The following is a 114,364-nucleotide window of genomic DNA, read 5'->3' on the forward strand; positions in this document are numbered from 1 at the left end:
CCTGGGTGACAGAGAGAAAGTCAATCAAAAAAAAAAAAAACCAAAGAGACATTGTAGCCAACAAATAGATGCAATGATTATATTTTGATTAAAAACATAATCTTTTAAAAAGAGTAATTATTTTTTATTCAATGAATCTTTGATATAGTCACTTTAAATTCTTAGGTGTTAAGCCTATAAATGTTCAATGGCTTAGATAATGTCGTACACTGCATATCCTACATGATAATCACTGTGACTATCAGATTATCTTTTGTTCATACCGTTTTTGAAATATAATATTTTGTATTTCTTATTAAAATTCATTTTTCTGTCATGCCTAAAGATTGATAAAAATACAGAGGATTGGTTTGACTAATTTATTAATTCCAAAGTCAAATAGCAGTTTTGCTTTTTTTCTTTGTATTCAGTAACTCATTTGTTTCACACAGTAAACATGAGAATTAAGTAACACAATTATAGTTATATTCTCATGCTAACAATGGAGAAACATTTGAGTTATTTTTTATTTTTATTTTATTATTTATTTTTTATTTTATTTTTTTTTTTTTGAGACGGAGTCTTGCTCTGTCGCCTGGGCTGGAGTGCAGTGGCCGAATCTCTCAGCTCACTGCAAGCTCCGCCTCCCGGGTTTACGCCATTCTCCTGCCTCAGCCTCCCGAGTAGCTGGGACTACAGGCGCCCGCCACCTCGCCCGGCTAGTTTTTTGTATTTTTTTAGTAGAGACGGGGTTTCACCGTGTTAGCCAGGATGGTCTCGATCTCCTGACCTCGTGATCCGCCCGTCTCGGCCTCCCAAAGTGCTGGGATTACAGGCTTGAGCCACCGCGCCCGGCCTGAGTTATTTTTTAATAGTGCTAAAGTCTTATTTTATGTTTTTATTACAGATTATTTCATGTCAAGTAACAAGAATATGAATTTTAATAATATACTATGAAATTAGAAAATGTGATAGTCACAGATTACAGAAGTACGCTGAAGAAATAGATTCTATTAAGAGGTGTACATTTATATATACACACACTTTTTATTATATCTACAATAAAATGGAGTATATAAATAGCCATATAACAAGTAAAGTAAAAAGGTTACTTAAAATGTTTTTACACAAAAAGCTCAGTGTCAAGTTGCTTAAATTTTAAATTTTACCAACACTTAATGAAAAGCTGATACCAATTTCCCCCAAAAACTGTCAGCAATAGAAGAGGTAACATTTCCCAATTCATCTATTAGCTGGGATTACCATGATCCCAAAACCAGAGAAAAGAATCAGAAATAATGAAGACTATGGAACAACGTCCCCTATAAATGAAGATGCAGAAATTTTCAGAAACACTAGCAAATTAAATCCAACAACATATGAAAATGAGTACATACCATGACCAGGTAATATTTGTTCACAAATTTAGTGTTGACTTAATATTTAAAAAATCAACTAACATATTACAAAATATTACTTACTGACAGGTTTTGTCCTGGTCGCTTCACCTGTGCAGGACCCAAGAAACTGCTCTGCTCTTGCGTCTCTAAGAAGCCAGGTGCTTAACCATGAGAACCAAGAGAAAGAAAGCTGAAGAAGCCAGAAGAGGAAGCCAAGCTACAGAAAGAGAGCTGACAGAACCACCAGGCGCAGGATGCTTCGGGCAGGGAGGCGGTCAGGGCTGGCAGCTGCCTGGGTCAGGTAGCACGAGGTGGATCTGAGGGTACTCACAGGCAGGATGTTCCAGAAATGAAAAGAGCAGAAGCTCCAGCTTTCAGTTGCATGGCCGTTACCACAACCAAACAATGTGAAAAGGACTGACTCTCCAACAAATGGCACCAGATAACTTAATGTTTAAATTAAAAACAAAAAACAAAAAAACTTGGGGCTGGGCCCAGTAGCTCACGCCTCTAATCCTAGCACTTTGGGAGGCCGAGGTGGGCAGATCACTGGAGATCACGAGTTCGAGACCAGCCTGACCAACATGATGAAAACCCCATCTCTACTAAAAATACAACATTAGTTGGTCGTGGTGGCGCGCACCTGTAATCCCGGCTACTCGGGAGGCTGAGGCAGGAGAATCACTTGAACCCAGGAGGCAGAAGTTGCAGTGAGCCAAGATCGTGCCACTGCACTCCAGCCTGGGCGACAGAGCAAGACTCTGTCTCAAAAGAAAAAAACAAAAAGCTTGGACACTGTTTTTTGGCATGTTATACAAAAAATGTCTATGTATGCAAAGCAGAAGCTGGAAGTAACATTTGCATACTCATGTTGATAATCTTATTATTCATGAAACCAAAACTTGGAAGCTACTTAAATGATTTTTGATGTATAAATGGATTTTTTTGTTTTTAATTGAGACAGGGTCTCACTCTGTCATCCAGGTTGAAGTGCAGTGGTGCCATCTCGGCTCACTGCAACATCCGCCCCCGGGATTCAAGTGATTCTCCTGTCTCAGCCTCCAGAGTAGCTGCAATTACAAGCGTGTGCCACCACACCCGGATAATTTTTGTATTTTTAGTAGTGACAAGATTTCACCGTGTTGGCCAGGCTGGTCTGGAACTCCTGACCTCAGGTGATCTGCCCACCTCTGCCTTCCAAAGTGCTGGGATTACAGGCTCAAGCCCCCACACCCAGCCATATAAATGGATTTTTTAAATGGCAATATACATGCGATGAAATATAATTATACCTCATAAAAGGAAGTTATATCACATGCTACAATAAAGATAAACTTTTGGGGCCAGTGTGGTGGCTCACTCCTGTAATTCAAATAGTTCAGGAGGGTGAGGCAAAAAAATGTTTTGAACCCAGGAGTTTATGACTAGCCGGGCAACACACACACACACACAGACACACACACACACTATAAACCTTTAGGACATTATGTTAAGTGAATTACGCCAGGAACAAAATAACAAAGAGCACATAATTTGAGTTATATGAGATCTCTTCAGTAGTCATGTGATACCTTACCTTGTTTTAACCTGAGTGGCTGTCTCCTAGCAGAGAGAGAGCCAGACAGACTCCATTTTAGTTTCTTCACTTGTAACCCCTTTCACCTCCCTCCAGGCAGAGCTAGTGTAAAACTGACTCAAAGCACGTCCAGCAACGCACCTGCTGATAAGATATTGAGGCGAGCTGCACCAGCAGCTCCTGGGGACGCACTCGGTGGATGGCACCCAAAACCCCTACATTTATCTCTTTGTGACAGTTTAAGCCCCTGCACCTGGAATTGTTTTTTTCATAACTGCATTTGTAACCAATTAATTTTTTAACTTATTGCCAGTTCTGCTTCTGTAAAAATTGCTTCAGCTAAAATCCCCCTCCTCTATTTAGACCACGGTATAAAAACAAAACTAGCCCCTTCCTCAGGGCCGAGAGAATTTTAGGCGTTAGTTGCCTCTCGGTCCCCAGCTAATAAAAGACTCTTTAATTTGTTTCAAAATGTGGCGGTTCTCTATAACTCACTTGGTTACAACGTTTGGAGGCCCCAGCGAGATGTTCGTCACCATGTGAGAACCGGACTCGTTCCGGGCTCCCCCGGACACACAGCAGACTTATGGGGGATGCGCCCCGAAGACGTTCTAAGGCCCCATAAGACCCTGTCTTCCAGAGGGGAAGGGATCGACCACCGGTGTGTGCCCATAAAACTTCAACTCCTGAGTCCTCTGGTCCCGGGAAGGTAAGTCAGATCTGACTCTGTTTCTCTAGGAGGGAAGTGACTCTGACGGGGACCCTCCCTATTTGACTCTGCCGGCATTCCAGGACGCTGGAGGACAGAGTCCTGGTTTTCTGTAAGGCACCTCTGTGTCTCCCTGGGAGGGAAGTGGCCCTGATGGGGACCCTCCCTTGACTCAGTCCATATTCCAGGACGCTGGAGGACTGAGTCCTGGTTTCTGGCAGGCCAGTCTCTCCATTAAAGACTAGTCTGTCTGTCTCTGTCTCTCTCTCTCTCTCTGTCTCTCTCTCTCTCTCTCTGTCTCTCTCTCTCTCTGTCTCTGTCTCCTTATCTCTCCTCCCTCTCACCTTCCAGTTTCCTGGAAACCTCTGTTTCAGAATAAGAAAAAAGCTGTTATAAACTCTGTGTGAATGGTGAGTGGATGATGAAGTCAAGGGCTTGTGCTTGGACTTCCAGTTAGTAGCTCCATGGCTAAAGCTACGGAGTTGGAGTGGGCCCTTGCCTGCGGTTCCATGGTGACCTCATAAGGCTTAAGGCAGCATCAGGCATGGCTCGATCCGAGCCGGGGGTTTATACCAGCCTGCCAGTGCTAAGAGGAGCCTGAGTCCCCTCAGGGGGAGCGGCCAGGCGGGCATCTGACTGATCCTATCACGGGACCCCCCTTGTCTGTCTAATAAAAACTGCCGTAATTGTTTATATACCCTAAGGTCTATTGTTTGTTTTCTGTTTATTGTCCTGCTCGGTGTCTATCGTCTTGTTTAGTGTCTAAGTTTCATATGTCAGGTCACCGATACTGCCCAAGGCGACTGGGAAAGAACTTCTTCAAGGTCCTCAGTACTGATTTTCTACCACAGGAGGTCAAATTCCTCATCAGTCATTTGGGCTGGCCGTCCCCATCCTGTCTTTTCTGTCAGAAAGAAATCAAGTGCTGTTATGGGAAGGAGTGGGAAATACTCGCCCATTTAGAATTTCTGGCACCATAAAGGCTGCTGGAATTTAGATTGCCACATCCCACGCCCTAGTAACTGGAGGGCCTCCACATTAGATCAGTGGTAGGTCCAAAATAGCCATGCTGCAGACCTCCTTGCCCACCTTTTCTGTCATCCTGTAACGTTTCCCCTGCCTTTGAATAGAAGACTGTGCAGAGAAGCCTACGCTCCTACTGCTCTTCTCCCTCTGGACGCCTATTCTGTTTCCCCATGGCTACTCTCCTACCTTAGGAGAGATCCCAGTGGTCCCTTTCCTCCTCATCCTTATCCCTTACCCCGCACATCTCGTTTTCCTCTGTCACAGCAAGTCCAGAGCCTCCAAGATTGAGCCCTGCTCTCCCTCCTAAAACCCTTGAAAGAAAAGGCCGAGTTTGAACTTTTTGCCTTTGAATCATGCAGACACCAAAAACACTTCGGATATAGCTCAAGGGAAGGAGGGAGGTCATCTAGGTCCAGCCAGCCAAAGAAGCCTCGGGTCGGCCACTAGTCCTCCTCCCTAAATCTTGAAGCTTAAGAAAACCAACTTCATGTGGCAAGAAGTATTAGCTGTAGTGGTTTTCCTGCTCTTTCTGGTTGTATTTCTGTTCTTCTGATACACCAGCACCCCAGGTTGTGAATCTGTCTGTCCGTGCCACATTTAATATCTCTGTTCAACCTTGTTAAACTGCCTCCAAAATAGGAAACTTCTCTTCCTGACCCTGTAAAGAGTGGAGTCCTCTCCAGTGTATGTTGCAGAATTTCTCTCTAGGCTTCTCAGAGGATTACGGAGTCTTCCTGAAAAAAGGCAAACTCTGGATGCTCTGTGAAGTAGAATGGCCGCAGTATGGAACCAGGTGTCCCCCAGAAAGGTCATTTAACCCCACAGCTGTTCAGGCTGTGTGGCGGGTCATTACTGGAAGCCCCGGTCACCCTGATCAGTTTCCCTATATTGATCAATAGCTAGATTTTCTCGGGAGCTCTCCTCCCTCGCTCCGTTCATGTGCCATTCATGATCCCACTTCCAAGGTCCCTTGAGCCGCTCTGTATTTTTACCCCGACCCTCAGTCCCCTGGGCTCCTCCTGTACTGCCTCTTTCTGAAGAAGAGGAAAGTTTTCCTCTCCCAGTTCCACTGCCCTATAACCCTCCTGCTCCCCTGGCTTCTTCCCTTGTTTCCTTGACTACATCTCCTGTGGGCTCTCTGCTGATAGCCTCCTGATTGCTGTACAGGCAGGAGGAGGTAGCCACCCCCTCCTCCCACTGAGAGAGGCTCAAATCCCTCCAGGTGATGAGCGCTCAGCTCCCTTCTTAGTTTATGTCCCTTTCTCTACCTTTGACCTGTACAACTGGAAGGTTCGTAATCCCTTTTCTGAAAATCCCCAGGTTTTGACCTCACTAATGGAGTCCATGCTCCGGACTCACCGCCCCACCTGGGATGACTGTCAGCAACTCCTTTTACCCCTTCATCTCTGAACAGAGGGAGCTATCCGAAGGGAGGCCAGAAAGTATTACCTTGTAACAGCTAGTAGGCCAGAAGAGGAAATTCAAGACCAAATTGAAGAGGTTTTTCCCTCTACCCGGCCTAATTAGGACCCAAATTCCTCAGGTGGAAGGAGAGCTTTAGACGATTTTCAGTGATATCTCCTTGTAGGTATCAAAGGAGTCGCTCGAAAACCTATAAATTTATCTAAGACAACTGAAGTTGTCCAGGGGCCCGATGAGTCACCAGGAACATTTTAGAATGCCTCCAGGAGGCCTATCAGACTTACATCCCTTTTGACCCTACAGCTCCCAAAAATAGCCACGCTCTTAATTTGGCATGTGTGGCTCAGGCAGCCCCCAACGTTAAAAGAAAATTACAAAAGCTAGAGGGATTTGCCAAGATGAACATCGGTCAGCTTTTAAAGATCGCCCAAAAGGGTTTTGACAACCAAGAGTTTGAAAAGCAGAAACAAGCAGCTCAGGCAGCTGAAAAGGCCGCTGACAAAGCATCAAAAATACAGGCAAAAATCAGAGTGGTTGCCATTCAGGAAGTCAAGAAGGAAAGGCCCCTGTCACAGAAAAATGGTCAAGGAACCCTGGGTCCCCGCCAAAAAGGCCAGAAAGAGAAGCAGGCAACCCTGGAGAAAAACCAATGTACTTATTGCAAGCAGATAAGACACTGGAAAAAGTAATGCCCATTTAGACCAGAGGAAAAATCAGAAGAGAAAAAAGTCCTCACCCTCCCCGCTTCAGAGGAATCTGATAAGTGACAGGGCTAGGGCTCCTTTCCACTTCGCCCCCGGGAGCCCATGGTGACCGCCATAGTAGGGGGCCAGCCCATACGCTTCCTAATTGACACCAGGGTAGAACACTTAATACTGCAGATGCCCCTAGGCAGTGTCTCTAGTAAGAAAGTGGCTGTACAGAATGCTAGTTGAGTTATTCAAGAATATTCTGTCACCCACTCATGAGAGATGAGTTTAAGACAGAAAAGAGTAACCCACTCATTCTTCGTGGTCCCAGAGTGTCCCTTTCTCCTGCTAAGATGAGACCTGCTCCATAAGCTGCAGGCATCTATTTCCTTCTCAGCCCAACAAGCTCACCTCATGCTAGGAGACACAACACCTCCCACTGCCCAGATCCTGCTAACCACCCCTCTGTCAGAAGAATCTCTCTTAGTTTCACCTTCACAACTGCCAGAAAATAAAACTAATCCTCTCCTACTGGACTTACAGACTCTCTTTCCTCAAGTCGAGGCTGAGTCAAACCCCCCGGGACTGGCTATGCACCATCTGCCAGTAGGAGTAGAACTCCTGGCCAATGCCTTGCCAGTCCAGGTAAAGCAATATCCTATGAGTCAGCCGGCTAAGAAAGGAATCAATCTCCATATTCTGTGACTGTTACAGGCTGGCATACTTAAACCATGTCAGTCCACCTGGAATGCTCCATTTTTGCCAGTCCAAAAACCCAGAACAAATGACTACTGGCCTTAAAGGAAGTTCATGGACAGTCACTGTCTACCCAACAGTCCCTAACCCTTATACTTTACTCGGCCTGCTCCCACCAGAACACACAGTGTACACTGTCCTTAACTTAAAAGATGCTTTCTTTGCTATTCCTCTAGCCCCCAAAAGTCAACCTATATTTGCCATTGAATGGACAGATCCTGGCTCAGAAGACACCACCCAATTGACCTGGACTCAGTTTACCTCAAGGTGTTAAAAATTCCTCCACCCTTTTTAAGGAAGCCCTCCAGCAAGCTCTTGTACCATTTTGAGACAAACACCCTAATTGTCCTCTTCTTCAATATGTAGATGACCTTTTATTAGCTACTGAAACTACTGACAGCTGCCTGCAACATACCAAAGACCTACTTTACCTCCTTCAGGAACTCAGGTATGGAGTCTCAGCCAAAAAAGCCCAGCTTTGTCTTCCCAGAGCCTCCTACCTAAGGTATAAAATAAACAGAGGAAAACAGGCACTCACCAGTGCTCATAAGGAAGCCATCCTACGAATCCCCACTCCCACCACCAAAAGACAGGTACGTGAATTCCTGGGGGCCATAGGATACTGTCGCCTGTAGATATTAAGGTTCACAGAAATTGCCAAACCCCTGTACACTGCCACCAGAAGGAATGGCCCACTAGTTTAGACTGACACTGTAGAACAGGCTCTCCAAAACCTGACAAAGGCACTAACTGAGGCCCCCACTCTAGCCGTCCCTAATATCTCAAAACCATTTCACCTTTTTATTCATAAAAGCCAAGGAGTTGCTAAAGAGTTGCTCACTCAGACTTTAAGACCCTGGAGATGCCCAGCAGCCTATTTGTCTAAGAGACTGGACCCTGTGGCCTCTGGATGGCCAAGCTGTCTGCAAGCCATAGCAGCCACTGCAAGCCTGGTCCAAGAGGCTGATAAATTGACTCTAGGCCAAAATTTAACCCTTACAGCTCCACATGCCATAGAGACCTTGCTACAAAGTGCTTCTGGCAAATAGATGTCTAATTATCGCATCCTGCAGTATCAGAGTTTACTGTTAGATCAGCCTCGTTTGACTTTCCCTCCCACAAGGTGTTTAAATCCAGCTACTTTACTTCCTGATCCAGACTTCGCTACACCTGTCCATGATTGGCAAGAACTGTTAGAAACTATGGAAACTGGCTGGCCTGATCTCCAAGATTTGCCCCTAAAGAAGGTGGATGCCACCTTGTTTACAGACAGTAGCAGCTTCCTCAAACAAGGAGTATGGAAGGCTGGTGCGGCCGTTACCATGGAGTCTGATGTGCTATAAGCTCAGGCATTGCCAACCAATACTTCGGCCCAGAAGGCTGAATTGATTGCTCACCCTCACTCAAGTTCTCCAATAAAGTAAAGACAAACGTATTAATATTTACACTGACAGCAGGTATGCCTTTGCTACTGTACATGTACATAGAGCCATTTATCAAGAGTGTAGGCTACTCATCTCAGCAAGAAAGACTATTAAAAACAAAGAAGAAATTTTATCCCTGCGTGAAACTGTCTGGCTTCCTCATCAGGTAGCTGTAATTCACTGCAAAGGACATCAAAGAGAAGACAGAGCCGTTGCCCGTGGTAAGCAAAGAGCAGACTCTGCACCCCGAGAAGCCACTCAGCTCCCAGTCGTGCCCTTAGTCCTATGGCCTGCCATGTCTTTTCCACAACCCAACTTGCCAAATCACCCAAAATACTCCACAGAAGAAGACAAACAGGCTTCAGATCTAATAAAAATCAAGAAGGTTGATACATTCTTACTGTTTCCAGAGTCTTCATACTTCAAGCCCTTGGAAAAACTCTAATCAATCATCTACATTCTATAACCCATTTAGGAGGAGTAAAACTCACCCAGCTACTAAGGAACTGTTTCAAGATCCCCCACCCTCAGGACTTAGCTAACCAAGCAGCTCTCCAGTGTACAGCTTGTGCTCAACTAAACTCCAAGCAAGGTCCCAAACCCAACCCAGGCCACCGTCTCTGCGGAGACCCACCTGGAGAAAGGTAGAAAATTGACTTTACAGAGACAAAACCACACCGGGCAAAGTATAAGTACCTCCTGGTGTAGTAGACACCTTTTCCAGGTAGACTGAGGCATTTGCCACCAGAAACGAAACTGCCACTAGAGTAGCTAAATTTCTACTAAATGAAATCATCCCAAGACACAGGCTGCCTGTTGTCATAAGGTCTGATAATAAGCCAGCCTTCACCTCATCCGTAGTTCAGTCAGTCAGCAACGCATTAAACATCAAATAGAAGCTCCATTGGGCCTACCGACCCCAGAGCTCTGGATAAGTAGAACGCATGAACTGCACCCTAAAAAACACTCTTTTTTTTTTTTTTTTTTTTTTTTTTGAGACGGAGTCTCGCTCTGTTGCCCGGGCTGGAGTGCAGTCGACGGATCTCAGCTCACTGCAAGCTCCGCCTCCCGGGTTTACGCCATTCTCCTGCCTCAGCCTCCTGTGTAGCTGGGACTACAGGCACCCGCCACCTCGCCCCGCTAGTTTTTTGTATTTTTTAGTAGAGATGGGGTTTCACCGTGTTAGCCAGGATGGTCTTGATCTCCTGACCTCGTCATCCACCTGTCTCGGCCTCCCAAAGTGCTGGGATTACAGGCTTGAGCCACCGCACCCGGCAAAAAACACTCTTACAAAATTAATTCTAGAAACCAGTTAGAATTAGGTGAGACTACTTCCTTTAGCCCTTCTTAAAGTAAGATGCACCCCTTACCGAGCTAGATTTACACCTTTTGAAATTATGTAGAGAAGGGCTCCACCTATCCTGCCTAGGTTAAAAGACACCCATTTAGCAGAAATGTCTCAAGTGAATTTATTACGGTACTTGCAGTCTCTCCAACAAGGACAAGACATCATCCAGCCGCTTGTCCAGGGAGCACACCCAAATCCAGTCCCTGACCAGACAGGACCCTGCCACTCTTTCCAGCCAAGTGACCTGGTGTATGTTAAAAATTTCCAGAAAGAAGGACTCATTCCTGCCTAGAAAGGACCTCATACTGTTATCCTCACCACGCCGACAGCTCTAAAGGTAGATGGCATTCCTGCTTAGATTCATCACCCTCGCATCAAAAAAGCCAGCAAAGCCCAGCAAGAAACATAGATCCCCAAGCCTAGGCCAAGCCTCTTAAAACTGCACCTAAGTCGGCGAAGCCATCGAATTAATTCTTTTTATTTACTTCTTTTGTTTGTTTCCACCTATCATGTCCTCTGCTCCATCCTACTCTTTTCTCCTTACTTCTTTCACGACAGGACGTGTATTTGCAAACACTATTTGGAAGGCAGGAACCTCCAAAGAAGTCTCTTTTGCAGTTGATTTATGTGCTTTATTCCCAGAGCCTGCCCATACCCATGGAAAGCAACGCAATCTGCCGGCCACAGGAGCAGGGAACATTGACCTGGCTGCAGGATTCGGACACACAGGAAGCCGGACTAGATGCAGGAGCTCTAAAGGTGCAGAAAAAAAGACTCCAGAGCACTGATTTTTACCTTTGCCCTAGAAATCACCCTGACTCTAGTTGTCGAGATTCCTATCAGTTTTTCTGCCCTCACTAGTCGTGTGTAATCCTGGGTGCTTACTCTGGAGGATCAACCTCATGCTCAATCCTCTCCATAACTCGCAGTTCCCATCCTCGACCATGTACTCTAAAGAACTGCAGCACTCTTACTATAACTGTCCATAACCGTAATTCAGCTCAATAGTATTATGGCATGTCATAAGGAGTAAGACTTTACATCTCAGGATTTAATGTTAGAACTATGTTCCCCATTCAGAAAAAAAAGTCCTAGTCCCATGAAGTCCCCTAAGTCAACCAGACCTCTAACTGATTTAGGCGACCCTATGTTCTTTTTTTTTTTTTTTTTTTGAGACAGAGTCTGGCTCTGTCACCCAGGCTGGAGTGCAGTGGCTGGATCTCAGCTCACTGCAAGCTCCGCCTCCCGGATTTTCACTATTCTCCTGCCTCAGCCTCCCGAGTAGCTGGGACTACAGGCATCTGCCACCTCGCCCGGCTAGTTTTTTGTATTTTTTAGTAGAGACGGGGTTTCACCGTATTAGCCAGGATGGTCTCAATCTCCTGACCTCATGATCCGCCCGTCTCGGCCTCCCAAAGTGCTGGGATTACAGGCTTGAGCCACCGCGCCCGGCCTGGCGACCCTATGTTCTAAACGCACCCAGACAAGGTCAATTTAACTGTCCCACCACTCCTAGTTCCAAAATCCCAATTACAATGACAACATCTCCAACCCAACCTGATGTCCAATCTGGACAAAGTGCATCACCTTCTTAATCTCACCCAGCCTAAACTAGTCCGAGATTGTTAGTTGTGCCTAAAAGCAAAACCCCCATATTATGTTAGTTTAAGAGTAGAGGCCGTGTTCAAGGTTAACTCTCTCTCTTGTCATACACCACCCCATGCCCTTACACTAGGAGATGTGTTGAGGAACTCCTCCCGTCTAATTAGCAACAGGTATAACTTATCTGCATCTCCCTTTCAGGCCACCTGTAATCAATCTCTCCTTACTTCCTTAAACGCATCAGTTTCCTACCAGGCACCTAACAATACCTGGTTGGCTTGTACTTCAGGCCTCACTCACTGCATCAATAGGACTGAACCCGGAGCTCTCCTGTGTGTGTTAGTTCATGTACTCCCCCAAGTCTATGTGAACAGCAGGCCAGAAAGGCAACTGCTTACTGCTCTCCCTGAATTGCATTCCAGGTTTCGCCAAGCTGCCCCACTCCTAGTACCCCTCCTAGCTGGCATGGGGGGGTAGGTCCTAGCTATGCTGACCTTAGCATAGCTCAGTCAGCAGCCATTGGCACGGCTGCCCTAATTAAAGGAAAGACTAGACTAATGTCCCTGTCTCAGCAAGTAGATGCTGATTTAAGCAACCTCCAGTCAGCCATAAATACGCTTACATACCCAGGTAAAGTCTGTAGCTGAAGTAGTTCTTCAAAACCGCCGAGGCTTAGAGCTACTATTTCTCTCCCAAGGAAGATTATGTGCAGCCCTAGGAGAGAGTTGCTGTTTCTCTGCCAAGCAGTCTGGAGTCATAAAAGATACCTTCCAAAGAGTTCAAGAAAATCTAAATAGACACCAACAAGAACGAGAAAGTAACCCCCTAGTATCAAAGCATGTTCAACTAGAATCCATGGCTAACTAATTATTAGATTGGCAAGACCCCTTCTCCTCCTCTTAAGTTTAATCTTCAGGCCTCGTATATTAAATTGCTCCTTAACTTTGTAAAAGAGCGCATAGCTTCTGTCAAACTTATGTATCTCAGAACCTAGTATAACCCCCTTGTTATAACTGAAGAATCACTGATTTCATTCCCCAAAACATAAGTAAGGAATGTGATACCTTACCTTGTTATAACCTGAGTGGCTGTCTCCTAGCAGAGAGAGAGCCGGACAGACTCCATTTTAGTTCCTTCACTTGTAACCCCTTTCACCTCCCTCCAGGCAGAGCTAGTGTAAAACTGACTCAAAGCACGTGCAGCAACACACCTGCTGATAAGATATTGAGGCGAGCTGCACCAGCAGCTCCTGGGGACACACTAGGTGGGCGGCACCCAAAACCCCTACACTTATCTCTTTGTGATAGTTTAAGCCCCTGCACCTGGAACTGTTTGTTTTTTTGTAACTGCATTTGTAACCAATTAATTTTTTAACTTTTTGCCAGTTCTGCTTCTGCAAAAGTTGCTTCAGCTAAAATCCCCCTCCTCTATTTAGACCACAGTATAAAAACAAAACTAGCCCCTTCCTCCGGTCCAAGAGAATTTTGGGCATTAGCTGCCTCTCAGTTGCTGGTTAATGAAAGACTCTTTAACTTGTCTCAAAGTGTGGCGTTTCTCTATAACTCGCTTAGTTACAACAGTCAAACTAATAAAAATTGAAAGTAGAATGGTGTTTGTCAACAACTGGGGTAGTGGGTAGAAGGGGAAGTTCTTGGTTAATGGGTTTGAGTTTTGAGTTTTACTTTTGCGAAATGTAAAAATTCTAAAGGTCTGTTGTATAATTTTTTTTTTTTTCATACTGACTCTTGCTGTGTCGCCCAGGCTGGAGTGCAGTAGCATGATATGGGCTCACTGCAACCTCCACCTCCCGGGTTCAAGAGATGAGATTCTCCTGCCTCAGCCTCTTGAGTAGCTGGGATTGCAGGCACCTGCCACCATGCCCAGCTAATTTTTGTATTTCATAACAATTTTAATACACTTTTTAGTAGTATTATACTACTAAACTATAAATTTCATGGTCAAATATATGTAATAACACTTTTAAAAGCATAATTATTAAAGGTATACAATTTTTAATAGGATTGACCTTGCATCTTCTTTGCTTTATGATTATGTAAAGTTTTATTTCCATTATCATGCCTCTTTCTTTCTTCCTTCCTTCCTTCCTTCCTTTCTTTCTTTCTCTTTCCTTCTTTCTTTCTTTCTTTCTAGATGGAGTCTCACTCTGTCCCCCAGGCTGAAGTGCAGGTGGCGTAATCTCGGCTCACTGGAACTTTTGCCTCCCAGGTTCAAGCAATTCTTCTGCCTCAAATTCCAAGTAGTTGGGACTACAGGCGCGTGCCACCATGCCCGGCTAATTTTTCTATTGTTAGTAAAGATAGGGTTTCACAATATTGGCCAGGCTGGTCTCGAACTCCTGACCTTGTGATCTACCCTCCTTGGCCTCCCAAAGTGCTAGGATTATAGGTGTGAGCCACCGCTCCCGGCCATTCTACCTTCTCTTTCTAATCCTACTGAGATTTTCTTAACTCGTTTCTATTCTTGTATAATGAATAAATTCAATGCATTTCTCTGAGATTTATTGTTAACAACGAAATTTTTACTTTTACTTTTTTTTTTTTAGGTGAAAGCAAGTTTATTAGGAAAGTAAACAAAATAATTGCTACTCTACAGGCCTACCTTTGATTTTTATACCTACAAGTTGTTTTTGAAAAGAGATCATTTGAGAAATACTAATAGTAATTGCCTGCTATGCAAGGCTGTGTAAAATCAGTACCCAAAATTACAATTCTTCTTCGAAGTAAAGCTCTAGGAGCCCCTATAACGCTTTCAGTCTAGTGCCAAATCTAAAATTCATTTTCTGCAAAGAACTGTTCCTTTCACTCAAAAACACAGATACCACACTGAGCAGGCTTGTCTGTACTTATTTGGGAACCGGTTTAGTCATTGTGCCCTAAGTACAATAATTCCTTTCTTTCTTCCTTCCTTCCTCCCTTCCTCCCTCCCTCTTTCCCTCCCTCTCTCCCTTCCCTCCCTCCCTCCCTCCCTCTCTCCTTAGCCACCGCACCCGGCTAAGATTTGTTTCTTGTTCATAGAATTGTTATACAGATTAACTGCATTTTTACTAGTTTTTATCTTTATTCCAAAATCCAGGCTGATGAAACAGCCTCTGTCTACATCTTTCTGATTTTCATGGCTTAGAGAAAAGAAGCGGTTGGTGGGGCACGGAGGCTCACGCGTGTAATCCCAGCACTTTGGGAGGCTGAGGCGGGCAGATGGTGAGGTCAGGAGGTCGAGACCAGCCTGGCCAACATGGTGAAACCCCGTCTCTAGTAAAGATACAAAAAATTAGGCATGGTAGTCTAGGGTGCCTGTAGTCCCAGCTACTCGGAAGGCTGAGGCATGAGAATCGCTTGAACCCGGGAGGTGGAGGTTGCAGTGAGGTGAGATGGCACCATTGCACTCGAGCCTGGGTGACAGGGTGAGACTCCATCTCAAAAAAAAAAGCAGTCAACCACACATTGACTCTTAAAATTTATACTCAGAAGTGACACAAGTTACTTTAGTCTATTTTCACTGGCCAAATAAAGTTAAAAGGCCAAGTCTGATCTCTATGGGGTAGGAAAATATAATTCTCTTGGGAGGGTCATCAAATATCAGGAAACAATAATACAACTTACCACAAAACCTTCCTACTCAACTACATATGAAATTACAATACATTCATTCATAAACAAATGAACTTTGAATTTCATACTATTTATTAGTAATAATATTTAATATCTATTGTTTGCTTATCTGCTAGAATCAATGATATGCATTTTAGTTTTTACTTTTTTTAGATAGGGTCTCACTCTTTTATCCAGACTGGAGGGCAGTGGTGTAATCACAGCTCATGGCAGTCTCAATCTCTTGCTGAAATGATCCTCCCACCTCAGCCTCCTGGGTAGCTGAGACTATAGGCATGCAGCACTGGGCCTGGCTAATGTGTTTTCTGTTTTGTACAGATGGGGTGTAGCTATGTTGCCCAGGATGCTATCCAACTCCTTTGCCTCAGCAGTCTTCCTGTCTTGGCCTATCATAGTGCTGGCATAAGCTGCCATGCCCAGCCAATGATAAATGTTTTTTAGTTAGTTTGTTTTTTGTTTTGTTTTGTTTTGTGATGGAGTCTCACTCTGTGGCCCAGGCTGGAGTTCAGTGGCATGATCTTGGCTCACTGCAACCTCTGCCTCCCAGGTTCAAGCAATTCTTCTGCCTCAGCCTCCCGAGTAGCTGGGACTATGGCACCTGCCACCATACCTGGCTAAGTTTTGTATTTTCAGTAGAGACCAGGTTTCACCATATTGGCCAGGCTGGTGTCGAACTCCTGTCTTCCAGTGGTCTGCCCGCCTTGGCCTCCCAAAGTGCTGGGATTACAGGCATGAGCCACTACACCTGGCCCATGCTAAGTATTTTACATGTGCTATTTCATTTAAATGTAAGAGGCTGGCATAGAATTATCCCTATTTTAAAGATGAAGCTAGTAAAATTTAGTGACGTTTTGAGTTGCATAAATAACATAAGTAATGAAGTAGAGCTGCCTCCAATCCTTAGTAAATTGCCATATGCACACTAATAGTGACAATGTGTCAGTTTATAAATGCACATGAAGTTGTACCCAAAGCTACTGATAATTTCTTTCTTTACTAATTTGGATTATCCTTGGAGCTGCCATGAATAAAATATCCATCTAGAGCCCACAAAAGAGCAGCACACCTGAGAATAAACATGAAAACAATGAAGCAGCCACTTTTAGTGAGCTTGGCAGAACCACGGGTTCAAACTCTATTGACCATACTTCTTTTTTTTTTTTTTTTTTTTTTTTGAGATGGAGTCTCGCTCTTCCGCCCAGGCTGGAGTGCAGTGGCGCGATCTCAGCTCACTGCAAGCTCCACCTCCTGGGTTCACGCCATTCTCCTGCCTCAGCCTCCCGAGTAGCTGGGACTACAGGCGCCCGCCACCTCGCCCGGCTAGTTTTTGTATTTTTTAGTAGAGATGGGGTTTCACCGTGTTAGCCAGGATGGTCTCGATCTCCTGACCTCATGATCTGCCCGTCTCGGCCTCCCAAAGTGCTGGGATTACAGGCTTGAGCCACCGCGCCCAGCCTATTGACCATACTTCTAAACCATCCAGGGCTCCAGGACAACTAAAACTGTGGCTTCTAATAATGGAGAACCACCTATGACATTTAAGGTGTGACTTTTTAAAACTGAAAAGAACAAATATGATTACTGCTAACATTTTTATTTTGTTTATTTGAATTTGGGGATGAATAAGTAGACGCAAGAGAGGGGAATGACTTGTCTTAATAGTCTCCTGAAGTAATAAATAATTTGATTTGGTCTATCAGAAGTCTATTGGCTACTACTAAACAAACCATAGTTATCCCAGGTTCAAGCAATTCTCCTGCCTCGGCTTCCTGAGTAGCTGGGATTAGAGGCATGAGCCACCACTCAAGGTTAATTTTTTTTTCTTTTTTTTTTTTTGAGATGGAGCCTCACTCTCTAGCCCAAGCTGGAGTGCACTAGTGTGATCTTGGCTCACTGCAACCTCCACTTCCTGGGTTCAAGCGATTCTCCTGCCTCAGCCTCCTGAGTAGCTGGGACTACAGGTGCCCGGCTAATTTTCTGTATTTTTAGTAGAGACGGGGTTTCACCATGTTGGCCAGGATGGTCTTGATCTCCTGACCTCATGATCTGCCCACCTCGGCTGGTGTGAGCCACGGCGCCCAGCAGGCTGGAGTGCAGTGGCGTGATCTCGGCTCACTGCAATCTGTGCCTCCTGCTTTCAAGCGATTCTCCTGACTCAGCCTCCCGAGTGGCTGGGATTACAGGTGCGCAACACCATGCCCAAATAATGTTTTTTTTTTTGTATTTTTAGTAGAGACGAGGTTTCACCATGATGGCCAGGATGGTCTCGATCACATGACCTCATGATCCGCCCACCTTGGCCTCCCAAAGTACTGTGATTACAGGTGAGCCACCATGCCCAGCCCAACAGCATCATTTTTATCTAAAGCTGTAATTTAGCAAATGCTGTAAGGTGAATAATTAAATATTATTTACTACAGACCCAATAAGTCTACTATGGTTTTATTACCCTTTAATACAAATTTATTTCTTGAATTAAATAATTATTTCATTCTATTTTAGTTGTATTTTCTTTGTGTCTGTTGCTAAGTTTTGCTGAAATACTGCCATTTTACTTACACTTGTCCCACAAATAGCTTTTTATTTATTTAAAAAACTTCAAAAATCAAATATTATAAACATTACAGCTTGCATTGGTAGTCCCAGCTACTCAGCAGGCTGAGGAAGGAGAATCTCTTGAACCCGGACAGTGGAGGTTGCAGTGAGCTGAGATGGCGCCATTGCACTCCAGCCTGGGAAGCAAGAGTGAAGCTCCATCTCAAACTAAAAAAAAGACAGAAAAAGAAAAATGCAGAATTCAATAGGCTAAAACAACTTTTTATATCAGATATATACATCATATTGATGGTTGTCTGATATGAATATTAAGTGTTCTGTATTAGATTTTGCAAAATATATACTTTTTTTGCACGAGTGATTAGCAAAAGCCCAACTATTCAAATGGCCATAAACATGATTTTTTCAAAAATAATATATGATTTTAAAAAGTTTGGGCCGGGCCGGGCGCGGTGGCTCAACCTGTAATCCCAGCACTTTGGGAGGCCGAGACGGGCGGATCACGAGGTCAGGAGATCGAGACCATCCTGGCTAACACGGTGAAACCCCGTCTCTACTAAAAATACAAAAACTTAGCCGGGCGAGGTGGCAGGCGCCTGTAGTCCCAGCTACTCGGGAGGCTGAGGCAGGAGAATGGCCTAAACCCGGGAGGCGGAGCTTGCAGTGAGCTGAGATCTGGCCACTGCACTCCAGCCTGGGTGACAGAGCGAGACTCCGTCTCAAAAAAAAAAAAAAAAAAAAAGTTTGGGCCGGGCGTGGTGCCTCACACCTCTAATCCCAGCAAGTTTAGAGGCCGAGATGGGGTGATCACCTGAGGTCGGGAGTTCAAGACCGGCCTGGCCAACATGGTGAAGCCCTGTCTTTACTAAAAATACAAAAATTAGCCGGGCGCTGTAGCGTGCGCTTGTAATTGCAGCTACTCAGAAGACTGAGGCAGCAGAGTTGCTTGAACCCAGGAGGTGGAGGTTGCAGTGAGCCAAGATCGCACCATTGCACTCCAACCTGGGCAACACAGAGAGACTCGGTCTCAAAAAATAATACATAAATAAATAAATAAATAAATAGCGAGAGAAACACCGTCTCAAAAAAATAAAATTAGCGTTCTCTGCTTTTTTCTTCTTTGGCTCGTTTTTCGTTTGTTTGTTTGTTTGTTTTGAGATGGAATCTCTCTCTGTTACTCGGGCTGGAGTGCAGTGGCACAATCTCAGCTCACTGCAACCTCCACCTCCCAGGTTCAAGCAATTCTCCTGCCTTGGCCTCCCGAGTAGCTAGGATTACAGCCATGTGCCACCACGCCCGGCTAATTTTTGTATTTTTAGTAGAGACGGGGGTTTCACCATGTTGGCCAGGCTGGTCTTGAACTTCTGACCTTGTGATCCACCCGTCTCAGCCTCCCAAAGTGCTGGGATTACAGGCGTGAGCCACTACGCCCGGCCAACGGTTTTCCTTTTTATAGATGAGGGTTTGCTACATTGCCTAGGCTGTTCTCAAAGTCAGTGGCTCAAGTAATGAAACTACTGCCTCAGCCTCCCAAAATGCTCTCTGTAATATTTAATAATACTTATGAGTCAAGTGTGCTGGCTCATGCCTGTAATCTCAACACTTTTGGAGGCTGAGGGGAAAAAACTGAGTTCAGGAGATTAAGACGAGTCTTGGCAACATCGTGAAACTTCATCTCGACTAGAAATAAAAAAATAATAGGTGGACATGGTGACACATACCTATAGTACTAGCTACTTGAGAGGCTTATGTGGAAAGACCACTTGAGCCCTGGAGATTGAGGTTGCAGCGAGCTCTAATCGCACCACTGCACTCCAGCCTGGGCAACAGAGTGAGACTCTATCTCAAAAATAATACTTATAATGCATTTATATAATTTCGTTATTCACTGTATTGGATTAACTTATAAATAAAAAATACAATATAGTCAAAGGCTAAATCATCCCTTTCTAGTCTTTCTTTTGCCTTTCATCTTAGCTCTTCACTCCCAAAGCAACCCAGACTATAGGGCTAGATGTTGCCATGCTGCTGTTTATATTCTTTATCTGATACCTTATTAGCTTTTCTGAACATATCTCTCCTATTAGAGAAGAATTTTGCTTTATATTTATGTGAGTAAAGAGACTATAAGGTTTGCTTCCTTACTACTTTTTCAATGATTAAAAACAAATCCTGGGCCAGGCGCAGTGGCTCACACCTGTAGTCCCGGTATTTTGGGAGGCCAAGGTGAGTGGATCACCTGAGATCAGGAGGTAGAGACCAGCCTTGCCAACATGGTGAAACCCCTACTAGGCAGGAGAATTGGTTGAACCCGGGAGGCGGAGGTTACAGTGAGCCCAGATCGCATCATTGCGCTCCAGCCTGGGTGACAAGAGCGAGACTCTGTCTCAAAAACAAACAAACAAACAAGCAAAATCTTGGCTGCTGGCAACCAGGCACAGCCAAGTAAGGTGAAGGCAGAAGGCAGAAACTTGCAATCCATGGTGCATCAGCTTTTATAACATATTTTTTCTCCCCAATTACATAGAAAATATCCTGTGTTTGATCTTATGCATCTTTGAATCCAAACATCTCATTTTTTGCCTTATACATATTATAAACTTATTCACAATTTATCATACATAATCAATCTATTGGAAAATATTCAAAACAAATGCATTCTCTTCACGGAACCAAGTAGTATACCTGAATTAAAATTTGTATTGAGAATTATTAGTATAATGATTTTTAAAAAACATTTATTAAGTACTTTCAGATGTTTAGCACTTGGAAAATATTATAAAAACCTTTTCAAAATTAACCTGGAACTCCAAAAGACACGTATGGTCCAAACAGTTCTTTTCTTCCCAACACCGAGGAATGACATACAAGGCTGTCTCCAAGAGGTCACATCTCTTCCAGACCTTAATGAACCCTAAAAATAATTTTTCATGTGCAGTGATTAGCAAGAAATCAAAGATGACAAAGCTCACAATAAATAAGAAAGTGTGAAATACACCAGAGGGGGAAAAAAAAAACTGAAGCAAATTTGCAAAGACATCTAATATTAGAATTATCACATACAAAAATATTAAAAACAACTATGCCTACCATATTAAAAGAAGATAAAGTATTGGCAGGAAAAAATATTAAAAGTTTTAAAAATAACTAAATTGTGGCTGGGGTGCGGTGGCTCACGCCTGTAATTCCAGCACTGTAGTAGGCTGAGGCAGGTGGATCACCTGAGGTCGGGGTTCAAAACCAGCCTGGCCAACATGTTAAAACCCATCCCAGACTGGGCACAGTGGCTCACACCTGTAATCCCAGCACTTTGGGAGGCCGAAGCGGGTGGATCACGAGGTCAGGAGATCGAGACCATCCTGGCTAACACGGTGAAACCCCATCTCTACTAAAAATACAAAAAATAAAATTAGCCGGGTGTGGTGGCGGGTGCCTGTAGTCCCAGCTACTCGGGAAGCTGAGGCAGGAGAATTGCTTGAACCTGGGAGGCAGAGGTTGCAGTGAACTGAGACTGTGCCACTGCACTACAGCCTGGGGAACAAGAGCGAAACTCCATCTCAAATAAAATAAAATGACTAAGTTGCAGAATGAATAATACAATAACTAAAATGAAAAACTCACTAGTCACATTTGAACTTATGTGCACAAGACAGAACCAGTAAACTAGATGCTAGATCAGAAGAAATTAACACAGAGGCAACAAATGTCAGTCTCAGAAAACTTTTCTGGTAAGTTTTCCAGACATTCAAAATTTAAAACTGAAAAGCATAATATTGATATTATTTAGCCTCTTCCAAAAAATAAAGTAAAAAACCTGCGCAACTTAATTCCTGAGTTAATACCAAAGCTTGACAGAAACAAAACGAGAGCAACTATAGACAACCTCATTAAGACAAAGAGAAAAATGTTAAAGTAATTGCTAACAAACTAAATTTTGCTCTGTAAAAAATAAATAAAACCATAAGTAAGTTAATCTCAGAAGTACAGGATAAGTTGAAATTGTAAAATCTACGTGTATATATCATAGGCACAGAAAAAGAGCTTGGTAAAAACTTTTTAGCAAACTAGAAATAAAAGAAAATTTCATTTTATTTTCTAAACATACAAGGTATCTAAAATAAACTACAGCAAAAGTAAATGTACAACTATTGAAAGCTTGTCTTCTGATGTCATAAACATGATAATGATGCTGTTGTCAACATTTTTATTAAAAATTGCATTTATGGCTCCAGCCAACAGATTAAAATGAGAAATTAGTATTACAATTACATTGGCAAAGCAGAACTAATCAATAAACTAGTACCTGAACAACTGGTTCTAGCTAGGTAGATTGAATCTCTGCAAAGCAACTCACACAAAAACTGTTCACATAGATCGAGGATTTAAAACTTAGGAGAAAGTAGAGGATAACATTGTTTTTATTAAGCTAGGAGACCACCCCTCATATCATCTTATGCCTAATTTTTGCCTCCAAAGAAAGAAGAAGTAAAAACTAAAAGGCAGAAATAAAATCCACAGGCAGACAGCCCAGTGCCACACCCTGGGCCTGGTAGTTAAAGATCGACCCCTGGCCTAACAGGTTATGTTATCTATAGATTCCAGACATTCTATGGAAAGGCTTTGTGAAAATCCCCATCCTGTTCTGTTCCGTTCTGATTACCAGTGCATGCAGCCCCCAGTCACGTATCCCCTGCTTGCTCAAATCAGTCACAACCCCCTCACGCAGACCCCCTTAGAGTTGTGAACTCTTAAAAGGGACAGGAATTGCTCACTCGGGGAGCTCGGTTTTTGGAGACATGAGTCTTGCTGAAGCTCCTGGCTAAATAAAGCCCTTCCTTCTTTAACTCAGTGTCTGAGGGATTTTGTCTGCTGTCTGCAGCTTGTCCTGCTACTATCATAACTGTGGGGTAAAAAGACTTATTAAACATATAGAAATGGTGCATAGGCTGGGCGCAGTTGCTCATGCCCGTAATATCAGCACTTTGAGCTCCAGGTGGGTGGATTACTTCTGGTCAGAAGTTCAAGACCAGCCAGGCCAAAATGGTGAAACCCTATCTCTACTAAAAACACAAAAATTAGCAAAGTGTGGTGGCACATGCCTGTAGTCTCAGCTACTACTCAGAAGGCTGAGACATGAGCATCACTTGAACGGGGAAAGCAGAGGTTGCAGTGAGCTGAGATTGTGCCATTGCACTCCACCCTAGGTGACAGAGTGAGACTTCATTGCAAAAAAAAAAAAAAAAGCATGAAAATATTTATAAATTAGACTATATCAATTTTAAGACTGTTTAATTATCAAAATCTTATTAAAACATGTTTTAGTAAAGATGGTGGAAAGGCAAACCATAACTAGGAGAAAATGTTTTAAAAACACATATTACAGGCCAGGTGCGGTGGCTCACACCTGTAATCCCAGCACTTGGGGAGGCCGAGGCAGGCGGATCACAAGGTCAGGAGGTCAAGACCAGCCTGGCCAATATGGTGAAACCCCGTCTCTACTAAAAATACAAAAACTTAGCAGGCGCGGTAGTGGGAGCCTGTAGTCCCAGCTACTTGGGAGGTTGAGGCAGGAGAATCACTTGAACCTCGGAAGCGGAGATTGCAGTGAGCTAAGATCATGCCACTGCACTCCGGCCTGAGCGACAGAGCAAGACTCCATCTAAAAAAAAGTTGCAAAATATCAGCATTTAGAAAATATACGTTACAGAAAATGTATGCATAAACAAGGAAATGACAAACATTTAGAATAGGACAGATGGCAAATCTTAAAACAAGAACTTATAAAAATTGCTAACTCTATTAGTAAGCAAGTAAATGCTAATTCAAACTACAAATGATACACCTTTCTAATTCACCATTTTTTGTCAAATAATTATGTCTAGTAGTTTCAGGAGATGATAAAAATATGAAGTAATTCAAATATCCACTGGCAATAGACTTGGTTTATAAATTGATGTGTGTTTGCACTATGCAGCAGTAAAAATAGAAAACTAAAGGCCGGGCACGGTGGCTCACGCCTGTAATCCCAGTACTTTGGGAGACCAAGGCAGGCAGATCTCGGGATCAAGAGATCGAAACCATCCTGGCCAACATGATGAAACCTCGTCTCTGATAAAAATACAAAACTTAGCCGAGAGTGGTGGCATGCACCTGTAGTCCCAGCTACTTGGGAGTCTGAGGCAGGAGAATCTCTTAAACCCGGGAGGTGAAGGTTGCAGTCAGCGGAGATCACCACTGCACTCCAGTCTGGGCAACAGAGTGACACTCCGTCTCAAAAAGAAAAAAAAAAAAAAAAACAGAACTATAGCTATGCAAAGCAACATGAAAAAATAGAAAACAACATAAGCAAGTCGCAGATGAAAACTTATGCAGAATATATACAGGCAAAAAATAGGCAACACTGAAATGTATATGTTTATACATAAAATTGCATAAAGTAAATGATAACAGAGGCTGGGCACAGTGGTTCACGCCTGTAATCCCAGCACTTTGGGAGCCCGAGGCGGGCGGATCACCAGGTCAGGAGATCAAGACCACCCTGGCCAATACGGTAAAACTCCATCTCTACTAAAAATACAAAAACCATTAGCCGGGCGTGGTGGCACGCGCCTGTAATCCCAGCTACTCAGGAGGCTGAGGAAGGAGAATGGCTTGAACCCAGGAGGCAGAGGTTGCAGTGAGCCGAGATTGCACCACTGCACTCCAGCCTGGGAGGTTCAAAGCGAGAGTTTGTCAAAGAAGAAAGAAAGAAAGAAAGAAAGAAAGAAAGAAAGAGAGAGAGAGAGAGAGAGAGAGAGAGAGAGAGAGAAAGAAAGAAAGAAAAGAAAGAAAGAAAGGAAAGAAAGAAAGAAAGAAAGAAAGAAAGAAAGAAAGAAAGAAAGAAAGAAAGAAAGAAAGAAAGAAAGGAAGGAAGGAAGGAAGGAAGGAAGGAAGGAAGAAAGGAAGGAAGGAAGGAAGGAAGGAAGGAAGGAAAGAAAGAAAGAAAGAAAGAAAAGAAAGAAAGAAAGAAAGAAGGAAGGAAGGAAGGAAGGAAGGAGAGAAAGAAAGAAAGAAAGAAAGAAAGAAAGAAAGAAAGAAAGAAAGAAAGAAAGAAAGAAAGAAAGAAAGAAAGGAAAGAAAGAAAGAAAGAAAGAAAGAGAAAAAGAAAGAAAGAGAGAAAGAGATAACACAAAATTCAGGTAGTGGTCAAATTGGGGTAGGAGGTTAATAGAAGACTTTAGAGGTATTGACTTTACAGGAGTGTGTGAGGATCTCTCTCTTTTTTTTTTTTTTTTTTTTTAGACGGAGCTCAGTTGCCCAGGCTGGAGTGCAGTGGCGTGATCTCGGCTCACTGCAAGCTCCGCCTCCCGGGTTCACGCCATTCTCCTGACTCAGCCTCCCGAGTAGCTGGGACTACAGGCGCCTCCCACCACGCCCGGCTAATTTTTTGTATTTTTAGTAGAGACGGGGTTTCACCGTGTTAGGCAGGATGGTCTCGATCTCCTGACCTCGTGATCCACCCGCCTCGGCCTCCCAAAGTGCTGGGATTGCAGGCGTGAGCCACCGCGCCCGGCCTGTGTGAGGATTTTATGTAGCAAGACTGAAAGTTTTAAAAGAGTAAAGAGCAATACTTTTATTTTTTCATTTTATTTCCTAAGGCTAGCAAAAAGTATGGCACAAAGTGTGTGCTCCACAAACATTTCCAGGTTAAATGAATGAATACATCCCCTTTGTATACTGTCAAGCTATGCAAACCAAGACTTCATTATTATTAGTTACTATAGATTAGTTAATAGAATCAAATGAAAGGTAATAAACTGTGGGATTCAGAAAGAACTACTGAAAGTTCAATGTTACCCCAGCATTCTTAGGTAAAATAAATTAAAATTTTTAGTTTGTAAATTTGTGACCATTACAATTACATTTAATTTGCCACATATAGATGGAACATGAAATCTTACTTTCAGGCTAGCATAATTTGAGATGAAAAGGCAAAAAGGAAAAAATAAAAAAATTTAAAAAACTTGATTGAGTCAAATCTGCAAGTTCTACTTTATACTTAGAAAAAAAAAAAAAAAAAAAAAGTCTCCTTCTCTCCTGACCCAGAGTGAGGCTGGCTGGGGAGCCTGGGTCCCTCTGTCCTTCCCGCGGTGGCAGTGGCTGATCTCTGCTCAGGCGTTGAGAGGCGCCGCCCTGCGCTAGGCCGGAGGCTGCCCGGCCCGGCCCCTCCTCACTCCCTTGGACTCTTCACGGTGTCTCCGGACCCCTGCACAATCCTGAGTATCCCTCTGATGGAAGCCGAGGCGGCAACAGGAAGCTGGTGGAAGGAACTGGCTCCGCAGGCAGCGAGGTCTCGCCCAGGAAATGCTCTGTTGGCCTCGGATTTCTGCGCACGCAACTGGGCCCAGACCCAGGGTTGGAGCCAAGGCGTCGTCCCTCTCGGGCTGGGCGACCCTGGGCGTTGGCGATCCGGCTGCAGCTGCGTTTCCTTCTGTGCTCTGCTGGATCAAGGCTGGAGGAAGGCTCGATCGAAGCCGGAGGCCATAAGTGCAGGAGCCGCCTCGCAGGAGGGAGGAGGCCGTAGCCATGATCTCTGAAAACTGGGCGCTGTAAACAAATTTCAGACGCCAGGAACAGAAGACCCGGGAGAAACTGCCCTAGAGCTTGAGCCAAATGGACGGACTGTTGGGGTTGCTGAGGGCGAAGCTGCCCAAACTCCTCAAAATGGAGCAGCAAAGCAACCACCAGAGATGGACAAGAAAAAAGGAAAAGTCAAAGAAAATTAGCAGAAATCAAAGGCAGATGCTTAAAGCCGTGCAAAACTGTTCACGCCCACTATGGAAACGGAGTTGATGAAGGAGTCTGAGAAACGAATCTTTTTTTTTTGAGACAGAGTCTCACCTGTCACCCAGGCTGGAGTGCAATGGCATGGTCTCAGCTCACTGCAACCTCCGTCTCCCTGGTTCAAGCGATTCTCCAGCCTCAGCCTCCAGAGTAGCTGGGATTACAGGCGTGTACCACTGTGTCTCGCTAATTTTTGTATTTTTAGTAGAGACGGGGATTCACCATGTTGGCCAGGCTGGTCTCCAACTCCTGACTTCGTGATCCACCCGCCTCCGCCTCCCAAAGTGCTGGGATATCAGGCATGAGCCTCCGGGCCCGGCCTACAAATCTTAGTCACAGAAAGGACAGCAGTGACCACGGCAAGGTGCTGACGACTCTGGTCCACTGGATCCCACCATTCCTAGGACAGTAAATACCATCACAGTCACCACCCAGCAAGATACAACCGCATCATTTTGTTTTGTTTTTCAAAATGAATAAAGGTGATCTTCATCATAAGTGGAAATAAAAAGTCATTTATCATCTTTTTATACTAAATTGTCACGGTTTACATTTTCTTAAGTTCTTAAAATTTTAAAAGGGCAGTTGACACTTGTATGGCTTATAAAGTTTTTGATAGTCTTACATTACTTGAATTATTCAAAGTGCAGTATACTTTTAATTAAAAAGAGTAAACTGTATGTCTTTGTTTTATATATTTAAGGCTTACTCACAAATAATGCTCCTGCTTTTTATTTGAAAACTTCAAAGTTTGATTTTCCATCTGTGCATATACAGAACAGTGTATCGTGCTGATGGGTTTTTTTTTGTTTGTTTTTTAAGTGACAGCCAGTTTCTGTTTGTCTGAATGTATTTTGGACTTTTGTATGTTAAATATAACATTAAAAAGACACTTCTTCATGTTTTAGGTAATATAAGATTGGCGTACGCAAACAAACTTTACAAATTTCTGTAGGGTTTAGCAAACGATGTGTGTAATATGACAATACCTATATTTTGATTTCTAATTTTTTTAAGAAAAGATTAGTTTTTTAAAGAAATGCCTCCACAAATTCATTTATTTTATAAAATGGTAAAATAGTAAAGAAATGGGTGGTTTTTCATGCTATATGAATACTGGCACTTAAATAAAATACCAAATGTTTTAATCAAAATTATTTAGACAGCAGATTTAAATAATTTATTGATTTAAAACTACAGTGATACACATTCACTAATATTTTATAAATCAAACCTATTGGTATTAGGTTTTACTTAGTAGTAATGTACATATGAGATCAAATATCTGTTCAAAATGAACATTTTTGATTTAAAACTACAGTGATACACATTCACTAATATTTTATAAATCAAACCTATTGGTATTAGGTTTTACTTAGTAGTAATGTATATATGAGATCAAATATCTGTTCAAAATGAACATTTTTCATCAATAATTTGGTGTGTTTTTTTGTTTGTTTTTGAGACCAAGTTTCGCTCTTGTTGCCCAGTCTGGAGTGCAATAGCGTGATCTCGGCTCACCGCAACCTCCACCTCCTAGGTTCAAGCAATTCTCCTCCCTCAACCTCCTGAGTAGACGAGATTACAGGCATGTGCCACCAGGCCTGGCTAATTTTATTTTTTCTTTTTTTCTTTTTTTTTGTATTTTTACTAGAGACAGGGTTTCTCCATGTTGGTCAGGCTGGTCTCCAACTCCCCACCTCAGGTGATCCCCCAACTCAGTCTCCCAAAGTGCTGGAATTATAGGTGTGAGCCACTGCGCCTGGCCCAGTTTGATGTTTTCAAGTAGGAAGAAGTCTTGCTTTAATCAAATATTTTGGAAAATAGTTGACTAACTTTATATTCTTTTGTGTATGGTGTGTTAAAAATGTTCTAGTGTGACCTAATATTGATTGATGACAGGTAAGCAAAGTTTTCAAAAATCTTATAGGCCTATTAAATTGTTGAAGTTTTTTTTTTTTTTTTTTTTTTTTTTGAGATTAGTCTCACTCTTGTCCCCCAGGCTAGAGTGCAATGGCACGATCTCAGCTCACTGCAACTTCCGCCTCCCAGGTTCAAGCGATTCTCCTGCCTCAGGCTCCCAAGCAGCTGGGATTACAGGTGCCTGCCACCACACCTGGCTAATTTTTGTATTTTCAGTAGAGATGGGGTTTCACCATGTTGGCCAGGCTGGTCTCGAACTCCTGACCTCAGGTGATTCGCCCACCTCAGCCTCCCAAAGTGCTGGGATTACAGGCGTGAGCCACCGCGCCCAGCCAAGATGTTTTTAATTTAAAAATTTGGTCTTTCAATATTGTTTGCAGAAATTTAGTTCTGGTCTAAACTGCTAAACATGTTAATCAGTGCCAGGTGCCAGATCCCAATTCATTTTTAGTGTGCCTGTATGTCTTTTTCCATATTCTTTAAATTAAATTTATATTACTTATTTGTTTTGTTGTTGTTATTGTTGTTGTTGTTGTTGAGACAGAGTATCGCTCTTTCACCCAGGCTGGAGTGCAGTGGCATGGTCTCAGCTTACTGCAACCTCCGCCTCCCGGATTCAAGTGACTCTCCTGCCTCAGCCTCCGGAGTAGCTGGGATTACAGGCATGCGCCACCACACCCAGCTAATTTTTATATTTTTAGTAGAGATGGGTTTTCACGATGTTAGCCTGGCTGGTCTTGAACTCCTGACCTCAGGTGATCCTCATACCTAGGCATCCCAAAGTGCTGGGATTACCTGCATTAGCCATAGCGCCCGGGCTCTATTACTTATTTGAATGATATATAATACAGTTTATATATTTAAAGTAAAATCACCAGGTAAAATGAGCTCTGACTTGATATAAAGAAGCTGTTACCAAGTTACATATACAGATGGATGTGGCTCAACAAGATTTTAGACAAAAAAAATTGAATGGAACTAACATGTGTTTCTATGACAGCCTCTAATGAGTTTATAAATAAATCCAGATTTCAGCACATTTATCCAGTTGCTTTTAGTGCCTCTAAAGGTTGTATATCAAGAATTTTTATGCTTTTGTCTGAGAAAACAGAATCTGCTGTTACTTAAGAAATCAACCGAAAAGCATTTTATAACCTTGCACCACATAAGAAAAAACTAGTATGTAGCACAAATAAATGCAAGCAAAATCACCTAGAAAATGGTAATCCTTTCAATATTTAAGTATTTGAACTTTTGTTTTAAAAATGTTGTAAAATGAAGCGTTTGGTAAGCTTTGTGTAGCATACAGTAGAAAATAAATCTTTAAACCAGGTGCAGTGGCTCACACCTGTAATCCCAACACTTTGGGAGGCTGAGGCAGGGGGATCACCTGAGGTCAGGAGTTCAAGATCAGCCTGGCCAACATGGCGAAACTCCATCTCTACTAAAAAATCCAAAAATTAGTTGGGCATTGTGGCGGGCACCTGTAATCCCAGCTACTCGGGAGGCTGAGGCAGGGAGAATTGCTTGAATGCTTGAACCCAGGAGTCGGAAGTTGCAGTGAGCCGAGATCATGCCACTGCACTACAGCCTGGGCGACAGACACATCGAGACTCCGTCTCGGGGAAGAAAAAATAAATAAAATAAAATATAAAATAAAATAAAAATCTTTGGCGGGGCGTGGTGGCTCATGCCTGTAATCCCAGCACTTTGGGAGACCGAGGCGGGCCAATCACCTGAGGTCGGGAGTTCGAGACCAGCCTGAGCAACATGGAGAAACCCCGTCTCTACTAAAAATACAAAATTAGCCCGGCGTGGTGGCACATGCCTGTAATCCCAGCTACTAGGGAGGCTGAGGCAGGAGAATCGCTTGAATCTGGGAGGCAGAGGTTGCAGTGAGCCGAGATCGCGCCATTGCACTCCAGCCTGGGCAACAAGAGCAAAACCCCGCCTCAAAAGTAAATAAATAAATAAATAAATAAATAAATAAAATCTTTAAAAATGAAAACGGGCTGGGTGCAGTGGCTCGCGCCTGTAATCCTAGCACTTTGGGAGGCCGAGGCGGGCAGATCACCTGAGGTCAGGAGCTCGAGGTCAGCCTGGCCAACATGGTGAAACCCCATCTCTACTAAAAATACAAAAATTAGCAGGACACGGTGGTGCACGCCTGTAATCCCAGCTACTCGGGAGGCTGAGGCTGGAGAATCACTTGAACCCGGGAGACGGAGGTTGCAGTGAGACAAGATCCGCCATTGCACTCCAGCCTTGGCGACAGAGCGAGACTCCACTCCACCCCCACAAAAAGAAAACCTACTCAAAAAAAACAAAAACAAAAACAAAAACAAAACTAACATCCACCAGTGCATACATATTGTTCTTTGTGTTGGGAGAGTCTAAAGCAGAATATTTGGTGAACTTGATACAGTTATTTTTGCCATATTGGCATGCTGATTAAATCATTCATATTTAATGTGAGTGAAACATTTTCACATCTTAAAAACACTGCTTTGTATTATGAATAATAAAGGTGAAGTATTTATCCTCAAGAGGATTCTGACTCTCAACCCAACATATATGGCAACTCATTTCTCTGCTTCCTCCAAACTGAGGCCTCATGAAGGCTCAAATATGGAGTGAGAAGGACTCAACAACAGAGCATGCAAAACAAAAAGGATGAGGTAGGATGGTCAGATCTAGGGCTCAGGAATTGCCTGGGGGATGCCAATATAATGCTTGCAGCTATAAAGCTTACTGGGTAGAAATAAACATAAAAAGTTGAAAACACCATGGCTTGAATTTGGTAAAAAAAAAAAACAGTCTCTGGAATTGTAGCAGTTGTGCCAAAATAATTGAGCAAGAATGACATGTATCTAAGGATTATTAAGGGGAATGTTTACAAGCACACAAAAATTTGTTCCAAATCTTATTACAGTAGTAACATTATTTTCTGTAATGACAGTTTCCCCAAGCTAAAGATGCCATAGAGAAACTAAGGCAAGTGCCTAATATGTTATAGGCAGTTAGTTTCAAAATTTAACAAACTTACAATGATTTTATGAATTCAATTGAACTCTGTATAAATTTCACTAAATTTATACGTATAAATTTCACTAAAAGGCACTATCTAGTAGCTATTTCTCTCAGTTTTTCTGGAATTTTTCTGTTGCTAGATTCCAAGTCAACCTTACTTGAATCCCAGTCATTTCTAAAGCCTCAGATGTAAGAATAGAAAAACAGCAGAAATGAAGCCAAGTTACTGCAAACAGTCCACGTCTAATACATTTGGTTTCCCACACGAACCAAAAACCCACACAAGGTAAACAACAGTGGATTTAAAATTCAACCTAAATTCAACAATAGCAATCACAGCCATACATAAAAATTAGCAAATCACAATGTAGAAACCCTTAGTCTGTTATTGCATTGTTATTCTTAAATATTTACTATATTTAGACAAGACTTTCAGTAAAAAGTACTTACAGCTACCAACTATGAATTAAAACAGCCCTGGGGGAAATAGTATTTTTTATTAATGATGAAGATTGAAGGTCCAAGGATATAAAATAATTTCTACTAGGCACACAGCTAATGACCCAAACCAGGCTCATATATGTTTGATATTAAAATTTTTAATTCTCTCACTGTTGACAATGTTGACGAAACTGTTCAATCATAGTTTCAGTGTTGGTGCTTGGGAATAAATCACAACAAGTACTACTGAGGGAGGATGGGTAGTCAAGAAAGTGACCATGTCCTTGGGATGCAGCAACCATGGCGATTGCATGGTGACTGCATACTATCAACACAATAAACCCAATGTTTGCTTTGTATTCCAGCTCATTCAAGCAAAGCTCTCTCCAATAGGAAAATTTTCCTGTAAAGAGCATGCACATTTTTATTTTACCTGTCCTCAGACTGACCTGACCTCTTACTCATTATCAATAGTAAAAAACCACGCCCATGGGTAGAGATTTAAAATGTCATTGAGACATGTGACATATGAAGAAGCATGTACAGCCACTGTGTATGTGCACCAACAGGAAGACCCAGAACATGCTTACTAGTAGTAACACCTCTCCCCACCTCCTTATAATTGTGTAAGGCTCCGGTAAGTGGAGTCTCCCTAGTTCCTTTCTTTCCTGTCTTTCTTACAGCCTGTCTTGAATCCCTTTCTCTCAGGGTGTACTGGCTATTCTGCATCTTTTTTTTTTTTTTTTTTTTTTTGAGGCAGCGTCACACTCTGTCCTAGGCTGGAGTGCAGTGGTGTGAACTCGGCTCACTGCAACCTCCACCTCCCGGGTTCAAGCGATTCTCCTGCCTCAGCTTCCTGGGTACTTGGGACTACAGGCGTGTGCCACCACGTCAGGCTAATTTTTTTTATTTTCAGTAAAGACAGGGTTTCACCATGTTAGCCAGGCTGGTCCTGAACTCCTGACCTCAAGCAATCTGCCCGCCTCACCCTCCCAAAGTGCTGGGATTACAGGTGTGAGCCACCACACCGAGCCTGCACCTAACTTTTAAGTCTTTCCCTTTTGCAATAAATTACCCTATGCTGCATCTCCTTTGTTGTGTGGCTCATGTTTTTTTTTTTTCTTTAACTTAGAAGAGAAAAACTGAGGTCTCACAACAGCCACTAACACTATTGCACTGTTTTGTATTTTTTATTATAAACATTTTATTCTCTGATACATCAATATTCACATTTCAAACAGCCAACTTATATTGAAGTCTACTATATAACAATACTAAATTGAAAATTTAAATGATCAGGCCGGGCGTGGTGGCTCACGCCTGTAATCCCAGCACTTTGGAAGGCCCAGGTAGGCGGATCACGAGATCAGGAGATCGAGACCATCCTGGCAAACACGGTGAAACTCCACCTCTACTAAAAATACAAAAAATTAGCCGGGCATGGTGGCGGGCGCCTGTAGTCCCAGCTACTCAGGACGCTGAGGCAGGAGAATGGCGTGAACCCGGGAGGCGGAGCTTGCAGTGAGCCGAGATGGCACCACTGCACTCCAGCCTGGGCGACACAGCAAGACTCCACCTCAAAAAAAAAAAAAAAAAAAAAAAAATTTAAATGATCACAAAATGATTTGTGATAAAAGCATGTATGTTATTACAAATTTCGACTTTATCACACCATTCAGTTTCTTAAAACAATTTCCAACACAAACAATCAAATTTAATATTTAATGATTAGGATTCAATTCCAAAATTATTTAAATTCATTTATTGTTATATGTACTTTTGACAAAATTGGATTTGAAAACTAAGAAAAAACTAAAGCATGTTCTTGTTTTTGTTTTGTTTTTTTGTTTTTGTTTTTGAGACAGAGTCTCGCTCTGTTGCTCAGACTGGAGTGCAGTGGGATAATCTTGGCTCACTGCAACATCCGCCTCCCAGGTTCAAGCGATTCTCCTGCTTCAGCCTCCTGAGTAGCTGGAATTACAGGCAGATGTCACTATGCCCAGCTGATTTTTGTATTTTTAGTAGAGACGGGGTTTCGCCATGTTGACCAGGCTGGTCTCTAACTCCTAACCTCATGTTTCACCCGCCTCGGCCTCCTAAGGTGCTGGGATTACAAGTGTAAGCCACCGCGCCCTGCTAAAGCATGTTTTTAAAGGTTCAAGGGACTTAAGCTTAGAAGCACAAATGCTCTGTAGTAAAATAAAGCCTCTTTTTATCAATATTTTAAGTTTTATGTCTGAGCACTTATGCATCAATAACAGGACTCTGGATGATGTTGAGGGAATATTTAAATGGATAAAATAGAAAGTGATCATCGGAGTCTAATAAGTGATGGATACAGCAACATAATACTTGACAAAACCATTCAGGGTGTGTTTGACAAACAAGAAGGTTACATAGGAACTGCACTGCATGATTAATGTAGTGTTTTCTCTCTAACTTTAGTCTTTATTCTCAATCTTAGAAATATCACATACTCACATACACAGAATAATTAACTTTTTTTCCTGGAAGGCAGTGTTTCATCTTTTATTATGTTTCACAATGCTGTAATGATGTTGTTGAAGTACACTCTCTTTCATCAGAAGATTACCTGTGTGAATTTGAATAGATTGACCCTGGAGAGGACCAGCTCTGCACACTCACTTGAACTGTCTTGCTTTCCAGGCAGTTAAAATGCCTTTGAAGAGTGAAAATATGCTGGCTGCTGATTATGTAGAAAATTTTACATTAAAAAACTTGTCAATTGTTTGAAAATTACATTGCATTGTCTACGACTTTTAAAATGTAAAATGCATAAAATAAATACTGCACAACACGAGCCGGGCGCGGTGGCTCAAGCCTGTAATCCCAGCACTTTGGGAGGCCGAGACGGGTGGATCACGAGGTCAGGAGATCGAGACCATCCTGGCTGACACGGTGAAACCCCGTCTCTACTTTAAAAATACAAAAAACTAGCCGGGCGAGGTGGCGGCGCCTGTAGTCCCAGCTACTCGGGAGGCTGAGGCAGGAGAATGGCGTGAACCCGGGAGGCGGAGCTTGCAGTGAGCTGAGATCCGGCCACTGCACTCCAGCCTGGGCGGCAGAGCGAGACTCCGTCTCAAAAAAAAAAAAAAAAAAAAAAAAAAAAAAAAATACTGCACAACAAAATAGAAATGATGGAGTTGGCCACAAAGGACAGCCAAATCTGTATATAGCAATGTAGAAAAGTATGTATCTACTGTCAGAGTGAGGTAACTTGAAGTATTTGAGAGATGTTCTCTAAGAATCTAAAATTACTTTTAGTTTCAGTGTCTGTTTTTTAAGCATTTTTAATTTTCTAAAAATGTTTAAATGTGTCCATCATTTTATTCCTAGAAATACAAATGGTAGGAAAAAAGAGGTATAAAAACAAATGAAATAGAAGGAAGAAAGTGGATTACTCACAATAGCTAAGGTATAGAATCAACCTAAGTGTCCATCAACAGGTGAATGAATAAAGAAATTGTAGTATATTTACAGAATGGAATGATATCCATTCTTTAAATTAGAAAGTCTTGTTATTTGCAACAACATTGATAAACCTAGAGAACATTATGCCAAGGAAAATAAGCCAGCACAGAATAAAAGTATATCACATGATCTCATTTCTATGTAGAGTGTAAAAAAGTTTAAATACACAGAAGCAGAAAGTAGAATGATAATTGCCTGGGGCTGGAGGAGATGTTGATAAAAAATAATAGGTCCTGTCTACATCTCTTAAGTTAACAAATAAGTTATTCTCCTCTCAAATTGGATTAACCAGGGAATTGAATCATACACTGAAGAATCAATACTGAAGAAATAACACATTTGTTATAGCAATGATGGTTGTATACCGAAATTTCAGAGGCTTAGCAAAATATATTCTCTGCTTAGATCACCATGCCCTGTCGGTTTTCTTTTTCTGGTTAAGAGGACGTCTTCATGATCTTTCAGGGATCATATTTTCTTTCATCTTCAATCTGTATTCTCCTTTCTTCAGCGAATGGATGAAAAAAACAATGCAGAGAAGACACATTGGCATCTTACCCACACATCACTTTTACTCACTATTAGGCAAAGAGGGTAAGCAAAATAGGTATATGCATGAATAAAACGCTTGTGGTAAAATAATAATTTTGCTGATTCCTGTAGAGCTCAGGTTATAAACCAAAAGCTAGCAAATATACAGCAGAAAATAATATTATTTGAAATAAGAATATTGTGAATGAAGTTATTCTGTCAATAGAAGCAAAAAAATTATAACCTTATCCTAATAGTCTCTATATTTGTACATCAAATTCTTTTTATTAAAAATTGTATTTCATATAAATATGCAACTTATATCACCTTTTTTAACCATTTCAATGTCTTCTCCACTCTGTATTAGTGGAAAACAAGCCTGCTGGTCCCGGGAATGATAAAGAGCACTTGTTTGGGTGATACTCCTGTGCCAAACACCGTTATTTGGCCCAAAGTACTGGTTTTCTATTTTTCTCTACATTTAGTAATAAAATAAAATTCTTAGCTAAGAAGACTTGATCTCATTCAAATATGTTTTGTGAAATATGGCTGACATTTAAGAGTCTCTGACTTATCTTGAATATTGACTTTTTTATGAATTCAAATTGAGTTCAAAACTATAAATAATCTTTTACTAAAAGCGTTTGTAGAGTAAGATTCATAAAATTTCTTTATAATATAAAAGGAATATGTTAACCATGCTTCCAGTAATCACTCTGACCACAGCATTCTCAGTTTCCAGTATTTACCCTGAGTCACTCAGGGGAAATTGGTATTTGTAAACAGGCAGAGGAAGGTGCTGCTGAGTGGAGGTGGACCACACTGCACATCAGTGCTTTCCACATGCACCTATTAGGCTCTTAATTTAATTGGACTGTCATTTCTATGGCTAGATACCTACTCAACCTAATCATACTATTTTTTAGCAGCTAATGATATCTGTTACCCATTAGTCCTATACAATTATTTGACTGGCTGAAAAATATTTTGTTAATTTACTTGAAATTGAGAGACTAGATTTGCAATCTTCAATCTTTCAGTTAAAGCAAATCAGAGAAGCACAATGCATGCAGAATGCGTTTTGTTGTTGCTGTTGAGACGGAGTCTCGCACTGTCACCCGGGCTGGAGTGCAATGGCACAATCTTGGCTCACTGCAGCCTCTGCTTCCAGGGTTCAAGAGATTCTCCTGCCTCAGCCTCCCAAGTAGCTGGGATTACAGGTGCCTGCCGCCACGCCCAGCTAATTTTTTTATTTTTAGTAGAGACAGGCTTTCACTATGTTGGCCAGGCTGGTCTTGGACTCCTGACCTCGTGATCCGCCTGTCTCGGCCTCCAAAGTGTTGGGATTACAGGCGTGATAGAATGCATTTTCCTGCCCACCATAATTCTTCTTTACATAGAATATATTCCATTCAAACTATTTAGCCAGAATTTTAGATTTCAAAAGGTCAAGAACAATTGAGTGAAGCCAAAATACTGCCTTTGCTTCTTGATTAGCAATCTAACCATTTCAAAAAGCACCGCAATTATGCCAAGCCATTGAAAACATGTAGTTAACTTTATCCCATTTCAAAAATTGTTACTTTTATGTTAATTTAAGAGGATCTATCTACATAACTTTACATGCATTCCAGAAATATTTATCTTAGCTGGATGCAGTAGCTCACACCTGTAATCCCAGACTTTGAGGGCCAAGGAGGCAGGATCATATAAAGTCCGGAGTTCGAGACCAGCCTGGCTGACATGGAAAAAGCTCTGCATCTACTAAAACTACAAAAATTATCTGGGCATAATGAAGCATGTCTTTAATCCCAGCTACTCAGGAGGCTGAGGCACGAGATTCTCTTGAATCTGAGAGGCAGAAGTTGCAGTGAGCTAAGATTGCACCTCTGCACTCTAGCCTGAGCAACAGAGCAAGACTGTCTCAAATAAATCTTCATATTAAGGTATTTAATGTTCAATATTATATGACAGTAGAGTGGAATCCTCAAAAATGAGCAGAAGTTTATTATTAATAAGTTAGGCCAGGCGCGGTGGCTCACGCTTGTAATCCCAGCACTTTGGGAGGCCGAGGCGGGTGGATCATGAGGTCAGGAGCTCAAGACCGGCCTGGCCAAGATGGTGAAATCCCATCTCTACTAAAAATACAAAAATTAGCTAGGTGTGGTGGTGCACCTGTAATCCCAGCTACTCATGAGGGTGAGGCAGGAGAAACACTTGAGCCTGGGAGGTGGAGGCTGCAGTGAGCCGAGATTGCACCACTGCACTCCAGCCTGGGCAAGAGTGAGGCTCTGTCTCAAAAAACATAAAATAAACCAATCAATAAAATTTTTTTTCAAGGGTTTTCAATCGTTAAAGAATCAGGTATGCTTTTCACGGTAAGTTCAATTTAAGGAGGGTACCCACTGGTCTCCATGGTATTTCTGTAATGGATAGTGTAAAACTGGGTCACCAGACTTACGCAGACATGATCATTTAATCAGAATGAGTTAATCATTTAATCAGCCTTCGTGGTGGAATATTGGTATCTCAGAAGCTGATCATTCACTACAACTTAGTAAATGTTCCATAATCCCAGTGAATTCTTTCAACCACGTTTCCTTTTTTCTCATTGATGTGGTCATGTTGTGGTCTCCTCTGTTTATCTTAAGCCATCCCAGATGAGAGGTGATTATTTATTGCATGAATGAGACCCCCTTTTTTTCCTCTTCCTTGGGATCCTCCTGTCCTCCCTACTGGAAGGAACATGTAGGAGGCAGGAATTATGACAACATACAAATATATTTCCTGCCGGGGGACCACCATAAGCAGCTTACAAAATGACCCATCTGGAAGTCACTTACTTCCAGGCCAGCAGGAGTGTTTTTCTATGATGTGCCTTTTTCTCTTAAAAGCATCTCTAATTAAGTTTAGCCCAATCAAGATAATCTCCCTTTTGATAAACACAAAGTCAACACATTAATAACCTAATTTCATGAGTAATTAATTTCCTACCACAGTAAATCACACTTTTTTGTTTTTGAGATGGAGTCTCACTCTGTGGCCCAGGTTGCAGTGCAGTGGCATGATCTCAGCTCACTGCAACCTACAACTCACAGATGCAAGGGATTCTCCTGCCTCAGCCTCCTGAGTAGCTGGGATTGAAGGCGCCCTCCACCATGCTTGGCTAATTTTGTATCAGTAGAGATGGGGGTTTCACCATGTTGGCCAGGCTGGTCTCGAACTCCTGACCTCAGGTGATCCACCTCAGACTCCCAAAATGTTGGGATTACAGGTGTGAACCACCGCATCCAGCCAGTCGCACATTTTTTTACACTAAAAAGGTAACACCGCAGGTGTGCAACAGCTGGGAATCATTTTAGAATTTTGCCTATCTACCTGAATAGACTTTTCTTTTTTTTTTGAGATGGAGTTTCCTTCTTGTCACCCAGGCTGGAGTGCAATGGTGTGATCTCAGTTCACTGCAACTTCCACCTCTTGGGTTCAAGCGATTCTCCTGCTTCAGCCTCCTGAGTAGCTAGGACTACAGGCGCCCACCACCACGCCCGGCTAATTTTTGTATTTTTAGTAGAGACAGGGTTTTGCCACATTGGCCAGGCTGGTCTTGAACTCCTGACCTCAGGTGATCCACCCGCCTCGGCCTCCCAAACTGCTGGGATTACAGTGTGAGCCACCGCGCCTGGACCTGAATAGACTTTTCAAATTCTTTCAGTTGCTTTTGTTATCTAAGTAAACAAAGATATCTGCAAATAATAATTACTTTCCAACTTAATTCGTTACAAATATCTTTTTTTCTGGCTTAATTTCTTCTTTATGTACCATTTTATAGATTCACACACACATATATAACAATGAAAATGTATCCAATTATTCCATTTTTATTTGTATTATAAATGAGTGTTACATTATTTTCTGTTTGAAGGGTTTGTCTGTTGTCCTTTGTTTTTTGGGCTTTTTGTTGTTTTTTGTTTGTTTTTTGAGACAATCTCGCCCTGTTGCCCAGGTTGGAGAGCATGGCGGGATCTTGGCTCACTGCAACCTCCACCTCCTGGGTTCAAGCGATTCTCCTGCCTCAGCCCCCTGGGTAGCTGGGATTACAGGCGCGTGCCACCAAGTCCGGCTAATTTTTGGGTTTTTAGGAGAGACAGGGTTACACCATGTTGGCCAGGCTGGTCTCGACCTCCTGATCTCAGGTGATCCACCTCGGCCTCCCAAAGTGCTGGGATTACAACAGGTGTGAGCCACCGTGCCCAGCAACACAGAACTATTTTTATAACACACAAGTCTTTCGACCAATAAATATATATTTAAATTATTTCTTAAAATGTGGTATAGATACACAATGGAGTACTATTCAGCCTTAGAAAGGGCTAAATCCTGTCACTTGAAACAATATACATTTTAAGACATTATGCTAGATGGGATAAGCCTGACACAGACAAATACTTCATAATCTCATTTATATGTAGAATCTAATAAAGTTTAACTCAAAAAAAAAAAAAAAAAAAAAGAAAGTGAAATAATGGTTACCAGAGGCTTGATGTGGTGGGAAGAAATTACAGAGTTTTTTGATTGAAGGGTACAAAGTTTCAAATACACAAGGTAAGTAGGTTTTGAGATCTACTTCACAGCAGCATGACTATAGTAAACCATAACATAATTGTATTTTAAAATGACTAAGAGTAAATTTCAAATATCTTAACTATCAACTCACTTATGATAGGTAAGCGAGTTGATAGATGTTATTTAACTCAACTCAATCATTCCATATTACACACATATATTCAAACATCACATTTTACCCCATAAATTCATTCAACTTTGATTTGCCAATCAAAAATACTACTCATACTTTAAAGAGAAATAAACTTTAAGAAATTTGACAAGAAAAAAGTGTTCATTTTAAAATCTTAGAAAACATACATATATTTTTCATATATATATATTTCAAAAGGCTTGCTCCTTTAGTGATGTAAGTAAACTCTTTTTTCTGTTTTTATTAAGACGGAGTCTCACTGTCACCCAGGCTGGAGTTCAGTGGCATGGTCTCTCACTGCAACCTCCGCCTCCCAGGTTCAAGCAATTCTCCTGCCTCAGCCTCCCGAGTAGCTAGCTGCAATTAGAGGCACCTGCCATCATGCCCGGCTAATTTTTGTAATTTTAGTGAAGACTGGGTTTCACCATGTTGGCCAGGCTGTTCTTGAGCTCCTGACCTCAGGTGATCCACCCACCTCGGTCTCCCACAAGAGTTGGGACTACAGGCATGAGCCACCGCACCTAGCCATAAGTGAACTTTTAATATAATGAATAGTCTAAACCCAACACTCAGGAAAAAAATGTTTATTTTTAATATTCAAAAGAATACAATACTATAAAAGACAGACTCTAAAGCAACTGCTTAGAGTAACATTATTTCTACATTTGTAAATAAGTTATTTCTTCACTTGTTAGAGAAAAGTTATTTGAAAATATATTTTAAACCACATTTCAACATATTAAATCAAATGAACATATGTACTTGGCAATAAAAAATTTATTAAACAAGTAGACAAGAAAACAACATGCCTTCTTTTCTAATATTAAAACTGACACACTCGGCATTTAGGTGCTTATTTGTCTGGTGTTACTAGAGTGCCAAAGAGAAGTACTCAATGAGAAATCTTTCCATATTTATATCCATGCTGAGTGTGAATATATGGAAATTTTCCAAGGGCAGTATTATAAACATGCAACTACTATTATATATAGTCCCTCACTGACTGATTAGAATAAACATGGGTTACAAACCACTGATGTGGCCACCTTGTTTTTAGGCTTAACATTGATCATGATCTAACAGAATCAACAAATGAGAGCTATATGCTGGGTGCTCTTTGGGCAACTTTATTTGCATTAATTGCTTTAATTTTACCAAAACCCTAAAGTTAGGGATGCAATCAGTAACCAGCTGCTACCAAGTTTCAATCTTAACCATTATGCCCAACAACCCGTCACCCAATGCTTGTTCTAAATCCTGACCTAACATTTTGGCTTTAAATTTTTTAATTTAGTAGAAATAAAGATAAATTTAGAAACCACTTCTTTTTATCCATAGATAGTATGTAGAACTTAAATTTTGGTTTAAAGTATTCATTATAAAGTCTGAGACAAACACTTCAGTAAATGAATTATAACATTATTCGTCTTATGACTTAAAAGAACCATTAATTTTACTTTTGAAATAATGTTAAGTTTATATTTAAACTTAAAATGAGCCTATTATATAGAAAATTTGTTGTCTGCATGAACCTTGTCATCCATTGAGCAGTCTACAGTTGCTAGAAGTTTCAGAAACATTAATAAGAATACTCTTTCTGATTGAATAAAGAACGTTATGCTTTCTCAGTGATTAAAATAAAATAGATTGGAATTACTGATCGGTAACTTACAATGTGGTTTAAATGTTATTTAATTAATACATGTGAAGTTTCTCTTAAACTCATTTTAACAAATGACTTCTACTGTTTTTCACTTCTATTAGAAAAAAAGTATTAAAATTTCTGTTATTACAAGCCTATAAATTTTATTCAGATCTAAACATAGTGCTAATCTTAAAAGATCTGTATGCTTAGGATTATAAAAAGCCTATTCTCCATTCACACACAGAAGATAAATAACTGCTTTTCAGTAAACCTGATGGGGCAATTGTGACTCACAATTATAAGCTATTAAAATATTAATCCTATCACCTAGCTGACATTTTTAGGTATCTGCATGTTCAAGTTGTTTACCTTATAATTCAAAAATAAATTTTTATAAACTATAAAAAATATAAAGAATTTTTTTTTACTTCTTAAATACTGTCATTATTTCTAGCTGACATAACATTAAATTTTAGAGGCTGTGGCTTTAGAAACAAGAAATGTCATGGTTGACTCCGCTTTACTTCCTGCCTTATTTCACACAAACACAGCAGCACAAAAACGGCCAGAAATGCTACAGCATGACTGGAAATACACCAGTATCTTTCTAGGGAGAATATATGTGGGAGCATATTTACTTGAAATTAATGACATCTTTTGTTGAAGTACAGGCTTCTACATGGCAAGTAATAAAGACAAAAATTTTACAGGGCAAAAGAGTAAGAAACATACTCTAAAACTACCTTCTAACCCATTATTTCTTTTTTTCACTAGCATGGTTGTGATGGAATGAGCATTTGCAGCAGCTTTTTTTTACTTTTGAGACAGAGTCTTGCTCTGTCGCCCAGGTTGGCGTGCAATGGCACGATCTCAGCTCACTGCAAACTCTGCCTCCCGGGTTCAAGTGATTATTCTGCCTCAGCCTCCTGAGTAGCTCACCCTGCTAATTTTTGTATTTTTAGTAGAGACGGGGTTTCACCATGTTGGTCAGGCTGGTCTCAAACTCCTGACCTCGTGATCTGCCCGCCTCGGCGCTGGGATTACAGGCGTGAGCCAAGGTGCCTGGTCCGCAGCATGATCTTAAATAACCTACACTCTCTGCTTCACCATTTTTGGGATATGGCCATAAGACGTTTATGAATTTATTAGAAAAAATGTTTTCTTTTTCTAATTCAGAAATTTTAGCAAAATTTCACAGGCTGATCATGAGGTCAGCAGTTCGAGACCAGCCTGACCAACATGGTGAAACTCAGTCTCTACTAAAAATACAAAAATTAGCCACATGTGGTGGCGTGTGCCTGTAGTCCCAGATAGTTAGGAGGCTGAGGCAGAATAGCTTGAACCTGGGAGGCAGAGGTTGCAGTGAGCTGAGATTGTGCCACTGCACTCCAGCCTGAGCAGCAGAGAGACTCCATCTCAATTAAAAAAAAAAAAAAAAAATCTAATCTACAGTAACTAGTAATTATACTTTGAATTTAACCAAAAAGTGGAAAAATCTGTGCATTATAATCTAAACGATATTGAAATACAAAAATAATACACAAACGGAAAAATATTACCTATAAATGAATTGGCGTTATTATCGTTAAATATCTGTATTACACAAAATAATCTACAGACATAATGCAATCTCTAGGAAAATACCAGCGACACACTGGTATAAATTTTAAAACATACATCTAAAACTTATATTGTACCACAGAAGACCCAAAGTAGCCAAAGCAATGAAGGAAAAAAAAAGAGGGGGTGCTTTGGGAGGCTTAGGCGGGTGGATCACGAGGTCAGGAGATCGAGAACATCCTGCCTAACACGGTGAAACCCCCTCTCTACTAAAACATACAAAAATTTATCTGGGCATGGTGTCAGATGCCTGTAGTCCCAGCTACTCCGGAGGCTGAGGCAGGAGAATGGCTGAACCTGGGAGGCGGAGCTTGCAGTGAGCGGAGACTGTGCCACTGCACTCCAGTCTGGGAGAAAGTGCGAGAAAAAAGAAAAAAGAAAAAAAGAAAGTGTGAAGGTATCACCCTACCTGACTTTGAAATATACTAAAAAAGCTTTATTAGGTAAAACAGTATGGTAATTGAAGAAAAACAGACACATACTCCAATGGAGCAGGAAAAAAAAAAAAAAGACCAGAAACGGCTGACTTGAAGTTACAAACTAACTCCAGCAGAAATATTTATGGATTATGGAGCATCAGTTACACAGCAAGTACCGTCATGTTTCCTTTTTTTTTTTTCTTTTTGAGATGGAATCTCACTTTGTCACCCAGGCTGGAATGTGGTGGCCTGATCTCAACTCACTGCAACCTCCGCCTCCTGGGATTAAGTGATTCTCCTGCCGCAGCCTCCCGAGTAGCTGAGATTTCAGGCGCATGTCACCACACCCAGCTAATTTTTGTATTTTTAGTAGAGAATGGGGTTTTGCCATGTTTGCCAGGCTGGTCTTGAACTCCTGGCCTCAGGTGATCTGCCCATCTTGGCCTCCCGAAATGCTGGGATTACAAGCATCAGCCACCTTACCCGGCCTCACTGTCATGTTTCTTTGATACATTTATATACAAAAACATTCTCATGACTTATGAAACTTCCCTAGTATTTACCTAAAAAAAAAAAGACTCAATAAATAAGTAAATTCACTTATGTCATCTATAACAAGTAAAACGACAATAACTAAAGTAGGCTTATATAGGCATCTGCAACTAAAAGAACAAAATGGAATGTTCTAAATAAAATATAACGTTATGGAATTATATCTAAAAATTGTGTACATTACTGAATTTTATAAAAAATTCTTATAATCATGACCAGCTCACGTAGTGGATACTTCATAAACTATAAAACAAAAAATCATAACAAAACTATAGGTCTGGCATGAGTACCAGGCAAAGAGTTTGTATGGAGAGATTCTGAACCATAAACCATGCGGTTTTACAGTAATGAATTTAATACAAAGCTGAGAGCAAAAATTTGCTTTCAGCATTTTTGAGGTTTTTATTATCTAATAAATTAATCACCTCATTAAAACAATTTGTTTTGTTCCGATATTGCTCTATTCTTCTTTCCTGAAAATAGGTACAAACTCATACTCATATAAACACACTCACTCCATAATTTCTTTCCTAAGGTTTATCTTTAGAGTAATACATGTGTATTTTTAACTTCATGTAAATCAAAATTAAAAGTCTTTATGTGTTTGCAGGCAGAGAGGCCACATGTTCAAATAAAAATATATAAGAAATTCATAAAAATATGTATACAAGACTCACAAATGTATGCATTTTATTCATACTTCTAAATAATACAATAATAGAAATTACCCTGTAGTCAATATCTATTTATTCATTTTGAGACAGAGTCTTACTGTCACCCAGGCTGGAGTGCAGTGGCACGATCTCAGCTCACTGCAACCTCTACCTCCCAAGTTCAAGTGATTCTCCTGCCTCAGACTCCTGAGTAACTGGGATTACAGGTGCTCACCACCATGCCTGGCTAACTTTTGTATTTATAGTACAGACAGGGTTTCAACACGTTGGCAGTGCTGGTCTTGAACTCCTGACCTCAGGTGATCCACCTGCCTCAGCCTCCCAAAGTGCTAGGATTACAGGCATGAGCCATGGTGCCTGGCCATCGGTAACAGTTTAATTGTACATTTTAAACTAACAAAAAGTGAGAAATTAAATTTTCTGTAATACAAAGGATAAATGCCAGAGGTGAGGCCATTGGTAACAGTTTAGTTGCACATTTTAAACTAACAAAAAGCATAAAATTAAATTTTCTATAATACAAAGGATAAATGCTAGAGGTGACAGATACCTAATTTACCATGAGGTGATTATTATATATTGTATGTATCAAAATATGCCATATATGGTTTAAGTATATACACATACTATCTACCCAAAAATATTAAGTAAATTTAAATAAGAAAAAAAAATTTAACATACAGGAACAACATTCTTTAACTTCTTTGCAGTTTAAAGCCACTAGCAAAAAAGATTACTACAGATACTACTTTATTACATTAACAAATAATACTATCTTTTACTTACACTCTTGAGTAAGGTGGAATGGGTTAAGGTTAGTGGCAAAATAATGCTTTATTGAATGCACAATAGTATTTAACATGTTAAAAATGTTAAATTAAAAAGTTAAGTCTACACATAATTTCAAAGTTTTTAAATGTACTAGATTGTATCACATAAAAGTACAATTAGTAAAATAACACTATTAAATTTTAACTAAAATTAAAAATATTTTTCTCTCATAAAGCAGAATATTAAACTGAACACCTACTTCATGCATCACTCAATATTATAAGTTAACCACAAAGAGCATCCCTACTTAGATTTTCATCATATATCTTACATTTTAATGTCTTTACTCTTTCATAGAAGAGATAATAATGCCTACCTAATAAAAAACAATCTCTCATATCTTTCATGCAGGAACCATTCATCACATACTTTCACATATGAATGCAATAGGAATAAAGAAACAGCATGAATTTGAGAGTTGAATTCCATCATTATTCACATATTAAAAAATCTATAAATTTTTTTCAAGAAAAAGTATATTTTGGTGGGCACAGTGGCTCACGCCTGTAATACCAGCATTTTGGGAGGCTGAGGCAGGGTTCAAGACAACCTGCCCAATGGCAAGACCTCATCTCTACTAAAAATACAAAAATTAGCCAGGCGTGGTAACTCATGCCTGTAATCCCAGCTACTCGGAAGGCTGAAGCATTAGAATCACTTGAAGTGGGAGGTGGAGGCTGCACCTGAATGACAGAGCAAGACTTCGTCTGAAAAAAAAAAAAGTAAAGCCTGGCCAATATGGCAAAACCCTGTCTCTACTAAAAATACAAAAATTAGCCAGGCATGGTGGTGTACACCTGTAATCCCAGCTACTCAGGAGGCTGAGGCAGGAGAAGCACCTGAACCTGGGAGGTGGAGGTTGCAGTGAGCCGAGATAGCACCACTGCACTCCATCCTGCACGATGGGAGCAAGACTCCATCTCAAAAAAAAAAAAAAAAGAAAAAAAAAAAGAAAAGCATACTTTGAATGTAATAACTCTCCAAAATATCTTACACACTTTTTAAAGTTATATACAAAATATTTATGTAAATTTCAGTTTTGAGTTATTTTCTAAACTCAGCACTCTGATTTAGTGTCCTGTCTGAAGTGTCAGTTCCTTAGATACATCTACTCTGAATTGATATTTACAGACTTAGTTTTCAAATAACTAATTTTTTATATTACTGCATCTGCAAAAATATATTTTAGTATGAACTCTCTGGTGTTTCCTAGGCTGTAGTTTGTAAAAAAAATGTTTTTCCCAATTTATCACCTTTGCAGCGATTTTCTTCAAGATATATTCTCTGATGTTGAAGAAAGTTTCAGCAACAACTTCAGGGTTTTCCTCTAGTACAAAATGTGTAAAATAAGATCTGTAATACAAGTAATGGTACCACAATACTCTTCATGTTAGTTTTTTTTTTTTTTGAGATGGAGTGCAGTTGGAGTGCCCAGGCTGCAGTGCGGTGGCACAAACTCAGCTAACTGCAACCTCTGCCTCCTAGGTTCAAGCGGTTCTCCTGTCTCAACCTCCTAGTAGCTGGGATTAGTCATGCACCACCACACCCATCTAATTTTTGTATTTTGGGTAGAGACAGAGTTTCACCATGTTGGCCAGGCTGGTCTTGAAATTCTGACCTCAAGTGAACCACCCACCTCAGCCTCCAAAGTGCTGAAATTACAGGCGTGAGCCACCATGCCCAGCTCACTCTTGATATTTTAATGCTTGTCCAAAGTGCTGAAATTACAGGCGTGAGCCACCATGCCCAGCTCACTCTTGATATTTTAATGCTTGTCTTCAAAATAAATACTCTTCTTCACTTTAAAGGCTTATATTTTCTGAAAAATCTATTGACAGTAATTTCATTTTTAATGTTTCTATTAAGTATGAACTCTCTGATATTGAATAAGATGTGAGCAGATATTAATGGCTTCTTCACATTCTTTACATTTGCATAATTTTTCTCAAGTATAAATCATTCCCTGTCCAATAAAGTGTCAGCATTGGTTAAATGTTTTGCCACATTCTTCACACTTGCAGAGGTTTCTAGCTCTAGTATGAAGTATTTTACCTACTATCAAGTGTGACAACCATTTAAAGGTGTTTAGAAATGTTCAGGTGTTGTCAACTGCATTGTTATATCATTCAGGTTTGTACAATTTCTCTCCAGTAATTCTCTTATGTCTGCTAAGAATTAAGGACTTGTTAAAGGCTTTGCCACATTATTCACACTTCTAGGGTTTCTCTCCAGTATAAATTATCTTATGTATAGTTGAGTTGTAATTGGTTAAAAGCTTTGCCACTTTTTTTTTTGAGACGGAGTCTCACTCTGTCACTAGGCTGGAGTGCAGTGGCACGATCTCGGCACACTGCAACCTCCACCTCCCGGGTTCAAGGGATTCTCGTGCCTCAGTCTCCTTAGTAGCTAGGACTGCAGGCATGCGCCACCACACCCAGTTAATTTTTGTATTTTTTAGTAGAGACTACTAAATAGAGACTACTAAATACCATGTAGGCCAGGATGGTCTCAATCTCTTGATCTCATGATCCACCAGCCTTGACCTCCCAAAGTGCTGGGATTACACGTGTGAGCCACTGCGCCCGGTCCATTCTTCATATTTGTCAGTTTTTTCTACGGCATGAATTTTCTTGTGTGTAGTAAGGTTTGAGCATTGATTAAAAGCTTTGCCACATTCTTTACATTTGTAGGGTTTCTGTCCAGTATGAATTACCTTATGCTTAGTAAGAGTTGAGGACCAGTTAAAGGCTTTGCCACATTCTTCACATTTGTAGGGTTTCTCTCCAGTATGAATTATCTTATGTTGAGTAAGGTTTGAGTATTGGTAAAAAGCTTTGCCACATTCTTCACATTTGTAGGGTTTCTCTCCAGCATGAATTATCTTATGTCTAGCAAGGGTTGAGGATTGGTTAAAAGCTTTGCCACATTCTTTACATTTGTAGGGTTTCTCTCCAGTATGAATTTTCTTATGTGTAGTAAGGTGTGAGGATAGGTTAAAAGCTTTGCCACATTCTTCACATTTGTAGGGTTTCTCTCCAGTATGAATTATCCTATGTTCAGTAAGGTTTGAGGACCGCTTAAAAGCTTTGCCACATTCTTTACATTTGTAGGGTTTCTCTCCAGTATGAATTATCTTATGTGTAGTAAGTTGTGAGAACTGGTTAAAGGCTTTGCCACATTCTTCACATTTGTAGGGTTTCTCTCCGGTATGAATTCTCTTATGTGTGGTAAGGTGTGAGGATGTGTTAAAGGCTTTGCCACATTCTTCACATTTGTATGGTTTTTCTCCAGTATGAATTCTCTTATGTTGAGTAAGAGTTGAGGACACGTTAAAGGCTTTGCCACACTCTTCACATTTGTAAGGTTTCTCCCCAGTATGAATTCTCTTATGTTGAGTAAGGGTAGAGGACACATTAAAGGCTTTGCCACATTCTTCACATTTATAAGGTTTATCACCAGTATGAATTCTCTTATGTTTAGTAAGGTTCGAGGATTGGTTAAAAGCTCTGCCACAATGTTCACATATGTAGGGCTTCTCTCCAGCATGAATTATCTTATGTCTAGTAAGGGTTGATGACTGGTTAAAAGCTTTGCCACATTCTTTACATTTGTAGGCATTCTCTCCAGTATGAATTATCTTATGTTTAGTAAGGTGTGAGGATATGTTAAAAGCCTTGCCACATTCTTCACGTTTGTAGGATTTCTCTCTAGTATGAATTATCTTATGTGTGTTAAGGTGTGAGGACTTGTTAAAGGCTATGCCACATTCTTCACATTTGTAGTGTTTCTGTCTTGTATGAATTCTTTTATGTTGAGAAAGCGTTGAGGACACATTAAAAGCCTTGCTACATTCTTCAAGTTTGTAGGAATTGACAGTAGTGTGAATTCTTTTATGTTGAGTTAGGTGTGAAAGAACGCAAAATGATTTGCCACATTCTTTACATTTGAAAGGATTCTTTTCAGTCTTATGTCTATTTGAATTTGAAAATTTATGAAAGTCTCTCACATATTTATCACATTGAAATATTTTGCTCTGGGTAGTTGACAAACACTGGTTAAATCCATTATAACTTCCTTTGTGCACCTTATACTCATCCACACTTTTACACCCTTTTTTTAACTGTAAATTGTGATGTCCACATTTTTCATATTTTCTTGGTATTATTCTTTGGAAAGAAGCTTTTATGCTCTGCTCTGGCCAAAGGTCTTGGGCGAAATAACAACACATACCTGAAAGAAATAAAAATAACAACTTACTCCACATACTAGACTCAGATACATATTCTTTACAAATCCAACCTACAAAATTATACAAACTACATAAACAAGATTGCATAAGAAGGCCGGGCATGGTGGCTAATGCCTGTACTCCCAGCACGTCGAGATGCTGAGATGGGCAGATCACCTGAAGTCAGGAGTTTGAGACCAGTCTGGCCAATATGGTGAAACCCATCTTTTCTAAAAAATACAAAAAAATTAGCCGGGATTGATAGCATGCACCTGTAATCCCAGCTACTCAGGAAGCTGAGGCAGGAGAATCGCTTGAACCTGAGAGGCACAAGTTGCAGTGAGCTGATATCACACCAATGCACTCCACTCTGGACAACAGAGCAATACTTTGACTCAAAAACAACCAAAACAAAACTGCACAACAAAATACCAAAGGCCCTAATTTCCTTATCGACATATAAATGTAAGAAAAATACACAGACCAAAATACATTTGTGAAAAATTTATACAAGAGTTAAGTGTGTACAGTGCCCCAGGAGGTGAGGACAATGCAAAGAACCATAAAGAATAATGAGAAAAGTCTGTTATGTTTACCCAACACAGCTCATCCCTCTCCCCAATATAATATAGTGCCTTTAGAAGTGAATAACCAGCCAGGCAGGGTGGCTCACGCCTGTAATCCCAGCACTTTGGGGTGCCGAGGTAAATGGATCACCTGAGGTTAGGAGTTTGGAATCAGGCTGGCCAACATGGCGAAACTCCCTCTCTACTAAAAACACAAAAATTAGCCAGGCATGGTGGTGGGCGCCTGTAATTCCAGCTACTCGGGAGGCTGAGGCAGAACTGCTTAAATCCAGGAGGCGGAGGTTGCAGTGAGCCAAGATTGCTATTGCACTCCAGCCTGGTCAACAGAGCGAGACTCCCTCTCAAAAAAAAAAAAAAAAAAAAAAAAAAAAAAAAAAAGTGAATAGCCAACCCTGTTTTTCTTTCTTTCTTTGTTTTTTAAAGACAAGTAGAACACTGGCACATACATCTTTTTTTCATTTCTAGGCGCCCTTCCAGACACTGGTTTCTGTCTCGCACGACATAAATTGCTGAAAAAAGTGTTGGTATACTGTGGAATGACAGTTTGAATCTGCTGAAACCAAAGCCAAATGTTACAGCAGCAGAGAGACCGCAGTATCACAGACAGCGAACAGGTTTAGCAAGTGGTGACTGATTATTAAGAAGAAACATGAATAAACTTTTTAAATTAAAAAACAAATTTCAGACAAGACACATCCTAGGAACATGTTTAAGACACTCTCAGGGCCGGGCGCGGTGGCTCACGCCTGTAATCCCAGCACTTTGGGAGGCCGAGGCGGGCGGATCACAAGGTCAGGAGATCGAGACCACGGTGAGACCACGGTGAAACCCCGTCTCTACTAAAAATACAAAAAAAAAAAAAAAATTAGCCGGGCGCGGTTGTGGGCGCCTGTAGTCCCAGCTACTCGGGAGGCTGAGGCAGGAGAATGGCGTGAACCCGGGAGGCGGAGCTTGCAGTGAGCCGAGATCGCGCCACTGCACTCCAGCCTGGGCTGGGCGACAGAGCGAGACTCCGTCTCAAAAAAAAAAAAAAAAAAAGACACTCTCAGAATTTCTAGCTGAGAAAATTTTTTTCAGGCTATGCCAGGACAAAGCTACATTATAAAAATTGATCATATGCAAAAATATTTTAAATAAAATACTTAAACATTAAAAAATAATTTAACCCCAGTATACTTCAAAATTTCTGCAGATTAAAAAAAAAAATTCAAGTGCCAATGCCTCCTAGGAAACTGGTAAAAATATTTGCAAATCATATAATAGGAGTTGATACTCAGAACATATAAGCAACTCTTAATACTGAGCAATAAAGTTGAATAACTTGATTTAGAAAAGGATGAATAATTGAACAAAATTTTCATTTAAAAGATACATAGGCGGGCCAGGTGCGGTGGCTCACACCTGTAATCCCAGCTCTTTGAGGGGCTGAGGCAGGCAGATCATGAAGTCAGGATATCGAGACCATCCTGGCTAACACATTGAAACCCCATCTCTACTAAAAATACAAAAATTAGCCAGGTGTGGTGGCACACGCCTTTAGTCCCAGCTACTCGGGAGGCTGAGGCAGGAGAATCACTTGAACCCAGGAGGCAGAGGGTGCAGTGAGCCAAGATCACACGACTGCACTCCACTCCAGCCAGAGTGACAGAGTAAGACTCCATCTTAAAAAAAAACAGTGAACCAAGATTGCGCCACTGTACTCCAAACTGGGTGACAGAGGGAGACTGTGTCTCAAAAACAAACAAAAAAAACACACACAAACAAAAAGATACAAAAATGGGAAAGAGCATTTGAAAGGACACATAAATTTACTAATTTGTGAAGACATACATAGAAATCACAATGAAAAGCAAAATCACCCCACACCCATTAGAATGACCACTATCATTTTTCTAAAAAAAAACCACCAAATCTGGCCAGGCACGGTGGCTCACGCTTATAATCCCAGCACCTTGGGAGGCTGGATAAAGACCATCTGGCTAACATGGTGAAACCCCGTCTCTACTAAAAATATGAAAAGTTAGCCAGGCATGGTGGCATGCGCCTGTAGTCCCAGCTACTTGGGAAGCTAAGGCAGGAGAATCGCTTAAACCCAGGAGGCGGATATTGCAGTGAGCCGAGATCGCACCACTGCACTCCAGCCTAGGCAACAGAGCGAGACTCTGACTCAAACCAAAACCCCAACCCCCCCCCCCAAAAAAAATCCACCACCAAATCTGTTGACGATGCTATGAAAATGAAACTTATGTTGATTGTTGATGGAAAACAAGGATGCAACCATTATTTTAAAATGTTATGTTTCACACAGAATTAAAAGTAGAATTATAATTAAATACAGCAATCCCATTTATGAATCTATATCCAAAGGATGCAACACAGGACCTAGAAGAGATACGTAAACATCTATATTTATTGTACCAGCATTCACAAAAGGCAAAAGGCTGAAGTAACCCAGATGTCTCTTGATTCATAAAAATAAAAAATCAAATTCAAAAGTTTTTAACAATATTTCTGTAAAAATGTGCTATTGAGATTTTTATAGAAATCTCACTCCGTTGCCCAGGCTAGAGTGCAGTGATGTTATCTCGGCTCACTGCAACCTAAACATAAAAAAGGTAACATATATACACAATGGAATTTTATTCAGCCTTAAAAAAATTGTGGGCCGGGCGCGGTGGCTCAAGCCTGTAATCCCAGCACTTTGGGAGGCCGAGATGGGTGGATCACAAGGTCAGGAGATCGAGACCATCCTAGTGAACATGGTGAAACCCCGTCTCTACTAAAAAAATACAAAAAAATTAGCCGGGCGAGGTGGCGAGCGCCTGCAGTCCCAGCTACTCGGGAGGCTGAGGCAGGAGAATGGCGTGAACCCGGGAGGCGGAGCTTGCAGTGCGCCGAGATCGCGCCACCGCACTCCAGCCTCGGAGACAGAGTGAGACTCCGTCTCAAAAAAAAAAAAAAAAAAAAAAAAAAAATCGTGGCCGGGCATGGTGGCTCACGTCTGTAATCACAGCACTTTGGGAGGCTGAGACGGGCGGATCACTTGAGATCAGGAGTTCAAGATCAGCCTGGCCAACATGATGAAGCTCCATCTCTACTAAAAATACAAAAAACTAGCCAGGCCTGGTGGTGCACGTCTGTAATCCCAGCTACTTGGGAGGCTGAGGCAGGAAAATTACTTGAACCCAGGAGGTGGAGGCTGCGGTGAGCCGAGATCACACCACTGCACTCCAGCCTGGACAACAGAGTGAGACTCCATCTCAAAAAAAAAAAAAAAAAAAAAAAATCAAATTTAGAAGAAAATAATAGCCTTGTATTGCTAAATTAAAAAGAAATATATATTTTTGCAGAATATAATTAAAGCCTCTGATATATATATAAAACAAATATTTGGAAATAAATTATGTTTTTATTTAGATATAGGCTGAAGAAAGTGAGTGCAAATCCTGTAATTCCTCTTTGCCTACAGCAAACAAATGTATAAGTAACTATATTTTAGTAAATATGGAGTGCCTACTAAGTATCTAATTTACTTCAGGCATAACACTTAAATTGTGACATATTGCCCTAAATGTGTGAATCCAAAATTATGGACAAATTTGAAATACAAAATAGAAAGAAAAATGAATAGAGTGACATTAGTTTGGTGGAAAAATAAAAGGTGACATATTTTCTTACACCCTGAGAGCAAGAAAATTTGTCAGCCATCCCTAACAAAAATGCCTTTATGAGAGAGCCAAGCATCATTCATACCTGTAATGACAACTACACGGTACACTGAGGTTGGAGAATTTCTTCAGGTCAAAATTTCAAGACCAGCTTGGGGTATGCAGCAAGTCCTCATCTCCAAAATAAGTGCCTTTAAGGGAGCTTTAAAGGCCAGGTGCGGTGGTTCACGCCTGTAATTCCAGCACTTCAGAAGGCTGAGGTAGGTGGGTCACCTGAGGTCAAGAGTTCGAGACCAGCCTGGCCAACATGCTGAAACATTCTCTCTACTAAAAATACAAAAATCAGCCAGGCATGGTGGTGCACGCCTGTAATCCCAGCTACTTGGGAGGCTGAGATAGCAGAACTGAGTGAACCCGACCAGGAGGCAGAGGTTGCAGTGAGCTGAGATCAGGCCACTGCACTCCATCCTGGGTGACAGAGATGAGACTCCATCTCAAAAAAAAAAAAAAGAAAAAAGAAAAGGTCAGGTGTAGTGGCTTATGTCTGTAATCTCAGCACTTTGGGAGGTTGAGGTGAGTGGATCACCTGAGCTCAGGCGTTCAAGACCAGTCTGGCCAACATGGCGAAACCCCATCTCTACTAAAATACAAAAATTATCTGGGCATGGCTGGGCACGATGGCTCATGCCTGTAATCTCAACACTTTGGGAGGCTGAGGCGGGTGGATCACCTGAGGTCAGGAGTTCGAAACAGCCTGGCCAACATTGTGAAACCCCATCTCTACTAAAAATACAAAAATTAGCCAGGCATGGTGGCACATGCCTGTAATCCCAGCTACTCGGGAGACTGAGACAGCAGAATTGATTGAACCCGGCCAAGAGGCAGAGGTTGTAGTGAGCCGATATCGGGCCACTGCACTCCAGTCTGGGTGACAGAGATGAGACTCCATCTCAAAAAAAAAACAAAAAACAAAAAAAACAAAAAACAAAAAAGGCTGGGCGCAGTGGCTCACGCCTGTCATCTCAGCACTTTCGGAGGCTGAGGTGGGTGGATCATCTGAGGTCAGGAGTTCGAGACCAGCCTGGCCAACATGGCGAATCCCTATCTCTACTAAAAATACAAAAATATGGGCACAGAAGGGCAGGATGGCTCACGCCTGTAATCCTAGCACTTTGGGAGGTCGAGACGGGCAAATCACCTGAGGTCAGGAGTTCGAGACCAGCCTGGCTAACATCGTGAAACCCTGTCTCTACTAAAAATACAAAAATTAGCCGGGTGTGGTGTCACGTGCGTGTAGTACCAGCTGCTTGGGAGGCGGAGGCAGGAGAATCGCTTGAACCTGGGAGGAGGAGGTTGCAGTGAGCCAAGATTGTGCCATTGCACTCCAGTCTGGGCAACACAGCGAGACTTCATGCCCGTCTTCCAAAAAAAAATTATCCGGGCATCGTGGCGCATGCTTGTAATCCCAGCTACTTGAGGGCTGAGGGAGTAGGATCACCTGAACCTGGGAGGCGGAGGTTGCAGCGAGCTGAGATGGTGCCACTGCACTCCAGCCTGAGCAACAGAGTGAGACTCCGTCTCAAACGAAAAAAAAAAAGAGAGAAAGAGCTTTGAGATCCAAGGAGGGAGTTATGAAACTGATAATGCCCAAGACTGAGGCGTATCCTTTTCAGAAGGCAGGCATATATTCAGGTGGCAAACTATAGCACCTCTATTCTTGGCTACAGACCAAAAAATAGCCCACCCAACTTGGTCCCACTGAGAATATTAAACTTACCCTGTAAGCATCTCATACTCCTCCCAGTCACAGTTTGGGAGAGGTCCTGCCCTTCCACAGGGCTGGAGGAAGATACCCATTTATAGTCATGCAGGCAGGTTTGCAAGACCGTAGCCTTTACTGCGGTCCCTGAAGCAGTTCCATGACAGTTCAAGGCCAGTTCTGCCTACATAGAAACCCACACAGTGACCTGGCAAAATCCTCTTTGATGCTCAGTGAAAACCATACTCAATGACATCCTGATGTAATGCTTACCATTTGCAGACATGACTACAGAAACCTGCCTAGTGACTGCCCTACAGATCAAAGTCCTGAAGGATATTCAGCCTGTCCAAAAATAAAATGCAAATTACACCACAATCCCCTTGTAACAAGCCAACTAAACACTAAAGTAAACCCTTGTGCAGACATAGCAGCCTTGTGAGCAACCTACAACCCCTCTTCATTACAAACCCAGAGGGCATCCCATTATCCTGGGAGCCCAACAAAAGATCTTTACCTCCTGAAACCAGTTGATAAAAACTTGAAGAGGTGTTTGCTTCCTGAAATTCACAGACACCAGTGCAAAACTATATTGTGCCCAGTGTCAATGCTTCTATTTTAAAATAGCACTGGAAGTATGCAGCAGAATAGTCAAAACAATTTTTAAAAAACCATTAAAATGGAAGACAAATAGGTAAAAAGTTGCTGTTTGTAGATCATATAATCTCATATATAAAAAATCATACACAGTACATTTAAACATGTCTAAACTAATTAATATACTCAGTAAATTAGCAAAATATAAAATTAACATACATTTATAAGATAAACTTACACTTCCATAAACTTAAACTATCTGATAAAATAAAGGAGGAAAACAATCTCATGGACAATAGCATTAAAATAATAAATTTCTTAGAACAAATTTAACCAACGATCTAAAAAACCTTTACAATAAATGATATATCAATGGAGGAAATTAGAAAAGACACAAATTTTAAAATATTTTGTGCGTATGGATTGAAAGAATAAATATTGTTAAAGTGCCATATTATCCAAAGTGATCTACAGACTTAATAAACTCCCTATCAAAATTCCAGTGGTATTTGTTTTCACAGTAATGAAAAATACAATCATAAAATTTACTTGAAACTTCAATAAGCTCTGAATAATGAAAGTAATCTTGAGGAAAAAGAACAAAGCAGGAGGACAACATACTTTATAATTTCAAACTGTATTTCAAGACTATAGTAATAAAAACAGGATGGAATGTGCAGAAAAAAATGAACAAAAAAATGAAACAGAAACCACTACTCTCACATATTTCAGACATGATGTAGAAAGAAAACTTAAAATAATAGTTTAACATAGAGTTTCTTAAAATTTCACAGATATTTATGTGTCCGCCAAAACATTAAAAAAGCAGATTTTGTAGTCTTGTATATGCCAAAAAGGGGACTCTGGCTCTCACTGAAAACTAGAAAGATAACTGAAGGGAAAGTATATTCCTTAGGAAAGTTAGACGGATAAGACAAAAGATACCCCTATGTAAGAGAAAAAATAAAATAAAAAATAAACTTCAGGCTTCCCTGAAACTATTCTCCTTGGAGCACAACTCCCAAATTGTATTTATTATTTTTATTCGTTTATATATTTATTTATTTATTTGAGATGGAGTTTCACTCTTGTTGCCCAGGCTGGAGTGCGATGGTGCGATCTCAGCTCACCACAACCTCAGCCTCCCGAGTAGCTGGGACTACAGGCATGCGCCACCACACCCAGCTAATTTTGTATTTTTAGTAAAGATGGGGTTTTTCCATGTTGGCCGGGCTGGTCTCAAACACCCGACCTTAGGTAATCCACCCGCCTTGGCCTCTCCAAATGCTGGGATTACAGACACGAGCCACCGCACCCGGCCCCAAATCGTATTTCAAAAACTGACTTTCTCCTTGACATATGGACCTCTCATCTGTGTCATCTGTTATATTCACTATCACCTACCTGGGGGTTTGGCCACCATCTCATCTCTCTCCATATTCCAGGGTTCTTTGCCTTGCTCCAGACAGGTGATCAGGTCTGGCTTAGAGACAGCAATACCTGTTTTATTAAAAATAAATAACATGAATGTTGCTCATATTCTTCAAATAATGTGCTCAGTAAAGAGAGTGTAATTAATAGAATAGTAAATTAATTACAAAATACTAATTTACAACAGAAATTTCTAAATATTTAGACTTTTTAAAAATTTGTAGGTTCTTAATTTTACTACTTAGTATTACTGAACCAAAAACTGGAGATGACAATTAGATTTTAAGGTATACAAAACAATATTTTATGCCACTAAATTTCTGGAATTACCACTAATTTAGAGGGAAGGATACAGATCAGCTCAGAAATGTAAAAAGTCCAGATCAAGATGAAACATCTTGAATTATTTTTTCCTACACTGACAAATCCCCAAGATTTTCTTTCTCTTTTTTTTTTTTTTGATTTGGAGTCTCACTCTGCCACCTAGGCTCGAGTGCAGTGGTGCAATCTCGGCTCACTGTAACCTCTGCCTCCTGGGTTCAAGTGATTCTCCTGCTTCAGCCTCCCAAGTAGCTGGGACTACAGGCGTGCGCCACCACAACTGGCTAATTTTTGTATTTTTTTTTAGTAGAGACGGGGTTTCACCATGTTGGCCAGGCTGGTCTTGAACTCCTGACCTCAGGTGATCCACCTGCCTTGGCCTACCAAAGTGCTAGGATTACAGGCATGAGCCACTGCGGTTGGCCCCCAAGATTTTCTTAGAAATAAGAGATCTGATATTCATTTATACAAAGATCAATTACCAAAAAACATTCTACAAAAAAAAAAAAAGAAAGAAAGAAATCTTTAGGGTATATTAGGAATTGTATATTGAAGTTATTCTCACCCAGGAAGACCAGGTTTCTGTAGTTCTCTAACATCACGTTCCTATATAAATTCTGCTGTGCAGTGTCCAGGCATTGCCACTCCTCCACAGAGAATTCTATGGCCACATCCACAAATGTTAACGGTCCCTGAAAAGTACACACACACATATTTACCAAGTGGCCATGGGCGAAATTTTTAATTTGACTCAAGTTGAAATGAATGACTAAAAAGTACTGGTTCTGCCTTATAAAAGTGAATGAAATTACCCAAATGAAGTAATTTTAAAGACAGAAATATTATCTGATGTATTCTCTAACTCTGAGAAAAGACTAGAATAAGATCCACAACATCAATTTATATATGATACTTTTATGGATAATAAAATATAAAATTAAGGGCATGAACACAAGCATGTACATTCTGGAGTGCTATATTCACACTATACAGAATGAGTTCTGTTGAGATGAAAGACATGTTGAGTTACAAGGTACATTTCAAATTTTAATGTGTAGAATAAACTGGAAATCTTGTTATGCTTTTTTTTTTTTTGCAGAAGATCTGGAATAAAGTCTGAGTTGCTGAATTTTTAATATGTTCACAAGAAATGCCAATGATTTTGCCCCAAGAAAAATATTTTATCAAACATCCAGTAAGTGAAATAACCTGTTTTTTCCCCCCGGTTTTCATGGCCTATAAGAGAGAAATGACAGTCTTCATTTTCCAAAGACAAATATATGGAAAGAAACCTTAAGAAAGAAGAGCAGCTGCCAGATTACATTTGATAATTTATACAAATCAGCTGCATAAAGATACTTAATAACGAAGGAAAAAATAACACTACAGTGAAAAAATTTGTCAGAGAGCTCTTTAACCGGGTGAATCATTAGCATCAACTGCACTAGGACAAATTGTCATAATGTGCTAAAACACTCAAAAGGACACAGCATTACTGCTGAAATATTGTTCCCAATAAGTAAATTATAGTCTAAATTCAACCATATTGAAACAACAGTTTTATGCAAACTTCAAGATACAGGTATCTTCTATCTTGATACAGGATATCTCAAAATACAGGATTATTCTATTCAAGATCTTCTATGTTCTGTAATGTTTAATAGTGATTTTAAGTAGTCTCTCTTTAGCACCCTAGAGAACAGGTACCTCCTGATAATATTTTTTCAGAACTTTCTGGGTAATAAATGCCATCCTGTTTAAATAAGCATTTTCTAAATTCTGTTCTGCATAGGGCTAATAGCAAACACAAATGGAACTTCAACATTACATGTTCTCCACCTTTACTAAGGATCCCAGCTTTTCCCCAACAGTAATCTTTGAGTATCCACACTTTTCCATGTTCAACAGCCACGAAAAGAACACTTTTAATACTGCAGATCATAAACTAATGGTGAGAATTCTGCAAGGCATATAAAAAGGCATAATTTTAAAAATTCATAAAAGACTCTGGTATATAGGAAAGAAATATTTTTCAGAGACCCTTGATTATCATAAGAATTTTTAAAAGTAGTTAAAACAAACTCATTAGAGAGAAAAAACCACAATTATAGAAGGCAAGGTTTGCAAGTACTAAACACATGGCATTCCAGGAGGCAGAGCGGACACAGCTCTGAGACATGTTTAGCTGAAAAAAAAAGTGCCACTTTTTCCTATCTCCTCCTTCTCTGGGATTTATTTTCAGATGAGATTTTCTAGACCAATTACACCTGCATCTTGAGAACATTCCACCTGTTTACATGCTATGACCACACCCACAGGCAGAAGGACCAACATCCTCAGAAAAAGTCCACCCATTTCTGGGTGAATCTTCAGAAAAGATTCAGAAATAATGAAGTGAAAAATAGAAGTTTCTCCTTTCCCGTCCTTAGGTACGCTCCCCACCACAGACACCAGCAATTTCTGCTACAATAATGGTAATATGGGCCACGCTGCCCCGTCTTTACTAAACCCAAACAGAACAGGCCCTGTGACCATCCTTCAGCGGAAAAGTAAAACATAACTCTCATGAATGTATCTTGAACCCCTCATAGTTGATTCTGGCCTTACCTTAGAGTCACAAGAGGCACTTAATTACAACAACATAAACTTGTCCACACAAAACAAAAAACAGATCTGTGAAGAGGGCACAAGTAAAGGGATTTCTAGTAATTAGCCATGAAATCTGAGTGTCTACACCTAAGTAATCCACATTACTTAGAATGGCAAAAATGTCAATTAACTTTTGCACCAACCTAATAGAAGTCCGGCTGATAACCATTTAGCTAAGCATTGCCTTGCAATTTTTTTTTTAAGACGGTGTTTTGCTCTTGTCACCCAGGCTAGAGTGCAATGGCGCAATCTCTGCTCACCACAACCTCCACCTCCTGGGTTTAAGAGATTCTCCAGCCTCAGCCTCCCAAGTAGGTAAGATTACAAGCACCTGCCACCATGCCCGGCTAATTTTTGTACTTTTACTAGAGATGGGGTTTTACCATGTTGGACAGGCTGCTCTCAAACTCCTGACTTCAGGTGATCCACCCACCTCGGTCTCCCAAAATGCTGGGATACAGGCATGAGCCACCACGCCCAGTTGTCTTGTAATATTTAATAAGCGTATAAATCACTTGGTAACTTTGGACTTTCCCTATGTAATGTGATTCTGCAGGTTTTCAAAGGGTTCATGAATGTGTGTTTTAAATAAGTCCCCTGTCAATGCTGATGTTGCTTCTTCTAGGCTAATCATTAGAATTAGTTAGAGAAGCAGGCACTGCCCCTTACACTCAGCACTCTTGTCACAACACAAATAATTCTGGCACAAATGAAGACAACTAATCTCCATCTTTAAGTATCATATTCTTTGCTGGTTCTGTAAAGTTTACAGAGGCAACATAAAGTAGCAACGCCTGTGCTCAAGAGTATGCTACAGAGCACTATGCTTGGAATAACACATTATGTGATTTAATTCTCATAACAAACTGGGAGTTAGCACAGATGTTTAATAATTCCCGGGATTTAGATTAAGGGCTCAGCATTTTTATTTCATCTTCCGTTTCTCTGTCCTTGGTTTTTAAAAAATGTATAGAATACTAAATATTGACAGATGAGAGGGATACAGAAAGAATTTAATGTAGTTTAAAGAAATTTTTATTGTGTTCATATTTACTTGTTTGTGACTTGTGGAGCAACTACTGGATCTGCAGGAATAGAAAACAAGTTACGAAATAAAATGTCTCTGCAAGTATTGGTTTAACAGAAAATTTAAAAATTAAGATGCTAAAATACATACTTTATTTTTCTAATTTTATCTTTTCGGGTTTCAGAAAATTGTGAGCACCAGCTCTAAAAAATGTAACAGACTCACCAGCCAAAACTTCCAGTCAGTTCTGTGAGGCCAGACTTCAAGGTGGGGCCAGACAAAATAAGAGGTAAAATGGCTGATTGCTACCCTGTGAAGTTTGTAGAAATCTGAAGTGACTGGAAGCCTGAGAGGAAAAGGCCCCTCTAGAGTAAAGTTTGGCTGGAACCGTATGTATTTATATTATGTCTAGTAATTCTAGACAATGTTTGGAAAATATAATTAAAAGAAAAAATTTCTCCAGCCCTAGAGAAACTCCAAAATGACAGAACAGAAAGTAAACTATTTCATTACACAATTAAACCAGAATGTGACATGCATCACAGTCAATCTTCTTAAGAGACTGCAAAGACAAAAAGACACTCCCATAATTAGTCCACAAGTAAAAGAATTCACAGCACCATGTAATACATGGTTCATCCTAAATTCACCTGGTAATGGGGGAGGCGATCCATGTATGCTAATTGGTTATATTCAATGACAAAATTAACTTTTCACATCCTCATGACAGGAGATAATTTTGCAACTTAGTAGACTCTGCTTGTCCTTTCCTGACAGCCAGTGTCCTCTCTTGACTCCTACCACAGGGCTCACAGCTGGCAGCTCACATCTTACATGAACCCCAACTGCCAGAGCAGCACTCTAGTCCCACATCAGGTAATGAAGCCTGAGGTGCAGGAGGAGAGCCTTCAGTCCTCCTAGGTAAAATTGCACCTTCGCGATAATGGGAATGGGAGCAGTGTTTCAGCTTCAGTTTCTATTTATAATGGTGACATGAAAAAAATACTGCTGGATTTTCAGCACGAGTCCACATAGAGAGTTCTCCCTGTGACAGCCCACCTCATTCACAGACACCACGGGATAGTAATAGGGCTTCTGAAACAGACACCCAAAGCACTGGAGAGAAAAATCGCTCTTCATCTTAGCAAAATTATATTGAGAGTACAAAAGAAGAGCATCTTTAAAAAAAAAAAAAAACTCAGGGCCGGGCGTGGTAGCTCAAGCCTGTAATCCCAGCACTTTGGGAGGCCGAGACGGGCGGATCATGAGGTCAGGAGATCGAGACCATCCTGGCTAACACGGTGAAACCCCGTCTCTACTCAAAAGAATACAAAAAACTAGCCGGGCGAGGTGGCGGGCGCCTGTAGTCCCAGCTACTCGGGAGGCTGAGGCAGGAGAATGGCGTGAACCTGGGAGGCGGAGCTTGCAGTGAGCCCAGATCGTGCCACTGCACTCCAGCCTGGGCGACAGAGCGAGACTCAGTCTCAAAAAAAAAAAAGAAAAAAAAAAAAAAAACAAAACCTCAGATTAGATATAAGATTAATCATGTTGGCCAGAAAATGTTCCCCTAAAATAAACATCTCTCTAAACACCCAAACTGCACAGCTACTCTCAGCATGATAAGCATGAGCATTATGAAGAAAGGGGACATATCCTCAGCAAAATTTTATAAAATTTCTCTTTTATCTCTTTTATCTATAAAATGGGGGATTTATATTGGAATACATCTGACAATTTCCAACAGCACTTTTTATTTATTTATTTATTTATTTTTTGAGACACAGTTTTGCTCTCTCACATATGCTGGAGTGTAGTGGTGTGACCTTAGCTCACTGCAACCTCCACGTTCCAAGTTTAAGCAATTCTCCTTTCTCAGTCTCCTGAGTAGCTAGAATTATAGGCGCCCACCACCACCCTCCGCTAATTTTTGTATTTTTAGTAGAGACAGGGTTTCACCATGTTAGCCAGGCTGGTCTCAAACTCCTGACCTCAAGTGATCTGTCTGCCTTGACCTCCGAAAGTGCTGGGATTAAAGAGGTGAGCCACCTCACCCAGACTTCACCAACACTTTTTGATGAAGAATCAGAATCTGACTTTGTTTATGTAGTAAAATATATTTGAGCTTACAACATAGCTAACTGAAAAGCTATTACATTTCTTGCATGGTCACATTACCCATCACGTTTATTTGTCCTGTAATAGCAGTATTCAAGTTTAGTAAAATAAAAGACACTGAAATCATGCTTACCTACATCTATTGGGTAAATTAATATGCATGTCAGGCTAATATCTACCACAACAATTTTGTAGTGAATTTTTTTGGATACTAGATATAAACATCTAAGCATAAATAATTTTAATGTACCAGTAATAATGTAGAATTTTAAAAAATTTTCTGTAACCATAATTTAGTTAAAATACTTTATATTTTAAAAGTATGACTAATATTAAAATGACTAAGACATTCACCCTAAATATTGTGGTCTTATATTCATACTATTGTAGAAAATACCATACAATTTAGGCCGGGCACAGTGGCTCATGCCTGTAACCCCAGCTACTCAGGAGGCTGAGGTGGGAGAATCGCTTGAACCCAGGAGCTGGACGTTGCAGTGAGCTGAGATCATGCCACTACACTCCAGCATGGGCAACAGAGCAAGACTCTGTCTTAAAAAAAAAAAAAAAAGAAGAAGAAGAAGAAAAGACAAGACTGTATAATTCATATGAAGGCAAGTTGTCTACAAACACTACACATAACTATGCTAATTGTTTTGAAGTAGTAAATAGGAACCAAAGCATAACCACTGACTCCACTGTTGAGTTTATACACAGAACTGTTCTTTCTTTTGCAGTGTAAGTACTTCAGCCTGCAAATATTGGATAATTACCTTGGATAATCAGTTTTTTTGTCAAAGAAACTTCCTCAGCATCTTTTAGTCTTTATCATTCTGTATTGCTAAGTTTAATCCTATCTTTGTGCTCCACTTTTTGTGTGCTCTTAAATTCAGTTTTAATCTAAACAAATCTGTATCTACTTTAAGAGACTGAAAAAAAAACCCAAAAAAAAACCACACACCTTTGGGTCAGGCGCGGTGGCTCACGCCTGTAATCCCAGCACTTTGGGAGGTCAAGGTGGGCGGATCACAAAGTCAGGAGATTGAGACCATCCTGGCTAACACGGTGAAGTCCCGTCTCTACTAAAAATAAAAAATTAGCCAGGCGTGGTGGCGGGCGCCTGTAGTCCCAGTTACTCTGGAGGCTGAGGCAGGAGAATGGTGTGAACGTGGGAAGCAGAGGTTGCAGTGAGCTAAGATCACGCCGTTGCACTCCAGCCTGGGCGACAAGAGCAAGACTCCGCCTTAAAAAAAAAAAAAAAAAAAACTTTGCCAAAGCAAAAACACTGCAATGGTTCTGTGGTCCTAGATACCTAGATAGACAATCCTGAGACAGAAAGAATGATAAAAGGTTTCTTTAGCTGTAAATATGATTTATGTATATTTCAAAAAAGCAGAGAATATCTACATATAATCAAAATGCTTCAATAAAGAGAGATGAACAAACTATCCCCCCTTATTATGAGGTAAGAAAATAAAGACTAATATAAATTAGTAGTTAGTAATTATTATTATCAATGATTAATAATAAATTAATATAATATAGAAATATAAATTTCTAATTTATATTTTCTCCCATAACAGCCAAATCTCGACCAGGCACGGTAGCTCATGCCTGTAATCGCTGCACTTTACAAGGCCGAGGTTGTTAGATCACTTGAGGTCAGGAGACCAGCCTGGCCATCACGGTGAAGCCCTGTCTCTACTAAAAATACAAAATTAGCCAGGCGTGGTGGCGTGCGCCTGTAATCCCAGCCACTCGGGAGGCTGAGGCAGGAGAATCGCTTGAACCCAGGAGGCAGAGGTTGCAGTGAGCCGAGATCGTGCCACTGCACTCCAGCCTGGGCGTCAGAGTGAGACTCCATCTCAAACCAAAAACAAAAACAGCTAAATCTCTGGACAGGTTCTTGATCTCTTGGAGATCTGAATTTCAGTAGACTCTAGGTTTAGGCATCTAAGGAGCGGCCTTGGGCACACTAAAGAAAAAAGCAGAAGACAGAAAGGTGTTCTAAAAAAATCCACGAGTGCATATGAATAATTAGAGACCTACGAAGAGAGTTGGATTCTGACACAATAATAGTGGGAGACTACAACACCCCACAGACACTATTAGTCAGATCACTGGAGCAAAAAATTAACAAAGATATCAGGACCTAAACTCAACATTTGACCAAATAGTCCTAACTGGCACCTATAGAACTGTTCAAGTGAAATCAACACAGTATACATTCACATCACCACATATCACATACAAAATTGACCACACAAGCAGAAATAAAACAGTCCTCAGCAAATTGAATTTTCCCAAAGTCATACCAAACACACACTTAGGCCACAGCTTGGCAAAAATATCACTGAATACAAAGAAAACCACTTCAAATTATACAATTACATGGAAATTTAAAAACGTTCACCTGAAAGACTTTTGGATAAATAATAAAATTAAGCAGAAATCAGTAAGTTCTTTGAAACAAATAAGAACAAAGATACACAAACCAGAATCGCTATAACACAGCCAAGGCAGTGTTAAGAAGGAAATTTACAGCAGTAACTACTCACATCAAAACCTTAGAAATCAATTTAAATACCTAACATCATAAATAAATGAAGGAGGCCGGGTATGGTGGCTCACTCCTGTAATCCCAACACTTTGGGAGGCCAAGGAAGGCGAATTACTTGAGTTCAAGACCAGCTTGGGAGGTAAAACCTTGTCTCTACTAAAAATACAAAAATTAGATGGGCATGGTGGCACTCGCCTGTCATCTCAGCTACTCGGGAGGCTGAGGCAGGAGAATCCCTTGAACCCGGGAGGCAGAGGTTGCTGCGAGCCGAGATTGTGCCATTGCACTCCAGGCTAGGCAACACAGCAAGACTATTTCAATCAATCAATCAAGCAAGCGAGCAAGAGAAAACCAACTCCCAAGCTAGCAGCAGATAAGAAATAACCAAAACTAGATCTGAACCGAAGGAGATTTAGACATGAAAAGTCATAGAAAATATCAAGTAATCCAGGAGTTAAATCTTTGAAAAAAATTAAGAAGATAAACCACTAGCAAGATTAATGAAGAACAGAAGATCCAAATAAGCACAATTAAAAATGACAACAGGGGGTCAGGTGCCGTGGCTCACACCTGTAATCCTAGCACTTTGGAAGGCCAAGGCAGGTGGATCACCTGAGGTCAGGAGTTTAAGACCAACCAGCCTGGCCAACATGTTGAAACCCCATCTCTACTAAAAATACAAAGATTACCCAGGCGAGGTGGCACATGCCTGTAGTCCCAGCTACTTTGGAGGCTGAGGCAGGAGAATTACTTGAACCCAGGAGGCAGAGGTTGCCTGGGCGACAGAGAGAGACTGTCTCAAAAAAAAAAAAAAAAAAAAAAAAAAAGGGGAAGGACAAATCCAAAAAGGATGAAAACTGAGAATGGCACTAAGGCCCAGAGTTTTGGTTGTACTCTGACCAAACAAAGAGACAATTTTAAACAAAATTATTGGAGGACATTATTCTGGACTGAGTTTGTACACTAGGTTCAAACAGACAAACCTAACCAAAATGGTGTCACTCATGCTTAAATGTGACATAATGGAACTGAACATTTAAGGAAAGAGGTAGATCCTAAAACAGACCAGGTTTTTTCTGTCTTTTGTGTGGGGAAAAGAAAGATCAGACTGTTACTGTGTCTATGTAGAAAGAAGTAGACATAAGAGACTCCATTTTGTTTTGTACTAAGAGAAATTCTTTTGTCTTGAGATGTTGCTAATCTGTAACCTTAGCCTTAACCTTGTGCCCCCAGAGACATGTGCTGTGCTGACTTAAGGTCTAATGGATTTAGGGCTGTGCAGGATGTGCTTTGTTAAAAAAGTGCTTGAAGGCAGTATGCTTGTTAAAAGTCATCGTTGTTCTTTAATCTCAAGTACCTAGGGAAACACCACACTGCGGAAGGCCACAGGGATCTTTGCCTAGGAAAGCCAGGTATTGTCCAAGGTTTTTCCCTATGTGATAGCCTGAGATACGGCCTCGTGGGAAGGGAAAGACCTGACCCGTCCCCCTGGCCTGACAACCCCCCGCCTGACACCCAAAGAGTCTGTGCTGAGGAGGATTAGTAAAAGAGGAAGGCCTCTTTGCAGTTGAGATAAGAGGAAGGCATCTGTCTTCTGCTTGTCCCTGGGAATAGAATGTCTCGGTGTAAAATCCAATTGTATGTTCTATTTACTGATAGGAGAAAACTGTCTTAGGGCTGGTGGTGAGACAAGCTGGCAGCAATCCTGCTCTTTATTCTAAGGTTGGAGGTGAGACATGCTGGCAGCAATCCTGCTCTTTATTCTAAGGTTGGAGGTGAGACATGCTGGCAGCAATACTGCTCTTTATTACACCAAGATGAGAAATGTTTGAGATGTGAGATGTTTGTGTGAGTGCACATCAAGGCACAGCACCTTTCCTTAAACTTATTTACGACACAGAGACCTTTGTTCAGAGGCTCTCCCCACTATTACCCTATTACACTGTTACCCTATTGTCCTGCCGTATCATTATCTGGTAGAGATCATGATCAATAAATGCTGAGGGAACTCAGAGACCAGTGCCGGAGGGAGGATGCGGGTCCTCCTTATACTGAGCAGCACCAGTCCCCTAGGCACACTTTTCTTTCTCTATACTTTGTCTCTGTATTTTACTTCTTTTCTCAGTCTCGCGTCCCACCTGACGAGAACCCACAGATTGTGGAGGGGCTGGCCCCCTTCATTTTGTAAACAGCAGATTTAAGCACATAATTACTTAAACCAGGAAGGTGACAGTTGTAGTAATCTGAGATCATTCCACTGCACTCAAGCTTAGGTGACAGAGATTCCGCCTAAAAAAAAAAAGGACAACAGGGGCCAGGCACAGTGGCTCATGCCTGTAATCCCAGCACTTTGGGAGGCCAAGGCAGGTGTATCACCTGAGGTCAGGAGTTCGAGACCAGCCTGACCAACATGGTGAAAACCCATCTCTACTAAAAATACAAAAATTAGGCCAGGTGTGGTGGCATACACCTGTAATCCCAGCTACTTGAAAGGCTGAGGTAGGAGAATTGCTTAAACCCCGAAGGCAGAGGTTGCAGAGACAAGATCATGCCACTGCACTCCAGCCTGGGCAACAGAGTGAGACTCCATCTCATTTAAAAAAAAAAAAAAAAAAGACGGCAGGAACATTACCACTGACCCCACAAAAATACAAATAGCTATTGAAGTTTACTATAGACACCTCTATACACAAAAATAGAAAATCTAAAGGAAATGGATAAATTTCTAGACAAATAAATTCTCTCAAGACTAAACAAGTTGAAGCCCTAAATAGATCAATAACAAGCTCCAAAATTAAGTTAGTAGTAAATAGGCTACCAACTAAAAAAACCCAACACCAGAAAATTCACAGTTGAATTCTACCAAGTGTAAAAAAAGCTGATACAATGCCTTCTAAAACTATTACAAAAAATTAAGGGACTTCTCCCCAGCTTTTTATATAACAGCATCAATCTGACACCAAAACCTGGCAGAGATAAAACAAAGAAGAAAACTTCAGGCTAATGTCCTTGATTAACATTGCTGCAAAATGCTCAACAAAATATGGGCAAACCAAATCCAGCAGCACATCAAAAAGCTAATCCACTATAATCAAGTAGGCTTTATTGCTGGAATACAAGGTTGGTTCAACATACAAAAAAAAAAAAAATCAATAAATCTGATTCATCACATAAACAGAACTAAAGAACCACAAATTATCTCAATAGATGCAGAAAAAACTTTCAATAAAATGTAACATTGTCCATGTATAAAACTCTCAACAAACTAGGCACTGAAGATACATACTTCAAAATAATGAGTTATCTATGACAAATTTGGCCGGGCGCGGGGGCTCATACTTGTATTCCCAGCACTTTGGGAGGCCGAGGTGGGTGGATCACGAGGTCAGGAGATTGAGACCATCCTGGCTAACACAGTGAAACCTCATCTCTACCAAAAATACAAAAAAAAAAAAAAAAATTAGCTGGGCGTGGTGGTGGGCGCCTGTAGTCCCAGCTCCTCGGGAGGCTGAGGCAGGAGAATGTCGTGAACCTGGCAGGTGGAGCTTGCAGTGAGCCGAGATCACACCACTGCACTCCAGCCTGGGTGACACAGTGAGACTCCGTCAAACCAAACCAAAGCACACCACACCACAGCACACCAAAGTAAAATAAACTAAAGTAAAATAAACTAAAATAAAATAGAAATGAGTTATCTATGACAAATCCAAAGCCAACATACTAAATGGACACAAGCTGGAAGCATTCCTTCTGAAAACTGGCACAAGATAAGGATGCCTTTTCTCACTGCTCCTATTCAACAGAGAATTGGAAGTCGTGGCTAGAGAAATCAGGCAAGAGAAAGAAACAAAATTCACCCAAACAGGAAGGGACGAAATCAAACTATCCCTGTTTTCAGATGACATGATTCAGTATCTAGAAAACCCTATAGTCTTGGCAGAAATGCCCTATAAACCGACAACTTCTGCAAAGTTTCAAAATACAAAACAAAGGTGCAGAAATAAGTAGCACCTCTGCACATCAACATCCAAGCCAAAAGCCAAATCAAAAACACAATTCCATTCAAAAATGCCACAAAAAGAAGGTATCTAGAAATACAGCTAACCAGAGAGGTGAAAGACCTCTAGGACAACAATTACAAAACACTGCTCAAAGAAGTCAAAGATGACACAAATACAAAACTATTTCATGGTCATGGACAGAGAAATCAGTATCATTAAAATGGCCAGACTGACCAGGCATGATGGCTCATGCCTGTAATCCCAGAACCTTGGGAGGCTGAGGCAGGCAGATTGCCTGAGATTAGGAGTTTGAGACCAGTCAAGACAACATAAAGAAACCCAATTTCTACAAAAAATACTAAAAGAAAAATTAGCTGGGCATGGTGGTGTGTTCCTGTAGTCCCATACCTGGGAGCCTGAGGTAGGAGGACTGTTTGATCCCAGAATGTTAAGGCTGCAGTAAGTCAAGATCATGCCACTGCACTCCAGCCTGGGTGACAGAATGAGACCCTGTCTCTTCATGAAATAAAATAGAAAAAAAAATTTTTTTCTAATGAAAATATAGGACTGGGCGCGGTGGCTCACATCTGTAGTCCCAGCACTTTGGGAGGCCGAGTTGGTGGATCACGAGGTTAGGAGTTCAAGACGAGCCTGGCCAACATGGTGAAACCCCCTGCTACTAAAAATACAAAAATTAGCCGGGCTTCGTGGCACGCACCTATAATCCCAGCTACTTGGGAGGCTGAAGCAGGAAAACTGCTTGAACCCAGGAGGCAGATGCTGCAGTGAGCCAAGATCATGCCACTGCATTACAGCCTGGGTGACAGAGCGAGACTCATCTCAAAAATAATAATATTAGTAATAATACAGGCTGGGCGCAGTGGCTCACACCTGTAATCCCAACACTTTGGGAGGCTGAAGCGGGTGGATCACCTGAGGTCAAGAGTTCGAGACAAGCCTGACCAACATGATGAAACCTCAGCTCTACTAAAAATACAAAATTAGCCAGGCGTGGTGGCACATGCCTGTAATCTCAGTTACTCGGGAGGCTGAGGCAGAAGAATCGCTTGAACCTGGGAGGCAGAGGTTGCAGTGAGGCGAGATCGTGCCACTGCACTCCAGCCTGAGTGACACAGCGAGAGTCCACCTCAAAAAAAAAAAAAAAAAAAAGTAAACTAATGCAGAAAGAGAAAACCAAATGCACTATCTCATTTTTAAAAGAGCTAAATAATAAGAACACATGGATGCAAAGAGGGAGAAAAATAGACACAGGCCTAGTTGAGGTTGGCAGGACAAAGACCCGTTGGGGCTGGGCGCAGTGGCTCATGCCTGTAATACCAGCACTTTGGGAGGCCGAGTTGGGAAGATCACCTGAGGTCAGGAATTCAAGACCAGCCTGGCCAACATGGTGAAACCCCATCTCTACTAAAAATATAAAAATTAGCCTGGGCGTGATGGCAGGCATCTGTAATCCCAACTACTTGGGAGGCTGACGCAGGAGAATCACTTGAACCCAGGAGGCAGAGGCTGCAGTGAACGGAGATCACACCATTGCACCTCAGCCTGGACAACAGCAAAACTTCATCTCAAAAAAAATTTTTTTTAATTAAATAATTAAAAAAAAATACCCATTTGGTGTTATGCTTAGTGCCTCAGTGAAAAAATAATCTACATCAAACTTTCATGACACAATTTTACTTACGTAATAAACCTACATGTGTACCTCTGAACTAAAATTAAAAGTTGAAAGGAAAAAACTCTATGGGTGGGGGTAAGTACAATATGTAAGCTGAAAGATCGGTTTGTGCTATTTATTTCTGGGTCCATGCAGGCACGTGAGATTATGAACAAGTGGCCCAGAACCCTAAATCAGTGGGGAAAACAGGTTGCTGCTGCAGATTCAGTGTCTGGGGAACGGGAATATGCCAGGAGACTTGTAGACACTTTTGTAGGATTTTTGCAAGAAATGCTAGAATCAAAAATGCTGTGAAGTTCCTGAGGGTGGTGCCTTGTCCTGAGAGGGGTGTGGATACATCAGTGTCTAGTGGGCATGATTGTGAGTCGGTGGGAATCCTGTGGTGGCAGCTGTGGAAAGAGAAGGTCTGTCATCAGAGCTTCTCTTTCCTCTAAATTTTCAGTCCTCTCTCACTCTAAGAGGAGACCTGGAATCAGAAAACAATGGGCAGTGTGACAGCCAGTACACAGGCGAGTAGAGCCTCCCATTCCCAGACACTCTGAGTTTTATTCCAGGCCAGGCCTTTATGGCATTTTTATTCTGGCACAAAAGCTATAGAGTTTGCTGAATACCAAGCAACTCTCCAACACCAATTCTTTGTCTAACATTCAAATTCTGACACCACCCAGAGTCAGCACAGACCCTGATTCAGGGCTTGGTCTCAAAATACTGTTCTTACTACAGATGCCAGTAACAAACCCCATGGGCCCATTTATGCTTCCAAATTATGAGCCCATTATGAGCTACTGTTTAAAAATTCAGGAATCCCATAAACTTGCTCAAGTTCAATAACTTAACAGTGCTATACACAGAACTCAGAAAAACACTGTAGTTATGTTGACTGATTATAAAAGATACAACCCAAGAAAAGTCAAATGAAAGAAATGTGTAAGACAAAGAAAAGAGGTGGGGAAAGATGAAGCACATAAGTAATCCTGGTAAATGGCTATAATTAATAAAATTCTCCATCTTTTGTGTGCTCCAGAAACAGTTTATGGAAAGAAACACACATCCCATTATGACTTAGATGATGCACTCTTTTCTTACCTATCACGTAGCCAGACATAGACTCTGCCCATTTTCTTCTTCTCTTAGAAAAATCAGCTGAATTTGTCTTCAGTGATCAAAATAAAATACTACTTAATCAAACTTAGGTTTATCTCCTTCCCACAGCTCCTGAGCTTTGAGCTACCCTCAGTCTGAGCCAACATACAACCCCATTATATGCTCCTCCTAAGAACATGCTAAACATTCTCCGACTTAGAATCTGATTTTTTCACCCTCCATTTGCCATTCCCCTCCCACTTTGTTTCTAATCTTGGTTGCTCCTTTCTATGAAGAAAAGCCACCCTTGTCTGCCTAACCTTTGAGATCTTTAAAGATCTTATAGTTGGTACTTTCTCCTGTTGCAATACTCCTTTGGAACTTAATTTTTTAATACAAATCTAACTTTGTTTTAGAAACTGCCTCAAAGCAAAAACAACTTTATCTTTAGTAAGATCCTTTCGGTCCTGTTCCATCTTAATCTTAACTGCACCTGTCTGTGGGTCCCCAGCTTTCCAGGGCTCTGTAGCTTCTCTCCAGATAAAAGGCTTCTTCCATGGCTGGAGTGAACAGGCTAGGAAATCTGCAGGGGAGGCTCCCCAGGAAGAACTAACTGGGCCTTTAATAACCTCCTTTTGCAGGCTCAATATGAGCCTTTAGCTTGGAGTCACTGGGCTCAAGTTTTAATTTTCAAGTAAGAGTTATTCACTCAGGTTTTGAAACCAAGTGTTTGAAAAATCCAGTAAAATTACTCAAACACAGTGCTCATACAAAAGAAAAAAAACTTAAGGTGCTTACATTTTATACCTCAACAAGAAAAGCAAAAGAATCTATTTCTTTCAGACAATAAATGTACTACTTTATTATCTCCATTATGAATCATGTAGTAAACAATTAGTCATATGGGGACACTTCTAGGAGGTACCTACCAAGTTTTATCTTATAAAATTTAGCATTGGCCAGGCGCGGTAGATCACACCTGTAATCCCAGCACTTTGGGAGGCCGAAGTGGGCAGATCACAAGATCAGGAGTTCAATAACAAACAGCCTGGCCAACCTGCTGAAGCCCCCGTCTCTACTAAAAATACAAAAATTAGCTGAGAGTGGTGGCGTGCACCTGTATTCCCAGGTATGCTGGAGGCTGAGGAAGAATTGCTTAAACCCAGGAGTCGGAGGTTGCTGTGAGCCAAGATCGCGCCATTGCACTCCAGCCTGGGCGACAGAGCAAGACTCTGTCTCAGAGGAAAAAAAAAAATTAGCATTAAACTCATACATCAAGATTACAAGATATAGAACAGAGCTATTCACTCACAGAAACTTACCCTGCAATAAGAGGAACTGATGTTTTTATGAATCTATGTAACTCAGCAATTATCCACCACATTTCTTGTGAAATGTGAATGAATACACATTTTCTTGTGTATTCATTTTCTACAGCCAAAATGGAAGAGAGATTTTCCTTATTCTTTCCCTTGATAGCTCTCTAAAAGCTAACCCTTGAAATTCTGTTTGAAAACACCCAGGCATAAAAACACACCTGAGTGACTCACCCCTATAATCCCAGCACTTTGGGAGGCCGAAGTGGGCGGATTACCTGAGGTCAGGAGTTCAAGATCAGCCTGGCCAACATGGCGAAACACCATCTCTACTAAAAATACAAAAATTAGCCGGGCATGGTGGCGTGCACCTGTAATCCCAGCTACTCAGGAGACTGAGGCAGGATAATCGCTTGAACCTGACAGTCAGAGGCTGCAGTGAGCTAAGATCATGCTACCGTACTCCAGCATGGGCAACAAAATGAGACTCTGTTTCAAAAAATAAAAAACACACCTGAAAAAATTTCTAAACTCACACTGGGGGAAAAAAAAATGAGAATTTTTAACAATGGAATATATGATTAGATATTTTTTGAAACCCGCCTATTTTATGTTTTTGTACATATTTTCTTACCTTTCAAGCTCTACTAATAAACTACAATTTACAGTTTAAAAGAGTCAATATAAGTGAATAGATCTTTTCAAGGAGACAAAACAAAGGAGTGGCAGTGCTGATTAGAAAACCAATGTGTCTGACTCATATGTCAAGTCAGACCATCCAATTCCTGGAGAGATTCTCCCACTCCATCCTGCTCACTTAAGTGCCCAGTGACCACCCTCTCAGGAGACACTGCATTACGCCCCAATGAGTGCCCCAAATGCATTTTACTTGGCAAGTTCTTGTACTATCTCACTGAGGTCAGGTTTTTTTCTGTCTTTGGGGATACGATTTTTTTTCACAAATCTTAGAGAATCCGGGTGGCAGAAATTATTTCTGTTTTCCCCTCAATACCAGCATCTGATCGCTGACCAGCAATGTGTCTCCAAGAAATGAAAGCTGGCTTGGATAAAAATAATCTTGGCCGGGCGCGGTGGCTCAAGCCTGTAATCCCAGCACTTTGGGAGGCCGAGACGGGTGGATCACGAGGTCAGGAGATCGAGACCATCCTGGCTAACACGGTGAAACCCCGTCTCTACTAAAAAAATACAAAAAAATAGCCGGGCGAGGTGGTGGGCGCCTGTAGTCCCAGCTACTCGGGAGGCTGAGGCAGGAGAATGGCGTGAACCCGGGAGGCGGAGCTTGCAGTGAGCTGAGATCTGGCCACTGCACTCCAGCCTGGGCGACAGAGCGAGACTCCGTCTCAAAAAAAAAAAAAAAAAAATCTTAATGTCTTAAAGGGTTAGCTTTTCAAAGGAAGAATACACCAGCAGATTCCTCTAAGCCCCAGGGCATTCACCGGCTTCCTTGAGGCTACACGCCATACCTCAGCTTGTTCTGTAAGAGAAAATGACCCAAGAGCTAATATTAACTCTAGCAGACAGACACGGTGGGTATTTTGGTTTATTCAGACAGTACAGGACCAGGAAAAAACTAAAGGGTGGCTGAGGACACATCACCCCATAAAGTTTCCAAAAACCATTGACCCCTAAAACATGATCTCTGCGCTCAGGAAGATAAAAGGAAAAGAGGCACAGATTTTTTACGATACAGTGTCAGGAGATTACTCTTTGCTTTCTTCTCATGGAAAATATTTAAAAACAGAAAATAAATTTTTAAAATGTTTTCAATGTGTTGTCGGTAAATAATTAAAATACAGTATGAAAAACGTACACTAAAGGACAAGTAGTTCATAATGTGAATTAGGGAGAGAAAGTTGACAGCTCCTTGAAGTAAAATACTAAATTTTCAGTTCTTGAGATTGTCAGAACCGGAAATTTACTATGCGTTTTTATTTCAAGCCAGAGTTTGGCTGGAGGTAAGGACAACTGGGGGATACACGGCAGACTCTGCTTGGAACACTTGTAAAAAATGTAGGGGAAAATCAGTCCTCTGTGGAGTATGAAAATAGTTAAGTGGCAGGCAATTTAGTCTGAGGTGGAAATCTAGGCCCTGGATTCCTGCTTTGAAAAAAATCTAACTCAAATGCATTTTTTTTTTTTTTTTTTTGGTAAATTACTACATTAGAGGAAACAAAATTCAGGCTTAACTAACTACAAACTGTCAATTAAGCTCCAATTACATAACCAGGAAATTAGTACCCTCAAGGTGAAAATTAAGAAACTAAGAAACTAAGGCGGGGAGCGCTGGCTCACGCCTGTAATCCTACCACTTAAGGAGGCCGAGGCCGGTGGATCGCCTGAGGTCAGGAGGCTGAGACCAGCCTGTCCCAACATAGAGAAATTCCGTCTCTACTAAAAATATAAAAATCAGCTGAGCGTGGTGGCAGACGCCTATAATCCCAGCTACTCGGGAAGCTGAGGCAGGAGAATCGCTTGAACCTGGGAGGCGAAGGTTGCAGATCCTACCACTGCACTCCAGCTTGGGCGTCAGTGCAGGACTCCGTAAAAAAACAAACAAACCAAAAAAAACACTAAAAAGAAGAGGAGAGAAACAAAGACAGGAAGACAGAAAAAATAACTGTACCTAACCAATTATTGAATTTGGGATTTTTGCATCATGCACCTTATAAAAGTCTTTCAAGGCCCTCTTATGAACCAAAAACTACAACCCACAGGGGTGATCTAAAATTTTTGAACCACTCTTTGATGAAATTATTTAATATTTTTGCGGAGACTGCCATTTTTTTTGTTTTGTTTATGTTTTTTTGAGACAGAGTCTTACTCTGTCGCCCAGGCTGGAGTGTAGTGGGGCGATCTTGGCTCACTGCAACCTCCTCCCGGGTCCAAGCGATTCTCTCGCCTCAGCCTCCCGACTAGCTGGGATTATAGGCATGCGCCACTATGCTCGGCTTTTTTTTTTTTTTTTGAGATGGAGTCTTGCTCTGTCACCCACGTTAGAGGGCAAATGGCGCGATCTCGGCTCACTGCAACCTCCGCCTCCCGGGTTCAAGCGATTTTCCTGCGTCAGCCTCCTGAGTAGCTGGGATTACAGGACCGCGCCACCACGCCAGGCTAAGTTTTTGTATTTCTAGTAGAAACGGGGTTTTACCATGTTGGTCAGGCTGATCTTGAACTCCTGACCTCGTGATCTGCGTGCCACAGTATCCCAAAGTGCTAGGATTATAGGTGTGGGCCACTGCGCCAGGCTAATTTTTGTATTTTTAGTATAGACGGGGTTTCGCCATGTTGGCCAGGCCGGTCTCGAACTCCTGGCCTCTGGCGATCCGCCAGCCTCGTACTCTCGAAGTGCTGCGATTACAGTCGTGAACCAACGCGCCCTGCCTGCCATAAATTTTTAATAGGGGGAAAGAGGAACTGGAAACGCAGCGGACTAAAGCTCTTCCCATTCACGAACCCGCACGCCGAGTCAGGATTCTCCCGACTACCCTCCCGTGGTCCCTGCACAATCCGGGAGAGACGCGGCGCTGCGGGTGCAGAGCTACCCAGAGGGCTCCAGGTCAGGGCACAGTCACTGCACAGGGAACAGACAAGAGGCCCGGGGGCCCGGCCATCAGCGCTGCCGCCATGTTATGGCTGAAGGGGACTGAGGCCGAACTGGGCAAGGAGAACTCGGGGCGCAGTTTGCGGAGACGACTGAGGGGAGGCCCGAGTCCGCCACAGCCACTTCCCACCGGTTCCAACCAGCCCCTCCCTCTCTCTCCGGATGTCGGAGCCGCCACTCTCACCATTTCTAGGCTTCCAGGGGGACCCTGGCGTCTTAGCTGTGGATCTCCCAATACTTGCAGGTCACAGGGCCACAGAGGCTGGGCCTCTAGGAGCAGGGAGACTCAGAGCAGGGAAGACGAGACCAAGAGCTCCAGCTGCAGCGAGAGACAAAGGCCCCGCCAAATCCCGGAAGCCGCCCTGTCCGCTCCAGCTGCGTGCCTGATTGGACAGTCCCCAGCTCAGCGTCCCTGATTGGAAACCGTCTAAGGCCCGGCCGCTTCAGGCCTTGAGTGACAGAAGACTTGACCAAATGCTGGACTGAATGAAGTAAGAGTGACAGCCTAAGCTGCAGCCTTTTCAGGCAGGCCTTCCTCCCAGAGCTGAGCCAGGCCCACCCCGGAGGGTATTTGCATTTAACCTCGTGTATAAGGTTTGATGTATTTATAAATAATATACTATATGGCTATTCACAAAGGAAAAATATATAACAATAATTTTAAAATTTCAGTTTTGATGATCTTCCTGGCTTCTGGCATTTGAGCAAGCAGCCTGAGATTTTTTTAAAAAGGCAACCCCTCTGAAATAAAATATAAGCCACATGTGAATTTTAAACTTTCTAGTAGCCAACTTTAAAAAGAAACAAGAAAAAGGTGGAGTTGATGTAACAATTTAATTTACCCAATATATCCAAAATATTATCAGTTTGTGAGCAATAATGAAATATATATAAAGTTTATATATATAATATAAAGTTATATATATATAAAAACTAAATCTTTGAAACTAACTCTGTATTTTACCTTTCTAGCACATTGCAGTTTAGACCAGCGACATTCCACGCACCCAGTAGCCACACGTGGCCAATAGCTGCCATATTGAAGTGCGGCTGAGATGTCAGCTGAATGAAGGGCCTGCACATCAGAGGTGGGGGAAAGCCTCTTCCTACCAACATCTCTCCTCAGTTCCCAGGTTGGAACAGATAGTGGTCATAAAAAAAGCAGAAAGCAGCAAGAATAAGATAACCACACACAGACCACTGCTGACCACCTGTTGCCCACCTTCCTTCCAGAGATTAGACAGTGAACAAAAACTGATGGGGTGACGGGAGAAAAAACTCTGTCTTCATATCTTTCCACAGTCTTTTTTGAGACAGTTTCGCTCTTTTTGCCCAGGCTGGAGTGCAATGGAGTGCAATGGTGCGATCTGGGCTCACCACAACCTCCACCCTGGGGGTTCAAGTGATTCTCCTACCTCAGCCTCCTAAGTAGCTGGGATTACAGGCATGCACCACCACGCCCAGCTCATCTTTTGTATTTTTAGTAGAGATGGGGTTTCTCCATGTTGGTCAAGCTGGTCTCGGACTCCTGACCTCAGGTGATCTGCCCACCCCCGCCTCCCAAAGTGCTGGAATTACAGACGTGAGCTACCGTGCTCGTCCAGGATGGAGTGCAGTGGCACGATCTGGGCTCACTGCAACTTCCACCTCCTGGGTTCAAGCAATTCCCTGCCTCAGTCTCCTGAGTAGCTAAGATTATAGGCACCCACCACTACGCCCAGCTAGTTTTTGTATTTTTAGTAGAGACGAGAGTTTCACCATCTTGGCCAGGCTAGTCTTGAACTCCTGACCTCGTGATCCGCCCACCTCGGCCTCCGAAAGTGCTGGGATTACAGGCATGAGCCCAGCCCTGTCCACAGTCTTGACCTCCTCTGTTTATATATGAAGAAAACAGATTAAAGGCAAACTTATTTTGCTATTTGATCTTGGCCCTAATGGTCAGGCTGTAGTTACCTGTTTTCTTTTGTGGTGTGGGGGGGTCTGTGAGAGTATAAGGACAAATCACATGCATAAATGTCTATATGTGTTTCTGCATTACTCAGCATTATCTTACAAGACATCCAACTTTATTTATTTTTATTTATTTTTGAGACAGAGTCTCACTCTGTCACCCAGGCTGGAGTGCAGCAGCGCAATGCGATCTTGGCTCACTGCGACCTCCACCTCCCGAGTTCAAGCTATTCTCCTGCTTCTGTCTCCCCAGTAGCTGGGATTACAGGCGCGTGCCACCCCGTCCAGCTAATTTTTTTGTATTTTTAGTAGAGACGGTGCTTCACCGTGTTAACCAGGATGGTCCCCTTCTCCTGACCTCGTGATCCGCCTACCTCGGCCTCCCAAAGTGAACCACCGCGCCGGGCCAAGACATCCAACTTTAAATCAGAAATAAAAAATTAGAGACTGGGCACGGTGGTTCATGCCTGTAATCCCAGCACTTTGGGAGGCCGAGACGGGTGGATCACGAGGTCAGGAGATCAAGACCATCCTGGCTAACACGGTGAAACCCCCTCTCTACTAAAAATACAAAAAATTAGGCGGGCGTGGTGGCGGGTGCCTGTAGTCCCAGCTAATCGGGAGGCTGAGGCAGGAGAATGGCGTGAACCCGGGAGGCGGGGCTTACAGTGAGCCAAGATGGCACCACTGCACTCCAGCCTGGGCAAGAGTGCGAGATTCCGTCTCAAAAACAAAAAAAAAAAGTTTATGTGACTTACGTATAATCTTTAACAAATAAGGCAACTTTAAAATTATTGGTAAAATAGTATCAGCAATGTCTTAAATATTGTTAGCATTTCGTTAACTTTTTTTGAGATGGAGTCTTACTCTGTTGCTCAGGCTGGAGTGCAGTGGCGTGATCTGGGCTCATTGCAACCTCTGCCTCAGCCTCCCGAGTAGCTGGGATTACATGCACCTGCCACCACGCCTGGCTAATTTTTGTATTTTTAGTAGAGACGGGGTTTCACCATGTTGGCCAGGCTGGTCTTGAACTCCTGACCTTGTGATCCACCTGCCCCAGCCCCTCAAAGTGCTGAGATTACAGCTGTGAGCCACCGGGCCCAGCAACAATTTTTTAATCAAGGGGGTTTTGGCCCGGTGCAGTGGCTCATGCCTATAATCTCAGCACTTTGGGAGGCCAAGGCGGGTGGATCACTTGAGGTCAGCAGTTCGAAACCAGCCTTGACAACATGGTGAAACCCTGTCTCTACTAAAAATACCAAAAGTTGGCCAGGTATGGTGGTGCATGCCTGTAATCCCAGCTACTCAGGAAGCTGAGGGAGGAGAACAGCTTTAACCCAGGAAGCAGAGTTTGCAGTGAGCCGAGATTGCACCACTGTACTCTATCCTGGGTGACAGAGTGAGAGTCCATCTCAAAAAAAAAAAAAAAAAAAAGTGATTTTATGATTATTCCTGCAAGAATACTCTAAGATTTGCCCTAAGGGTTATAAATGATAAAACCCAGCACAAGACAGAATAATCTTGGCTTGCGTTAGCTTGTAAAATATTGTTGGCTTGATGAAAACAGCTAAATTGCTAAATTGTGCACTTTTGGTATAAACCTAAAATTAACCTTAATTTTTTTTTTTTGAGAATGGTATGAGGTTACAGATTGGTTTAAGAGTGTGCCCTTTCTTAATGATATGCATGGAAAGGCAGAAAGCAATTTCAGGATACCAAAAAAACTTCCCCTAACTGGTACTTAACTAGTGAGGCTGGGGTGGAAGAGCTTTTCATTGATATGCCCCTTTAACAATTCACTTAGTTGAATTAAATAAGGTACTCTTTTTACTTTTACAAAGCCCAGATTGCTTCTCTACCATCCAAGGAGGTAAGAAGTGTTTTTTTGTTTTGAGATGGAGTCTTGCTCTGTCACCCAGGTTGGAGTGCAGTGGCTTGATCTCGCCTTACTGCAGCCTCCGCCTCCCGGGATTCTCCTGCCTCAGCCTCCCAAGTAGCTGGGATTACATGCGCTCACCTCCACACCCAGCTAATTTGTATATTTTTAGTAGGGATGGGGTTTCACCGTTTGGGCTGGGCTGGTCTTGAACTCTTGACCTTAGGTGATCCGCCTCCCAAAGTGCTGGGATTACAGGCAGGAGCCACCATGCCCGGCCAGCTGAGAGTTTTAATGCTCTGTTACACAATTGGTTTCTCTGGCAATCAACCCTGGTCCTGAGGCTGTCCAGAAACCTCCAGCCAGAAGTCATCTCATTAACATACAAAAGATGCTTCTCTTTTCAGACATTCCAAAGATTTTAGCTGCATATGAAGAAACTGAGACAAATTCTAGATTTTAGGGGCTGCAAATAAACTGAGACAAACTCTAAGTACTCACATTGATAAGAGCATCCAGACCTGGCTCAGCTCTAGCCCTCTCTGGAAAGCTTTGCTTTACCCACCTCCTTTTAATTACAATCTACCCCCAATAACCCTGTGGAATTCTTTATAGCAGCAGCACGTTCGGGCATTTCACATCTTTGATATAATCCTGGTGTTTGTTGTTTACTTCCTTATAGTTTTGTTCCGGGGAGCTATGTCTTGTTTACCACTATATTCCCAGTGCCAATCACAGTGCTCAGCCCATGGCAGGTGATCAATGAATAGTTGTCTAATCAAGGCACAACAGCACTGTCTGTAAAAGGGAAGCAGGAAGGATTAGTTCAGAGCACACTTTAGCTCAGCCACTTCCTACCTGGCTGACTTTGGGCAAGTTCCTAAATTTTTTCTTCTTTCAGTTACCTTGTCTGTGACACGAGGAATCATTAAACTTACCTACAGTTTTTGCTGATGAAGATTTAATGAGCAAAAATATCTAAACAGCTTTGAAACACTGGTTGGCACAGCAAGCGTGCTCCATACATCAGCTGTGTCAATGAAGAGTTAAACTCTTTAAAATATTTGAAGAAATTTATTCAGAGTCAAATATGAGTGACCATGCCCCATAACATGGCCCTCAGAAGGTCCCGAGGACATGTGGCAAAGGTGTTCTTCAAAATGTTCATTACTAAGGCATCCATCTCCCATTACTTCAATGCACTTTGCTAAACAATGCATTATTTCCGAGAAGACGTCTGAATCTGTTTCTGTACCAATGGTCTTAATTAGAACATCACATAAATTGCCACATCTGTGTGAGATACTCAGGACTACAGACTCTCGCACACTCCAGGAGAAAAGGCATGGATTCTGCTGCTGCCCCTCCAACGCCATCGTGGAAATAAAATTTCAGTAAAGGAACTATCAGTTTGACAACCTGCTTGGTGTACTCCACAAAGCACAGTTAAATCAGCTATGTGCTGCAAAAGGTCACAATCTTTTTTTTTTTGAGATGGAGTCTCGCTCTGTCACCCAGGCTGGAGTGCAGTGGTGCCATCTCGGCTCACTGCAATCTCCACCTCCCTGGTTCAAGCGATTCTCCTGCCTCAGCCTCCTGTGTAGCTAGAACTACAGGTGCCTGCCGCCATGCCCAGCTAATTTTTGTGTTTTAAGTAAGACAGGGTTTCACCATGTTGGCCAGGCTGGTCTTGAACTCCTGACCTCAGGTATCCACTCACCTCGGCCTCCCAAAGTGCTGTGATTACAGGCATGAGTCACTGTGCCTGGCCAAGGTCACAATTTTTCCTGTGTGCACAGACCAGGTAACAGAAGAAAATCATATCACCTGTGTGATTGGTGCAAAGACAACGTCCTCAGATGCCAGGACCCAGGCATAAAAGTTACATCACCTGGATGTTGGACCCAGCAATATGTCACAGTGGCCCAAGTAGGCAAAACAGAGACAGAAGAGTCACATAATGTCAGTGCAGGGCCCAGCAATGTCACAAAGTCTCCTGCAGGCAAAACCTAAAAGAAGAGAAAAGTGCTGGGCATAGCAATATGCTACAATGTTCCTGTAAGCAGGGACCAGGCAGAAGAGAGTCACATCACCTAGATGCTGAGCCTAGTGATATGTCAACCATCTTTTCTGTAATAAAGATCCAGGCAGGAGAAACACATCACCTGGTTGCTGGCCACAGAAATGTGCCACAATTTTCACTGTAGGCAGGGTGCAGGCAGAAGAGGAGAGTCACATCTCCTAGGTAATAACTGTGACATACCTGTGCAGAGGTATATCACAATGCCCCCTGGAGGAAGGAGCCAGGTAGGGGACTCCCCATCCCTTAGGTGTTGAGCCCAGTGTCACATCTGAGTATGTCACAATACCCAAATATGTGGGGCCTGAGAAAAAAGAGGAGAGTCACATCACCAAGATGCTAGGCCAATGGTATGTCACAATTTCCCTGTGAGCAGAGACCAGGCAGGAGAAGAGTAACATCACCATGGTTATGGGCATTCAGTTATGTCACAAAGCCCCCTGTAGTCAGGGCCCAGGAAAATAATGTTCCATCACCTGGGTGTTGAGCCCAGCAATATGTAATGATGTCTAATGTGAAACATTGTGCTGCAATATGGCACAACATGCAGGACACAGGTTGGAGAGTCACATAACATAGGTACAGGATCCAGCAATATTTGACAATACCCAACATTTGTGGTGTCCAAAAACAAAAGTCACATCACCGAGATGCTGGGTCCAGTGATACATCACAATCTTCACTTCAGGCTGAACCAAGACAGAAGCATCAAAGCACTCCGGTGCATAACAAAGACATATGTCACAATCACACCTGCAGGAAGGTCCAGTAATTAAAAATCCTGCACATGTCCCGGTTCTAGACATGTGAGTCACCACATTCTGTATGTTGGGTCTCAGTGTGCTAGTGACAATCTCACCAACTGAATCTGTGCATGAGAGCTGAGAGCCTTCATCCCTTCCATGAACTGTTTGGCCCTAAGCCCAGGTAGGAGAGTCAACATGTCCCCCAGCCAATTAGGGACATGTTGACTCTCCTACCTGGGCTTAGACAGGTAGAATTCTCACTGCCTATGAACTGGATTTAGAAATAAATCACTATTTCAACTCTAGCCAGATGTTCACATATGACAGTCACAATTTTAACTGTAGACTATGTATGTGTGTGAGATTCAGGGCTTCACCAGTGGGCTCTGTCCACGTGTGAGGGTGACAATTCTAACAGTTGGCCGGGAGTGTATATGAGAAACACAATCTCACCTGTATGCTGAACCCTGTAATGACACTCTCTGTACCACAAGAGATTTATATAGTATGCAAGAAAGTGGTAATTCATTATGACCTTTGTACAAGGAGACCCAGAATCATATTCATGACTCTAGGCCTAGCCGGAACAGACAGCATCTTGGTTGGGCTGGGTGCAGTGGCTCATGCCTGTAATCCCAGCACTTTGGGAAGCCGAGGTGGGCAGATCACCTGAGGTCGGGAGTTTGAGACCAGCGTGACCAACATGGAGAAACCCCATCTCTACTAAAAATACAAAATTAGCTGGGTATGGTGGCACATGCCTGTAATCTCAGCTACTTGGGAGGCTGAGGCAAGAGAATTGCTTAGACCTCGGAGGCTGAGGTTGCAGTGGGCGGAGATCACGCCATTGCACTCTAGCCTGGGCAACAAGAACGAAACTGTCTCAAAAAAAAAAAAAAAAAAAAGAGAGAGAGAGAGCATTTCTCCTATTAAATAGTGTGACGTATGAGAGTAATCATTGCATCTGTGATCTAGGTCAAGATATATTTTACAGGCCAGGCGCAGTCGCTCGCACCTGTAATCCCAGCACTTTGGGAGGTCAAGGCAGGTGCATCACCTGAGCTCAAGAGTTTGAGACCAGCCTCACCAACATTGGGAAACCCTGTCTCTACTAGAAATACAAAAATTAGCCAGGTGTGGTGGCTCACGCCTGTATTCCTAGCTACTGAGGAGGCTGAGGCAGGAGAATTGCTTGAACCCGGGAAGTGGAGGTTTCAGTGAGCCAAGTTCATGCCATTGCACTCCAGCCTGGGGGATAGAATGAAACTGTCTCAAAAAAAAAAAAAAAAAAAAAAAAAAAATTATTTTACAATCCTGCCTGTGAATAGGGAGAGAGGAGAGTCGCATCATCTGGGTTTTTAGCCAGGAATATGACGCAACCTTTTTTTTTTTTTTTTGAGATGGAGTTTCGCTCTTGTTGCTCTGGCTGGAGTGCAATGGCACAGTCTCAGCTGACTGCAACCTCCGCCTCCTAGGTTCAAGTACATGATTCTTATGTCTCAGCCTCCCAAGTAGCTGGGACTACAGGAACATGCCACCATGCCCAGCTAATTTTTGTAATTTTTTTTTTTTTCTCCCCGAGACAGAGTCTTGCTCTGCTGCCCAGGCTGGAGTGCAGTGGCATGATCTTGGCTCACTGCAACCTCCCCCTCCCGGGTTCAAGCAATTCTCCTGCCTCAGGCTCCCAAGTAGCTGAGATTACAGGTGGCTGCCACCACACCCAGCTAATTTTTGTATTTTTAGTAGAGACGGGGTTTCACCATGTCGGCCAGCTGGTCTCAAACTCCTCAGGCGATCCACCCACCTTGGTCTCCCAAAGTGCTGGGTATTACTGGCATGAGCCACCAGGCCTGGCTTGACACAACCTTTTCTGAGGGCAGAGACCAGTCAGGAGTGTGACATCACCTGAATACTCAGCCAGGAATAAGTTACAACCTTCTCCTGAAAGCAGCACACAGGCAGCAGAATCACATCACCTGGGTGCTGAGCCCAGCAATCAGTAACAATGCCCTCTGTGGTCCAGGCCCAGGCAGCAGACACATATCACCTGGTACCGGGGCCAGCCAGTTTTTTCTGTGGGGCGAGTACAGGTAAAAATGGAGAGTCACATCTCCCAGGTTACTGATGCAGAGGTCTGTCACAAGGCCCTCTGTAGAAAGGGCCCAGGTGGCAGTCTCCCATTTTATAGGTGTTGGACCTAGTAATATGTCTTAACATGAAAAATATTCAGGCCTAAGCAAAAAACGAGAGTCACATAACCTGAGTGCAGGGCTTAGGAATATGTCACAATGCACCCTGTGGGCAGCTCCAAGGCTGGAAAACAGAGTCACATCTTGGAGGTCCAGAGTCAAACCATATGTAACAATCTCATTTGTGGGCCTGGCCAAGGCAGGAGAGTCTGATCACTAAGGTGCCCTGCAGATGCATACAATCACACCTGCAGGCAAGTCCAGGGATTAGATTAGAAATTCCAAACATGTCCAGGTTCTAAAGGTATGAAAGTCAACACCTCCTGTATGTTGGGTCTAAGTACATGAGTCGCAATGTCAATGATCGACAGAATGTGTGCAAAAGAGCCACAGTTTCTTCTGCAGACTGTATCTTCTTAGTGCGGTCACAGACTTACACGTGTGGTGACTCTTGGTCTAGAAGTCACTAACCCACCTGTGGACCAGATCCACACGAGAGGCAATTATCCAACTTTTGACAGCCTCTGTGAAATTCAGAACTTCAATAGTGGGATGTGTTTACATGGGAGAATGACAATCCTTACTGTTGCCTGGGTGTGCATTGGACAGACACTCTCTGTGTCACCTGAGGACTTTCTACAATACGCAAGATTGGTAATCCTCTGTGACCTTTCCACAAGAAGGAGCTCCAGAATCTTTCCTGTGGTTCTAAGCCCAGATATGAGAGTCAACGTCTCTCTAATTGACTGAGTCCAGATAGGAGAATCTTCACCTTCCTATGAGCTGGATTTAGAAATCAGTCACCATCCCAACTGTAGCCAGATGTTCACATATAACAGTCACGATTCCAACTGTGGACTGTGTTCACATGTGATTCAGGACCTCACTAGTGGACTCTTGTCAATGGATCAGGGTGACAACTGTAAAGGTTGGTGTGGTGTGCAGAGGACAAATACAATCTCAGTTGTGTGCTGCACTCTGTTATGACATTCTCTGTACACACTAGGGCTTTATATATGTGAGAGAGTACTAATTCTTTATGACTTTTGTACAGAAAGACTTTCTAATTTTCCTCAGCCTAGCTGAGGGCAACATTCTCTCTCCTATTGGCTTCTGCAAGGTATGACAGTTATCATTACATCTGCATGCTTAGCCAGATATATGTCACAATCCTACCTGTATGTAAAGAGCGAATGCAAGAGTGACATCAATTGTGTGTTGGGCCAGGGCTATGTCACAATCCTCCCTGAGGGCAGGCATCAAGCAGGAGAATCACATCACTGGGGGCTTTACCAGGGATGTTACAATCCCCTCCTGAAAGCAGGGCACAGGTAGAAGAGTGAGATCCCCTGGGTGCTGGGCCCAGATATGACAGACACAACAACGACTGGTTGCCGGGCCCAACGATATGTCAGAATCTTCCCTGTGGGCAGAATGCAGGCAAAAATACAGGGTTTTATCTCCTGCATGATGGATGCAGAAATACATCACAAAGCTGGGCACGGTGGCTCACAACTGTAATCCTAGCATTTTGGGAGGCCTAGGCAGGTGGATCACCTGATTTCAGGAGTTTGGGACCAGGCTGATCAACATGGAGAAACTCTGTCTCTACTAAAAATAGAAAATTAGCCGGGCATGGTGGCAGATGCCTGTAATCCCAGCTATTCGGGAGGCTGAGGCAGGAGAACCGCTTGAACCCGAGAGGCAGAGGTTGTGGTGAGCCAAGGTCGCGCCACTGCATGCCAGTCTGGGCAACAAGAACAAAACTCCATCTCAAAAAAACAAAAAACCAACAAAAAAACATCAAGAGGTCTCCTGTGGGAGGGACTCAGGCAGAAGCCTTCTAGCCCCTACGTGTTTGTCCCGGTTGTATGTTACAATATCCAAAATATAGCAGGTCTCAGGCAAATGAGGGGAGTCACATCACCTAGGTGCTGGGTCCGGTGATCTGTCACAATCTTTTCTTTTGGCAGGCCTTAAGCAGAAGAGAAGAGTCACATTACCTAGATAATGAATAAAGAGATGTTATAATATTTCCGTGGGAGCATCCATGCAGGGCAGTCACATCACCTTGGTGTTGGACTCAGAGACATGTTGCAACATGCAATGTATGCAGGTCCCAAGCAAAAGAGGAGAGTCATATCACCTAGGTTCTTGGTCCAGAAATATTTCACAATATTTCTGGAGGGGAGGGCCTAGGCAAAAAAGTCACATTACCTAAGTGAGAGGCCTAGAGATATGTCACAATGTCTCCTGCGGGTAGGGCTCATAAACAAGAAGAGAGTCACATAACCTAGGTGCTGGGCTCAGCTTTATGTTCCAATCATCCCAGTGGGAAGGGCCCAAGCATGAAAGAAGAGTCACATCACATAGGAGCTACGTCAAGCGATATATCACAATTGCCGCTGTGGACAAACCCCAGAAGAGGAGGCACATCATCTAGGTTATGGGTCCAAACATATATCACAGTGACTTGTGTGTGCAAGGACCAAGCAGAATAATTACATCACTGCTTGGTCCAGCGATAAATCACTCTATTCTGTGGGCATGGCCCAGGCAGTAGAGGAATGTCAAATCATGTCGGTAAAAGAGAGCATTTATCTGTGCTTTTCCCATAGGAGAGATTGCAGTGGGTCAATAGGTAGGTCACAATGCTTCCTGTGGTCAGGGTTCAGGCAGAGAACTCACATCATCTTGGTGCTGGGCATAGCAGTATGTCTCAATGCCTTCCAAGGGCACAGCCAAAGCTGTAACATCACCTTAGTGTTAGGCCCAGCAATATGTCATAATCTCCTTTTTCGGCAGAACCTAGAAAAAAGAAAAGTCACATCAGCTAGGTGCTGTACCCAACAATATGTCCCAATATCCCCTGTGAGTGGAGAACAGGCAGGAATAAAAAGTCACATTTCCTGGGTGATTGGTGAAGACATATATTACAATCCCCTCTGTAGACAGGTCCAGGATGAAGCGTTACATCACCTGGGTGTTGGACTCAGCAACGTTACAATGGCCTATGTGTTTAGGGCACAAACAAAAGAGTCACATAACATACACCCAGCAATATGTCACAATACACCTGTGGGCAGCACCAAGGCAGAGGAGGAGACTCATATCACCTGGGTGCAATGCCCAGTGATGTCACAATGACCCCTATGGGCTGTATCAAGGCAGAATAGAATCACATTACCAAGGGTCTAGGTCCAGTGATATGTCACTATGAGCTGGGCCCAGGAAAGAGACAAATAACTCAGATGCTGGGCCAAGGTGTATGTCACAATTACACTTGTCGAAAGGTCTTGTGACGACATTAACAATTACACGCTTGTCCTCAGTCAAGGGATGAGAGTCAACACCTCCTGCATGTTGGGTCTAAGTACAGGGGTCACAATCTCAGTGGTGGACTGGATTTGTGCAAGAACCTCAATTTCCTTTGCAAATTATGTGGCTTAGGCTGGGCATGGTGGCTTACACCTGTAATCCCAGCATTTTGGGAGGCCAAGGTGGGCGGATCACTAGAGGTCGCGAGTTCAAGACCAGCCTGACCAACATGGTGAAACCCCAGCTCTACTAAAAATACAAAAAATTAGCCAGTGGGGTGGTGGGCACCTGTAATCCCAACTACTCGGGAGAATCAGGCAGGAGAACAGCTTGAACCCAGGAGGCAGAGGTTGCAGTGAGTTGAGATCAGGCCACTGCACTCCAGCCTGGGTTACAAGAGTGAAACTTCATCTCTAAATTAATAAATAAAGCTCCATAGTGAAGTTACAGTCACAAAGGTGTGCTGAATTTTGATTAAAGAGTCACTAACCCAACTATGGACAAAATCCACAAATGAGAGTCAATTTTCCAACAATCAACTGCCTCCAAAAGTGAGGTTCAGAATCTCAAAAGTAGCGTGTGTTTATTTAAGTAAATGACAATCTTTGGTATTGACTGGGTGTGAATATGTTTCACAATCTCACCTGTGTGCTTGGCCCTGTCAGAGCACTCTCTTGTGGACTGTATATGGTGTGCATGAGAGTTGAAACCTGCTCTGAGAACTCTGCGCTGCTTTGGACCCATGATCTAACATGGTCCTAAGTCTAGCTATGACAGTCAACATCTCTCCAATTGGCTGGCTCCAGGGAGAAGAGTCCTCAGCCACCTATGAGCTGGGTTTAGAAATGAGTCACCATCTCAACTGTGGCCACATATGATATGTGAACACACATGTTCACATATGATAGTCACAATTTTAACTGTGGACTGCATCTGTGCATGAGAATTACGACCTCATCAGTGGGCTTTTACCATGTGTGAGGATGACAGTTCTAAAAACTGGTAGGGAGTGCTTCCATGAAACATGATCTAACCTGTTTGCTGGGTCCTATGATGACATGCTCTGTACACTGTACCATCCGAGTGCTTTATACAATATACGAGAGAGTGGTGATTCTCTACAAACTTCATGCAGAGAGGAGACCCGGGATTTTACTCCTTTTTCTAAGCCTAGCTGTGAGAGACAGTATCTCTTCTATTGGCTGGTATGAAGTATTAGAGTCATCATCAAACCTGTGAGCTGGGATGAGATACATGTTACCAACCAACTTGCTGGCAGAAAGCACCCAGGAGAGTCACATCACCTGGATGCTGGGCCAATGATATGTAAATTTTTTTCCCTGAGGGCTGTGAAAAGGCAGGACAGTCACATCATCTGGGTTTTCAACCAGTGGCATGTTACAATTTTCTCCTGAAAGTTATGCACATGCAGGAGAGACACATCACCTGGTGGCTGGGCCCTGCAGTGTGTCACAATCTTTCCTGAGGGCAGAGTGCAGGCAGAAAAGGCATCACATCTTTTATGTAATGGATGCAGATATATGTCACAAGAATCCCTGGGGACAGGGCTGAGGCAGGAGCCTCTCATTTTTTAGGTGTTTGGCCCAGTGAAATGCCACAATTCCCAAAATATGTGGTTGCTAGATAGAAGAGTCGCATCACCTAAGTTCTGGTTTCAGTGATATGTCACGATCTTTCCTTTTGACAGGGTTCAGGGGGGAGAGGAGTCATATCACTCAGGTGATGAACAAAAATAAATGTCCCAATAACCCATGCTCATGGTACATGTGAGAGAGCTGAATCACCCGTGTGTTGAACCCAGTGACATGTCAAAATACACAATTCATGCAGGGCCCAGGCAGGAGAAGATAGTATCTTCACCCAAGTGTCAAGCCCAGTGATACATCACAATACCTTCTGTGACAGAGTCCAAGCAGTGGGGAAGAGTCACATTACCTAGATGCTGAATCGAAAAATGTGTCACAAAAATCACTGAGCAGAGAGCCCAGGCAGGAGAGTCAAATTACCTAAATGAGGGGCTCAGAGATATGTTGCAATGACCTCTGTAGGTAGGACTCAGGAGAAACAGGAGAGTCACATTATCTAGGTGGTGAGTAAAGCTATATGACACAATCACCCAATTTGATAGACCCAGACAAAAGAAGAGAGTCACATCACATAAGTGCTGGGCCAAGTGATGTGTCACAATCCTCATTATAGACAGTTCCCAGGAAGAAAAGGAGAGTCACATCACCTAGGTGATTGGTCTAAAGATGTCACAATAAGCTGTGTGGGCTGGGATCATGAAGAAGAATCGAATCACTTGTATGTTGAGCCTAGCGATAAGTCACTCTCTTTTCTGTGGGCATAGACCAGGCAGGGGAGGAGAGTCATAATATCTAAGTGCTGGAGCCAGAGATAGGTCACAACCTCTACTATTAGCAAAGCCCAGGTAAGAAAAGAGTCACCGGGCAGTGGCTCATGCCTGTAATCCCAGCACTTTGGGAGGCCAAAGCGGGCAGATCACCTAAGGTCAGGAGTTCGAGACCAGCCTGACCAACATGGAAGAACCCCTCTCTACTAAAAATATAAAAAATTAGCTGGGCGTGGTGGTGGGCACCTGTAATCCCAGCTACTTGGGAGGCTGAAGCAGGAGAACTGCTTGAACCCGGGAGGCGGAGGTTGCAGTGAGCCAAGATTGTGCCACTGCACTCCAGCCTAGGCAACGGTGCAAGACTCTGTCTTAAAAAATAAATAAATAAATAAATTTAAAAAAAAAAAAAAAAAAAAAAAAAAAGCTCTACTATGTACTAAATATTTGACAAAATATTCTTTTTTTTTTTTTTTTTTGAGACAGAGTTTCACTCTTGTTGCCCAGGCTGGCAGGCTGGAGTGCAATGGTATGATCTTGGCTCACTGCAACCTCTGCCCCTAGGGTTCAAGCGATTCTCCTGCCTCAGCCTCCCCAGTAGCTGAAACTACAGGCGCCTGCCACCACACCCAGCTAATTTTTGTATTTTTAGTAGAGATGGGGTTTCACGATGTTGGCCAGACTGGTCTTGAACTCCTGACCTTGTGATCCACCCGCCTCAGCCTCCCAAAGTGCTGGGATTACAGGCGTGAGCCACTGTGTCTGGCCCAGGGACGCATATTAAACAGCGACAAATATTATTACTTCTCATAAATTATTTTGTTGTATTGTTCATTAATATGTAAAAAATTGCTAGGATAAAATTTAGTATATAGTCAATATAGTCCAAGAAAGATTGTTGCCAGGCATGGTGGCTCATGCTTGTAATCTCAGCAATTTGGGACTCCAAAGGAGGAGGATCACTTAAATTGAGGAGTTCAGGACCAGCCTCACCAACATGGTGAAATGTCTCTATCAAAAATACAAAATTAGCCAGACTTTGTGGTGCGTACCTGCAATCCCAGCTACTCAAAAGGCTGAGACAGGAGATCACTAAAACCTGGGAGCCAGAGGTTGCAGTGAACCCAGATCGCACCACTGCACCCCATCCTGGGTGACAGATGACTCAGTCTCAAAAAGAAAACAAAGATTTTTGCCATTCTTGCTATAATGCTATAAACCTGCAAATCCTATAAAACTCTCAATTTCATATTCTCCATGAATTATTACAGGTACACACCTGTAATCCCAGCTACTCAAAAAGCTGAGACAGAAGTATTGCCACCGCACTCCAGCGTGAGGAATAGGCGAGACTTTTTCTAAAAAAATAAATAAATAACAAAAAAAATAATGCAGAAACAAAAGACCAACCCCGGATCTCTTGAATGAGAATCTGCATTTCAAGAAGATCTCCAGTTCATTGTTGCACACGACACAATTTGCAAAGTATGCTTCTAAATCACTGACTTTGCTGAGAATTATACACAGCTGATTCTGGATGATTTAAAATAGCACTCAGGCTGGCGTGGGGGCTCACGCCTGTAATCCCAGCACTTTGGGAGGCCGTGGTGGGCAGATCATGAGGTCAAGAGATCAATACCATCCTGGCCAACATGGTGAAACCCTGTCTCTACTAAAAATACAAAAATTAGCTAGGTGTGCTGGCCTGCGCCTGTAGTCTCAGCTACTCGGGAGGCTGAGGCAGAAGAATGGCTTGAACCCAGGAGGCAGATGTTGCAGTGAGCCAAGATCATACCACTGCATTCCATCTGGCAACAAAACTAGACTTTGTCTCAAACAAACAAAAAAATACATAAATACAATAAATAAAAAAAATATAAAAAATTAGCCAGGCGTGGTGGTACACATGTAATCCCAGATACTCGGGAGGCTGAGGTGAGAGAATTGCCTGAACCTGGGAGGCGGAGGCTGCAGTGAGCTGAGACTGTGCCACTGCACTCCAGCCTAGGCAACAGGGCAAGACCTCGCCTCAAGAAAACCAAACAAACAAAAAAAATCACCAGGCTGACTTCTGCGTAAAATATTCCCTGATCTAGCATCTACTTTCACCACGTTCTATCCCTCCCCTTCCCAGTTTTTTTCTGACCTTGTTTTCTCTTCTTTATGAAAGTCCTTTTCTCTCTAACCTTTAAAATTCTCCAACATCTTATAGTTGGTGCTTTCCCCTTGTTGCAATACTACTTTAAAATTAAGTAAATTCATTAGCTGGGCATGATGGCAGGTGCCTGTAATCCCAGCTACTTGGGAGGTTGAGGCAGGAGAATTGCTTGAACCCAGGAGGCAGAGGTTGCAATGAGCTGAGATCGTGCCATTGGACTCCAGCCTGGGGAACTCAGCAAAATACCATTTCAAAAAAAAAAAAAAAAAAAAATTAAGCAACTTCTTGCCAAGCACAGTGGCTCACACCTGTAATTTTAGCACTTTGGGAGGCTGAGATGGGTGGATCACCTGAGGTCCAGAGTTTGAGAACAGCCTGGCCAACATGGTGAAACCCCATCTCTACTAAAAATACCAAAATTAGCCGGGCATCGGGGCGCCCGTTTGTAGTCCCAGCTACTAGGGAGGGGAGACTGTGGCGGGAAGATCGCTTGAATATGGGAGACAGAGGTTGCAGTGAGTCGAGATTGCACCACTGTACTACATCCTGGGTGAGAGAATGAGACTCAAAAAAATTAAGAGACTTCTTACCTAAATCTAAATTTGTCATATTTTACAAAATCTAGAAACAACCTCAGAACAACAACTCTATTCCCAGAAAGAGCTTCCCAACCCCACTTCTGTGCCAATCCCAACTGTATCTGCCTGTGGATTTCAAGGTTTTCAGGGCTCCGCGGCTTCTCTAAGTATAAATGCTCTGTCTCTGGCTATTGTGAGCAGGCTGGGACATCTGTAGAGGAGGCTTTCGGGCAGAACCGGCCGCTCCTTCAATGATCTCCCTTTACAGGCAAAACTATACTTAGCTTGGAGTCACTGAGTTCAGGCTTCTATTTACCAGTCAGGGTTACTCACTTAGCTTTAAATAAGAAAATGAACAATGTATGGCCAGGCACAGTGGCTCAATGCCTGTAATCCCACCACATTGGGAGGCCAAGGCAGGAGGATCACTTGAGGTCAGGAGTTCAAGACCATCCTGGCCAATATGGTGAAACCCTGTCTCTACTAGAAATACAAAAATTAGCTGGGCATGGTGGCATGCGCTTGTAATCCCAGCTATCCATAAGGCTGAGGCACGAGAATCCCTTGAAACCGGGAGGCACAGGTTGCCATGAGCCAAGATCACATCACTGCACTCCAGCCTGGGCGATAGAGCAAGACTCAGTCTCAAAAAAAAAAAAAAAAAAAAAAAGTCAAAAAACAAAAATGACCAATATTTCAAGAAAAGATTAAAATCACTCCAACACAGTTTATGGAATATTTTAAGGAAATTGTAAGACTTAAATTTTCTACTACAATATAAAAAGCTTAAGTAAGGTTGGGCACAGTGGCTCACACCTGTAATCCCTGCACTTTGGGAAGCCAAAGCGGGTGGATCACCCGAGGTCAGGAGTTCAAGACCAGCCTGGCCAACATGATGAAACCCCATCTCTACTAAAATATAAAAATCAGCCGGGCATGGTGGCAGGTGCTTGCAATCCCGGCTACTCAGGAGGCTGAGGTAGGAGAATCACTTGAACCTGGGATGCAGAGGTGCAGTGAGCCGAGATTAGAATACTGCACTCCAGCCTGGGCAACAAGAGTGAAACTCCATCTCTGCCAGGCATGGTGGCTAACACCTGTATAATCCCAGCACGTTGGGAGGCGGAGGCGGGCAGATCACAAGGTCAGGAGATCGAGACCATCCTGGCTAGCATGGTGAAACCCTGTCTCCACTAAAAATACAAAAAAAAATTAGCCGCGTGTGGTGGCGGGCACCTGTAGTCCCAGCTACTTGAAAGGCTGAGGTAGGAGAACGGTGTGAACCCGGGAGGCAGAACTTGCAGTAAGCTGAGATCACACCACTGCACTCCAGCCTGGGAGACAGAGCCCTGTCGCTCCAAAAAAAAAAAAAAAAAAAAAAGGTTGAGAAGGAACTTTTTAACTGTTTACACACTTGTTCATTTTTATGTCATTGGGGGAGGACCCCTCAATATATTTCAGAGTCAACGGGTAACATTTTTTTTTTTAATAATTTTTTTTGAGACTGAGTCTTGCTCTGTCACCCAGGCTGCAATGCAGTGGCGTGATCTCGGCTCACTGCAATCTCCACCTCCCGGGTTCAAGCAATTCTCCTGCCTCAGCCTCCTGCGTAGCTGGGACAACAGGTGCCCGCCACCATGCCTGGCGAATTTTTGTATTTTTAGTAGACACAGGGTTTCACCATATTGGCTAGGCTGGTCTCAAACTCCAGACTTTGTGATCCATCCACCTCCACCTGCCAAAGTGCGGGGATTACAGGCATGAGGCACCATGCCCAGGTTTTTGTTTTGTTTTGTTTTTTAAGATGGAGTCTTGCTCTATTGCCCAAGCTGGAATGCAGCGGCGATCTTGGCTCACTGCAACCTCCGCCTCCCGGGCTCAAGCAATTCTCTCGCCTCAGCCTCCTGAGTATCTGGGATTACAGGCACACGCCACAATGCCCAGCTAATTTTTTGAATTTTTAGTAGAGACAGAGTTTCACCATGTTGGCCAGGCTGCAAATAATTTTTTACTCTGGGGCTGGGTGCAGTGGCTCATGCCTGTAATCCCAGCTACTCTTGAACCTGGGAGGCGGAGGTTGCAGTGAGCCGAGACTGCACCACTGCACTCTAGCCTGGGTGACAGAGTGAGATTCAGTCTCAAAAAAAAAAAAAAAGAGTATACTCTGCACCAGCAGCGTTAACACAAAAAAAGGTTGTATTAAACCCTGACACCCACTCAAATGTCACCTCCTCTATAAAGCCCTCTTTGATTTCCCTCTATGTCAGTGGCACAATTGATCACTATTACCATTCAGCTCCTCAATACAAGTCTTTTTATTTACAAGTATTATTCTCCAGAATAAATTAATCATTTACACCTATCCATGCCAATGAACTATAAACTCCTGTAGGGCAGGTATGTCGAACCCTGTTCATCTGTGTAATCCAAATGTCTTATACATAATAGATGTCATATGCAAAAAAATCAAAATGCTGTCAGGGAATTATTGGAAAAGCTACCAAATTCTTTTAAGTTCAAGTGGTATTTAGTTTTCTATTCCTGTGTTAGTTTGCTAAGAATCATGGCTTACGGCTCCATCCACATTCCTGCAAAGGATACGATCTCATTTTTTTTTATGGGTGCACAGTGGCATGGAGTATATGTACAACATTTTCTTTATCCAGTCTATCACTGATAGGCATTTAGGTTGATTCCATGTCTCTGCTATTGTGAATAGTGCTGCAATGCACATACGCATGCATGTGTCTTTATAATAGAATGATTCACATTGCTTTGGGTAAATACTCAATAATGAATTGCTGGGTCAAATGGTATTTCTGTCTTTAGGTCTTCAAGGAGTTGCCACACTGTCTTCCATAATGGTTGAACTAATTTACACTCCCACCAACAGTGCATAAGAGTTCCTTTGTGAAAAAATAATTTTAATTTTCTAAGTGGTTAGCTTTTTAGACAAATGGTATACAAGGAAATTTTCCACAGGCCTAGGCCATCCAGCTGCTCTTCTGAGAGGCTACACTCTTACTCTTCAGGCTGTCCTCTAAGAGATGATCCAGGGGATGATAATCATTAGACACTCCAAGAGATACGGCCACTGTGGGCATCTTGGGTTATCCCAGACAGTTCTGAAACTCATGATCAAGAAAAGACTAGAGGGCTGCTGTAAAGGGCCCTGTAATTTCTCCAAAGCAAACCTTCAACCCAAATATGTACTAATAAGGTGTGTGTGCCTAAGGAAGATAAAAGGCGGAGAGGCGCAGAGATTTTTTTTTTTTTTAACAGTGGAGTTCCAGAGGAACTCCCGCCTGGGCAATACGAGTGCAACTCCGTCTCAAAAAAAAAAAAAAAACCTGTTTACAGACAGAAAACAAATATTTAAAAACCTGCCATTCACTGCTGTGTAAAAACATAATTAACAATTAAAACACTGTGTTTGAAATGTACAATAAAGGACAAATAGTTGATAGTGTTGTAAATTGGAGAGAGGAAGTTGTCCTCATTTCCTACATTTGAGAATGTAGGAACGAAAGTGGAAATTTATAATTTCCTGAGTTAAGCTAGGAGAAAAGGTGGATTTGAAGTCCTCTTTGCCATACATTAGGAAGTCACCGAGGAAACCAGTCCTCCTGTGGAGTGTTAAGATAATTAAAAAGCAGGAAATTAGACTGAAGTGGCTCTAGTAACCTGTGTTCATAAGTAAAAAAAAACCTAACTCGATTTCTTACAAATTACTATTTTTAGGCAGAAACAAAATTCAGGCTTAACCAATCATAAACCTGCAATTAACTTCTGATTACATAACCAGGAAATTTCCACCTGAATCATACAAATAAGATGACTACATAACTGTAACCACTTTTTGAATTTGGTTTGCCTTCTCACACGCCCTTCATAAAACCCTTTCCTTTATGCCGCTCAGGTGGGCCACATATTATGACTGGGTGCTTTCCATTTCACCAATCACTGCTCAAATAAACTCGTTAACGTTTTAACACTGACTCCCTTTAATACTTAATAGAAGAGGCTGGGCGCGGTGATTCATGCTTGTAATCTTAGCACTTTGGGAGGCCATGGCGGGCGGATCACTTGAGGCCAGGAGTTCCAGACCAGTTTCCACCATGGTGAAACCACTTCTCTACTAGAAACACAAAAATTTGCCAGGCGTGGTGGCGCAGGTCTGAATCCCTGCTTCTCGCGTGTGCTGAGGTACGGGAATCGCTTGAGCCTAGGAGGCGGAGGTCGCAGCGATCACGCCATTGCACTTCCAGCCTGGCTGACAGAGCAAGACTCCGTCTCAAACAAAATGTTTAAAAAAAGAGACTGGGAGTCTCACCTGCCGCAGCTCCTCCCACGCACACACCGAGTCAGGATTCTGCCCTGATGACCCGCCTGGCATCCCTGAACAATCCGGGAAATACTCGGGGCTGCGCGCAGAGCTGCCCAGGGAGCTCCAGACAGGGCGCCGCACAGTCGGGTCGCGGCGAGACGCCGGGGTCCCGGCTACGGGCCCAGCCGCCATCTTACGGCGAGAGGGACCTAGGGTGGAGCTGCGCCAGCGGGGACTCTGGTGGGCGACCCGGGAGCGGACTGTGGGGAGGCCGGTACCACCGCTCTCCCCTCTCGGGATGCCCAACCCCGCACACTCACCTTTTCCCATCTTCCAGGATGTCCTGGCATCTTAACTGTGCGTCTCCCAGAACCTGCAGATAACAGGGCAACAGATTGTGACAGTCACCGGGCGCTCCCGAGGTGGAGGATGAAGAACAGCAGAGACCGATCCCAAGCTCTGGCGCCAGCGAGGTACAAAAGCCCCACCAAATGCCGGAAGCCACGCCCTCCTCTCCAACTGGGCGGCTCCCGCGCCAGCGCCACTGATTGGATAAAGCACCAGCACTCTCTCCATACCACCCCCCTCCTCTCAGCATTAGTGCATTTTACGGATAGGAAAACAGGCTGAAGTAGGTAGGGGAACGTGCACAGGGAATTACAGCTAATTAAGAAGTGAGCTGAGACTTGAGATGCACTTGCTCTTTCCCTTACCTGGGTCGGCTTGTATAATGCATCTTATTTACTACTTAAGGGTAAGAAAAGAACATTTGGACTGTGGTTTGTTTGTTTTGTTTTGTTTTGGTACCTAGTTTCGCTCTTATTACTCCAGGCTGGAGTGCAATGGTGCGATCTTGGCTCACTGCAATCTCCGTCTCCCGGGTTCAAGCGATTCTCCTGCCTCACTGCCTCAGCCTCCCGAGTAACTGAGATTGCAGGCATGCCCTGCTACTTTTTTTTTTTTTTTTTTTTTTTTTTTTTTTTTTTTTTGAGACGGAGTCTCGCTCTGTCTCCCCGGCTGGAGTGCAGTGGCCGGATCTCAGCTCACTGCAAGCTCCGCCTCCCGGGTTTACGCCATTCTCCTGCCTCAGCCTCCCGAGTGGCTGAGACTACAGGCGCCCGCCACCTCGCCCGGCTAGTTTTTTGTATTTTTTTTTAGTAAAGACGGGGTTTCACCCTGTTAGCCAGGATGGTCTCGATCTCCTGACCTCGTGATCCCCCCGTCTCGGCCTCCCAAAGTGCTGGGATTACAGGCTTGAGCCACCGCGCCCGGCCTACTTTTTGTATTTTTAATAGAGACCGGGTTTTGCTGTGTTGGCCAGGCTGATCTCGAACTCCTCACCTCAGGTGATTTGTCCGCCTCAGCCTCCCAAAGTGCTCAGATTACAGGCGTGAGCCACCGTGACCGGTCCACGTTTCTTTAACAACTTTTTAATCATTTTGATAATGCAGGAAAGACCTTCATCCCATCCCTGGACCCCTCTCTCACCATGCTGTACCACACTGCTGACCACATCGTGGGATGACCATTAGGAATGGGGTGGGGGTGGGGGACAGCTGAGGCTGAGAATGGTTAAGAAAGAATTATGTTACCCCAATTTGTTCATCTTAGAAAGGCTCCTCAATTATTCCGTGTGAAGTGGCTATTCCAGGGTAACTGCCCTGACTGCGCTGCATCTCAGTCTGACTTCTCTTTTTTAAAATCACTGGATTACTCTCACTAACGGGGGTATTTCATTTTCTATTTGAAAATGGCCAACTGTCCTTTGTGGGTGTCCTGATTTGATTTGCTAGTTTAGACCCTGGTGGTAGGAGTGAGGAAATATTGAGACACATCAGAACACCTTATTCTCAGTTAGAGAATATACAGGAATTTCTTAACATCTAACGGTTTTCTCAATACCCATTATATTTAACAGTGATAGCTTACAGGGCAGGAAGGGGACACAGAGGACACAATCTTAGAAGTTAATTAGGTCATACAATTTTTTGTTTTGCTTTGTTTTTGGAGACAAGGTCTCACTTTAGTGCCCAGGCTGAAGTGCAGTGGCACAACCATAGCTCATAATTCAGTTGTAACAGTTCTTTAAAAAATATTTTTGGCTGGGTTTGATGGCCAACACCTGTAATCGAAACACTTTGGAAGACCATGGTGGAATGATTGCTTAAGCCCAGGAGTTCAAGACCAGTCTGGGCAATGTAGTGAGACTCAGTCTCTAGAAAAATTTTAAAAATTGGCCTTGTATGATGTTGCATGCCTATAGTCCAAGCTACTCGAGAGGCTGAGGTGGAAGGATCACTGGAGGTTGAGGCTGCAGTGACCTATCATTCGGCCTCTACACTCCAGCCTGGGTGACAGAGTGAGACCTGTATGTGTACACACACACATACACACATACATATATACACACACACACATATACACCCTATATATATAATCAAAATAATATATGTTTAAAGAAATTTAAGCACAGAAAAAAAGTGAAAGACCATTGTGGGGAATGTGATAAAAGGTGAGTGTGGCTCCTACAGTTCAGTGAGATTTGTTTTTCCATCTTGAGGAACTGCCCTCCCACACTGAAACTACAACCCAGAACATGGCAATTCTCACACGGTTTATACTTTGCCCAAACACAGCTGAAGGAGGCCAACATCGTCGTTTGTGACATGGAAGTCTATTCTCCACTGAGACCTTTTAAACATGTTATTGTCAGCCGGGCGCAGTGGCTCACGCCTGTAATCCCAGCACTTTGGGAGGCCAAGGTGGGCGGATCACCTGAGGTCAGGAGTTCGAGACCAGCCTGACCCAAACGGAGAAACCCCATCTCTACCAAAAATACAAAATTAGCCAGGCTTGGGGGCACATGCCTATAATCCCAGCTACTTGGGAAGGCTGAGGCAGGAGAATCGCTTGAACCTGGGAGGTGGAGGTTGCGGTGAGCTGAGATTACGCCATTGCACTCCAGCCTGGGTAACGAGAGCGAAACTCCATCTCAAAAAAAAAAAAAAAAAAGTTACTGTCTTCCTGAGTGCGGTGGCTCACGCCTGTAATCCCAGCACTTTGGGAGGCCAAGGCAGGCAGATCACCTGAGGTCAGGAGATCAAGACCATCCTGGCTAACAAGGTGAAAACCCATCTCTACTAAAAATACCAAAAAGTAGTCGGAGTGGTGGCACGTGCCTGTAATCCTAGCTACTTGGGAGGCTGAGGCAGGAGAATCGCTTGAACCTGGGAGGTGGAAGTTGCAGTGAGATCATGCCATTGCACTACAGTCTGGGCAACAAGAGCAAAACTCCGCCTAAAAAAAAAAAAAAAAGTTATTGTCTTAAGCCCTCTTCCTTCTAATAAAGTCTATAAAAATACACACATATAAGCCTGAAACTACTATAAATAAAAATCAGGTTTTTAAAATCCCATAAATAAACAAGCAAACACGGCCGGGCACGGTGGCTCAAGCCTGTAATCCCAGCACTTTGGGAGGCCGAGATGGGCGGATCACAAGGTCAGGAGATCGAGACCACCCTGGCTAACATGGTGAAACCCCGTCTCTACTAAAAAGTACAAAAAACTAGCCGGGCGCGGTGGCGGGCGCCTGTAGTCCCAGCTACTCGGGAGGCTGAGGCAGGAGAATGTCGTAAACCCGGGAGGTGGAACTTGCAGTGAGCTGAGATCCGGCCACTGCACTCCAGCCTGGGCGACAGAGCCAGACTTGTCTCAAAAAAACAAACAAACAAACAAACAAACAAAAAAACAAGCAAACACAAAAACAGTCACTTTGAGGAGACTGTGGGATGGAGGGGGTTAGGAGGCTGTCCACGTCACCTCCAGGCCCCATGTGGAGGAGGGGATGGAGTCTAGGAAGACCCTGGCTAGTCACTTGTTCTGACTGGGCTTTCCCCCGCTGCCCCACTCCACACTTTGCTAACCATTTTCTGGGAAGAGCTTAGGAACCTCTTGTGCCCTAGTGAGGCAGGGCTTCCCCTCACAGGGTATTGGCGAGGAGGCATTCTGAGACTCTGTGGGAAGCTAGCACAGTGCTTGACAAGTACCTGTGGGAACTGTCATCCTCTGTAACTACCATGTGGCCTTGGAGTGTTCAGATGGCCTGACCTGGCCTGGGGCTTGGCGGAGCTGTTTGAGGGTCAACTGCTTTAGCTTCCACTCTCTCCTCAAAGTGGCTGTTTTTGTGTCTGCTTATTTATGTTTTTTAAAAACCTAATATATAAACACAAAGTGCAGCTGGAGATGCCAAGGCTCAGGGTCTAGAGCTGTGACGCTTGGACTTGCTTGTTGGCCTGTGACCAGGTGAACTCTGGGTGTAAGGTGGTTCCCACCCTGGATCTACAATCCCCACCTCCTCTCCCAGGCTCTGAGTAACCAACACAAGGCAGTGCTAGAGAGAGGGTGAGTGACAGGCATCAAGCCCATCCAGGAAGATTTGAATGCCATCTGGGCTGGGGCTGTTGGGGGTAGGGACTATGACTGCCTTGGCTTGTCATTGCCCCACCCACAGATGTGCCTGCCCTGTGGTGCTTCACCAGCAGCCAGCTGTCCATGGCCCTAAGCCTGTCTTACCATGCCTGCTTCCTCATGCTGTTCATGTTTTAAAAAAAAAAAAAAAAAAAAAAAATCCTAGCCGGGCACAGTAGCTCACACCCATAATCCCAGCACTTTGGGAGGCTGAAGCGGGCGGATCACAAGGTCAGGAGATCAAGACCATCCTGGCCAACATGGTGAAACCCCGTCTCTACTAAAAACACAAAAATTAGCTGGGTGTGGTGGTGTACACCTGTAATCCCAGCTACTCGAGAGGCTGAGGCAGGAGAATTGCTTGAACCAGGGAGTCTGCGTCAGAGGTTGCAGTGAGCCGAGATCGTGCCACTGCACTCCAGCCTGGCAATAGAGCGAGACTGCGTCTCAAACAAAACAAAACAAAACCAAACCATCCTGAGATGGTGCTGCTGGATGTGAGTGCTGGAAAGGGGGAGGCACCTTTGTCCTAGGGAATTAGGAGCTGACAAGATACCTCCTGAGCGCCCCGCAGAACAAGTTGGGGGTGGTGCTGCACTAAATGATGCCCCCCCGGAAGATGTATTTGCATTGGTTCAATGAATATACAATGCAGAGGCCTAAATGAAGATATGTGAATGGTGAATGTGGACATCAGTTTGCAGCTGGGAAACAGGTGCCTCTCATTCTCCCCAGTAAGTGTGGAATGTGTCCATGCCCATGAGTGTATAGATCTGGCCTTCTTAACTTGTACACGACTCTAGGTCAGTTCTGAGTGAATGACGTGCAGACGAGATTTCTCGTCATAAGTAAGTTTGACATTGTGGCTGCTGCTTTTGCTGCCACCATCCCTAAGACCAACCTGGCTTAAAGTCCAGGCTTTAGGTCAAAACAATGGAGGGCTTCCTGTGTTCTGGGATGGGAAGTTGGAGATCTGTGGTAGGGCTGGGAGTTGGGGTACACTTTAGTTGTGTGCAGAATGAGAGCTGCAGTGGTTTTATGAATCGTGATTAGCCTGACCTGGTTTTAGCTCTCGGTGGGGGAAGGAATCGGCAGTGGTGGTTCCCCAGATATCCATGTGACCAGCCGTGCCCTTCCTGCCCTCAGACCCAGCAAAAAGTACCACCACAGACTCTGACTTGCCTCCCTCCTCCCTGCACCCCAGATGGGAATACCTTGGAGGCTACAATCTGAATGTGTTATTCTCCCCATTTTAACTGTACCTGCCTAACACAGTGAGGGGAGTGAGTATGGGCAGGATGAGGGACCTGAGGAGAAACCAGAGTGGAATCATAAATCCTTGGGAAAAGTTAAAGATACAGGAGTGGGCTGGGCTCAGTGGCTCATGCCTATAATCCCAGCACTTTGGGAGGCTGAGGCAGGCAGATCACCTGAGGTCAGGAATTCAAGACTAGCCTGGGCAACCCGGTGAAACCCCATCTCTACTAAAAATACAAAAATTAGCTGGGCACGGTGGCACACACCTATTGTCCCAGCTACTTGAGTGGCTGATGCAGGACAATTGCTTGAACCCGGGAGGCAGAGGTTGCAGTGAGCCGAGATTGTGCCACTGGGTTCCAGCCTGGGTGACAGAGCAAAACTCTGTCTCAAAAAGAAAAAAAAAGTTTGGTCTATCTCTCAAAATTGAGAAGATGACCAATAGGGAGAAACTGTTAAATTAATTATATCCTAAAGCTGCCCCCTTTCCTGTTTAATTTTAGCGAGTCACATAGATTCATTAAAACATCAGTTTTTCTTTTTCCAGGTTAAATTCATGACAGTGAATATTTTTGTTGTATATCCTGTGATTTTTATTTCTGAGTTTCATGCTAAATTTTATGAGATAAAACTTGAGGCCAGGCACGGTGGCTTATGCCTGAAATCCTAGCACTTTGGGAGTCTGAGGCTGGCGAATTGCCTGAGCTCAGAAGTTCGAGACCAGCCTGGGCAACACGGTGAAACCCCGTCTTTACTAAAATACAAAAGAATTAGCCGGGCATGGCGGTGTGTGCCTGTAGTCCCATCTACTTGGGAGGCTGAGTCAGGAGAATTGCTTGAACCTGGGAGGCGGAGGTTGCAGTGAGCTGAGATTACACCACTGCACTCTAGCCTGGATAACAGAGCGTGACTCCATCTCAAAAAAAAAAAAACACAAAAAACAAAAAACTTGGTACCTCCCAGAAATGTTCACATATGACTAATTGTTTACTACATAATTTTTCATGAAAATAGTGCAATAATACATTTATTGTCTGAAAGGAATAGATGCTTTTGCTTTCCTTGTTGAGGTCTGAAATATAAGCACCTTAAAATTTCCTTTTGGCAGGGCACAGTGGCTCATGCCTGTAATCCCAGCACTTTGGGAGGCTGAGGCAGGCAGATCACGAGGTCAGGAGATAGAGACCATCCTGGCTGACACGGTGAAACCCCGTACTAAAAATACAAAAAATATTACCTGGGTGTGGTGGCATGCACCTGTAGTCTCAGCTGCTCAGGAGGTGAGAGGCAGGAGAATCACCTGAACCCAGGAGGTGGAGGTTGTAGTGAGCTGAGATCGTGCCACTGCACTCCAGCCTGGACAACAGAGCAAGATTCCGTTTCAAAAAAAAAAAAAGAATTCCTTTTTTTTACATGAACATAGTGTTTGAGTAATTATGCTGGATTTTTCTTTTTTTTTCTTTTTTTTTTTTGAGACAGAGTCTTGCCCTGTCACCCAGGCTGGAGTGGAGTGGTACGATCTCGGCTCACTGCAAGCTCTGCCTCCCCAGTTCATGCCATTCTCCTGCCTCAGCCTCCCATGTAGCTGGGACTACAGGCACCAGCCACCACGCCTGGCTAATTTTTTGTATTTTTTTTTAGTAGAGACAGGGTTTCACCGTGTTGGCCAGGATGGTCTCGATCTCCTGACCTCGTGATCCACCCTCCTCGGCCTCCCAAAGTGCTGGAATTACATGCGTGAGCCACTGTGCCTGGCCCGTGCTGTATTTTTAAACACTTTCAAAAACCAAGTGAATAGCTGGGCACGGTGGCTCATGCCTGTAATCCCACCACTTTGAGAGGCTGAGGCAGGCGGATCATCTGATGTTAGGAGTTCAAGACCAGTCTGGCCAACACAGTGAAACCCCATCCCTACTAAAAATACAAAACTTAGCCGGGCATGGTGGCAGGTGCCTGTAATCCCAGCTACTTGGGAGGCTGAGGTGGGAGAATCGCTGGAACCTGGGAGGTGGTGGTTGCGGTAAGCTGAGATTGTGCCACTGCACTCCAGCCCGGGCAAAAGAGTGGGGCTCTATCTCAAAAGAAAAAAAAAGAAGAAGAAGAAGAAAAAAAATCTCTCTCTCTGATTGTCACACCCAGTCTGGAGTGTGACAAAAACAAAACTAACAGGTCAAATTCAGCATGCAGGAAGAAGCACAGGAAAATAGAGAAAAGAAAAAGGAAGAAAAACAACACCAAGTTACTCTAAGTACTGTGGAAATAAACTGAAAGTGAGGTTAGAAAAAAAAAGAAAGGAAAAAGTCCAAGTAGTTCCAGGTGCTTAGGAAGCCAGGAAGACCACTTGGCTGAGACTGGAGAGATTGAGGCTGCAGTAAATCATGATTGCATCTCTCTGCTGGGTCTAAACAATACTGCCACTGTCAAGGGCCATCTGGTTGACCTTGCCGCTGGAGAGAGCCATCTGGTTGACCTTAGACATGGCAAACTGGCAGTTGAGTCGAATCTTCAGAGTCAATACCTGTCTCAAAATAAACAAAATAAGTACAGTAAATATTTAACAATAACAAAGAAATAATAACAATATCAAACACCAATAAATACATAAGTGGGAGTGAAGAAAGGTAAAAGGTAATATCACAATTAAGATGTTCTCTCTCTCTTTCTCTCTCTCACTCTCACTCCGTTTGTCACACCCAGGCTGCAGTATGCCAAAACAAACAAACAAACAAACAAAAAACAAAAGGTCAACTTCAGTGTGCCAGAAAAAGTGTAGGAAAATAGAGAAAAGAACATAGGAGAAAAACAGCGGCAAGTCACTCTAAGTACTGTGGAAAGAAACTGAAAGTGGGGTTAGTAAAAAAAGAAAGAAGAAGGTCCAAGTAGTCCCAGATACTTGGGAGGCAGAGATGGGAAGACCACTCGGGTGAGACCGGAGAGATCGAGGCCACAGTGAATCACAAGTGCATCTCTCTGCTGGATCTGAACAGGCCTGCTATCAGCGAGAGCCATCTGGTTGGCCTCAGTCATGGCAAACTTGCGGCAAAGTCCAACCTCTGTGGCTGACATCTGCCTCATATATACAAAAAAGAAAACAGTAAATATTTAAAAATAACCAAGAATTGATAACAAACAACATTAAAGACCAAGAAATAAACAAGTGGGAGTGAACAAAAGTAAGAGGTAATTAATATCACAATTAAGATCTTCTCTCTCTCTCTCTCTCTCGCTAAGAGGTAATTAATATCACAATTAAGATCTTCTCTCTCTCTCTCTCTCTCGCTTTGTCACACCCAGGCTGGAGTGTGACAACAAAAAACTAAAAGGTCAAATTCAGCATGCAGGAAGAAGCATAGGAAAATAGAGAAAAAAGAAAAACAACAGCAAGTCACCCTAATTACTGTGGAAACAGTCTGAAAGTGGGGCTGATAAAAAAAAGGAAAAAGGTCTGAGTAGTCCCAAGTACTCAAGAAGCCGAGATGGGAAGACCACTCAGGCGAGACTGGGGAGGTCTACCTTGCAGTGACAATGGCATCCCTCTGCAGGACTTGAATGGTACTGCTGCCAGCAAGAGCCATCTGGTCAACCTTAGACATGGCAACCTGGTGGCCAATTCCAGCGCTGATGGCCAACATCTGTCTTGAAATAAATAAACAATAAAACCAATGGTAAATATTTAACAGAAACAAAGAAATATTAACCAACAATAATAAGACCAATGAACAAAAAAGTGGAAGTGAACAAAAGTAAAAGGTAATTAGTATCACAATTGATTGTTGTCTCTCTGTCTCTGTCCATCTCTGTCTGTCTGTGTCTCTGTCTCTCTGTTTCTATCTGTGTCTCTTTCTTTTTGTCACTCTGTCTCTCTCTCTCCCTTGATTTCCCTCCAAGCACTGTGGAAGCAAACTGAAATGGGGCTAGGAAAAAAACAAGGAAGTACGTCCGAGTAGTCCCAGGTACTTGAGAAGCCAAGATGAAGAGACCAATTGGGTGAGACTAAGGAGATCGAGGCCACAGTGAAACACAACCGCATCCCTCTGCTGGAGCTGAACAGGGCTGCTGCCAGTAAGCCATCTGGTCGACCTTAGACATGGCAAGCTGGTGGCCAGTTCTAATGCTCCTGGCCAACACGTGTTTCAAAATAAATAAACAGTAAAACTAACGGTAAACATTTAACAGTAACAAAGAAATAATAACAAACAATAATAACACCAATATTTAAATAAGTGTAAGTGAACAAAAGTAAAAGGTGATAATATCACAATTAATTGTTGTCTCTCTCTCTGCCTCTCTGTCTCTATCTGCCTGTGTCTCTTTCTCTTTGTCTCTCTGTCTCTCTCCCTCAATCTCCCTCTGAGTACCGTGGAAGCAAACTGAAAGTGGGGCTAGAAAAAAAAAAAAAAAAGGCCGGGCACAGTGGCTCACGCCTGTAATCCCAGCACTTTGGAAGACCAAGGAGGGCAGATAACGAGGTCAGGAGATGGAGACCATCCTGGCTAACATGGTGAAACCCCGTCTGTACTAAAAATACAAAAAATTAGCCGGACGTGGTGGCGGGCGCCTGAAATCCCAGCTACTCGGGAGGCTGAGGCAGGAGAACGGCGTGAACCCGGGAGGCAAAGCTTGCAGTGAGCCAAGATCACACCACTGCACTCCAGCCTGGGCAACAGGGCGAGACTCCGTCTCAAAAAAAAACAAAACACAGAGGAAGAAGGTCCAAGTAGTCCCAGGTACTTGGGAGGCTGTGATGGGAAGACCAACTGGGAGAGACCAAGGTGATCGAGGCCACAGTGAATCATAATCTATGTGGACCTGGATGGTACTGGCACCAGTGAGAGCCATCTGGTCGACCTTAGACATGGCAAGCTGACAGCAAAGTCCAAAGCTCATGGCCAACATCTCTCTGAAAATAAATTTTTAAAAAACCAACAGTAAATATTTAACAATAACAAAGACACAATAACAAGCAATAAGTCCAATAAATAAGTAGGAGTGAACAAAAGTAAAGGTAATTAATATCACAATTAGTTGTTCTCTTTCTGTCTCTCGGTTTCTGTCTTTCTGTTTCTCTGTCTCTCTGCCTTGATCTCTGTGTGTCACACTGTCACACCCAGGCTAGAGTGCAGATGTATGGTTACAGCTCACTGTTGATCGCACACCTCCACTCAAGCCATGGTTTGACAGAGTGAGAAGACCTAGCTAAATAGAAATATATATATAACATCAACTTCAGCATCCAGGAAGGAGCATAAAAAATTTAAAAAAGAGGGAGAGAGAACAAAGAACACAGAAGAAAAACTACAGTAACTCTCTGTAAGTACTGTTGAAGCCAACTGAAAGTGGGGCTAGAAAAAAAAAACAGAGGAAGAAGGTTTGAGTAGTTTCAGGTACTCGAGAGGCTGAATGGAAAGACCTCCAGGGCAAGACTGGGGAGATCGAGGCTGCAGTGAATCACAATCGCATCCTTCCTTTGGACCTGAAAAGTACTACCACTGGTGATAGCTATCCGGTCCACCTTAGACATGGCCAGCTGGCGGCCAAGTCCAATGCTCATGGCTGAAGTCTGTCTCAAAATAAATAAACAACCAACAGTAAATATTCAACAATAAAGAAATAATAACAAACAATAATAAGACAAATAAATAAGTGGGAGAGAACAAAAATAAAAGGTAATTAATGTCACAATTAATTGTTGTCTCTCTCTCTCTGTCTCTGTCTCCCTTGATCTCCATGTGTCACAGTTTCACAGCCAGGCTGGAGTGCACGTGTGTGGTCACAGCTCATTGCTGATCACCCACCTGCACTCCAGCCAGGGTGTGACAGAGTGAGAAGACCTAGCTAAAGAAAAAAAAAAATCTAAAACATCACTTTCAGCGTGCTTTCAGAAAAGAGTGTAAGGAAATAAAAGAAAGAGAACAAAAAACAAGGGAGAAAAACCACAGCAACTCCACGTTCTGTGGAAGCAAACTGAAAGTGGAGTTGGAAAAAAAACCGGGAAGATCCAAGTAGTTTCAGGTACTCAGGAGGCCGAGATGGATGAGACGACCATCTGGGCAAGACCAGGGAGATCAATGCTACAGTGACTCACAATTGCATCCCTCTGCCTTACCTAAATAGTACTGCTGCTGGTGAGAGCTATCTGGTCCACCTTAGACACGGCAAGCCTCTCCCGAGTAGCTGGGACTACAGGCGCCCGCCACCACGCCCGGCTCATTTTTTGTATTTTTAGTAGAGACGGGGTTTCACCGTGGTCTCGATCTCCTGACCTCGTGATCCGCCTGCCTCAGCCTCCCAAAATGCTGGGATTACAAGCGTGAGTCACTGCGCCTGGCCATAGAATTTATTATATAGTAGCAATGACAGTTACAGACTAAATGCTTTGAATAGTTCTTTGATAATTTTCTATTTACTAAATGTTATAATAAAGAAATTTAGAGGCCAAAAATTTGTTTTAAAATGGGACCTCTAGTAATTTAGAGACAATGGAAAACTTATATGGGTATGTGGCTTTAAACTAATTAATTTAAAATGTCAGCCAGGCACGGTGGCTCATGCCTGTAATCCCAGCACTTTGGGAGGGTGAGGCAGGCAGATCCCCTGAGGTCAAGAGTTCGAGACCAGCCTGGCCAACATGGCAAAACCCTGTCTCTACTAAAAATATAAAAATTAGGTGTGGTGGTGTGTGCTTGTAATCTCAGCTACTCTGGAGGCTGAGGCAGAAGAATTGTTTGAACCCGGGGGGTGGAGGTTGCAGTGAGCCAAGATAGCGCCACTGCACTCCAGCCTGGGTAACAAAACAAGGCTCTGCCTGAAAAAGAAAAAAAAATAAAAAGCTATAACTGGTTCATAGGTACATCAAGGTGGCAGAATAGAAGGCTTCACAAACCAATTTAACAACGACCTATATTTAAAAAGCACCTTCAATGAGAACCAAAAGTCAGGTGAGCACTCATGGTACCTGGTTTTAACTTCATATTGCTGAAAGAGGCACTGAACGAGTAGGAAAAATAGTCTTGAATCACCATTTCTCCCACATCCCCCAACAATGGTGGCATGGTGCAGAAAGGGAGAGTTCAGCAATTGAGAGGCATTCAACTCAGTGCTTTCGTGTTATAACAGAAAGAAAAACCAAACCAAACTCAGCTTACACCTGCTGATGGAGGAATCATTTAAACCATATAGTTACACACAGTTGCTGGTGATAGTAAGTACACAGAAAATCAAATAATATTGTAACACTGTAACTGTGGTATATGAACTACTCTTATGCAAGGTAGAAAAGACTAAACAATAAACCAATCAAAAATAACAACTACAACAACTTTTCAAGACATACACAGTAAAATTACACATAAATAGAAACAACAAAAAGTGAGGGAAAAAGAGTTAAAGCATAGAGTTTGTATATTCTTTTTGCTTCTTTGTTTATTCAAACAGTGTTAAGGCATTATTAGATTAAAATGATAGGTTATAAGATAGCATTTGCAAGCCTCATGGTAATCTCAAACCAAAAAACATTCAAGGAATACACAAAA

General features: G+C 42.6%; 1 protein-coding gene across 4 annotated transcripts; it reads right to left on the reverse strand.

Moving 5' to 3' along the window:
• Positions 1-38,486: 38,486 nt before the first annotated feature.
• Positions 38,487-101,705, reverse strand: LOC105494252 (zinc finger protein 724). 4 transcript variants are annotated; one of them, XM_024796686.2, is made up of 6 exons: positions 101,427-101,705; positions 91,043-91,162; positions 90,282-90,357; positions 60,010-60,136; positions 59,097-59,192; positions 38,487-51,083 (listed from the first exon to the last, which is right to left on the reverse strand). In XM_024796686.2, the coding sequence occupies exons 4-6, from the start codon at positions 60,041-60,043 to the stop codon at positions 49,414-49,416; spliced, it is 1,800 nt and encodes a 599-aa protein (XP_024652454.2). In that variant the 5' UTR covers positions 60,044-60,136; positions 90,282-90,357; positions 91,043-91,162; positions 101,427-101,705; the 3' UTR covers positions 38,487-49,413. The 4 variants fall into 4 exon arrangements, with proteins under 4 accessions (XP_024652454.2, XP_070944159.1, XP_024652455.2 ...); XM_071088058.1 differs by lacking the exon at positions 101,427-101,705 and adding an exon at positions 91,407-94,409; XM_024796687.2 differs by lacking the exon at positions 101,427-101,705 and adding an exon at positions 91,334-94,409.
• Positions 101,706-114,364: the final 12,659 nt, after the last annotated feature.

Source organism: Macaca nemestrina, chromosome 20, assembly GCF_043159975.1.
Source record: "Macaca nemestrina isolate mMacNem1 chromosome 20, mMacNem.hap1, whole genome shotgun sequence".
Lineage (NCBI taxonomy): Eukaryota > Metazoa > Chordata > Mammalia > Primates > Cercopithecidae > Macaca > Macaca nemestrina.

Bases quoted from the DNA above. Each gene is read 5' to 3' on its own strand.
- LOC105494252 (XM_011762548.2), bottom strand. The intron at 59,193-60,009 runs GTGAGAATAACT...TTAATAAAACAG, and splicing joins CAGAAACCTGGTCTTCCTGG to GTATTGCTGTCTCTAAGCCA. The intron at 51,084-59,096 runs GTAGGTGATAGT...TATTTCTTTCAG, and splicing joins GATGGTGGCCAAACCCCCAG to GTATGTGTTGTTATTTCGCC.